This window comes from Tauraco erythrolophus, chromosome 27 (assembly GCF_009769465.1).
Source record: "Tauraco erythrolophus isolate bTauEry1 chromosome 27, bTauEry1.pri, whole genome shotgun sequence".
NCBI classification, from domain to species: Eukaryota; Metazoa; Chordata; class Aves; order Musophagiformes; family Musophagidae; genus Tauraco; species Tauraco erythrolophus.
Window position 1 is genome coordinate 5,137,976 of NC_141491.1, and position 139,849 is coordinate 5,277,824.

General features: G+C 48.4%; 6 protein-coding genes across 16 annotated transcripts; 4 read left to right on the forward strand and 2 right to left on the reverse strand.

Annotated features, from left to right (window-relative positions):
* Positions 1-6,316: 6,316 nt before the first annotated feature.
* Positions 6,317-12,412, reverse strand: SRSF3 (serine and arginine rich splicing factor 3). 2 transcript variants are annotated; one of them, XM_009984144.2, is made up of 6 exons: positions 12,316-12,412; positions 11,316-11,523; positions 10,655-10,789; positions 8,339-8,377; positions 7,448-7,534; positions 6,317-7,180 (listed from the first exon to the last, which is right to left on the reverse strand). In XM_009984144.2, exons 2-6 carry the CDS (start codon positions 11,519-11,521, stop codon positions 7,153-7,155), a joined length of 495 nt encoding a protein of 164 aa, XP_009982446.1. In that variant the 5' UTR covers positions 11,522-11,523; positions 12,316-12,412; the 3' UTR covers positions 6,317-7,152. The 2 variants fall into 2 exon arrangements, 1 of the variants encoding a protein (XP_009982446.1); XR_015222893.1 differs by lacking the exon at positions 6,317-7,180 and adding an exon at positions 7,918-8,086 and having other exon boundaries at positions 7,496-7,534.
* An 11,820-nt stretch (positions 12,413-24,232) lies between these two features.
* On the forward strand, positions 24,233-41,157 carry STK38 (serine/threonine kinase 38). Of its 2 annotated transcripts, none has more exons than XM_086627162.1 (14): positions 24,233-24,274; positions 26,084-26,216; positions 28,448-28,499; positions 28,662-28,784; positions 29,813-29,896; positions 32,230-32,353; positions 33,330-33,484; positions 34,578-34,680; positions 35,515-35,576; positions 36,184-36,301; positions 36,492-36,615; positions 37,340-37,435; positions 37,688-37,782; positions 38,472-41,157. In XM_086627162.1, exons 2-14 carry the CDS (start codon positions 26,086-26,088, stop codon positions 38,600-38,602), a joined length of 1,398 nt encoding a protein of 465 aa, XP_086483288.1. In that variant the 5' UTR covers positions 24,233-24,274; positions 26,084-26,085; the 3' UTR covers positions 38,603-41,157. The 2 variants fall into 2 exon arrangements, with proteins under 2 accessions (XP_086483288.1, XP_086483289.1); XM_086627163.1 differs by lacking the exon at positions 24,233-24,274 and adding an exon at positions 25,411-25,456.
* Positions 41,158-42,788: 1,631 nt separating this feature from the next.
* Positions 42,789-72,046, reverse strand: KCTD20 (potassium channel tetramerization domain containing 20). Of its 8 annotated transcripts, none has more exons than XM_086627111.1 (9): positions 72,012-72,046; positions 51,233-51,432; positions 50,244-50,520; positions 49,024-49,126; positions 48,358-48,478; positions 47,217-47,414; positions 46,613-46,723; positions 44,367-46,007; positions 42,789-44,297 (listed from the first exon to the last, which is right to left on the reverse strand). In XM_086627111.1, the coding sequence occupies exons 2-8, from the start codon at positions 51,381-51,383 to the stop codon at positions 45,715-45,717; spliced, it is 1,254 nt and encodes a 417-aa protein (XP_086483237.1). In that variant the 5' UTR covers positions 51,384-51,432; positions 72,012-72,046; the 3' UTR covers positions 42,789-44,297; positions 44,367-45,714. The 8 variants fall into 8 exon arrangements, with proteins under 8 accessions (XP_086483237.1, XP_086483241.1, XP_086483235.1 ...); XM_086627115.1 differs by lacking the exon at positions 72,012-72,046 and adding an exon at positions 68,120-68,142; XM_086627109.1 differs by lacking the exon at positions 72,012-72,046 and adding an exon at positions 62,918-63,031.
* A 689-nt stretch (positions 72,047-72,735) lies between these two features.
* Positions 72,736-78,363, forward strand: ETV7 (ETS variant transcription factor 7). Its single transcript, XM_086627316.1, has 8 exons — positions 72,736-72,764; positions 74,743-74,860; positions 75,135-75,299; positions 75,591-75,698; positions 76,597-76,788; positions 77,100-77,242; positions 77,502-77,602; positions 78,242-78,363. Exons 1-8 carry the CDS (start codon positions 72,759-72,761, stop codon positions 78,351-78,353), a joined length of 945 nt encoding a protein of 314 aa, XP_086483442.1. The 5' UTR covers positions 72,736-72,758; the 3' UTR covers positions 78,354-78,363.
* A 7,050-nt stretch (positions 78,364-85,413) lies between these two features.
* Positions 85,414-88,460, forward strand: LOC147526828 (uncharacterized). Of its 2 annotated transcripts, XM_086627427.1 has the most exons (6): positions 85,420-86,143; positions 86,849-86,983; positions 87,435-87,496; positions 87,764-88,027; positions 88,067-88,069; positions 88,416-88,460. In XM_086627427.1, the coding sequence occupies exons 1-6, from the start codon at positions 85,420-85,422 to the stop codon at positions 88,458-88,460; spliced, it is 1,233 nt and encodes a 410-aa protein (XP_086483553.1). The 2 variants fall into 2 exon arrangements, with proteins under 2 accessions (XP_086483554.1, XP_086483553.1); XM_086627428.1 differs by lacking the exon at positions 88,067-88,069 and having other exon boundaries at positions 85,414-86,143; positions 86,846-86,983.
* A 5,682-nt stretch (positions 88,461-94,142) lies between these two features.
* PNPLA1 (patatin like domain 1, omega-hydroxyceramide transacylase) lies at positions 94,143-109,773 on the forward strand. Its single transcript, XM_086627402.1, is given in 10 exon segments — positions 94,143-94,338; positions 97,296-97,528; positions 98,623-98,688; positions 100,017-100,229; positions 100,597-100,657; positions 100,741-100,881; positions 101,184-101,283; positions 101,763-101,873; positions 108,786-109,005; positions 109,750-109,773. Coding segments are annotated over 10 exon segments (1,365 nt in total).
* The last annotated feature ends 30,076 nt before the right edge of the window (positions 109,774-139,849 follow it).

Consider the following 139,849-nt stretch of genomic DNA (forward strand, 5'->3'; position numbering starts at 1 on the left):
AGGAGTGGGGCAGAGCAGAAGGACGGGGCAGAGGAAGGGGCAGAGCAGCCCCATGGCACCGCGAGTGGCTGAAGTGGCATGTGGAGGAGGGCAGTACCCAGACCGCGCGCCACGGACAGACGGACGGATGGCTGTCTTGCACGGTGACTTGGGCTGGTGCACGGCCCTGTGCGGAGCAGAGGCAATGGGAGGGGACAGCTGTGTGCCTACAACTTCCAGTAAAGCCACCGTGATGACAGGACAGCCGCCGCCGAGACGCCGGGGTAAGGGTCGATTGCATTTGCTTTCTCCGTGTCACCCACGCACGGCGGGATTTCCTGGAGCTGGGGTGAAGGAGCAGCTTTCGTTCTGCACCAAACCTCTGCTGGCACTGACGCCGAGCGCTGGCACAGAGCAGCGCCAGACGCGGCCATGGGGACGGACGTGGCCCACGCACCGCGGTGGAGCTCTGCTCGGTTCCACCGGACGGGGATCCGAGTCGGGGAGTTCCAGGTGCCAACATAAAACCTTTCTCTTTTGGTTTCAGCCGCCCTCACCGGTTCCTCTGCCTCGGCTGTGAGAATCCACACGGCACCAGGGAAAGGAGATTTGCTGAATCTTGGAGCTGCTGTCAGTAGCGCAACAGAAGCTGGAAACAGGTTAAAAATGTCCCCGTGCTTCACCCGCCAGCCCTGATGCTGCACCAGAGCCCTTCCCACCTCCCGTAACAAACTCGGGCTTTGCAGAAGACCAGAAGGTTTATAGATGACCAACTGTCACATGCCACGAAAAGGGCAGGAGGGAGACAAAGAGGGAGAGGGAAGTCATGAAACGTAAAAACCTGACAATGTCTACGGCCAAAAAATACCCCACCGGTCCCTGTCAAACTGGGCCTGTGCAGGGGAAACTCCTGACTCCAAACCTGCTGAACATTCAACCAGAAACTCATGGTTGAATTTGGAGCAGCGGTGTGTCCCACACCTGAAGCCTGTCTCTCTAGTTGGGGCAACCTCCTCACCGCATGAAACGCTGGTCAACCCATCCTTCGCTGGCACCAGGAATCCCAGTGCCCAGCCCAGCCGGTGGGCGTCAGTTGGAAACGAGGGACTGCAAATATTTTATAGCAAATACTGAGGGCTGGGCGGAGCGGTGGGGCTTCCTGGCAGAGACGTGGCTGGATGTTGCTGAATATTCATGGGCACAGCAGCCCGTGCCCGCGGCGGAGATAAGGCGGCCCTCTCGCAGCTGGCGGCGGTGATCTTCCAAAGCGACACCCAGGGTGACAAGGTGCCCCATCCTGATACCGCTGCTCCACCCTGATACCGCGGCTCCCCACGGAGGGCCGCGGCTCACCGGGGGCCTTTGGCGCCGCGGCGCACGGCGTCACCGCGCCGCTTTGCCGGCGGCGTCGGGCAGCGGCGTCTGCACGTGCTATCGGTGCATCGCAACCGGTCGGCGCGTTGGCAGGTTGTCCAGTGAAGAAAGTGAGAGTTGGGCGGGGAGAAATTTAATGAAATACAACAAGGGCAAGTGTAGTTTTGCATCTGGGTAAGAACCACCCCATGTACCAGTACAAGTTGGGGACTGAAATGGTGGGGAACGGCACAGGGGAAAGGGACCTGGGGTTCTGGTGGACAGCAGGATGACCATGAGCAAGCAATGTGCCCTGGTGGCCAAGAAGGCCAGTGGCATCCTGGGGTGTATTAGAAGGGGTGTGGTGAGTAGGTCAAGAGAGGTTCTCCCCCTCTACTCTGCCCTGGTGAGGCTGCATCTGGAATATTGCGTCCAGTTCTGGGCCCCTCAGGTCAAGAAGGACAAGGAACTGCTGGAAAGAGTCCAGCGCAGGACCACAAAGATGATGAAGGGTGTGGAGCATCTCCCTTCTGAGGAAAGGCTGAGGGAGCTGTACCCAGGTATACTGGGCTGTACTGGTCTCTTTAGCTTGGAGGAGACTGAGGGGAGACCTCATTAATGTTTATAAATATGGAAAGGGTGACTGCCATGAGGATGGAGCCAGCCCCTCTTCCAAGGGGAAATGGATATAAGCTGGAACATAGGAGGTTCCACTTAGACATGAGGAAGAACTTCTTCCCAGTAAGGGTAACAGAACACTGGAACAGGCTGCCCAGAGAGGTTGTGGAGTCTCCTTCTCTGGAGATGTTCCAAACCCGCCTGGACGCGTTCTGGTGGGATCTGATCTAGGTGGTCCTGCTCCGGCAGGGGGATTGGACTAGATGATCCTTTGAGGTCCCTTCCAATCCCTGACATTCTGTGATTCTGGGATTCTGCGAAGTGCCCGAGGACAGGGCAGTCCGACGCAGACTGCAGGCAGCTGAATCCCGGGGTGCCACAGGGAGGCTGTGGATTAGCACCGCTGGAACCAGCGGTATATATTACAGCGGTGCATTTCCCTTTTCCGACTGGGATTACTCCCACAGAAAATCTGACAGCTGAAATCACTCGGAGGACTGAGCACAACCACCACTCGAATCAACACGAAGATTTGTTCAACTAAAAGTTGTGTCAGCTACTAAATTATTAAATAACAGATGAACGCATCACTTGGGAACATAGCGTTCCTCTTGCACAGCCTATTGGATATTTCTCCGGGCCTTGTTGTTTATTTTAGTCCACAGCAGCATTTGTTTGGAGGGCACTGACAGAATGTAACTGTGAAACTGCAGAAAGGAAACAGAAAACGGAGGCAGCGACAGGATTTCTAGGAAGCCAGAACGCTCCTCGCGTGGGCTGGCGGGCTGAGATGCTGTTCCGGCTTCAGCAACTGCTTTGCTGAACGACTGCAACGGTTGCCAAGCGAAAACTGGCGTTATTTTGCCCGTTTTTGGCAGGTTGAGGTGTGAAATCGGAGCCAGCTGCATTTCAGCAAGAGGGGAAGTGAGACTCGCCTCTTTACGGCAGGTCTCGGGTGCTGCACTATCGCCTCGCCTGAACCGGAGCGACTGGAATTGCACTTCTGCCCTTTGGCCTTCTGTTTGCAAAAGGGGTTGATGCTCCAGTTTTTTCACTTTTTTTTTTTTTTCCCCAGAGTAGGATGATTCATGATGGTGACTGTAGCTCAGGTTTGGGGACAGCATTTCTGGGGTATGATTTGAACATGAGTACAGGGATTAAAACCTGTAGAAACGGGGGAAAGTTTGTCAAACGTTCGGATGCTTCGTGGATCTTCACGTCAGGCGACGTTGCGGCGTCCTGTGGCGATGGATCACGAGTAAAAGAAAGTAAAACTGAAAACTGAAAAGAGGTGATGATGTTAACAGCAAAAGAAAAACGCTGCAGAAGTGGTAGGGCGTCACTTCCAGCGATGAATTCTGCTGACAGGTCCCCACAGAAGCAGGGAGACGTTCGGAGATAAGACGTTGCCTTCCAGGCAACGCTGGCTGCTGCAGGGACCCAAGGGCTCAGCACAGCGTCTCTCATGTCTCCTTTGACTCCGAACGAACAGAAATGTGAAGACAGGGAGTATGAAACACGCGGTTTTCTGTCAAGGACCTGGTTTAGTCCAGAACAGCGCAGCTCTTGCAACGTGCTCATTTTGGAGGTGAGGTGCAGCCGCTCCCTGAAGCAGCTGAAACACGGTTTTGTTGACCAGAACCACTGCTGGTGCTCGGTTAAGATGGCAGTTTCTCACCCAAGAACAACCCTGGTTAGCTGAACCTCTCTGCAGGTTGGTGGAACATCCCCCATAGAAAGAAAGAACACATTTAACCTCTCCATTTTGTGTTTCAAGTGCAAGGCACATTCTTAAAATGATCTTCTCTGCCATAAACAAAGAGCAGCATGTACATAAAAAAGAAAAAAAAAATCCCTTTCTTTGCAAAACCACTTGCACACAATACTGTCCCTAGGGAAGAGTGTGAGACAAGAACAAACTGCACATAAACAGAGGGCAGTTACGTCCTCTAACACACTTCTGGGACGTGCTTAGATCCTGCGCCGATGAGCATCGGGGAACTCGGATAGCATTCCTCAGGATGCTTCTGCCGGGCAAAAGCAGAGGCAGCTGGACCTCTGCCCGGATCAGAAAGGCAGCTTGACACATCAGTGTGAGCTCTGTGAAACGGGTCGGGCAGCAGCAGACGGAAATGATCCCGTCTCCCGGGAGCCTGCGGAGCAGGGCTGTCTCCGAGGACGGGGTGCAAGCCACCTCACTCCACCATGGAGCCACTGGATAGTGTCTGTCCTCTTCTGGCCAGGACAGGTTGCTTAGCGGCTCCTCCTGGTTAAGAGTCTTTGGGGAGAGGTGAGGGGTGTCCTGGCCTTAGAAGGTCAACATGAATGTTTCCTAGGAAATTTAATTTGAAAATAGACTTTTTAAGCACAAGCCATAACATTCCACCTGTCAATAGTGCTCCCAGGCTGGTTACCCTCCCACAGAAGCAAACTGGAAGCCTTAAATCCGAGAATGAGTTGCTGCATTTAAAAGAAAACTTGCTAATTGTACCCTGGAGAAGGGCTACACACAGCCAGTATTTGTACCATGGTGTTCCCCATCTTTCTCTAGAAGTTGCTAATTTTGTTCCCCATCAAAACCCCACCTGATCACACAAAACCAGCAGTCTGCTGCGAAAAGGCAGTTCTGATCCAGCCTAAGGGCCGACTTCTCCACTCGGCTACAGAGTAAAATACAAAGAAACTCATGAATATTCCCAGTTCTGCAGACTGCCTTGTGCACAAAATCCACGACCTGCTTCCCCACAGCGTACACTCTCTCCAGCGCTTCAGATTTCTCCTTTTCCCTCGGTAGCTGAAATTCCTGAAGGCTGCTTGTGCCCCGCCGTTCCCTCCCTGTCACAGAGCCACAGGAGGAACCAGCGTGCCAGCAGAGGCTGGCTCCCAGGCAACACGAGCCGCAGCCCTTCCACAACTCAAACCCAGCGAGAAGCACGTATTAAAAAAGGGAAGGCAGCTCTGTGTGGCACATGATATCATCTCAGCCCTTGGCTGCCTCTCATCCAACACAAACATCCCCGAGGAGCTGCTCTGGCAGCATTTTGAGACCAAACCCGACTGGGAAAGAGAAAGGCAGGAGCCGATGGGGACGTCCCGACCTCTGCCGGGGAGCCGCGACGGTGCACGGCTGCGGAGCCCGAGGCTTCCTCCGCAGCCCAGCTGGAGCAGAAGCCCCTCTTTCCCCAAAAACTTTGATAAACAAAATAACTAATAACATTGATAAACACACAGACCAGACTAAACCACCCAGCTCCACGCCAAGGACCACAGGTCAACTAAGTTCCACCCAGAGACACAGAATCCATCATTGGGAAAGGTAAACCCACCAGGCCAAGCAGGTTAGCAGAGATGATGCATGTCTGCACCTTTTAAGCTCCCCACACTCCCAGTTTAACAGGATTTAGGGCCTTTCCCAGCTCCTGCAGCCTTCCTGCTTTCCAGGGAACACAAGGTCGGTTACAGTCATGTCATGGCTAGGTGCTACTACTCTTGCTACTCCAGAGAACAAGAGACACTGAAGTTGGAAAAGACCTTTAAGATCAAGCCCAACCATAAATAGTATTAAGGAGTTAAAAAAAACCCCAGAAATCCAGCCACTCCACCTCCCAGCAGCCAAGCTGGCAGCACCTCCAAGCCAGCTGCTGACCAAGGCACTGCACATTGTCCACACTCCCCCTTCCAGGCATGGGAAGCTGCGAAATTTCTTCCTATTACAGCTCTGCCTGGATAGCACAAGTGAAGGAAATTAAACCACCAGACTGCTCAGTACGATGGATTTAATCTAAACACACACAACTCAAACTGATGGAGCTCATCTTCTCTTGGATACAGAAAAAAAAAAAAGGAGCCACTGGGGCAGTTTGAGAGCTGCGATTGCACTGGAGCCATGCCATGGTTTCACACTCCACACGAGATCTTCATGCAAAAGCTTCAGTTTACAGACCAGCAATTCCAAACTTGACAGATACCAATAACACCTTAAAATGTTGTTTCCAACTCACATCCAGGACGCAGACACTGCTGGGAGAGCCTTGGAACCCCCAGCTAGTTTTCTGAGTGAGCATTACAGAGCTCACCATTAGGTGAGAAGTGGTGCTGGCACCTGCTGCTGGCATTGGGTGCCAGCAGCAGGAGGCGGCCCTGGCTCCCACCAAGGTGTGGGATGGAACGGAGCAGTCACAGGGAGCAGCCTGCCACTTCCAGCAGTGTTGGAACAGTTTACAGGTGTGTCACAGCGAGACATGGCGGGTGTCACCTCACCCCATACCGCACCCAGTTTGAACCAAGGGGCACCACGAGACCCAAGTGCATGTTCTGCAAAGCCAACGGATACAGCAGGTACTCAAGTTAAATACTGAACAACGAGTTGTAACCAAAACTTTAATCCCAAGGATCTCACAAAAGACATTTTACAAGTGACATGAAAATTCTTGTACAGTAAAGAAATGTTTAATTCATAACTTTGACAATGTACCATTACACACTCGCTACATCCACCCCAGTTGTCAGTTCCGCTGTGTATTTGGTCTGTTCAGAGGTTCTGGAATAGATGGTCAACCGAACAATCATCTATTGAACAAGTACTCTAGTTACATGAAGTACAAAATAACTGACCCTACGGCTAAAAATTTATATTTCACAGAATATAAAGCAGCTCAGTTCCAGGTAATGGAAGTCAGAACTAGAGCTCTGGATAAAACTGCAGGTCATTCCCTTCACGTGCCACTGGCTCGGCGTTCCTGACTGCTTCCGAGGCCTGCATGACGAAGCACCTACACCCTGCTCTGCACAGACAAACACCGCTCATGGCCGTGCTTCCACAATGAACCCATCTTCATTGCACCCTTCCTCCCAAAAGCTGAATCCCAGCAAAACATACGCCGGCATGTCAAGACCAGAAACATTCTTCTATCTATGCGAGACAAACTGCTTACTATTCGACACAAAGAAAAAGTTATGTATAATGGTACATTGTAAAGTATTAATATTACAAATCATATGATCTGCTTAGAACCATATACAGATTCACATCTTTACATTTGCCACCTGTTACAAGATACAAGGAACAAAGCAAGTTCAACAGCTAAAACATTTTAAAAATGCACCAAGCTTTATGAAGTTTCAAAACAAAACAATGTTCTGTACATACTCCTCCTGTCCTCAGATCTAATGACTTCCTGTACACAGCTCCTTCTCACAGTCCTATTTCCTCTCATTGGACCTGGAGCGACTAAAGAAGAAAAGACGTGTTAGTTTCCAGCCACCGGGAGCAGATTTTGCTTCAACCCCCCCAGCCCAACTCAGCAGATGACATTTAAACATTTTAAAAATACTGTTCCTTTAATAAAACTGGGTAGTTAATTCTTTAAGGTAAAGAACATGGTTAAGACATTAGAAATGATTCTCCATCACAAGTTATTTCAGCGTGATCGAGACAGTAAACAACAGTTTTTACAGGTTTACTCAAAACACGTAACCACTCTAAGACTCATCTTACCTGCGAGACCTGGAAAAGGAACGAGAAGGCTTGTGGTTCCTCTCCCGTGAGAGTGATCTCTCTCTTCTTCTGTCTCTGGAGAGGGACCTGTTAAAGATGACAAAGCAAGATGATTACAGCGCCACAGCAGAGCTGAACTGATTGGGTTACAAAACCATCTGAAGAGCCTCCCTTCAAGAAGTTAAGGTTTTTAATTATTCAACCAGGGAAACCTCTCGGAGTCTATGGCATTAAGTCCTTCCTCCAGGTAAGGATAATCAGCTTGAGCCACACAACACAGCTTGAGTTCTGCTGAGGAGGCACCTATTCCTCTGCAGCAGTTTCAGTCTGTTCAGGGTCAGACTGCACGTGACCATGCATCAGCCAACGTGGTATGTCCACATGTACATTCTGTATAGTAGTGCAACATCCTACACTACAAGAATGTCAAAAAAATCACATATGAACTTTGGAAGCTTCAAAAATCCTACCAGACAACTGCGTTACACCGCTGCGTCACTACCACCCAACCCTCTGCAGCGTGCGACAGCGGAACGCGCTCACTACGTTTACTGTCTGCACTTGTGGCCCACAGGATCTGGAGGAGAACAGCACACTGACACAGAAACTTTGTGAGAAACTGGCACCAACCTCGGGCAGCTGCAGAACAGAAAAACTAATTACTCCCATTCTTAATACCCTTCGACTGATAACCCTGCCATCGCAAGCAGCAGTGTAAATATATGAACTCCAGGCAAGCAATATGGCAAAAGCAAACTCATTAACCCCTTTTAGTGAATTGTAACACCTGCCCCCGAGTCTGTTCATGCACACAGACCAAAAATTCAGCTGTTTGTTTCTTGTTTAACATCCTGGACAAGGCAGCCCAGGCTATGATTACATGGTACGTACCTGCTGCGGCTACGAGAAAAGCTTCTCCTTCGCGGTGATCTAGAACCAGAAAAAGAAATGTGAGGCTTTTTATCAATTCTTTTAGCTTTAACGGGGTGAGGCATTTCCCAACTTGTCAAACTCACTGTTGGGCCCAGGGAACGTGCCAAGAATAACTGGCATCCATCATCCAGTCAAAGGCATGGAGAGATTAGGCAGTAAACCAAAGCTCAGTGTGAACAGCACGTTTCCAACCACGAATTCACTTTAACTACGAATGCTTCATAGCAGAGTTGTCCAATGCAACACTTTCCATTTCAACTAAATACACTGCCCAGAACACCACACCAAAGTCCCACAAGTGGTTCCAAAAAAAAAAAAAAATAGCACAGACCAAATGTTTTGGAACCCATGCAAGCCAAAAAGGTCCATGACAAGACATAAGAGATACCAAGTGGAAAAAAGTGAAAATGCGCTCAGTGTAAATATTGATAATGCCATTAAGTGCTACATTAGAACTGCATATTTGTGATTCTAATTTTTAATGCCATAGTGTGTTTAGACTATTTTCTTTAAAAAAAAAAAAAAACAACCTTAGCTCGGCCCAGTTCATCCCAAAAAGTAATTGTTTTAAGTTTTGAAAACTGTTAGTAAAACCATTTAAAGGTGATAGGATTTTTTTCTGGCAAGGAAAAGCTAAGTTTGTTAGAGCTTTATTAAAAATTTAGTTTTGGCATCTCACATGCAAATATACTGGTTTTGACGTTATTCACAGTGTAAGAGCTTCCGTATCACCCTTAAAAGTTTTCTCAAGCAACATATGTACGTTACCACTCAATTATGCACAGCCAGCCTTTGATTGAGAAAAGTAATTACTTATAAGCCGCTTACTCCTTATTTTAACCAGCAGTAAACTGTATAAGCAGGAAAAACTTACTAGTTTTTGGTTTCAACAAGCTAGAAATGGTGAGGTGAGGCTGCCGGACTGACTGCCAAGAAGAATTTGCTGAAAAGGTTTTGCCAGATGTTGCGTTGTATTTAGTTGGTTGGCGAAGGGGGTGTTGTGGATTTTTCCTGCTTTTTTGTTAGCCGAAGGCTGCTGCTGTAGTTGTTGTGAAGACATTTGGTAAATAAACAGCTGAGCTGATTGGCCGGGAATGTGTGGGCGGTCGAGGTGGCTGCTGCCGATTTGGTTAAGGTTGGAGAGAAGGCTGAGAGAAAACAGCATGCTCGGGACCCAAAGGGCGGTGCAACCTGACGACTGGCCATGCCTGGGTCATGTGAAACGACACCAGCCAAGCTGCATGGGGCGCGCTGGTCACATGACGCTGAAAGGGCTAGTTGGCTAATGCAGACTCAGAGGGTGGTGAGAAGAGACATGATGGTGACTCTGTAACGGGTTCATTTTTATTAATAGATGGACCAAAAAAGCATAAAAAAAATGAAAAACAAGCCATCAGTACAACCGTCTATTAGCTAACAAATACTCCTAATGCGTTATTTTTCTCAACAGCAAAAGGGTAAGCTCGAAACCCTGACTCATGAGGACTTCACTCACCTGCAACAGGCAAACTCAGTCCTGTAAAAACCACGCTGCAGACTCAGAGCGCCAGACAAGCTAGTCTGGGTCCGAGAACATGGTAGTTACCAAAAATCCTGCTAGATTTTAGAGCTGGGATTGCTAACCTCAAGTGACAGGATCGTCACACAACATTTTAATTCCAAACTAACACTGCAGTCAAGCGACAGGATCGTCACAGGACATTTTAATTCCAAACTAACACTAAAGTCAAGTGACAGGATCGTCACACGACATTTTAATTCCAAACTAACACTAAAGTGTAAAGATTCCAGATGTTTACAGCAACTGTTACTCGATCTACTATTAAACAGCTGCCTACCTGGAAAGTATTTAAATTGCACAAGCAAAGGGAGAGACACATCTGTATGGAAATGCTAAGCTGCTGTATGTCATGTTTTGCCGTTATGGAATAAAGGAAAGGAACAGCCTACATTGAAGTATGGGGAAGAAAGGGAAAGTGTGACTAGAAGATGAGCAGATTTTAGGAGGAACAAGGATAAGTCCAGGACAGAGGGCGCTGACTACCAACTTGCACAGTGACCTAAGGACAAAAGCCAACATTCAACACAACTGAAGTTCACCTCAATTTCGTGGGGTTTTGGTTTTTTTGATTTTTTTTTTTAGCATTTGCCATCTCCGAATTGTGATCAGATAGAGGAATGTTAACCATCAACATGCTTTTAAAAAGCCTGCTTCTAGGATGCTACGTGGTAACAGTGTCAACAGCTCTACGAGTGTACTTTGACCTAGGGTACCTGCGACGAGGAGGAGGACTTCTTCTGCGATAGTCATCTCGAGGACGCCTGCCCCACGATGGAGGTGGACCACGGTTCCGACTCCGTTTCTCACCATTGGAGAGCTCCACTCTGACACGACACCCACAGAGGGTTCTGGGAAACGAGAACAACATTGGTTAGCATTTCCAAAGACAAGTCTGCATGCAGAAGAAAACCTAGGGAATTGAGAGAGGGAAAGGGAACAGACAGCAAGGTGAAAAACATTCTGTGTATACACATTGGTCAAAGTACACAGCATTCAGAGTCTAAAAAGCAGACTCCAGCATCACAGACAAAAGGTTTGGCCTGTTCCGAAAGCTTGCCATGCTACTAAAGCAGGCAGAGAAGATCAGTTTGTCTCTTTACAGTAACATCGTCTTGAATTTAACTAATGCACACCAAGAGGTCCAAGTCATGTCTAACTTGGGAGTCCAGCTTCAAAACGCAAAATTAACCTTCCCAATGCTATTCCTGAACTATTAAGAAAGGCTACTCTAATACCACCGTACAAATAAACATTGTGTAACAAGTGTATCAAGTCTTTGGGTTTGCCTCGAAGCTTCCCAATTTAAACTGCATCACCACCCACAACTTCTCTATTTTCACCAGGCAAGTCAAACACGCGAGCAGCACATTTTACCTTCCATCTAGTTCTCTGACTGCATCAGCTGCATCTCGTGGATCTTCAAATTCCACGAAGGCAAAACCAGGAGGATTTCTCGCCACCCATACACTGCGCAGTGGTCCATAGTAGCCAAAAGCTCGCTCTAATTCAGTTTTGTTGCCATTGTTTCCAAGGTTACCCACGTAAACCTTGCAGTCCAGCGGACAAGAGTCACGATGCATTGCTAGGACAAAAAAAAAAGCTCATGTATATTTAATATACAGCAAGTGTTTATTCACTTACAAGGGAAGCAAATCTGTTGGTTGCTTTCCACAGTGAACAGCGACATGATCTGACATGGCAGAAATACTTAACCTGTGTGGAAGGGGCAGGTGGGGGAGGGTAGGAGTGTTGAAAACCAAACAGAAAAGCTAGCTACTGTATCGCAACCGTGATTAAAATTCACCAGTTCAGGGAGTTTCCTTTACTTTTATGGCCCCCAACTTTGAAGAGGGGTGTGTTTCTCTGAACCCCCCTCCCCTGCCGCGGGGTTCCAGCGGGGGCCGGGCCTGCAGGGGGAGCATTGCGCGGGAGAGGCTCCATTGTTCTCCGAGCGGGATTCGGGGGAAGCTGCTCACGCCGGGAGGAGAAGCAGCGCCATCTCCGGCAGAGGCCACGCCAGGAGCCCTCGGGGAATCCCTCCAGAGCGTCTCCCAGAGCTGCGTGAAGGATCAGCGCTCCCGTGGAGCAGGCAGGAAAAGTGCCACACCATCCCCCCGCGGCACCTCCCCTCAATGGCCACAGTCGCCAAGAAAAGGCGGCAAGCGGGCTCTTCAAGGCGATCCGCAGCTTACCCGCCTTCTCCCCGCCCGGCTCTCCTCAGCGTGGCGGCAGCCGCCGCCCGCGGCCCAGCTTTACAAAATGGCGGCTGCTCTTTGTTTGCCGCCACCGGGCCCCGCCGCTTCCATCCGCCCCGCCGGGGACCGAGACCACGGGCGCCACCTCCCCCCCCGCCCTCCGAGGTGAAGATCCTCACCGCTGCTAAGAGGGAGGGCGCGCGAAGGGAGCCCGCGCTAACTTCGTAGCCGACTCGACCCTCAACGAGACTCCCGCTCCGCTTTTCCTCACTGGACAAAATGGCGGCGGGGCCTCACCCCGCCCGCTCTTATATACGGACAGCCCACTCTTACGTCACGCTAGCGGCAGCAAATCAGAGGGCGCCATTTCGCTGATTGGCAGCTCGCCACACCCCCTCTGCTTCCGCGCGGCCCGCAGCGGCGGCAGGCAAAGGCGCGCGCTTCTCCTCAGCGGCGGCGGCGGGAAGCGCGAGGCGGCCGCCCAAAACTCGGCTGTACGCGCTGAGGAGCGCCGGGTCTCTGGGGTCGGGCGGCGGCCACACACCCAGGGAGAACGGCCGAAAAGAAAAAGGCGGTTTGCCTTTCTCGTTGTGCGTCTCTGAGCCCGTGGGACGCGGCCGGGTCGTGTTTCCGAAGCATCGTCCCTTCGTCAGTGACAAGCTTCGATTCACTAATAGTGATTTGTCCCCATGGGCAGGGGCTGCAAGTCAACGTGTTGAGCAAATTGGTGTTAAGCCGCGGTTTTTGATAAATTTTGTGTCTGTGCTTCCGCCTGCTGAGGAAGGAGAGAAGGAAGTGATTTTGTTTTTCAGCGCTCAGCAGAAATCGAGAGGCCTTGAACTGAGGAATTCCGGTTACAGAGGGCATGTTCAGCGGTGTCGATGTGCTTTACTAAACTCTTAGCGAGGACAGACGAGTTTTAACACGAATTAAAAAAATAACTTGCTGCAGAGGGGCTGCCTGAGATGACAAACCTCTTGTTTTGGGTTATCAGGGAATGGGAGAAGCTCATCCAGGGCTGTTGCTGCAAGAGCTTCCCAAAAAACAGATCTGTAGTCTGTGTTTAATCCAGACTTGACCTTTCTGACTTGGGCCAGACAAGATAAATTTATCTGACACAAGCATAATTAAATACTTTGACTAATATTGTAAGTGATAAGGCATTTTGAGTACAAATTAATGCACATGCACTGTATTTTCCAAGCAGGAATTGTGCATAGGATGGGGCGTCCTCACTCTACTAGAATTGTACCAGCATGTAAAAAAAATTACTGGAATTAAAGACAACCAGCTCATGTAATTCATTAGAATTTTCCAAAGTCTTTTGCAGCATTTCTCACTATTTTTAAGAGCCTCTTCTCAGTAAAATCCTCCCAAGGATCAAAATCAGCCAAGGGAAAGAAAAACAACAAGGATTTTCAGGTAACATGCTATCAAGTATCTTTATTGTGTGTACAGTTGTCTGCCAGTTACCGGCTTTTAATTAAAGAAATCTAATGCATTGTAATCTAAATTAGCTGAGGGTTAATTTCCTGAGGCAACACAAACAAAGGAAATAATTCTAAGCTTACTTGGGGCCGTTCAGCCATTTCACTTGATGCTCGCCTGCCATCTCGACCGGTGTTTGCAACATTAACTAGACCCTGCCTCACATCACATAAAGCACATTTGAAACATGATTTAAGTTTTGCAATAATGTCTATGTGAAACAAACAAAAAAAAGAAACCAAACCACACCTGACATTAGTTAGAGAGCAACTTGGACAACCTCGTAATCTTAACAGATCTTTTAACTTCATACCAAAGTTACATATGACATATGGAAATAATTCGAGATGACAGACTTGGCAACAAAGGATTTATTAAGAAGTAGGTTCACCTCCTGCAAAGTAAACCCAGCATTCAGCACTCGCCTAGGACATACTACCTGCTCTATTCAAGGCACTTCTTCCGTGGGCTTAGGCCCATCACTATGCTTTATAAATCACCATAAAAAGCATGCCATCCAAACCTAATCCATTTTCAGTTTGCTTTTGGCATTATAAAGAAACTAATCGCAGCACATAACCACGACAAAAGGCAGCGGTCACAATAGAGGCAACTGTATTCAGCCAAAAACCCCACCTATTGCCACAGTCGGTTTTAGGACGCCCCAGCACAGCCACACAGCACTTCAGGAATTCCAAAGTCAGCGTTTTCATTGTCCTCTGAAAGGTGATAACCTGAAACAGCTCTAAGCAGCATTTAATAGATGTACACATTGTGTTACATTACTTTCTTCCTTACTCCAAGTTCGTAGTTCGAAAAATCTTGCAGTGTTGCAACTCTCTTGCTTTTGCAGTGAAGAAAATGCTACTTGTGTCCAGTAATTGAGATGCACAGAACTTTTAAATTAGTCAGATCTTCCACAAAAGGAAGGAGAGAACATCGACCTTACGAACCAGACCAGATCTACTTTAAACAGGAGCACAGTTAACCTGTGGGACCCCACGCCGGGACCACGCCAACACAGAGTAAGATGATCTATTCAAGCTGCTGTCATGGTTTCTGAGATTTAACTCTCTGTCCTGCTTTCGTTGGGACAGAATCACAGAGCCGGTTTCCGTTCAGAAAAGGGACTTTTTCTAAAGTAAGCTGCATTTTTGAGAGGACTGCAGCACCCGCTTCCGTGAGAAGCAAGTTGATAAGACACTTTGGTTTAGTTTGCAGCCAGCCGTGGCATGCAGGTATCCATAGTGATCAAGGACTTTCCGACTTGTTTTTGCTAACCATCCAAGAACCTGGGGGGAGCGTGGCCAGGGCGACTGACACCTACATCAACTGGGTATTCCACGCCATGTATCGTCATGCTTGCCATAAATTGGGAAGTTTGTTGGGGATAGTCTCCCTTTCTTGATATCCCTGGAGGGTCTCTTGCCTGTCATTCTGCTCCTGAGGCCTACTACTCTTCTGGGATTGCAGTTTTGGGATTTTCCTGCTCCGGAATCGCTAGCTGGGAATGAGCAGGATATTGGTCAAGGAGTGGTGAGCAGTTGCACCGTACATCACTTGTCTATATATGTTATTGTTGTTATCATTACTATTTTCCATTTTATTTGATTTAAATTATTAAATAGTTCTTATCTCAACCCAAGGGTCTTCCTTCCTTTTTCCAGTTGCCCTCACTGGCATGATTCTATGGGCAGAAAGGGCTTTTCTAGGAGATGTCACCCAGTGGTCTGAGGGGACAGGCCCTTGCTCCAGCCAGAAAGCTGACTGCACATGGTCGTGCCTCAGCTAGCTGCTTGTGAAGTTCTCGTGGATTCAGCCCATTCTCACTTCCTGCCAATCGAATCATCTGGATGAAGGCTATTTTCTCAAGAAATAGTGACTTAAAATTGTCCGATCTTTAGATACATTACAACCAGCTTGTGTTGGTTCCCACCAACGACTTCCCACCGCGACTGCTCTTCTGTTTACGAAGTCCCTGTCCTTTATTCCCTCACTTTTAAAACGTGTACATTGCCACACTGTGAAAGCTTTTAGCCGTGCCTCAGACTTCAAGTAAAGGGAGAGTGAAACAACAGGCTGTAACTTACACATCATAGACCCAAACTAAGAGACGCTCAGCATCCAGGGCAGTGGCACAGCATGTCCCCAAGTCTCAGCACTTGGAGATTAGTTAGCAAAAAGTCTGTTTAATTATTTACTTGCTACACGTCTCTGTTCTTTGGAGACTCTTAGTTCCTCAATCCTCATCTATCCCTTAGTTCCTTCATCCCCATCCTTCCAGGTGTGAGCCTTCTGCCATTGTTGGGGTCCCATCTCCTCCTGCATCTTTCAGATCTAAGGGCTGGGTGTTGGCTACAGCCCCAGACCCTGTGCTGGGAGCCCTGTGACCTCTGCATGGTGATGGCTGACGCACCGCTCTGCCTCAGGGCCAGTACACCATTTGCTGGCACTATAAAGAAGAAATCCGGACCAGTTCTTGGCCAAACTGGTCCTTTAAGAAACACCTTCTTGGTCCTACAAACATTAGCAACAGGGCACTCCCTCTAAGGTAAATCCCTCAAATCTGGAGACAAGACACCCGACTCCCGGGTAACCTCAGGGCTCCCCTGCTTCTCAGGCAGGATTTAGGGCTGCCCCTGAACCGCAGCCCTCGACTGAGCTGGAGTCAGCACCCACCTGCCCACCTCCTCCCCCAGCTCAGCCAAACCAAGACGAGGGCACCAGATGGCGACACTCCCCTCTGACAGGGGCAGATCCCAGAGAGCTCCTTTCCAGGGGGAACAGGCCCTATGGCACTGGGGGATACCCCTTTTGTTTTGTTTTTGCTCAGCTGAGGATCTCAGCAGATTTCTCCAGGCATACTGCAACCCTGTCGAACAGGGACAAGCTCACAGAGCCCGGTGGGTGTTACAGGTGCTGCTCAAGGGACCAGGGGCTTTGTCTCAGCTTCACCTGAATTTGTTTTGCACACAGAAAATATTCCATCTGGAGACTATTTTGGGAAGGAAAAACAAAGAGTCAGACCCCGGCTTGGCTCCAGGGCAGGTTTTGCAGGATGAAACACGTATCCTTGCTACTGTGAGTATCCTTGCTCGAGACAGAGCTGTGAGTCTCAGGCACTTCTGTAAATCTGGCTTGAAATCAGAAAATGGAAAATTAAAACAGTGAGCCTGACTCACTGCAGTTCAACTCCAATTTTAATTCCTGGAAGATGAGAGTTCTCTCTGGGATGATGCAGTACGTAGTGGATAAGGGGCCAGCACTTAAAACTACCCCTGCAGTCTAGACGCTGGCCCTGGACCCTACCCCCCCAAATTTGATTACTTACGCCTCTGGGTTGTACAAGACCTTCCCCCCCAGCAACGAGGTGATGCAGAAGAGCTCTAAGCACCCAAACCGAGGGGCAGCCTGGAGCTTGCTCTCTCAAGGAGGTGAATTTCATCTCCCTTACATGGTTTCCAAGGCGATGCCACTGTTGGCTCCTTCCTCCCGGGAGCAGAGGGCTGGCCATGGCCCCTGTAGTGCCAGCCACGTGGGTGTGGTGCCGCAGAAGTTGTGGTGGCCGCCGGGTTTGCTGCGAGGTTGTCATTTCCTCTGAGCTCTCGATTAGGGAGGCCAGGAAGGGAGAGCAGCCGTTCATTAGCAGCTGCTTCACCAGCAGCTCCGGGAACTATATTTACCATCCGAGTGTGGTCAAACAGTTTCCTCTTGCCAGGGCGGTGTCTGTCTTTCCGCACAGCGCGCTGAACAGCTCGTGTGAGTTTTAGTCTGTCAGGGAAACAAAAACCCATCAAAACAAGGTAGATTTTGACATCAGAGAAAGGCGAAGCCCTCCGGAGCCCGCGCTCCTGTTACTGGTGACTAGCAGAGAGCAGCACGTGGAAAAGATTCCTCAGGCCTGTCTGCCCATCTCCCTACAGACAGAGGATCCCTTGGATGCAGTACAGTCTTTGTCTAATTAAGTTTTGAAATCCCAGGCAAGAGGATCCCCCTTGCCCTAACGAGGCTATTTGCACATTTGCTTTGCTTTCTGTTCCCTCCCCCCATTTCCTTCTTCTCCCTCGACTGGGCCTCCAGCCTTTCTTTTTCCTTTCTCTTTCCTGCTCTGCAGCAAGCCATATTCCCTTCCTCCCCCACCTGGCTCCCTGGGGAGAGGACTGGAAAGAAAAACAAAAGAATCATTCCCTGAGAACCTGTAATTTGCGCTGAAAAGGAGATTGAGCAGCAAAGGAACCTTCTACGGCCAAGTCAGGCCTGAGCACCAGGAAAAGCCGGAGGGCGAAGGCTTGGAAGCCAAGGCTGAAACCTTTGATGGCTCCAAGGGTGCTTGGAGGGAGGCCCCCAGGTAACCGAACTCCAGTCAGCCGGGTCTGCTGGTTACTGCCCCGGAAAATGGGCTCTTAGTGGGCTCCAGGCTGTTCGGGGCTCTTGCAGAGATTAATCTGTACCAGCTAAAAATATCACCTGGTAGCGCCGTTTGTACAATTTCTCCTCTCCCCGCGAAATTAGGAATGTTCCCATCAGTCAGAAATGTTAACTACTGTGTGTGTGGCTGTGGTATAAGCTGTGTGATCAACTCATTTTGGATTTTCTGTAGAAATATTACGAACCATGGGAATCAATCCCTGCAAGCATCTCCTCCTTCCAGCGCTTCTGGTGCCAGTAGGTCGTTGCACAGATGTATGGTAACTTCAGCACAGTCTGTCCTCACACACTGCCCGGGGAGATGTCACAAAGTCACAGTCAGGATTATTTTGACTTCTTCTAACTCCCTGGATGCAAAGAAATATGCAGGGGAAGAGCGTAGCCATGGCAGGGGGGTTTGGCCATTACAGAATGCTTCAAGTGCCCATTTAGGGATCCCACGTCGATGTCTCGGATCAATGCGGTGTTGGTTCTTCTGACAGAGATGCTGGTCACTGCATTCAGTGAAAACCCACTATGGAATGGGGACTCGAAAAGTTCAAGGATGAATTAGACCAGATGTTTTGGACATGACCGTGGCCAACGCTTTATGAGTCCTTCAAGATGTAACTAAGGAACCTTGGTCTCACAGGCAGGTAATTCGGCGTAACTGCTACCCTGGAAACTCCGAGGCGAAGCACGCCCGTTTTACCAGCATTTCACAAATGTCACCTTTAATTGGTGATACACGTTGTTCTCCTTAATGAGTGACACCTTCCTTAACAAGCGGGACGCACGTCATGAAATCAGGAACGCTTATTTGATCGCTCTGAAATGGTGGGGCTCAGAACAGGCTGCCCCGAGGAACAGAATAAAAAGCAATTTGATGTCCACAGAAGCTGCGAGAACAGACGATGTCATGCGACCCCTGCTAACGGGGCCCGTCCCCGTTTGGACAGCGTGTTTGCAATCACCTGAGACTGGGTTTAATGGGAAGGTATGGCTGTGCCTATCTTAAAGGAACCAGGAGCTTCTGGTAACATTAAGCGAAGTCTCTTTTCAATCTTTCTGAGGAATTTTTCCTCAGAGGTGGCAAATACATTCACTTTCTTTCACTTTGAGACATAGGAACTGGTCCTCACTGTTTGTTTCAGCCTAACGGTCCAGGCACATCCTGAGCATCCAAAGTCTGTTGAAATTTCCTGGTTAGAGATCGTAGAGTATCAAACCTTGCCCGGCATTAGTTTGGAGGGTTTCAAAGTGTATCAGAATTTGGCTTTTTGCCTGAGCTACTACTTGCATTTTTATTGTTTAGTCAGTTGGTGAGTCTTCTCCATTACCTCCCCAGTTTCCCAGATTTAAAACAAATATGTTTACTGTGCAATCAATGGATGTAAATGAAATTTGTATTGAACATTAAAATCCAGTAGGACCTTATTTACCAGCTCCTCAGATTTTCTGGAACTGACCTGTTTTGCTTATTTTCTGACAGCTGGCATTACAGAGTTCACCAGCATCGTTGGTTTAGATCCCTCACATGCAACATTAGTGTCCTATATGTGGGTCCATGAAGACAGCAAAGGAGGGACATCTCTTTTGCTTATCATTTTTCCTGATCAACCCTGGAACAACAGGCTTGAATATCCCTTTTCCATCATCTTGGGGCACGGGAAAGCTGTGTTAGAATAAAAAGTTCTCACAAAACAGTGAGAGGCAGCAAAAGAGTAAGATACTGTCCACAAACTTGTGATCTGATCCGTCACAGCTGAACAGAACATTTTAGGATTCAGGATTTATTCTCGCTGGAAACAGGGAGCTGTCTCGTTTCGCCGACACGAGAGGAAAGGTCTTAGTCACGACGTGCTGCAGAGATCATTTCTGTTGTCTCTGTGGTTTCGGGGCAGGTATAAAAGAAGGTGAAAGGCACTCGTCACTGCAACTGGAATGCCACAACTAGACTGGCAAGGAGAGACACCGGTGCAGATTGGAACTTCCCCGGGATCTCTGCAAGATCAGCAGTAAGTAGATATTGTTACTTTTGTAACTGGGAGATGCTTTTTAATGAATACATTTTATTATTCATTGTTGATCACAACAGGAAAGTACAGCTTCTCTGTCACGTATGAGCAGGAGTTCCACGTTAGCGTAACCCATAATATCATATTCCACGTAACTACACATATATGTATATTTACGTGTATATATCTATATTTAATACAGATATTTTTAAAATGGAAGCAGAACCCATTTGTTATTTCATGTCTAGTTTAATTTGAACGTACTGTCCAAGAAAATTACTCGCAAATTAGTGTAGCAGACTTATTAAGAACAAGCTTAATTTTTACAACGAGATGTATGATATAATTTACCTTTCTATCCAGTCATTGCCGATTTAATATTCAAATTAGCATAAAGAAAAGTCACTTGAGGAGGTGCTGAGTTTTTTATTAACCCAAACTGCTTCTGCACAAACCCAGATATTTCTTAAAAAAAAATAGGTATCTTCATTATAGGGAAACATCTCTTTACTATTCGGACATAACAATTTAAATGCTGCAACTTTTGTTTTGTTGTCCATCTAGGTTTTGATCTAACAACTAATACAAGATTTGCTAGTAAATAACTAAAGGGAGAGGCTGGAGCTAGTCCTAAAAGCAGGGTACAGCCATTAGTGTAAAAAATGAAGAAAATTTAACGACAGACCTGGCAATAAAGGAGCAGTGGGGTTGAAAGGATGGGTAGGTAGAGGTGTGCCAATGCCAGGGGCAGATATAGGACTGAATGCAGTTATAACTTAGATGAAAATAATCATTGCACGATTACATTGTCACTTCCCTAAGCCAGAAACCCACTTCTTTACAGAAAAGAAATCCAGTATCAGTCTAATATCATCCTTGTGCAGCGGCAAATTTGGATGTCAGCACTTGTGGAAAAGGTTCTGTTATTAAAGGTCCAAATCCCAGGGCTGTGCACACCTTTTAACTTGATCTGCCTGGTCCAGTCTTAAAGTCTTTTTGAGTTTGGTGACAGATTTCTTAGGTAGCGATCCTGCTCTTTTTGTTAAATATCTAAGTTTTTGTCAGGAAGGTCTCTTGCCAGTTCTAAATGAAATAATCTCCTGTGCTTGCAAATGCACAAGAGTGGGAAGTAGCATATTGAGAGGCAATAGTGGAAAAGGAGATTTAGGACTCTTAGCAAAGAACTGTAGAAATATGCTATGAAATCTATTCACCTTTTATGGCGTTATGTTACAAATGTGATGTTCTGGGAGGTCCTGGCAGGATGTACCATAGTACAATGCTCCACTTTTACCAGTGCTCAAAGGCTGAAATTCACTTTGTCAGATGAAAGAAAGAACAGAGGAAAAAAGATTTTTGATCATACTGTCATGTTCTTGTCCCATGGAGCAGATTTAAAGAAGACAGAAAATGTTCCTGCCCTGGAGATCTCTGCAGATGACTACATTTTTGGCAATTCTTTTTTTTGCCTGTTTTGCCACATGTCAAGACACTGAAAAGTAAGCAATATCATCCTTTTACTTAATATCATTAGAAGACTGTTTGCCTTTGATTTAATGGCTGTACTTACTGCTGTCATTTACTCCCGGGCATGGTGGTAGGAAAATTCTGTCCATTTGATATGCAAACATTTTACATCACCCTCTATGCAGTATAAAACCAGACCAATTGCATTTTCAGATGCGTAATGTACACCACATTCCAGCTGATGTTCTTAAACACAGCGTAGCAAACCATGTAAGGGTGTTCAACGCAAGCCATGGAAATGGCAAATGCTAAAATTCCATATTTAGTCTCCCATTCAGATCCAAATCCGCACTGGGAGTCTATAGCTGCAGTGAGCTCTCCTCTAAACAGCCTGAAATCCTGAAATATTTGCATCCCAGAATTAGCCTGCCCTCCTCAGTCATATTTGGCTCAAAATTTTCGTGTATCTGAAGAAAATAAGCATTTGTTTTCATTTCATGGACACCACTGATTTCGGTTAAATTACTGGTGATGTACGGCTCTGGAAGGAAAGAAACAAACTCCACAATCCTACACCACTAAGGTCAAGAAAAGGGAATTTTATTTTGGTCCTCTGAAAAGAACCCAAATTTGGGAAAGACTAAATCTCTGTAAGAGCTCTTTCATCCTGCTAAGGTCATTTTGCCAGTCTCCCCAGTTTGAGCCAAGGTATACCTTTTGGGAATGGCACCATGTTTCAGCTTCCCGGCTATGCGAGGGTGGCGCTGGCGGTGGGCACCAGCCTCGCCTGGGGGCTGCTCTCCTCCTCATCTGCAGACACCACCAGTGCTCCTTCCTCAGCTTAGGGAAGCATCTCCGATTGATGGATGCAAATTTGAAACAGGAGCTTAGATCCGGCTGTGCTTGTTTCCTAACTCACTCCTTCCTCCCTCTGCAGCAGAAGAGCAGTGACGGAGTACCAGCTCATGCACGACAAAGGGAGGGCATTCCAAGGGCTGAAGCGCCTGATGTGGCTCCACAATGCCCTGGGCAGCGTGCACACAGCCAGCAGCAGGGATGTTTCGCTTTCAAATGTCATGTGGGATTCGCCCAGATCCCTCAGATCTCCACAACAGCCGCAGCAAAGACGAGACTTCAAGCCTGATGAAGCAGCAGATGAAATAAACGTGGGGCTTCCCCTCATTAAAGCAGCTGGATTTGCTGCAGCATGTGAAGACCCCGAAGGGTAACTGGAACCTACAAGACCTTTTTGACCTTCTTGGAATCAGAGAGCTGGGCAGCAAGAGAAATCCTAGCGCCCAGCCACAGACCTTTTCCCACTAAACTCAATCCAGCTCAGTCCGTGCATTGCTTTAGCCACGTGGTGTTGTAAGGAAAAGCTCTAGCGCAAAGGTGAACCTCGCAAGACAAATAAATGTCCGTTTGCTCCATTAACTGCTCCATTAACTACTCCTCGGTGCAGAACAGAGACCCGTGTGAGGACCCGGGTTCTCTCCCGAGCCGGCAGGCCGAGTACTGTGATTGTGAGAGGAATTTGTCACAGAAATCTCTCCTCCCAGGGCAGGACCCTCCCCGTTACTGGTATCGCAGGGCTGTGGCAGCAATTTGTAGCGGGAAGTTTGGTTCACTGCTCTGCGCGTTCACAGGCTCACTCGCACTCCAACCTTCTCCCGAGGAAGCAGTGACCTCATACGGAGTCTCTTCCATCTCACACCTGCCTGCACTTCTGGCCTGCTCCCCAGTACGAATGACTTTCCTTCCACTTTAGCTCCAAAGGTTTGGTTTTTCCTGCTTTTCCAGCACATGGAATGTTTTAAGCCTCTCATCTCTCGAGTTTTCTTTCAGGGTGGCAAACTTCTGCCAGGCCATGGAGGTAGGAGTGAGCAGCGATCCCCACGCTTCCAGCCAAAGCCCTGAACATTCCTGGTGGGAGAGATGAGAATCAGCTTCCAGGGTCCCTGTTTGACCCTTTTGTTTGCCGACTTCCGACCTTTTCCTTCTCCATGCGAAATCCTCTCCCAGAGCTCCCACAGTGCAAGTTTTACCGGCGGAAAACGTTTCGCCAGGGCGGCCGTTTCCCGGCAGAGGCAGCGCCCGGTTTTGCCGTCCGCCCTCGATACCCAACCGAGCGGCTCTGTCGAAGCGAAGCAAAGTTTAATCGCAAAATTAACCTTTCGGAAATTAAATGTCGTGTGTGTTAACAGGGCAGCGTTCCCACCGCGCAGCGACTGCCCGCGCCGCTTCCCATCCCGAAATCCCCGTCGCTGCCACGGCTTCGCCTGCACGCGCAGAGCGCCACTTCCGAGCGATTAAACCCCAAGACCCCCTTGATGATGTTAAGAATAAAACCCCTTTTCACCTCCTGAATTGCATTTGCTTTTTTTTTTTTTGGTAGAAATTTGAATAAAATGAAGCAAAACCTGGTGCGCATGCGCAGCGGCGGGCGCCTTCCGTCCCCAGTCCCCCCCCCCGGCGCGGTCGTTACGCGCATGCGCGTGTGGCGCGAGCGGGCGGGCGGGGCCGGGAGCATGGTGGCGCATGCGCGCTGCCGCCGCGCCCGCGGGGTGCTGGTCCCGGCCGGGGCGCCGTCGGTGCGGGGGGCGGCGGCGGCGGCGCGGGGGCTCCGCTCGCTCCGGTCCCGTTCCCCCACCCGCCAGCTCCGCCCCGCCTTTCTGCGGCCGCTTCCGCCTGGCTTGGCGGCGCCGGGACCCCGCCGTCGCTTTCGGCTCCTCGCCGCGCCCCTCGCGGGGGGGCTCCGGTAAGCCGCTCCCGCCTCGTTGTCATGGCGACTCCCGTATGCCCCCCCCGCCCGGTGCTCCGCATCTCCCCCCCCGCGCCTTCCTTCCTGCCCCCGGGGCGCTTTGGGGGGGTGGGGAGCGGAGGGCGGCCGCCCCGAAGCCCCCGGGGCCGGTGGGGCGGGCGGCGGGGGCGCTGCGGCCGGGGTCCCTCCGCCGGCCCAGCCCCCCTTTCCCCGGGGGCGGCGAGGGCACCCTCCTCCCTCGGTCGGGGCGGGGGCCCCTTTTGTCCGCTCCCGGCGACGCCGTCGGGCCCCTCCGCCAGCGCGGCGGGTCGGGCCGCGCGAAGCGCCCGCGGAGCCGCCGCCCCCGGAGGCTGCTGCATCCCCGACCGGCTCCGGTGGAGCGCCGGTGCCGGGAGCATCCTGCCCCGTCGCCGTCCGATCGCCGTGGCGGGTGTCGCGTGGCTCCGAGTGCCCGTTCCCGTAGCAAGGGCACCCGAGCACCCGCAGGGGGTTCGGCACCGCCGCCTTCCAGCCGGTTACTGTCTCTTTTCTCCCCCTTCCCTTTGTTTTTTGGTTTTTTTTTTTGTTTTTCTTGTACCTCCCTCATAACCCGCTTTTGCCAGATAATTTTCATATTCTGTTCTGTAGGACGTGCACGCCAGAGGCATGGCTTTCACACCTACCCGCCGTGCCACCTCCGTGCCACCTCCTCGGGGGCGCGCAGAGAACGTGACCCCGCCGCTGGTGCGGTGCCACTCCTCTGTAAAGACGTAATTCCATCTCCAAAAACCCGGAGCTGGGGCTTCCCAGTCGCTCCCACCGTGTTATCTTTTCTGTGAGCGGCCCTGCGAAGGCAGCGAACGAAATAATTGGTGCCCGTAAAGGACGTGGTTTGCAAAGGCACGACGATAACGATGCCTCGTAAAGATTGGCAGAAAGCAAACAGAAAAGAATAACTCGTAAAACGTCGGTGCCCGGGCGGTGTGGAAAGGGGAAGCGTGTGTCTAACCCGTGTCTGTCTGCAATTTCTAGTAATAGTTGCAAAACTCGGTTCCCTCGCTGCCAGTGATGACGTGACCCGGAGAACGAGGTTTAGTTTTTTACACTGGAAATCTTGGCGTTTTAATGCATTTCAAAAAGTAGAGCTGGGTTGTCAAATATGCCCCCAGCTGGAAGTGACACACTCCGATCCGTAATCCAGTATGTAAATGTAGGATACTTACACCAGAGTTTTAGGGTTTTTTTTTATAAACTACCATTTATTGAAAGGCAGCAGCCCTCTGGATTTTGCCAGATTCCCATGTGAAAGCGTCTAGTAAAAGCGAGAGTGCTTAAAAGCAACTCAGTGCCTTTTTTCTCCTTCCTCAATTTCTCTGTTGTTGGATGGCTTTCAGGATTTTGATAGATTTCCCAGCAGAGGAGGCAGCAGGCAACTGATGGAGTTATTTCTGCAAGGAAGAGGAGCTTCTGGATTGGATGTTTCAGTGTGATGTTTCTGAATTTTTAACCTTTTTTAAAGCTAAAAGATACATTGGGAGAAATAAACACTTGCAGCACTGCCTGAAATTGTGGTTTTTGAGGCATCATGTTTCTTAAGCTTCCTTCCCTCTTATTTTCAGATCAAAAATGTTCAAAACAGGAAGTTTGACTTGTACCTTTTATTTTGTAAGACTTTTCCCTAGTCTTAGTTAGACAACTGGGCTGTTAGCGTTTGTTGTTATGATCTCAAGTCCGTGGTTCAGCATCGCTCGATTGATTGCAGCTCTTGTTGGAAGGTTTTTGTCATTTATAATGTTCAATGTTTCCTCCCTTTTCCTTTCCTGATAGCCATGGCAATGACAGGCCCGACACCGTGCTCGTCCATGAGTAATCACACCAAGGAGCGAGTTACGATGACCAAGGTGACGTTAGAAAACTTCTACAGCAATCTCATCGCACAGCATGAGGAACGAGAGATGAGGTAAGAAAAAAAAATAAATATTAAAAAAAAAATACATCTTTCTTGCTTCTTTTCCAAACTGGGTAAGAGCCAAAAATATATATTAACTGCATAGAGATTTCTGGAGCCAAAGCAAAAACCAAACGTAAGCCCCTGAGATGGGCACCCGGATGGGGCTCGGCACGAGGATGGGGCAGCTGCCGGGTTTCTGACTCCCGTGGTAGTTCAGACTGGAGCTTTTTGAGTTGTTTTTTTTTTTTGTGAAACGTGCTTGCAAACGCAGAAGTGAGATGCCTGTTACCAAGTTTTCAAAACTTATATATTTGATTATGTGACCAAGTAGAAACTAACTTTGGGATGTGCTTGGGCTCATTCAAGTCCAGTTCTGAAGCAGAAAGCCAACGGTTACAAATGTTTGTCTTGCCTGTGTTCCGTTGCCTCTTCCCGTTTTATGTCCCTGGTTGAAATACTTCAAACTCATTCTAGAGCATCAGTTTGGATTATAATGTGTGATCGAGTCAGCTGATAGAGGAAGATAATCTTTTCCAAGACAATTAGGGATTACTGTAAGGACTGTCACTTAATGCTGCTTCTCTTTGAGTTGGCTGAACCTGTGGCATCTCTTTCAATATATTGGTCAAACTATAACGAGCGATTTAACTCGGAGGTATTGCTTTTACTTTCCTTTGACTGGAACCCTCTCATTTGCTGAATACCCTCAAGTCGTAGCGCTGGGACTTCTGATGTCCTCCCCGCTTGCCACGTAGTCTATAATCAGAATTTTGAAAAAGGTTCGGCGTTCGCTCGCCTGCAGACTGGCTGCCAAAAACCCATCCAAGGGGACTGCCTGCTAACTGCAATAACTGCAGAAATGAGGAAGCAATTTGGAAATAAATACTTTCTTGCATACATATTTTCTTCAAAGCTTCAAATTAGTAAGGCAAGATTGTGGTCTAATCCAAACAGAAAATATCACTGATGTAATTCCTTGCTTTCTCTTTGCACAGCTCTTGCTTTTTATGAGAAGTGCTCTGTCTGCTCCCCAGGCCTCAATTTCTGTTTAGGATCAAGACTTTGTCTGAACTGGACTGTACAAGTTTCATGGCTTTTTTTAACAATAGATGTGTCTGTGGATGTGCAATTTGGAGTTTAAATGTGCACTGAAGTGCAGTTGGGTCCTATTTCAGGGTATTTGGGGGAATCTCAACATGGCTTGGTCATGCTGAGCTCTTTGATTTTGTGTATTGCAGCAGTTGCCTTGCTGCTGCAGTCGCTGTTCTGAGCGTGAGATGAGATGGCCGGCCAGGGCTCTCTGGGTGCTTAAATGTTTAAGGGCAAAGCGATTGAAACGTGCCTGATTGTGGCAGTGATAACCCAAAATATCACGTCGCAGCAGCTGCGTGGTGGCACAGGAGACCGGAAGAGGATCTTGCAAAGAATGACTTGCATAAAGAGAAGGAATTTTTTAGTACATTTGTAATGTTATACCAAGAAAAACACACATGGAGAGGAAAAAAAAAACAAGCCCAAAACACCAAACCCAGTTCAGCCAGCTATTAGTATGATTGGAGTTGGGAAAAAGTTCCCAGAAGGTGATCATTACCAGTGTCCCCTGAAGGCATTCCCCCTCTGAAGTCTTGTTTCCTTTTTCTCTCTTCTCCCAAATACTCATTTCGTACTAAGACTGTAAATATTTCTGATTCTTTAAGGGGGAGAATGTGTACAGACATGTTTCCTCTTCCCAAATATTTTGAGTATCTCAGGTATTAGGAAACATAAAGTAACTTCTCTGGTTTTGCATATGATGAGTTTGAGATGCAGAGAAATTACAGTGCAGATCCAGAGATGTGTTTAAATAGCCAATTCTCCCTGAAATAAGGGAGACTTTGGTGTTTAAATATTTATTATGGCTCTGGCCTTAAGTGACTTGCGCAGCTGTCAAAGAGAGAGACAAGAATTGAACCCAGATCTCCTCCATCTGCCTTCATATATGACCAAAACATACACTCGAATAAGATGTGCAACTCGACGCAGGTTTAGCTTGTCAAAATTAGAGAGAACAAGGCCAGAATGGTAAAGCTGTAATATTAGATGCTTCAAAATTAATCTCGTGTCTGAGTCTCCCTTATGTATCGTTTACACTTGTTACTTGCTGGCATTTCACCTTCACCAGAGGTGTTGGATATGTGCATGGGATTAAGAAACAACGTTAATGATTCAACCTTTATTTTTCTAATTTGTCTCTGCTATAGACAAAAGAAGCTGGAACAAATGATGGAAGAAGAAGGCTTAAAAGATGAAGAGGTAATGAATATGGGGAAATTACCTTAATGGTTAAAATAATCAAAGTGATTTTCTTTTATAAACGGAGACCTAGCATCTTTGCTTGGAATTGCTGTGATGTCTATGGAGCCCACCTGCAGAATTCTCACTGTGTTTTGATTTTTTTTTTTCCCTAAACTCTAGAAAAGAATCAGGAGGTCAGCACATGCACAAAAGGAAACAGAGTTTCTTCGCCTCAAGAGAACAAGGCTTGGTTTGGAAGACTTTGAGTCTTTAAAAGTAATAGGCAGAGGAGCATTTGGAGAGGTAAGTCCAGAAAACGTGACTAAAAGGATTTTTAAATGGCACTGGTATTCGCTAAAGACTTGCCTCGTTTACACCAGTGAGGGATAAATGTTGGAACAACTGCAGATTGATTTTTACCTTAAGAGTCACGTGCATCTGTCTTCGTGCCTAATAAATGCTACTTTAAAAGCGTTGATAAATGCTTGTTCCCCAACATCAGAAGGACATGGAGCTGTTGGAGCAGGTCCGGAGGAGGCCACGGAGGTGATCCGAGAGAGTTGGGGTTGTTCAGCCTGGAGAAGAGAAAGCTCCAGGGGGATCTTATTGCAGCCTTCCAGCACTTAAAGGGGGCCCACAGGAAAGCTGGAGAGGGACTTTTTACAAGGGCATGTAGTGACAGGACACAGGGCAATGGCTTTAAACTGACAGAGGGGAGATTTAGATTGGATCTAAGGAAGAAATTTTTCACTCTGAGGGTGGTGAGGCACTGGAACAGGTTGCCCAGGGAAGTTGTGGCTGCCCCATCCCTGGCAGTGTTCAAGGCCAGGTTGGATGAGGCTTTGGGCAACCTGGTGTAGTGGAGGGTGTCCCTGCCTATGGCAGGGGGGTTGGAACAAGATGATCTTCAAGGTCCCTTCCAACCCAAACCATTCCATGATTCTGTGATTATGTGCTTTAAAGGAACATAAATGGTGTTGAAAAGGTCTTAATGAGCAAGCTAAATACGAGGTTGGCGGTGTACTTTACTTCTGACCTCCCGGAAGAGGGAGAGCTGGAGAGCCACTCGCAGGAGTCTCTTCTGGTGGCCTCCTTCAGACAAAGTGGCTCTGGACCTTCTGCTGGAGGTGTGTGATTGCTCAGTGTGTCATCTCTGTTAAAAGGGTTTCATCTCTCGGAATGAACAGAACCTGTTGGCCATTACTGTGCACTGTGTAATGCTCGTTGGTTTTGTGATTTCATTACATGGAAGCCAAGGGCTCGATACTCCAATTTGTCATGAGTTGTGGTGCTAATGCTGAATGTGACTCACGTTTTTGCACGCTCCCTAGGTGCGACTTGTCCAGAAGAAAGATACGGGGCATGTTTACGCAATGAAGATACTCCGTAAAGCTGATATGCTCGAGAAAGAGCAGGTGAGCAGCCACCTTGAGTAGCAATGCTACCATCCGTGTTCGAGGTGACTTCGGGAGGTAACTGTGATGTGTAGAGGAGTAACAGGCACCTGTGGTTTAGGTTTGCTAGCTGAGAAATTAGGGATTGTTTTTTTTAATGGAGGAAATAAGTCAGAAAAATCTCATGAAGTCATAAGGACCTGTCTTCTAGCGCGCTCTTTCAAGTCTTTTTTTCTTTTTCCTAAACGTTCCTTGTAACAATGCAAAAGTTTGAGGAACACATCTAGGGTTGCAGGAGCAGTTACAGGCCATGGTGTGTCAGTGAACGCCCAGAGCAGTGTTTCAGCCAACCTCTGATGCCTTGCTTAGTCGTAACGGGAGCTGCAGTTGTGACGCCCCCTTCTAAGAGGCTCTTCAGCCTGAAGGAAGGTTCAGCCAAACTCATTTTCTGCTTGGGAACACGGGGGAGCAGAGCATTTTGCTAAGGACAGTTCTGTGTGTTTGATTCGTGTTCCTCCTCCTCGTTTTATGATGAGACATGTTACACGTCCAGACGTGCAAACGATTCAGTATAGATGTTGAGATCATAGAATCATAGAATCGTTAGGGCTGGAAGGGACCTTCAAAGGTCATCTAGTCCAACCCCCCTGCAAGGAACGGGGATATCTCCAACTAGATCAGGTTGCTCAGGGCCTCGTCCAACCTGGCCTTGAACGTCTCCAGGGATGGAGCATCCACCACCTCTCTGGGCAACCTGTTCCAGTGTTCTACAACTCTCATGGTAAAAAATTTTTTCCTAATATCCAATCTGAATCTACCTCCCTCTATTTTAAAACCATTACCCCTTGTCCTATCACAACTGGCCCTCCTGAACAGCCTCTCCCCATCTTTCCTGTAGGCCCCCTTGAGGTACTGGAAGACCGCTATAAGGTCACCCCGGAGCCTCCTCTTCTCCAGGCTGAACAGCCCCAACTCTTTCAGCCTGTCCTCATAGGAAAGGTGCTCCAGCCCTCTTATCATCTTCGTGGCCCTCCTCTGGACCCTCTCCAACTGGTCCATGTCCTTCTTATGCTGGGGACTCCAGAACTGGACGCAATAGACCTCACCTGGAGTACTGCATCCAGTTCTGGAGTCCCCAGCATAAGAAGGACATGGACCAGTTGGAGAGGGTCCAGAGGAGGGCCACGAAGATGATAAGAGGGCTGGAGCACCTTTCCTATGAGGACTGCGTTTCCGACTTACGGAATCAGATATAAATATCAAAAGTGGTGTGACTGTGGAATTCTGACTCAGAACTTCTGGAAATAGGGTGGTCTGAGACAGTCCTTTCTCGTTCAGCACTGGGTGGATCTGGGAAGCACTGTGTGTGTGTTCATAAAATCAGGAACTGGTTTCCATTTCTGTGAGTGCTGGTTAAGAAGCAAACAGCAGTGTGTTCGCTCGTCAGCCTTGTGCAGCGCTGCTAAATCCCTGCTCTGCTTTCAGTCTGTGGGAACAGGCTGAAGCCACATCTGATGGGCGTGCAAACTGGGAAGAGCTAGATTCTGAGAGATCAAATTATTAGATGTTTTTGTTAAAAAAAAAAAAAAAAAAAGAGAGATATTTTTATATATAAGCTTAACTTGGTTTTGTACTCAACCATATGTTTCTCCTCCTGAATCTTCCCACAGTAATAATCTGTGCTTTGGAGGTCTGTTATCTGAGTGGTTTTAAGTGTTTTCATAGTGACTCATGTCACACAGTTCTGGTTTGAAAGGGACCCAAATGCTCTAAGAATTGAAAGAATAAAAAAATCAACGTGGGCTGTCTTTCTGTAACGGAACCTGTTTGTTCAGGAGGGTGGTTTGAATTTATCTAGCTTGAGTTTTTGCTTAAAAGAATGAGGTTAGTGCTCTCGCCCCTTCCTACATGCGTCTCAGGGTAAACGTTACTCAAGTGTAAATGTCCAAAGGCAAAAGTCCCCATAAACTTTCCAGTGGAAACTTTTGAATGTAAAAGGGTCTTTCAGATCTGCGTGCTGAGGAGTAAACGAAGTTGGTGTTCAATGGGATTTATCAGATTGAGGAAAAAAAAAAAACCATTCTGGAAGAATATAGCAGTTTAATGGAAGCTTCTCACCTTTTTGCTGTCAGAAGCATGACTTTGGGATTTGGTTTTGAACACATTGGGCTGTTTTATTACCTGAAGATATTAGGGGTGAAACTTCGATGGTGTTTCTACCCTCATGCAGAAGTTTGACTGCTGTCTTTTCAATATTTGATGCTTTTCAGTATAATACTTGAATGGTCTGTGAAATAAAGGCATGTAATAAAACAGAGACTTGTAATTAATCAAACGCACATGTGTATCTCCAGGTTGGCCATATTCGTGCGGAGCGGGACATTCTAGTGGAGGCAGACAGTTTGTGGGTTGTGAAAATGTTCTACAGTTTTCAGGACAAGTTAAACCTCTACCTTATCATGGAGTTCCTGCCTGGAGGTAACTACCTGGAATCAAAAGACCGCTGCTCTCCTGTTTGTGGATTTCTAATTTCGTTACTACAAAGGCAGTCTGGGACGAGGGGTGTGTGGTTACCATACCGTGCTGTTTGTACTGGACGTTACTCTGTAAGTCATGGTAAAGCTTTCTGCCTCGAGGAGGTACGGTGCTGAGGTCTTTGGGTCAGGCTCGACTTGTCTGCTTGGGTCTTCTAGCTGCAGGTGTTTGAAACTTGGCCTTCAGATTCCGCTAGTTCTTATCTTTAAGTGCACTGGCTATCTATAGATCCATAACATAACCAGCTTTCCATTTTCTAACCTTTTGCTTTCCTTTCCTGCAAGCTAACCTTGGCTTGCAGCAAGAGTAACTTTTAAGGTCCTCTTTTTTTGTGTTTTTTTTTTTTTTGTTTGTTTGGTTTTTTTTCAGAGGATGATGATCATAGAATCATAGAATGGTTAGGGCTGGAAGGGACCTCAAAGATGTTTGTCCTTGAATGATAATGCTACTGTAATTGATTAAGAAAAAGTCATCCTGAAAGGCTGTAACATCTGTGACTAACGAAACCACGAGAACGCTTTCTGAGATGACGCTGCACTGATGCAGTCTGTTCTTCGCAGCAGCTCTGTAGCTGGAAGTGCCTGTTTTAATCCGCGATTCCGATGCGCGGTGAGGAGTGGCAGCCCATGGCTGGCTCTTAAGGGATGTTTCTGTTCTGCCATTTCATCTTGGTGCTCTTTGGCTGCCTCAGCCAGTTTAATGCAACTCCAGTACAAGTCTTTCCACATACATACAAGGGGAAATACAAGAGTTTTTCAAAGAGGTGCTGGGGAACTCCGTTACTTCATATGAAATCAGTTTTGATTTCCTGAGGTTTTAAATAGCTTAGTTCTTTTCTTTGCAAATGTCTTCAGAATTAGCAAGAATGGAGTTTGTGTGCTTGTTTATTTACCTTTGCTGTTTGTGGGGTGGCTTCTAGGTGATATGATGACACTGTTGATGAAAAAGGACACTCTCACAGAGGAAGAGACACAGTTCTATATCGCTGAGACCGTGCTAGCCATTGATTCTATTCATCAGCTGGGTTTTATCCATCGAGACATAAAACCAGACAACCTGCTTCTGGATAGCAAGGTATGTACTAACCACGGGCTGGGTAGTAGTAAATAGGTCTCGTAATTGTTAATATTGACCTGAACTAGTATTGACAGTTGTGAAAGAAGGTGCTGCTTTCTTAACCCTGTTCCTTCTAGCTTTGAGGGCATATCTGCCACAGTGCTGGGGTCAAAAAAACCCAAGCCAAGCCAGACCTGACCTCCACCTCCAGCTGTATTCATACCTCACTTATGAGCTCTCTTCTGACAGTTGATTTAAGCTATTTTTGGTTATTTCAGCTGCCATTTAAAACACAGTTTCAGTTCTCCCCTCTCGGTCAAAGGTGTTTCCTTTTGATCTCACATCTGTTAACACTCACACTTGCCAGCTCTGGGGTAGATGATCATATCAAATGTGAAGGATGTAGCTGTTCCATTAGTGAGACTGAAAACAGATATTATCTCCTTCAGAACCAGGTTGTGTTTCTGAAGGCTGGCCAGGCTACCTAATTGCTTCTAGATGGTTATTTCAGGCAGTTTGCAGAAAGCTCAGTTGTTTCACTATCCTGTTGCTCACTACAAGTTTGCTTAAGGTTTAGCTTGTTTGGAAAAAGTTGACCAAGGGAAAATAATTGTACTTTACCACTAGCTGGCTAACAGTGCACTGTTGGAATTACTGATGGAAATCTGTATGTGTCCATCTAGACGTCAATAAACATAGGACTCTGAAAAGGATGTGTATTTTAGATATAAATCTAAAAATTGCATCTAGCTGGTGTGGCTGGATGTTATGCACTAGGACAGGTCCGGTTACAGAATTTGAGGTGTTTCTGTGTATCTGTTGGAGTCAACACACAATGCAGGACTACAGCTCCCTCGGGAGATGTTTGCTTTCACTCTGGTCAGGGGCTTGCAGGAGCAGAGGTTTCTTGGAGTAAATAGGTACTGAGCTTTCTCTGTGTAGTAGTGATGAAAGTATTGATAGCTTGATTCTATGTGCACATCCAGTCTTAGTGTCCATCTATTCATTATACAAAATAAAGGGAGGGAAAGAAGAAGAAAAAATTATTTGCTATGATAATGTCTCATACTGGTTTTGTATTTTGGGGTTTTTTTTGTGTGTTTGTTTCTAGGGCCACGTGAAGCTCTCCGATTTTGGTCTATGTACTGGCCTAAAGAAAGCCCACAGAACAGAATTTTACAGAAACTTGAACCACAGTCTTCCTAGTGACTTCAGTAAGTTACCTGGCTTCAGAAGGGCAGCTGCCTGCTTGCTCTCGGTGCCTGACACAACTCGTTTCACTGTGAGGCTAGAAGGCCACAGTGGGGGGGATCTGATAGTCAACATTGCATCTTGAGGTGTAATTTTGATTTTTCTGTAAAATGGTTTTATAAAAATAATTTCTGTTATTTTCATGTACAAACCCATCTTCATTTCCAGAAGTTTGTCTTTGCAATAGACTCGGCTGTAGCCCTTCTTTCTGTGTGTAATAAACCTCGAAGGAAAACTCAGTGTGACTTGGTAGGTGGTCGCTGCATCTCAGGTGTTAATTAAATGAGTAAATGAGCACACAGTCTCTTTGAACACTCAGTGATGGGAATAGCTTTGATCATGGAGTTAAAACTCGGAAAGTGTGGATCACTAATGAAAGGCTTGATATATTTTATTAATATCGCATAGGTTTGGAAATTGCTGATAGGTTTAGGGTACTGACAGACGTACTGGTGGAAGAGGTTACGTCCCCTGCTCAGCTCTCAGCTGCTGCTGGAGGCTGCTGACCACTCTGGTCTGAACTTAAGGAGTTCATCTCTGCTGGTGTGGCTTATGCTCAGTGAGGTGAACGAAGATGTGCTTCCACACGTAGCTCCAGCTTCCCCACGGGGGTGAACTTCGGTGAGCACCCGGGGACCGTGAGCCCTTACCGGGACAGCTGGACACAGGGCTGGCTGGCCAGGCCCTGGCTGCCTTTTTGATATCATTAAGGAGATTTTTAGTGCAATGGGTTTGGGGTAAAAACATACATTGGGTGACCAGTAGGGTTCGGTCACATATATTCCAATCTCCTTTAGCTTTCCAGAACATGAATTCCAAAAGGAAAGCTGAGACTTGGAAGAGAAACAGACGGCAGTTGGTAAGTGCATTTCACCTGCTTGGAAATCCTCCCTGCTGAGCTGCTGCATTCAAATGGCACAGGTATTGAAATGCCAGGCATTAATCTACTCCAGAGTTCTGAAAAACGGTGAAATAAAAAGATTCATGCTTTTTCTTTTAAAACGAGGAGTGACTCTGGTTTGTCCTTCGTCCATCTGCTGAACAGCAGGTGACATATTTGCCTGAGATAGCGCTGCCATAATTATCTACATGGATATCTGGTGCCTCCCAGCTAGAACTAAGAGTTCTTGCCACTTCCAATATGACCAAGGTCTAGTGACCCATTCCGAGGTGTCACAGAATGTCAGGGATTGGAAGGGACCTCAAAGGGCCATCTAGTCCAACCCCCCGAGTGTCTATAGACAGTGGTACGTTTCCCTGTTTCCCTGATGTTATTTTAAGACTCTTTCACATGAACATGTTGATTTTGTCTCTACATATCTTGAAATAAAGGCTTTAAACAGCTTTGCTAAAGGATCTTAGAGGCAATCTGGTGTCTTCCTCAAAATAACCGTCGTTGCATAAGTTCCCGCTTCCCTAGGAGGCAGTTTTCTCCAAGGATGCCTGACTGAGGGGGTTTGTTCCAGGCTTTTTCTACTGTGGGAACTCCAGATTACATCGCTCCGGAGGTGTTCATGCAGACCGGGTACAACAAGCTCTGTGACTGGTGGTCGCTTGGGGTCATCATGTACGAGATGTTGATCGGTAAGAAAGGGCAGGCCGTGGGTTTGCAGCAGGAATTGTGCAGGACACGGGCTGTGTGGGTGTGCTTGGGGTCAGGGTCTCAAAGCCTCCATCCCTACAGGCTTTGCCAGGTGTGTTCTGGCTGGTGCACTTCAGGAACTACAGGAACTATTTTGGCTTTATACAAGATGGCATTTTTCTTTCTTTTCAGGTTATCCACCCTTCTGTTCTGAGACTCCTCAGGAAACATATAAGAAAGTCATGAATTGGAAAGAGACTCTGACATTTCCTCCAGAAGTTCCAATATCCGATAAAGCGAAGGACCTTATTTTAAGGTGCCAGCCATATGGTTTGCCAGTTAATACAGTACTGATTTTCTTGTCTTGGAAACTGTAGTATATGCTTCTCATGGCTTGCTTCACAGGAAAAAAAAAACTGATGCTACATACTGTTATGCACATGGCATCAAATGCTGAACTCCCTCGTCAAATATGTTTGTCTCAGGGGTCATTTGGTGCTTCCCTGACTAAACTCTGCTAAAAAGGAGCTCCCATGTAAGTGCTGCTAGTCTGGCAAAAATATGAGTCTTTCTGCTCTTTATTTTGTCTGTGAGCTTCTCGTGGAAGCAACTTCAATCTTTTTGCCAGGGCTGGCCTCTTCCAATAGAAGTTTTGACAGTGCATGCACTGGAGCATACAAACGTATCCCAGTGCATGTTGACTCTTGCTCTTTCATTTATGTTTTCAATCACTTATCTATTCTCAGGACAGAAATACAGATGTCTAGCTTTTTAGGCTTTACATGTTCTCCTGCTCTACACTCGTCCTGAAATAGAAAGCACATGGTCCTGTTGTGAAACAAAACCACATCTTAATTGTAACATTTGACATGACGTTCCTAAACATAACTTTGTGCGTTGGTTTGCAGTGGGAGTTCTTAATCTTCTCCATTTATATGTTAAGAAACCGTAGTAGTATCAGTTCAGAAAGCCGTTCCATGTCAGGATGGAACGCTTTCGTTTTCATTCTTCCTTCATTTTCATTCTTCCTTCCATCCCAGATTTTGCTGTGAATGGGAGCACAGAATTGGTGCATCTGGTGTGGAGGAAATAAAGAGTAACCCATTCTTTGAAGGGGTTGATTGGGAGCATATCAGGTAAGATGCTTTGCAGAAAAGCAAGCTGCTCTTCTCTGTGGACAGTTTAAAGCTAGTCCTGTCCAACAGAAGGGAGCAGCTTAACTGGCATTTATCATATCCAGGTGTGGGTGAGAGGATTTTGTACCTTACCTGAAGTTTGCTAAGGTTTAGGTACCTTCAGCCTTTGATTCTGTAAGGAAATGGAAAGTGGCCAAATCCTGCTTTCTACTGCCTTTGAAATCTTAATGCTGAATCTGCTCTTCTTGGCAGAGAGAGACCTGCTGCAATTTCAATCGAAATTAAAAGCATCGATGATACCTCAAACTTTGATGAATTTCCAGAATCTGATATCCTTAAACCAACAGGTAAATGCTTTGATTCCACATGTAAACAATCCTTCCTCTTCTCCAGTAGAATCACGTAACTTTCCTGTTAGTTGGAGAGAGGATCTCCCTAGATGGCAGGCGTTTTTCATCACGATCAAGCCGTTAGCTTGGCAGTCGTGTGGTGCAGGGGTGTCGTTTGGGTTTCAGGAGGTGGGATGCAGACTCGTAAATGATGCCAGAGCCATCTGAGAATGAGCTTCCAGCAAGTTCAGATCTCAGTGGGACCTGTGAGCCCAACACTGCGAGTACCTCTTGGTACTGGCTAATTCTTGCTAGCTTGTGTAACACTCAGTGTAGCGGGTAGGCAGAGGGTGGGACAGAAGGGGACGATATGTTTCGGTGTGAATCTTTAGAAGATCCTTGTATTTATATATTATTTATATATATTTATGTATTTTATGTATTTTATTGTTCCACGTGTTTAAAAAACACTTTACAGCAGTTCTTGACTGGGGTTGAATGAAACAGAATGCCTAGATTTATGGTATTTCTTTCTTTAGAAGCATTCTCTCCCAATCTGTCTCCAGTGGATGAAAATAAATAAATAAACTTTGCAGTTAAATAACTAAACTTGCAATATCACTTATTGCAATAAATAAACTTTTTTAAAAAATAAATAAACTTTGCAGTCTTCAAAGGATAAAGTTATTTTTTCTGTGTCTTATCAGTGGCAACAAGCAACCACCCAGACACCGACTACAAGAACAAAGACTGGGTTTTTATCAATTACACCTACAAGCGTTTTGAAGGTCTGACGGCCCGAGGAGCAATACCATCCTATATGAAAGCAGGAAAGTAATAAATCTTTACCTGGGACAACTTCTGAGCCATGGAATTCTGTTCCTGTACTTTGGGTATATACCTATAAGAGAACTTTTTTGTTTTTTTTTAAAGAAAACTTAAGGGCTGTTGACTCTTGGAGAAGACTTCAGGACCCTGTTTTGTTACTGAGGATTTTTTCTTTCGGCGCCATTGAAAAATTCCAGAAAATGTTTGCATCACCTCTGCTGCAAGCACGTTTTGCTGCTTCAGGAGCAAGAGTTTCAGTTTGCTTTTTAAATTCTTTGCCAGATCGTACAGTCCGTCGGGAGATGAGAGCAAGCCTTCACTTTGACGTTACAAAGCACGTGATGTTTATACGGTCTGTTCTGCCAGTCCTGCATTAAGTGACAAACTCGACCTGCCAATTCTGCCAGCACTGTTTTCCCAGTGGCTAAGGACTTCAGTACAGAGGAAACAAAGCAATAATTAAAGCTTGAGATAAGACAACTCTCCAGTAAACCATCTAGTAGGAGGACACAACTTGTATTGCCTTAACCTTAGTTTGTAGTGCTGTTTTTTATACTTGGAAGCCTCTTCAGTAGCATTTCTCTGTCGCAGTGGCCTCCAGTTGCAGTGCACTTTACTTTTGGTACTAAGACAGTGACCCTCGAGCCATTTAATAGGTTTTTTCTAAACAAAAAAATGGTGCAACGCTTTTTCTTTTCTCAACAGTGATAGGAGAACCGGGGCCGCTTCCTCCAGCGCCAACAGTTTTCAGTTACTGTGTGAAAGGACGGATCTATAAACAAGGCAGATGATAAAAACTAGTAAGTTTTTATCTTTTTTTATCGCTAGTAAGACCAGTGAGTCTGGAATTAGGGCAGAGAGAGAGGGAAAATGAATTTAACCTGATCATCTTGTGTACAGCCGCGAGGTTCCCGTTCCTGCTGCTGCCATCTTTTGGCTAGTTTAAAGATCTGCTGTATGGTCATCGGTTTCAAGACGAAACCATCTTCTGTGGCCTTTTTACTCTTGGTTTGGAGCAAACAGTGTCACATTTTTCCATGAATCTTGCTGATAGAGGCCTCCCTGGCTTTTCCTGACAGAGCTCCTCTCGCTGGCACGGCTGAACCATCTGTCCCTGTTGTCTTCCAAAGAGAAGGTGCCTCATCAAGCCACTTCTGGGGCAGTGGGACCCACCATTTCCACTCTTTGCTTACTTGCCCAGTATAATTTATCAAAGTCCATTCAGTTACGATCAGGATGCTCTCCAGGAGAGCCCCACAGTGCCTTTCCTTGCCTAAGCATCTCTCAGAACACGAGTGCATTTTGGGAGGGAGGATTCTGCCTCAGTTGAGCTTTTGGTAATTCCGTTTTCTAATGGTGAGCTCCACTTTGCACCTCTTTTGTAGTTAACTCTGCGTTTCCAGGGGCAGGTGGCATTAACCTTTGGGCCTGCCTGGTACCAGTCTTTAATTAGCAATTAGATTTTTTTTTTAAAAATAAATGTAATGAGGTTTCTAAAAGCATGTATCAGTTTGAACTGTCTTGGATTCTTGCAAACATTTATTGGTGCTGAACACTAACTCTGTAACACAGACAAGAAAAAAAAAAAGCTATTTAGAAACAAAGCTAGAGCAGTGTTTCACAGTAAAAGGAAGGCTTTCAGTTATATTTAGTCCTAACTTCCTAGATTAGGAAATGAAAGAAAATGAGTTTGTAGTGAAACTTTTTTTTTTTTTTAATAGGTGTTTTTAGGGAATTTTTACCTGGATGTCTTTTTGAACTGAGTGCCATCATGAAGACTGATTGGGGGATTGAGAGTACCATGTGTAGCTAAATCTGGGTGATAACTCGTTCGCCTTCTCTCCCGATGCACCCCTCGTGCTTTTTGTACGTGTCCTAGGAGTTCCGTGAATTGCCATAAGCAGTTGAGATACCAGTTGGATCCTACACAGCTGAAATGCAAACCCAGCCTTAATTAGAAGTGCCAGGATTGCTGTAGTCAGTAGGGCTTACTCAGATGAATAAGGGCTAACTGAAGTAGTGATTTACAGGGTCAGGCTTTTTACCAACTGATCACCTTCTGCTCCCCTTTTATTTATTTATTATTATTTTTTTTTTTACGAAGGACTGATACCAACTTCTCAATTGCTCCATCACTTTATCCTGCAGTCGCTTCTAGCCATTTGAAAATGTTGCCTTAAACCATTGGAAACTAAGAGGTATTAATATCAAAACATTTTTTAAAAATTCCTAACAGCTTAGTTACTGCCTTAAAATTTAAAAAAGAAATAAATGGAAATTCTTTAAAGCTGCTGTGGATTAGGAAAAAATCCTTTTGAGTAGCTGCATTATTAGCCCTTTACTAAAAGGGACTGGCATTGTTATTGATAAATACCAAAGATGAAGCTATACACCTGTAATTGTGGTAATGTGCTGTGAAAAAAACCCTGTATAATAATATGTACTGTGCATTTTTAGTGCGTGTGGTTTGAAGTCTTCTGAAACCTCAGATCACTCACTTTTTGAGTGAGAGGTGAAGTTTTTCAAAGGCACAAGGAGCAGCTGGGTACCTCACTCCTGCTGCCTTTCAGCTGCCTTTCAGCAGAAGCTGGATGTCTTTGAATCTGGTCCTCTTGGACACCCGTTCCCAGCGGTAGGTTTTGGATCACACTTGCATCATAAATCTGCTTCCTGTCACAGCTCTTCACCAACACTAGGGAAAAAAAAAAAAAAAAGTACAGCATCTTCTTTCCAGGACCCATTCTCCACTGCTAACAGAGTTTTGTGTATCTGTTCCATCTCCCATGTGAGCCAAACATTTTTCTTAGCTGCTGGCTTGTGTGTTGTGTATCTTTTAGCTCTTTTTTTTTAAGCTGCAAGTAGTTGCTGGACTTGTAGGAGTAATTCCAATCTGAATTTCCAGTGGATCTGAACATGAGTTATGCTGCCAGTTCCTCTCTGTACCATGCCTAGCACAAAACTGTACTGTTTCTTATCACTGTGCCCTGACTCTGCCTTAACCTGTAAGTTGAAAAAGTGTTCTGTAAATATTTAAAAGCTGTTACTAAATTGCACTGTAAAATTTGGCAGGTGTATTGTGTGTTGCTGGGGGAGCCAACTTTTGATGGAACTACCTTTGCATTGTGTTGTGTAAATAAAATCCTCGTAGTAAACACAATTTTGCTAGCATGTTTTGGTCTTTTACAAACTAGAATTCTCAAGTTGGTTTTTTTTTTTCCAGACTTGAAATTGATTTTAGAACCCACTGCTTGGGTATGAGAATGCAATGGTAACTCAGGGGCTAAAGACTGCTTTTCCAAAAGATGTACAGCAGGCATGAAGAAATTAATTTAATTAATTACAGGTGAAAGTACTGATCTTCAGAAGAATTGAACCTTTCTGGCAGAACGTGCCTGGCCTCCTGGCACAGGTGGATGACCCCAGCCTTATTCATGCCCAGGTACCCATGTGTGAATGTCACTTCAGTTTACCAACTTCAGGGCAAGTTGTTTTTAATCTTTTTTCTATTTTAAAATGGATAATAAGCAGTGAGCAAGTGGCACTGGAAGCAAAGCTACGACCCTTCATTTTTTCCTACCTGTTTGTAACATGCCAAAGCCAACCTGCAGTTCTAATTTCACTGCTTCACGTTTGTGACAGCTCCACTTGTGAGTACAAGTTCCTGTTATCACTTCAGTAATTTCACTAAATTCCACCTTGTTAAAACTCTTACTGCCTTTCTAAGCTTCGTCAAGGAAACTCTTGAAATACATCCAATGCTGAAGACGGAAATAAAAGCCAGACCTGCTCCAATGCTGTTTTCTTCCAAAGAGAGAAGTAGGTCGAAGTGGAGAGCATCTTCCACAGCATGCTAACCAAAAACAGCACTAGGGCCCGTTAGAGATGCTGCATAGTTTGTGGGCTGAGTAGTGTTACCTCCTGCCTGCGCTACGTGCTGATTTTAGAACATCACTGCAATGAGCTGGTAAACTTCGAGGTCCTCTCAGCCCAAGTGGTAGTAACGCTTCTGTGCAGCTGCTGCTCAAGGTCCCTGCCAAACCAACCAGGCTCTGGCTGGTGCAAAACTACTTCTAGAACTTTGGAGGCACAAGCCACACTTACTCCATGAAGCAAGGAAACAAAACCTTCCAGCAATCTATCCCCTGCCCACTCGTCTACTCCGCATTTAAGACAGGTTTTAAAAAAGCCAGGCAAGCTGCATATAATTTATACTTTAATACAGAAAAGAAACTGTACAGCTGTAGTTCACACACACCACAGGGAACACTTCGGTATAGCCAGAGAATAAGACAAAGCTTGACCTTGTACCAGGTGACCAAGAGAGGAGGAAGAGCAAATGCACACACTTTTTCAGTTTGATTTAGCGTTCCAACAGAACTCACTCTACTAAAAAATAAAATCCAAAATTCATCTTTAATTACTTGGGAAAGCCAGTCAAGTACAGTGGCTTTTTGGAGTGATGAAAACTGCATGGAAGCCACGGAAGCTGGATACCTCCATCCCGTGCTGAAGGTGCAAGTTGATTGCAGAGTACCAACAAATTCCTACAAGGCACTGACAGTCTTTAACGCTCAGGCAAGAGCCTGCTGCAGTTAGTCAAGTGCCTGAGGCCACTACTTCTAATAAACTGGCCAAATCCTTCAAGCATCCCTAGCTGACACTCGGCTCAGGGACACACACTGGTGGGATGTGTCTTGGCTGTCAGATCCCACAAGGTGCTGGTGATGTCGGATGCTCAGCATCCGCTACCTTGACGCAGTCCTGGAGGGTACTGCTCAAGAACACACCTCTTCAACTCCTCAGAGCAGAATGTGTGTAGACTCCAGTTCCAGGTCAGCTGGTCAATACCAATACACAGTTGCTCAAAACTTACACTACTGTAAAAATAAATACACACCAAAAAAAAATAATCACAGGGCCTGGGGGCAAGCTCCATCACTGCTGGGCAGACAGTCTTTGCTTGACTTGTGGGAATGGCTCGTTACCAAGGCAGGTAATGGGTTTGGTCTGGCTCTTAGCTGGAAGGTTAATGGTCCATATGTCTTCCTTTATTACAAAAATAGAAATTCATCTAGAGCAATAATGGAAAGTGATTGCACACCACCTCTGTGCAGAGACTGAAGGACACTTCTCTATACTGACCCAATGACACATGGGAGGGTTTTTCAAAAGCAGTCAGGTGGACCTGGGCATCTGAACCCCCAGGACTCTCAGGAGGCCCTGAAGCACTTCTGGAAATCTTCCCATAGGCACTTACAAAAAGAAGAAATCTACTTGCTGCACTTAGGAAAGAAGCTAAGAACAGAAACACTGCAAAGAATGGGACCTGTATCCATGCAAATGGGAACTAAACACATCAGAAGTATATGCCTCGGCAGAGATCTTGTTACTCATAACCAGAATGACACTCATAAATCTTCAGGAAAATTTGTGCTTGGTATTCATGTCACTTACACTCAAAACCCAAACATCCTTAGCAGCAAACAGTCACAGCAATCTTCAGTGCAAAGTCTGCCATACGTTTTGCAGACAGACAGAAAACAACAAAAAATGGCTTGACGACCCCGACAACAGAGGATTAAACCTCGCAGGGGCAGACGGACACCTACCTCTGTTTTGCCCAGTACGACCAGGTAACTCACTCTCTTTTTGCTTTTCTTTGCACCAGCACCATGTTTAAGTGCTCTGCTTTGGGTAAGTACAACCTCTACACAGGAGTAAGTACAACCTCTACCCAGGGGTAAGTACAACCTCTACCCAGGGGTAAGTACAACCTCTACCCAGCCATCAGAAACGACGGTTCTGTAAGGGAGGCCCGTTGTGGCTGATGTAGCAGTTGGGTTGTGGCAGTACTGACCTCACTGTGTGCTAATCGGGGGGTGAAGCAAACCTACAGGGAACTCTGTGCTGCAGGAACAGGACCAGTTAGGCTCTACTACAACTAACTGAGCTAAACCAGCCTGGAGTGTGGCTATACTCACAGTCACAGCTTTGTTGGCCCTGAATCCAAAACGAAGGGAGCCTTAACCACAGACTAGGATAATATATTCAGAGAGGCAAAGGAGAGTTGTTCCCAGGTACGGGTATTTTTCTCTACCGAAGGCTGGTTTACTATTGGTATTTCTTACCTGCCTGACAGCAAAATGGTCCAGTGAGTTCCAAACTGAGAAGAAAGTAGCTGGCCTTTTAAAGCTGCAACAGCAGAGCACTCCTTGGAGAGTCTACAGAAATTATGACTAAGGTTGTACTCAGGTAGTAAATCATCTGTACTGGGAGCTCCTCCACTGGCTTTTTTTGTCTTAGCAGGGGGAAGGAGGAGACAACTGAAAGTCTTAACATGCACGGTCACCTCTAGAGAGCTTCTCACATCTATTAGGCTACTAAACTGATTTACTTTGTTGGTAAAATATCAACTACAGTCTTTTCTTTTTGCTTCCTTCAGCACTATCTATTTGTTTTACTGAACTTAACAGACAACATCCTTATAAACAGTGACTCCATCTTATGGAGAAGTATATATGGGAAATTCCTGTGAACAGGCATATGCTTCCTATTAAACTGCTTCATCCTTCCCTAGAACAGCAGGACAACACGCGGGATGCAAAGCCAGGTGGCAGTGTAAACAGATTCCTCCACACTCAGGATTTTGCTGTCACAACTGTGCTACATTTCTGCTGGTTGATGAAAGAGTATCACCTGTCTTCCTTTGATGTTCAGTCCTTTGTAACTGATTATCGCAAAAGCAAAGCTAAGTGCCTAATGGTAAAGGAAAGCTTTGTCTTGACAGACCCAGAACTTCCTCTCTCATGTCAAACAAGACGTTTCTAAATACTTCTGCTCCTCTTTTAGAAGTTTACGTAAAATATTCAGCACCCACCAATCTGGAAGCCTTTGTAGTAGAAACAAACAGCATAATTTCTATTTGTTTGAGGAGATGTTGCTTTTGATTGCACAATTAAGACTATGGAGTGTGGCTCTTTATTAACATGCTTGAAATATGACAACGTAGTAAGAGCATGAACGAGGATAAAGCACCTTGCAGGAGTCTGTGTTCCATCACCTGGGATGAAACTATGCTGAGATGTTCCCACATCGAGCAGGACTATCCACCCTGAGCCACAACTAATCTGGTAGATCGTTAACAGCCATTTGGGAGAATGGTGCGTTTAGCCTGTCGAGTTCATCTACTTGTGGGGGGTGATGCATCATAACCTCATGGTCCTCCGAAATGTCATCACCCACAGTGACCAGGTTTGTTAGAGACTTGCTCCGCACACACTGGAAATCAACGTGACGGCTTTTGCCTTCTTCCTTTTCCCACGACATCTGGATGAATGGCCGTTGAACATAGTTGTATATCACTTCTGATCGGCCGCCAGGCCTCCTCTTCACCTTCTCTTTACAGGTGGGATATCCTGAAAACACAGACAGCCAGTCAGTTGCACTACACACCTCTGACTTGCACAAAGGGACAACAGGGTCCCGGAAGAACAGCCAGGCAGGAGTGATTATGGGGACAGGGGGGACTTGGTAGACAAATGCTCACATTCCACATTATTGGCTTGCTTTCTTTTCCCCTAAAAAGATGGTGCAGCGTTGTGTGTAGTCATATGAGCAAGGGCTGCACATCGTTAGCCATTTGGTGAACAAACATAGCTATTATAAAAATAAGTCTCCCAGGACAGAGCACAATGTTCTCTCAGCTCCCTAAGGGAATGCTTGGATGAGCAGACAGAAGTGTTTGACTCCTGTTTCCTGTTTACTTAGTCCTGAAGAGACAAGGCTTGCTGGTACACGTGTGTGTATCTCATTTTTCCCTTAACTTTTAAGCCTCCTGGCCAATTTCAGTGTAACGTGACAGCGGCGAAGGAAGATGCTCAGCTTCTAGTAGTTTCATTAAAAGAAATGCCTAGTAAAACACAGAGCAAGTCAGGAAATGCCTGAAGTCCAGAGGAAACCAGGCTTTACTGACTATGATGTCACCTGTTTGAGAGTTCCCTTTGCTGAAGAAACACTTTACCTTCAATGCCAATGCGAATGTTCTTCAGGCCCCGTTCCTTTAACACGGCTTTTGCAACATCACGGTTCTCTATGTACTTGAAGAATCTGTACAGCTTGGAACTGTAAAGGACTGGAGAAATAAAAAGGGTGATCAGAATCTACAAGGAGGGACCTTCTCCCCATTTCTGACACGCTCAGCTGTAGAGGTGCCAAAAGCCAGGTCTGGTTTCCAAGAACTACTACAGGTGCCTGTTCTCCTCACTGGGATTAGCTCCATTTCCTTGGTGGGAGGGTAGTGCTAGATGTTACGCAGTCTGGAGAGAGCAGGTGGTGGTGAGTGTGTAAAGCAAAGAGTATTCAGTCACTAGGGAGCCAGGAAAAGGGGAAGGTGGCAAACTAAAGGAAAAGATGCAGTGAGTGCTGTCATTACCAATGCAGGTGGTCAGACCAAAGCTCTAACTAGCCAGGTATCCTGCCTCTGGCAGCCTCCAGTTCAGAAGGAATGCACAAAACAGGACTCCACATGCCAGCATCTCTTCCTGGAGGAAGACTGCTGTTAGGGTGGCCAGATATCTGGGTGTGCACTGAAGACAGAGCCAGGAGCCTCAGTGTAGAGCCCTTACTTTGCGAGTACTCCTCTCCCATTGGAGGTGGATGATCTTCATCCCAGTCCACAGTGTCTTCATCTGTCAGCACGACAATATGGCATTCGCGTTCCCCTTTCCTTGCGCTATCCACCATTATAGGCAGAATTAGCTCCTCCAGGTAGCTATCAAACTGCTTGTGAGCACCATCATTGGAGAGCTCGTGTAGCAGAGCACCTAATGAGACATAAATCGTACGATGAGCTTTTACACACAGAATGAAAACACGTCCCAGCTCTACACTTTCCAGATACATCCAAGACCACAGCCCGTGTTCTTCTTTAGACCAACTCCTTAACATATGTTCCGATGCATCAACGGCCTCCAGTTCCAGAATTGGCAAAATCAGACATGAGAGACTGCACTTCAAATGAGATGCAAATTACACTGTAGAACCATTAAAAAAACTCCATCAAAGTCCAATCAATACAGTGCAACAGCAATGGACTGAATAATTAATACATTATGATATGTTAACGTGAATTTCCAGCAACAACCTCTGTTCTTGACAGCACGTTTTCTGCCTTCTCTGTGATTGCTCATCAGAGGCCAGGGTAGGAAATTCCACCCGAGGCCTGTGCTGTGATACCACACGCCTCATTTCGGTATAAGTGCCTTTCACAGACTTGCCTATGTTAAAAGTACATTTTGGCAGCATATGCACCAAAAAGCTGCTCCCAGTCCGATCCCTTCATGACTAGGAACTCTCTACTACTTTCCAGCTTCAGTGTCTTCAATTCCTGCTCTGCCCATCATCCTGCTGCTTAAATTATTCACGATTCTGTGGTATGTTTTAGATAGGAGTTATAACCCTGCTTTTAGCCTTCGTTTTGTTTGGCTGTAACAGCAAGCTCATCTTCTTAGCCTCTGTCAGCAGAGACTAGAATTTTTACAATTTCAGTTTGCTTTTTGAGCAAGGTGTCTGCATCCTGCAGGATTCCATCACTTCACCTTGGACTGATGCAGCAAAAAAGGAAGTTCTGCAACACATACATGAGTCCTAGTGGAGTCTATACCTTCATGCTTAAACTAAAGCACATGATTAAGCGATGCACTGAAATCAGGATCAGAGTGTTTAACACCACACAGATGATCTAAGCTGATCTCTCTCCATACTTACTTAAATCTTGACATTTGATTGTGTTGAAATCAAAGTTTATGCACAGGTAATCACATGTGTCTCGAAGGTCTGGGATGGAAATCCCATCAGGGCAGTTAATGATTCCGGTTTTGTAATAATCCTGCAAACAAAAGGACAGGTTTTGGAGAGAAAAATTAAAATAGCTTAGACTCTGATCAGTTTTAATTACTTCTTTGTTTTGTTAACCAACATTTGAGAATTACAGAGGCTATATATAGCTCTGTGAACAGCAAAAATAGCCCTGCTTGTCCGAGAATCTACGTCTCTTTGCAGATCCTCTCGGGTCTGATAAACTGTGAGCTCCAGTTAAAACTTTTCCCATGGCATAGGGTTTCATAACATCAATGTTATGAAACAACAATATGTATTTTTATATATATACACAAGCAATATATATTTATACATGACAAGCTCAGGAACTACAATGACGTGACAGAAGAAAGGTAAAAGGCAACATAAGCACGTACCTGAAACGTCGACTCATAGCAAAGTCTACTATATATCTATTTTTTAACATCACAATGCAAAACAGTAATAAAAGAATATTCCCCAGGGGCTGTGTGGCTGCCTGGGAGATAGCTCAGTTTTGCACGTGACACACAGATTGTTTGGGTTTTTTTTTCCAATCTGCAAACATCTCCTTACCAGCACAGTCCGGAACACAGCTGAGCTAATTCCTTCTGCGATTTCGTATTCTCCCTTTTCATTTGGCCTGGTGAAATTATATTCTCTTCCTGGTCCAAACATTCTGAACAGATAAAAATCGATGTAAGTGCACAAGTATACTTAAGTGCATTAATTCTAGAGACCAATAGGTGCACTGAGGCTAAACAAAACCAGCAGTGATGCATATATAGAATCATGGAATGGTTTGGGCTGGAAGGGACCTCAAAGACCATCCAGTTCCAACCCCCCTGCCATGGGCAGGGACACCCTCCACTACACCAGGTTGCCCAAAGCCCCATCCAACCTGGCCTTAAACACTTCCAGGGATGGGGCAGCCACAACTTCTTTGGGCAACCTGTTCCAGTGCCTCACCACCCTCAGAGTGAAAAATTTCTTCCTTATATCTAACCTAAATCTCCCCTCTTTCAGTTTAAATCCATTGCCCCTTGTCCTATCACTACACGCCCTTGGAAAAAGCCCCTCTCCGTATACAGTAACTTGAAATCTGCACTCCAATCTCTTACACAGTAAATAAGCACAAGAACTGTCTCAGCTACGTCCTCCTATAGCTGAGCTGTCTGTCGCTATAGCTTCTGTACTGTATGGAACAAGCCACAGCTCAGAGGAAGAGACCATTCAACCCTGGCTCAGAAATACCCTGGCAATAAAGCCCTTTCACTGACACTATGCAAGTGCCACGTGCCTTTGGATCTCGTTTGCCACAAGGGCCAGTAACCCAACAAAACCTGTCTCTCTTTGGTCAGCGATGGGTGAAAGTGCTGGCAATACAGAAAACAAGTGCTTCATGTTGCATTAACAGGCTCCAAATCTTAAGATAACAGCAGAAGGGGGCTGGAACGTTATCATTTTCCCCATTCCGGAAGCAAATTTATCAGCTGTGAACAGATGTACTACTTACAAACAAGGCAAACTCTCGGAGAGAGGGCAAAAGCAGACCATGTCTAGCTCAAAGTGCATGTTGTTTGAAGGAAGTGGCATGAAGGGAGAATGTTATCTAGAGAACTACCAACTCTCTCTACATCTGGACTTGTCTTCAAGACCTTACTCACAGCCAAGTTCTAAATGAGGTCAACCTCACTTCTCTAGTTGAAATCACAAAACAAACATTAGGAGTTTGTTCCGTTTTAGGAAATATTTGACTCCCTTGAGGTATATTGAAAACGGTGGAAATCACTCACCTTCCCAGCATAGTATCAGGGTGAGCAGTGAAAATCTGTGGATTCACTGCAAAGCGAGTGCCATCGACCACAAGCGTCACTTTCTCTGGAGCCACTGTTTGTGAATTGGTGCTTGAAGACAAAGTGCAGCATCCATGGCGGTCCTGGGTACTAAAATATTCTGACTGTCTCTTATTTGTGTCTTGGAAATGACAGCTGTGCGTGTCTTCAGGAGCAGACAACATGCTGATCTGGGGACTTACTGGACAAGCAGTGTGTCGGCATTCAGAATCTAAACCTGTGAGAGACAAACAAATATTGCAAGGGTAAGATATGATTTACTGAAAACCATAATTTCATAGAAAGACTTCCTACTGTAATGAGAAATCTGAGTCACACAGTAAGAAAAGACATCAGTGTATGTAACTAGCAGGGTGATGTTATATGACATAAGACTAGACTGCATTTTCAAAGTGAGCCAGCAGTTGGATTTTTGGATTAAAAAATTGCCTGATGAACCTTGATGGTTACTACTCCTTGTTAAAGCAAGATGGATTCCATGAGTAAAGAGCAGCAGCACAGGAATCAAACAAGGCCAGAAATACGGCACACAGACACCAAGTACCAACACCTGCTCTCCCAGGAAAGCTGGAGCAGAAGCACACACCACAACAGAGGTGGTTTAAGCCAGCAGTGCTTGATGCCTGGTCCACGGCGGGCACACAGCTCATCAGGACTGTCCAGACACTTTCAGTTTATCTGTTCAGGGACAACCTCAGAAAGAGCTGCAAGCTGGCTGGCATGTGATGATCTCGTCAAGACAGCAAGAGCCTAAACTCTGCTGCGGACCCTTGTCCTTTTGACCCGCCTGGCAAAGCCAGAGTATGTATGTTCTGCTCTCCTCAGTGCAAACTGCCTTGGGATACTGGAATTTTTCAAAATCCTAACATCCCTCAAAAAAAACCCAGTATCTCTCAAAGACTACTGTAAGGTAAAGACATTATCCTTACCCTCAGTCCTGGGAACTGCAGCAGGGCTGTGACCTCCTAGCACCACATTACTTTCTTCTGACTCATGGACTGCTACAGTTATGTTTTCCACAGAGCAAGTGGACTCTGGATTTCTTGACCAGTCTGTCCCACCAGCACAGTTAACATTCATGCTGGGCCTCCGTGATGTGAGGAGCTGGTTGCGTTTCCTGAGAGAAGAGCTAGGAGAGAAAATACCAGGCTGTTAGTTTTGGAAGAAACTCCTGAGCAATGAGGCTCAAATCCCTGTATCCGGTACCGCAGGCAAAGTCCCTCAGGCTCAAAAAGCATTTCCTCAGATACTTCGCTGGGCTTCAGAGAGGCTTCTGATGCTACTTGTGTCCCTACACTTATCCAGGAAGAGGAAAAAAAAGGTATTAAAGTAACCAGGAGTCTGTTTCATCTATAAACCTTGGCTTTTTAGAAGTAAGTCTAAAGCCACTGATGTCTTTAGATCACGTGTGTTCCTGCAAAAACCTTCCTAGCACTTGCCTGACCTCCAGACCACTAGAGCCCTTTAAAAATGTTTACATATCTCTTGATTCCCAGCACTGGCAAAACGAGCTCTGAAACACGGCTACAGCCTGAAACACAACATGCTCAGGCACTGCCTCTTAACCACTCTGAGCTTTAGGACGTTGCCTTTTCCCAGTCATTGCCTTTTTTTTTTTTTCTTTCTTCCTCCTTGATTTATCCCCCTCCTGTCATACAGTGCTCACCCCAGGATTTAACCCACTACAGTCCTACAACAAAAACTCCTATCACACAGAACAGCCACGACTGCAGCAGCCTTACATCCATCACATTCTGGCTCAGCCTGACACACACGATGCTTTAACCAGCACCACTCCAGTCTGAAATGTTCTTTCAGCACATGCACCGAGACATCTTCCATTTTTGCTGTTTGGCCATTTCATTCTTCAGTGAAATTCTTCCTCGCTGTTCCTCGGGGAACTCGCTTCGCTCCACTCCTTCATATCTTCTAACAGATTTCTTTGGCTGTCTCTTTCCCTCGTTCTCTCTTTGGCATATATTTTGTCCTGCTATTGCCTTGGAAAAGAAACAGCTCTCCTTTCTTGGCTCTAAGTGTTTCCTTTTACTCTCTCAAATATAAAACACCAATTTCCTCATTAATGAATTTTCCCAATTTCCCCCCCTGCAGAACAATTGTCCTGTGTCTTTTTCTTGGCTAAATTAAGACTCCAGGGCCTGCGGGTGCTGTCTATAAAGCATGGCAGAACACTGACACGGTTAGATACAAACCAGATAAAATACAGCACTAATAAAACAACAAAATGCCAAAGAAGAGCTGGCGAGTTTTCTGGTCAGGACCTGCTGAGGATGAAAGCCTTAATGAGCAGTTCAGTGGTGGGTTCCTCAAGCCCATCGTTACTGGCAGTCAGTGGAGGCATTTCATTCTTAATTAGAAATTCTAAAAAGGAGTAACAATGCCTTCCTCTTGTTCCGTAAAACCAATACTAAGTTGCCAGCATTATTACATCTGTGTATTTTTAGAAAATCTGTTGCTTACACATCATGTGATATTCATCAGGAGGAAGACTTCTGGCAACAGCAAAACCATGCGAAAAGCTACTGGATTCTTTCTTTTTTTAAAGGCTCTGGCTGGCTGGAAGGAACAGCAACGTGAGGAGCCTACGAGCAACTTGGTGTAGTGGAGGGTGTCCCTGCCCATGGCAGGGGGGTTGGAACTGGATGATCTTTGAGGTCCCTTCCAACCCAAACCATTCTGTGATTCTATGATTTAAATAGCCTTGTTCTTGAGACTGGCTAATCGCTGGGAGGACCACAAACAACGTACCTGGTTGTGTCCCAGGAACTGTTCCCCCCCCCCCCCCCCCCCCCCCACTTTTCTATACAGAAACAAGCTCCCTGATAAAACTGAGATGCTAAAACCCTGACTTGGAACAGCCTTTGCTCTGGGAGCAGACAAGAACTCTGTTAAGAAAACTTGATAAGCGTAACATTTACTTCTTAGGCCTCTTTCTTTCAAGAGTGCTCCATTGCTGCTGTTCTGCCAACAGGCTCCTCTTGCACTGTCTGAACAATCTCCCCATTATTTAATACATTACTTAGCACAGGAGAATTTGGGCAGGGAGTCAGATCAACTAGCAGTTTACATCCAGGCAAACAGCAGCTTTCTCAAGGAACACTTACATTCCATAAGCCACAACAGGTCTGTCTCATAAGCCCTATTTAAGTGATGTCAAACGGCACAAAACACCTACGGACTGAGTTTTCACAACAAGCAAATCGGGTTTGATGAACGTTGCAATCTTTGTTCAGCACCTGAAGCTCTGAATTAAATGCACACACGGTTCAAGAGACCCTGCATGCCATTCAGCAGAGTCCTCTACTCCAGTGTCTCACACACTGTTTACAGAACTATCATCAGATATGCAGGAACTACAATACATTAATTTTCCCACGTATTTTCCTGCTTAATCTGCTAAGCAGGATTTTTAGGGAACAAAGCCCCAGCTGTTTGACACCTTTCTCCTCATTTTTTTCTGTTCCACTAAGTTTAGCACCAGTGAAAGGTGCTAAAAACTGCAGTGATGGGAAGATTCAGAAACAGATGCTCTTTGCAATTGTGGTGGCTCTTAAAAGCATCAGATCTGACTTTCCTCATTACATCTACCAGAAGCTGAATGTTCAGCCCTAATCCGGCTTGGGCCAGGCTAATGGCATTTTCCTGTCTTCTGTCCCCTCCTGGCATGCTCAAATCCTACACATCATGTGTCAGCAGAATTGAACTAAACCAGTAAGGATTCCTTTAGCACATCTGCCTGGTACAATAAATATCCACACTAGTCATTTAACATGACAAATAGATTGCAATCACACATACAACTCATAGGGACACTAGCCCATAAAGACTTCAGAAAGCCATACTCAAGCCTGACCAGCTCACGAATGTCCTGGTTCCCTTTCATGCCTAGGATCAAGGTGAACTACCCACGGGAAGAATGAATACCTATAAATAATAATTAGCACTATTCATCTTCAAAGCTTTTTACAAATATTAACTACTCATTGCTCTTAACTGCCCTGGGAAGCGCTGCAGGGAAGTCTTTTATGAAAGAAGAGAGACACAGAAAGAGACCTAATCTTCAGGACCAGCCAGAGCACCATGCCCACTAACTAACTAGGTGCTACTCTGACTTTGAGCACGTTCACTACTCATGCTCCCTGGCCCAACACCAACAATTACCCCGTGGTTAGCAGGACAAATATTAGCAGGTTACTGTCTTCTTTTAAAGTCTCTTTCAACGCACGTTTCTACCCTCTGGTAAGCATAAATTGGCTGGTACCGCAGAACTGATCACGAGCATTAAATGAGCACCCTGACTTCTTAGCTCACTCCTCAGTAACTTGTTTGTATGCTCAGATCCAGAAGGACCAGGCAGGGACCAGTCTGGAGAGGAGCTGAAGACTCATGGCTTATGGATGGCTGGATTTTGGGAGCTGGGAACTCATGAATATCAAAAGCCCAGTGTCACGTTCAGCACTAAGGATCAGGGAAAGAGCTTCTAAACAGGCTGTGGGTTTGTTGTGGTTAGTGGTTGTTGTTTTTTGTGGGGTTGTTTGTTTTGTTTTGAAAGGAAATCAGTATCACAGTCAAAGATTTAAAATCCCGTCTCAACTTCAGCCATTGGTTTTGCTGTAGGTCCCTCCTCCCTCCAGAACATGACAATGTTGAGCATGAGCTGTGCAACTGAACAAGCATCTCTGTTCTCCAAGCCATGTGCTGGTGGTCATGGCGAAGTCATCTTTACTCTAACTTGTTTAGAGCCAACACTTTTGTTGAGAGAAAAACATGGAAGTGACATTTATTTTTTTTTTTTTTAAACGCAAACTGGAAACTAAGTTTTATTTAGCAACAAACAAATTCATGCTTCAAACCTTTTGCAGAGATAAAGAGGCTGATCCTTGTCGTATGTAATCCTTAAGAAAGAAGGAAGCGTACTGGCATGTCAAAATGCTGGGACAATCTTCAGCACATTATCCTTCCCCACCCTAACGCATCTGAGGCGCATCCAAACCCACTTCCCAAAGTACACAGCTCTCACCCAGCTACTGGAAGGAGCCGAATGGCTTAACTTGTACAGACCAACACAAACAGTGCACGGGTGATGTGTGCAAAGAGAAGAAACTCAAATACAGCAACATGTCCAGCAGAGAAAACCCATTTAGAGGCAGGACATTTTATGAAGCAAAAGATAACAAAAGCATCACTAGACACTTGTTGGTTTCTAACTTCTTATTGTATTATTTGTTCCTTATCCTTACCCTTGGGATTTTTTTTTTTTTTAAACGAGCCATTATAAAAGTTTAGGTATCAAGTTTGCAGAACTTCACAGGAACTTCAAAGAAAAATCACGAAAAGCTGAGCTGTCAAAATGCACTGGAGAGCAAAGCCCTTTACTGTAACGTCTGACAGCTTATGCACTGCTTCCCTGTCATCTGGCATGATGAGAAGGAAGTCAGAAGAGAGTAAAAATAGTAGAAGTGAGTAACCTTACTTCACCACTCCGTTTGTGAGCGGCAAAGAACGACCAGCATGTTGAGCGAGTGAATCAGATGGTTTGCAATCTTCCCTTGTTCCTAAACCACAGCGTAACCACCATGGCTTAAATAAAACTCCAAACAACTCATTTTCAAGGTGACAACACTCCTTTAAATCTACAAAAACATTCCCCTGTACAATTATTCTCAGAAATATGAGCAAGCAGGAAACAGGCATATGCAGGGTGTGCCTGACCTAATTCTACTACTTCAGAACAATATGTATTTCTAATATAATCGCACGCCTTTCCAAAAAAGTTTAGCCTTGCTTTAATTTCTTAAAATATATCCTTGGAACAGGTCAAAAGTTCCTCTAAACATAGGAGCAGAAAAACAAATAAGCAATGATGGAATTCCTCCTCCAGAGGGAAAGCTCATGAGCTTAAGATAAATAACGAGGAGCATTTCCTGCACATAAGGATCAGCGAGTCAGTGTAAGGTACGTCCAAACCACACTGGGAAGTGCCAAATGGAGATACCGAAGCCAGGAGAGATCCGCTGGCCACGCTGTGCCCTACACAGCGTGTGGATTTGTCAGCTGGAGGCCAGATGCTGTCTCAGGTGTAGCTGTACCAGTCCTGTACCACGCTGAGTAAACCTGGCCTCCGTCGTGTAGTACTCACCACTCACGTTCCTCATCTCAGCTGGCCTGCTCTCGTGCACCTCACACAATTTCGGAATTTGGTTAAATGAAAAAGCAGCCACAAAACTTGCTATGAAAAAATACCATACTGGCAAGCAGGCAGCAATCCAATTTTCTAATTTTCATAAAAAGTATTTCCTTTTGATCATCAGATGTATACTTTCCTGGAGAGAGGGAGGAAGAGGGAAAAAAAAACCAACCCATGCTGCTTGTCAGCTCAGTTCAGTGGCAATAAAAATTCCCCAGTCGCAAGGAAGCATTCCAGAGGGTTGTGCAGAATGAGAGTAATCCAGCCGTTAGGAAGAAAGACAAAAAGCAAAACTTTCTGCTCTGTTCAAGGCTGAGAACAGATCTGGAGTCTCACTCTGTAAAGATGAAGGAATCCCACTGAAAACAGCCGGTTTGAATTTGCATGAATGAAACCGGAGTTAAACCCTAGGAACTCTGGCCCCAGCTCCTGTTCGTTCCTACACCTGTAACTCAGGAGTCCCCAAAGACTTTGAAAAATAAAATGGAGAAAGTATGGAAAAAAGGGAAGAGCACTGGAAAAAGCCTGCCAGGCTGTGCCTGCTCTAGTCTCGACTGCGCTTGCCATCCATGCTCTGCTTTTTTCCCTTCTGCATTCCCAGTAAGAGGGAAACAGCTCCACCAGGAATCAGAATAGACAAAATACATATAAACCCTACCTATTAAAACACGTCTACAGTATAAATTGTAAAAAAACCCCTTGAGTTTAAAAAGCAAGAAGCTGCCTTTCCTTTTTTCAAGTTGCTTGGAGTAAACAGAAGCCTATTGATTCTTTACTAAAAAATAAAAGTGAGTGATGGGCTCACATTGCCAGTACTGCCCAGTTTACAGCAGAAGAAAGGCACTTCTAAGCAATGACACATCCTGCTTCTAAATACTACTCCCTGCTTGGGGCCAAATTCTACAGCCTTTAAACATTTTTAGATTCAGAGGGTCTCATTAATTTGCTGGGGTTTTTTAAATGATTTTTTTTTTTCAGTTATCAAGTACAAATCTAGTTCTTCACTTACTGCCTCTCTTTTAAGCATAAGATCAGTTTTCATCCTCTTCCAGAAGGTGAAGGGCTGTGCACGAAATAAGCAGAGAAGCTGGTGTCACCAGGCTGCACTGGGCAAGCGTACCTTCTAGCACCAGGGTCCGAGCCCCTGGCACTGCCCTGTGCTGCTAAATCAAACACGGGATGCTCAAGACAACATGAGACTTGGCAGGTCTGAGGTCGGCCACTCGCTGGCACCTGTAGATACACCTGTACCACAGGAGAACACCACAAAAGTGCATTCACCCAGATTGCATCAGATAGAAAAATCTACCTGGAGCTTCTAACGTGCTTTTTGCACACCTACTAATGATCCTCGCTTCACTTGCTGCCACAGACACAAATAAAAAGGGGATTTATAGGCTCAACTAGCACAGGCACATCACAAAAGGCTTTTCCTTTCTTATGAAATAACCATCAAGATACTGTGGATTCATGTTTCATCTGGCTTCAAAATATAGATGGAAAATCGCATCCAGCATGACTGATGCAATGCAGGACAGCCTGCAAATTCTGGCAAGAGACAGTAAAAAGGCTGATGAAATGCTTGATTGTTTTCTATTTTGTGCATAGTCCTTCACTGTTCGCAAAGTTTATAGACTTGTTTACTTGAGTCTTAACAAAAATCCACCCTTTCTACAAATGGAATTCAAAACTGCAGTCTGCATTATGTTTTTAATGGTTTCACACTGCACATCCACACCTTGATTTGAGACCTGTGGTTCACCAGGGTCTTCCACACCTGCCAGCACGTGGTTTACACGACGTAAGCTCACATCGTCGCCGATGGCACTGGTCCACACCGACAGCATCATTTCTTTTGCCAGCCTATAATCACCAAGACTAATCCACGCAGAAAACTTGTTGAGATTCACTAGCTGGAAGTAACTTTCCCAAAATAAGCACGTTATACTGCGGCAGCCTCATCAACTGAAATCCAGTAACGTCCTGCCACTGGGTGCCTCAGAAGGGAACAAAATTTCTGAGTCAGGCAACAAGTTAATGCTTTGCTAAGGGCCATCTCCCTCTCTGTGATGCTCAAGGTACCAGTGTTAAAGAGCACAATCAAGCGATCTATAAGGGACGTTTCCACTATTCACACTATTGGGTTTAAGACAGTCATCTGAAAAATTGTAGTTCTTGAATTTGATGCTCATAAAGAGCTGCTTAACAATATAGTAACAGCAGCTTTGCTAGTGCTAGTTGATTAAATTCAGCAATTTAAATGAAGCTGGCCATGCCCATATAGAATATATACCTCCTTTGTATATATATGCAGATCTGACCAGAGTAAAGGGAAAAACTCTGGTGAAAGATGAGTTGTTGCAAATATAAGCAGGATCCTCTCCTCTAGAGACAGGAGAAACAAATATTCCCCTGCTGAAATACAGAATACTGAGCTAAATCAAGTTTCAAGCCAGGTGACACCCATGAGTTACACTTTGTCTTCGCCTGTGTTAGATTCAGGAACAAATACTTATGTAAAAATCAGAAGCAGACAAGTTTTGCCCTGTATTCTGTTCCACCATTTTCTGTAAAACTACTTAGAAAGCTTTCAGAAAACAAACATGTTTTAAAAAAACATAAAAGCAAGACCTACCTTAACCCTTTAGATTTTAAAATACTATTTTCTTTCTCAATTTTTCTTCTTAGGCAATTAACTCTAACTTGGTTTCAAATTCACATCAATTCCTACATTCCTTGACAAGAAGTCAAGCTCATAATTGAGAAGTTATATAAAAAAGCATAAGGACAACAGCGTTTCTGAGAAGGCTCCAACCCCAAACCCGATGTACCTGCAGGAATCAGAACTTCTCCACAGAAATAATCACCCAATTTCCTACTGAAACTCCAGAGGAAACCCTCGGCCAAGCACCCCCTCCCAAACAACACCGCCCCTTACTTACTGGCGGCTCATATGATCCCAGTGCTACCAGCACCAATATCCTGAAATCCTTCTTTACTAGAGGGAAGCACTAAGTCACAGCAACGTTTCTGAGTTTAAACTGTTTGTGCAGCCACGGTCACTCCCCCAAACCCCAGCTGTCTGATTCATGTAAATATTTCATTTTAAAAGTCCTCCCCCTCCCGCCTCAGCTGATTCATGAAGTTCGAAGATTAAAAATCTGTATGGCAACACACAGCTTTATTTTAAGCCTCTTACTTTCAGCAAAAGCCCTCCCGAAATCTCCCTCCCTAGATTTCTGGTTCAGTCTGTTTTTGCAGGGATCGTGTGGTAGGAAAGGCACAGTTTTATTAAACCCTTGATGCCGTATGGTTACATGGGCAGAAAGGAATTAACTACCAGAATTTCTGCATAAGTACATAACCATGTGCATACAGATTCCTAAGTCCAGACGACCTTGGACTTGGGCCCAAACAAATTTACAGTAACTGAGGATAAAATGAGTTATTTTGAGATGTCAATGCCTGCAAGACGCATTGCTAAGGAGCCCCAGTAAAAAGTACCACCACCCCAGTACCACCAGTGCTCAGGTACATACACACAGCAGGGCTGAGGCATCACACATTTATGTCACCTGGAAACACTATCTCTGCCAGTTCCAATATTAAATCAACCTATTCTGTTGTCCTTCATGCCTTCCCCTTAGATACATCTGGATTGCTCAGAGACTGCTCCAAACACAATTTCACAGAACAACGGGATGAAATATATCACATACCATCAATAATATATCATTTTTAATGCAAATAGAACCTGAAGAAGCAGGAAACTCTTTTTATCCTGACTCATGCCATGTGCGTGTACTGTCAAGTTTTAAAGTCTGACCATCACACAGCACCTGATTAATGAAGGATGCTTTAAGAGGTATCTTAAAAACAAACCGATCAATTTAACATAATAAAAACAAGTTGTCACTAATTTACTAACTCGCTCATGTTTGTACTGTACATATGTACAAGGTACTGCAAGCAGACATTACATTTAGTTCAGGGGCAAGCTTTTAACTCTTCGATGCCCAGTCATCTAGTGTGTCCAGATACAGGTGCAATAAAGCACCTGCAGCCTGTTGGGGAGGTTGGGGGGGATGTAAAGAAGGAGCAGCAGCCTCTAAGGCACAAGTTCCCACACAAAGGGAGGCAGGTTGCCATCATTCAGGACCATGAAAACCCACCCAGTCTGCAGCACCATCCAGGACAAACTACCCTGTTTGCCTTTGGAATAGCAGCTATCCAGAGGGAATCCTCTTGAGACGAAGACTGGTGTATTAAGAATCGGCACATACTGAAATACACAACAGCTTTCATATGAGTGGATTATTTTACAGAACATCAGTTGAGAGAATATTCAGGCTAAACCAAAATTCCTCTCCTCGCTGAGCTTTTAGTTTCCTCCAAAAAGTTAGTTGATGTTTCACCCACAGCAAAAAGCACCTACTTGCTTTGACTCTTATTTTAGAAAGGCTGTGAGCAGCTTCAAACTCCACCTTCCTTCTCTGGAAGGGATCCCAACAAGTAACTGCTAACTCATTCCCAGCTCATCTGCTGCAACTCCAACTGCCATTCATTTTTAACCAATTACATGGCAGCAGCCTGAAAAACTAACAATAGATGGCAGATTTTTGAAAGTTGAACGCAGTTACAGTAGCTATTCACCAACGAGATTTCAGAATAACACAGCATAAAAAAAGAGCATCCAACAACAAAACCACCAGGGAAGCTGCATACTGATTAATGAAATGAAATTAAATTTGAAAGAGACTTGGAGGGCCATGGGAGGAGGTCTCAGCATGGCACACCAGCCCCTCTACCTGCAGCACAGGGCACTGGTGCTCCGGGCCAGGCACTGCTGTCACTGATCAGAGATCCAGCAGCAGTTTGTGTCCGGTGTGGAAGAGCAGCACCAGGCTTGGCAAAACTCAAGTGTCACAACCCAAATTGGAGCTCTTTAGCTAACTTTGCTAGGAGACAGGCTGGCATGGGGGGTCACTGCCAGGGCAGCTACCTGGCATCCCCACGAGGCAGTGCCATATCTCACCACAGCAGTCGGCAGGGCCGGTTGCTGGAAGCCAGTTTGGATAAAGCCACGGAAGCTCCAGCTGTGCCGTCCAGCCGCAGGGCTGAGATCCTTCTTGGAGCAGAACAAAGACTATCTGTCTGTAGAAACAACGGACTTCTCCAAATTTAATTCACATGAAGATACAGACAACAACAAAAAGCAAAGCAAACATAAGGCCCACCTTTCAGAGTGCAGCCGCGTTAGTAAACTCTTCAAGTAATACTAAAGTAACCCAAAACCAAAATAAACAGAAGAGTTTTACTTAGCACAATTGCAGCTCTTCAGGAAAGCACATCTTGATTTATTTTTAGGGAGGCAAGAGCAGGGCTAAAATTTCAGCTAGGTAAAGCCAACCATTAACACTCTGTCAATTTATGCCAGCAGAGAACTTGATACCTTATTTTCAAGAACTGAAAAACATCGTGGTCGAGATTTTGAAATAACTAAGGTTTACGATGGTACATTGGCAAGACACCTTTTGTTTTGTTTGCACGTCTGGATAAATATTTTACATGTCAAGCATAGTTATAACACTTTCTAAGAATATTCCATTACATTCTTTCTCATGTGACTAAGAATTCTTTCACAAAAATATTTGCCTAGTGTCATGTTTCAGCCAAATTAGCCAGGAACTGCGGCCATATTTTGTGAAAGTTTAAAAAAGGGAAATACCACTAAGAAAAATACAGAATTAAAAAAGCAGAGACGATGCCTATTTCAACACACATAATGAGGTGTTCGTGCAGAGGAAAGGTGCCCATTTGGGCACTGAATAAGGTCGCTCTTGAAAGTGGAAAGTTCTAAAATTGAAACGCATTCCAGAACAGTCCACTCCAGCTCGTTTTTAATTTGACGAGCAAGCAACGCATCAATATTCTAGTCAAAATTGCAGCTAGCTTTGTGAGCGTTTATCTCAAAGACAACAAGCAAAAGAAAGGCTAGGATTTTAAAAAAAAATTATTTGTTTCAAGGAAGCGGTCTTCAAAGTCTGTCCTTGGGAGGAATATTCTCCTCCGCTGAATAATCCAAGAGATTCACAAATAAATCTGCATATTCCAGTAGTAGAGTTTATGCAAGATTTTAATAAATCCTTAACAAGAAGATAAGTTTTAATGTGAAGTCTGCTAATTAAAGGGTCTATTAACGTACAAAGAAGGTCTCTCTAACCCTAGGATTTCACCTCGATCCCAATCAGATGTGACCAAAACCACGATGTTTTAGAGCTCTTAACAGAGACTGCATGAAATGAGTTTGCTGCTTTCAATCTGGCTGTCATCTAGACCAGACACTTGGAAGAAAGAACCCACCATCACTAAGTGAACCTCTTAGTGGTAAACCTGGACCAAAACTCACACGAGCAGAAGTCTCAGCACCAGTGGGTGAAGGTTTCTTCCAAGTTGTCTCTGGGGCAGCAGGAGGGTGCTGGGATGCTCATGGTCAGGGCTCCAGCTGCTCTGCGGGTAAGTAAAGCCTTTAAGTCTCATGGCTGTCAATCTGGCTGGTCCAAGACCACAGGTTTTGGTTTGAATTGTTATTTTTAATTCAGCTGTGACAGTCTCCTAATTAAAGATGGCACTAAGTCTGCAACGCACAGGGTGAGAGACTGGAGAAGAGTCTATTTCCTGCGTTAATAATAGCTTCATCTCTCAGAAATGCAATAATTCCACTCTACAAGTGGTGAAATGGCATTTCCCATAGTTGTCCACAACACCTTTAAAATGGTCTTGGAATGACTTAGGAGCACAAAGCGAAGATGGATTCAGATGCCGCAGCCATGGCAAATTAACTAGTTTTCTGAAAACAACCCAGAGTTTCAAAACCAGCTTTTAAAAGGAGAGGCTCACCCCATGATCTTGGCAAAGAACATTTTGTAATAGGGACACCTGACAAGACAGGGTACCACTTAAATATAGCACAGCCCTAAATGCACTAAGCTCTCCACAGCTTTCTAATTACCAGTAAACAGAAATCCATTTTCCCCCTTGCTCATCCAACAGGAGGTAACAGGCATAATTAGACTGGTTTCACTTCAGTATCTCGCACAGTACATTCAAAGCCAACCACAGAATCATGGAACGGTTTGGGTTGGAAGGGACCTTGAAGATCATTCAGTTCCAATCCCCCTGCCATGGACAGAAACACCTGCCACTACACCAGGTTGCCCAAAGCCTCATCCAACCTGGCCTTGAACACTTCCAGAGATGGGGCAGCCACAGCTTCTCTGAGAAACCTGTTCCAGTGCCTCAGCACCCTCAGAGGGAAGAATTTCTTCCTTATATCCAACCTAAATCTGCCCTCTTTCAGTTTAAAGCCATCTCAAAACCCAGCTGTTTATCACTGCTCCCCAAGCCTGACCAGCTAAAATGCATGTAAATGCGTTTCCTCGCCATCCCATACGTTCATTTGGGTCTTTCTGAGCGAGCCACACCATACAGCCCTGCGAGGGGACGACCATCTCCAGCCAGGCTGCAAGCAGGGACGCAGAGCTGAGTCACAGCAACCTTTTCATACCACTCAGCAGATGCCAAACCAGCACGTCTGACCACAACCTCACTGGGACGTCTGACAACAGACAGGTTGCTGCTGGGAGCGGGGCAGGCAAACGCTCGGGCCCCATTATGGGATCTGAAATGGGGGGCTGTTCTGGGAAGCCATAAGGAGAAAGCTCCTCTCCCACCTGCTGCTCACACATGCTCAAGAAACGTGCACGATCAATATTTTTCTCCATTAGGGCACCATCCAAATCAATGGCTTTCGATTGTACTGGAAAAGGTTTTAAATTGCTGTGCAGTACAGCTTAACCCAGTGATTGCAGCATTAAGGGTAAAGGCTGAAGCCTGTCTCGTTCAAAAGGACTGAAACATTACCTAATTTACACACTGCAAGAATGGATCTATCTCAGAAACTGTGGATGTGAGCAAAAACTTGAGCTTGAGGCACTTGATTTTAAAACTAAACCATTTCACAAATGTAGCTGAATCATCTGATTTAAAGATCACTGAATAAACTTATGATTTTTCATATTTTCAGCTTGGCCTGTCTGAAAGGAAAAAGAACAAAGGAGATCCTGTAGAAGAAAAAGATTGTGCTCCTACATACTACAGAAACTCCACAGATGTAATAAATCAAATTGTAACAGCAAACCAGCACTTACAGAAACTGAAATAATTGGTTATTTGTTTTCTATTTGTTAGTTGGCCTCCCGAACAACGCTACCAGAAGTAAGGCAAATATTTTGAAAATCTCCAAAGACTCCTTTCCCAACACATGAAGTCAAGTCTTTAAAAACTGTATTTGTAAAAAAGGCCTTTGCCACCATGAACTTCCGTCTCATGGGTCTGTCTCAGTTGCTGACCCCTGACGAGGGGCACTCTTCTCAAACAGCATCACACCACAAGGAGGTCTGCAAGCTCCTGCCGGAACGTTTATGCCAACGGCTTAGGGAACTCATTCATAACCACCAGCTGCTACAGCAGATAACATTCCAGCCAGACAGAACCTTTTCCCTGGCCAGAGATTATGCAACACCGTAATTTTTAATCCACTCACTCAGAGGAGGAAGAAATTAGCTGGCTTTCACATACGCTAAAGCTTCCTTATTCTGTTTTCCTCCGTTATTTGTTGCAGTTATCTGCTAGTTCAAGGTATTAACCACACATGAACTGGAAGAACTGTAAAATCCACCCAGCTCGTTTCCAGTCCTACTAGAAACTGGTGCTGCAGCCGCTACAGCAGAGCGGCTGGGAAGTTTCTCTCTTCCTGCCTTTTCCCTACTCACCTCCTTCATGGACCCTTCACTCCAGTTTCTCCAAGCTATTGGAACAGCCCAAGCGAGAAGCGTAGTCGTTCAAGTCACAAAACAGACACCACTTAGAGAAAAATAATGTCAGCGATTATTCTAACTCAGAAAACCACTAAAGTTGGAGCACATGCTTCATCGAGACAGCTAACAGGACTACAGTGTGACTGTTAGACAGCTAACAGGACATCCTACGGTGGACTCTCAGATTAATTTCAGGAAACGTCACCAGCTGTTGTCCCAGTGGAGCAAGCCACAGGGCTGAGCTCCAAGAAACCCAGCTAGACTTTCTAGACCCAGAATTGTATTTACTGAGGAAATCTTTCTTTTATTAAATACGGCCTATTTTTGCCTGCCTAATCTGTCTTTCAGAACTATGTTGCCAAAACTTTCCCCCCAAGAAGCATGACCAGGCAGCAGCAATCACTAATTATTACTCAGTTTCTTATTGCTGTCACGAGAGCCGGCTGCCTCCGGACTTGCACGTTCTCGCGCCGCTCCATTGTGACAAGCACTAGACACAAGGTTCAGTTCTGCTGGTTTTATGGTGCCAACCTTCACTTCCTTTTAAAACTCTCTGATTTGATGGGCTAAACTACCACATCTCAACACACAGGGCAGATGTAGCACTATTATTGAGAGAGCTAACTGGTACCTGGATTCATTTCCCTGTTTTTGTAATACAGGCTTCTGCCACTGAAAGTATGACTAATAAATTTTAATCCATATTATTTGTCCACAAATTCCAAAGGCAGACTTGACACAAAGCTGTGCTCTCATTTATCTTTATTTGATTTTTTCTCACTTTTACCGCCCCCCCCATCCCCTCCCCCTTTCTTTTAGCTATTTTAGTATTGGCTCCCAGGCAGTTTTTTTATTCTCCCACTAAATTGTTGACTACTCCTCTAGTTGCTCTGACAGTGGGATACATATGACCTGTTCCAATGTACAGTTCACAAGGCTATTACTGTATTTGTGTGTTCAGCAGCAAAACCAATGCAATGACTGAACATTCCCACACTCAGGAGCAATCGGTGGATTAACATCATTTTTAATAGCTGCACATAACACATTTGAGGTTGTTCTGGGGGCAAAAGCCAGAGAAAAAGTAATCCTGGCCATTGCAGACGAAATTACTGAATGTTGAACCTCAGTGACTACAGCCCATGGTCAAAGCCCCTTTTAAGACTAACGGTTATTGATCTGACTTCTCAATTTCAGGCCTGTGCTCGCAAAACAGCTGCCCTTCAGAAGTCCTAGCCCTCTTTTGTGTTCTGACAAGCAGAGCCAAAAACCACCCAGGCCAACACACAGTCTCTGCTCAGGTGAGAGCACACATCGTGACCACAAATTAAAATGTGAACAAGGCACAGGAGGAGAAACTGCCATGAAAGCTGAGGAAATGAGACACAGCCAAGGCAAGTCCCAGGCCATCAGTTACTTACAGCACCCATAATTATTTCTCTGCAACAGACTCCTGAAACACCCATGTGAAAGCCCATTTCACCCAGCCACGTTCTGTCACCAGTCTGCTGCAGAGGAATTCCAGCCACCAGTTCCATGGGTACAAGCTAACAAAGTCTTGACACAAAAAGTCTCCCCACTACTTCTAGACCTGAGATGAAAGGACACATTCCTCATCTCTGGCTTCCTGGTATAACCCCCTTCTCTGGAAAGCTGGACATCCTTTGACTCCCCCAACCCGTTGCTCCTTGGCCCTCCCTCCCACCACACACAGACACATCCCAGGGCTCCATCTCAGCTGGGAGCTGCCCGAGCCTCCCTGGAGAACACGTGGCAGCAAAATCAGAACATCAGGCTCCGCAGTGGAGATCAGCCACAAGCCATTCCCAGCTCAGAAAGCTGCAGTTTTGACATTTGCTCTGCTAATCTGCCTTCCTCCGTGCTGCAGGGAGGACAGAGTCCCTCTGTAGGTCCCCCTCACACAGCTGCAGGTGCCTGCCTTTTCCCCGGATAAAGCAGAGCTGCATGGGGCATATTTAGAATCATGGAATGGTTTGGGTTGGAAGGGACCTCAAAGATCATCCAGTTCCAATCCCCCTGCCATGGGCAGGGACACCTGCCACTACATCAGGTTGCTCAAAGCCTCATCCAACCTGGCCTTGAACACTTCCAGGCATGAGGCAGCCACAACTTCTCTGGGCAGCCTGCTCCAGTGCCTCACCACCCTCAGAGGGAAGAATTTCTTCCTTAGATCTCATCAAAATCTGCCCTCTTTCAGTTTAAATCCATTGCCCCGTGTCCTGTCACTACACACTCTTGTAAAAAGCCCCTCTCCAGCTTTTCTGTAGCCCCTTTGGGCACTGGAAGGTGCTGGAAGGTCTCCCCAGAGCCTTCTCTTCTCCAGGCTGAACAGCCCCAACTCTCTCAGCATGTCTCCAGAGCAGAGGTGCTCCAGCCCTCGCATCATCTCTGTGGCCTCCTCTGGACCCATTCCAGCAGCTCCATGTCCTTCTTGTGTTGGGAGAAGCACTCCCTATTCACCCTGGAGCACAGGGCGTTGGATTCATCTCATCTGAGCTGCCTAGATCACAAGTTGCAACTTCTCTATACGACCACTAGTAAGAAATAAGCACTGGAAGGCACTTCAGCTCTTCAGAAATAAGATGGAATCAGTCTGGGTTACAGGACAGAAGCTGAAATTTGGGAATTTTTCAAAACTGAGAGGCTGTTCAATAGACAGCAATTCACATGGCAAGGCCATCCAAAAGCCTGGGTCCCAAAATTGTACTAACCTTGGCAAAAGATGGTCCACAAGCTCTAGCCGACTGCCACGTTGGAATCAGAGGGGATGCTGGGATCAGAAACTTGAAATCAGAAGGGCTTTTGCCAGCAGTCTGGTCAAGTCCCCCCAAAAGACAGATAATTCAATCACGTTGCTTCGACAGAAAATGCTAATTTTACCAAATTGGTAATTTCTGAGCTCATCATTAGCTCTGGTTATGATATTTACGAATAAAGTGGAAGAAAAAATGGTGGTGGCTCCCCATCCCTTTACATTTCCCCCCAGAAAAGCATCTATGATGCTCCTTGTCCACATGGGTGCTAAATTAGCCAGTAACGAACTGATCCTCTAGCTAAGTTTACTTTCTATTTAGCAATTCATTTAAAAATCAGCTCCTTTAGACAGCTGAAGTGGCTCTATCAGCAGACACCAATTCAGTATTTTTCCTGTGAAGAAAGAGCTCATTATCCACACGCTCCTCTGGGATCTCTAAGCAGAATGCAGCAGTCCCAGAGTCCATTCCCAAGCTAAAGTTTTAGGGAGGCTCACTTGGCATTTATTAAACAGGATTTCACTTTCTAATAGGAGGAAGAGTTTCTAACACCAGCTTTGGCAAGAACACGTAACTAAGAGAGACTACACAGGTACATGCTGTTTCAGGTAGCTCTGCAGGTCTCCTTTCACAAGTCACTTGGCTGCTGAGTTGGCCTGTCGTCATGCAGTGACTTTCATAAAAGGACTGCAACTTGGTGATTCAGTTATTAATACAATCAATAATTGACTTGGCCAATATTCCTTTATGATCACAGCTTTTGGCAAAAGGGGACCAAGGTGGTGTTCATTGCTACATAACACTGAAGTCTTAGAGCAAATTCATTACAAAGGGTGAAGTATTGTTTACCGTTCTCTACACTCAAATTTTCTACTTATGTGTTTTCACGTATTTATAGTGGAGTTAATAGCATTACTTTTAATATTATGCTCTGCTTCCTTTGACTACGCTGCTATAGTGTGAACTAAACACTTGGCTGTCTGTCATGGGCACATGGAACAAGTTCAAGACAAGTTCAAGTGACAAACACATCCCAGCATGGCCCAAACATTGTGCTGAAAGCATCAACTAACAAAGCCAGATGTGACTCTCACTCGTCATAACCTGTAAAGGCAGATTGAATTGCCACACACAAAAAAATGTTAAAATATCCTGACCAGAAAACTCAAAGCAGGTGGTTATGAAACCTCTTGGATTCTGAGGAGGCAAGACTGAACATGCCAAGATAGGAAGGCACAGCAAAAAGACTCAGGTAAGATCAGATTTATGATCAAATCAGAGGGTTTCTCAGTTCTGGTAGTTAAAAATACTTTGGGGAAGGAAACAAAGATTACTGCTGCGTATAGCTCAGGTAAAGCTACCTCTGGAGCATGGAAAAAAAAAGTGTAACTGAGTAATTTTATACCAGACACATCCAACAAACTTGGTCACACTCCCGTGGATCTTAGATGGTGAGCTTCTGTTAGCACGACTATGACCAGTGATGAGGCTTCCTATTTTTGAGGCTCTAGAATGACTACCTTGCCTTCCACTCAAAGAACTGTCACAAAACCTTTCCAGAAAAAAAAAGCAACAAACCCAACAAAACTCAAAAAAAAACCCCAACCAACCACTTTCCCTGCCTGTAGGTACAGGCAACCTACGTCAAACAGCTCAAATGTCTTTGCTAAAACTTGTTTCTCATCACTGTTGAGAAGTATCTAAATAACTGTTTTGGTCCTTTTGATGACAATGTCTTCCAGGTAGACACCTGCAGCTTGCGTGGGCCCACTGAAGTCCACTCAACTTCACACAGAATAACTACAAAACAGAAAGCTCCCAAAAAATAAAACTATGTGATGAAATCCTACCAGAAAGATTACTCTTTTAAAGCCAAAATCAAACAGAAGACGACTCCTCTTCAACAGTAGCTGCAAAAGACAGTACTAAAAAAGATCGAAAAGCATTTTGTGTGCTGCAAATAAGCCTATCCTGAGACAAATACCAATCCAGCTAACTCAGCACACACCTATTTCCATGAGAGCACAACTTCAACCTGTTCTTAATTGCTTTAAGATAAACCGAAATAAGCTGGACACAGCCTTCTGCACAGGTTTCACTCAAGATTTGTCTACATAAACTGCTCCATTTCAATCATAAAATCAGATTACAGAAGACTCTCTAATGTGGATGTTATTATAGAAAATAAAGACAACTGCACCAGTATAAACAACCGTTGTCCAGGCTGCTTTGCAAAAGGGCTTTTTTTTTTTTCCAGTGACATAAGTATATACAGGTTGTAAACAGTATCAGTCTATTTATTTTAGTAAAAGCTAACTGTTTCCCTAAACAAAATTGCTCCACGGTAATAAAGCCATACGTAAATCCAGTCTGAAGAATAATGACTAACTCTTTACAAGAAGCTTTGCTTACAGACTAACCCACAGTTTTTGAGCCCAGTAATTCCCAGTTTTCCTGCTTACAACACTGAAAATGCTTCTATGAACCCAGGCAGAAGTGTTTGTAACCCTTAAATCCAGGTGGCTGTCAGCAGTGCAGACTCACAGTCCCAGCACTGGGGTAAACAAAGACACACCTCAGAAGGGAAAGCTGTGTCTCTCCAGGGATTCCCAGACTCAATCTCCTGCCGATTAACAGCTCGTGATGGCTGCTAACGCCGGCAGGAGGGATTGCGACTCTGTGGCGAGGATAAGGCAGGCACAGAGAGCACAGGTGAATTTTCTGCTTTAAAGCCCTAACCTACTGCTATAACAGGATTTAGGGTTGCAGCGACCCTGGCAAAGTACCCTCCCTACAGAGGTGTGTTCTCAGCCTCCCAGGTTTATGCCCAAGATTGTTACCATTATTACTACCCCTTCCCTGAAAAGCCTCAGGTCACCGAGAAGGCAGAACAGAAAGAGGAGGATCAGAGACGGGGAAAGTCACAACACAAAAAGGTGCAGAGCAGAGGCAGGCTGAGGTCTCACCTAATGCACCCGTTTAGGGAAAAAACCCTCAGAAACTGCTGCTCCTTTTCAAAGCACAGCGAGACCAGAAAGGAGGGACGAAAGGGAAGGTAGACTCAAGCCTAAAAACACCCATAAAAGAATAATAACACACCATCCTACAACCCCAGAACACGTGCAGGAGGGCAGCGTTACCAACCAGCACCCTGAGAGGAGGATGTTTCCTGCTCCGGGGGTGGTGGCCACGAGTAGCAGCCTCACCAAAGGGCACTGGGCACAGCCCAGGCCCGGAGGCCTCCGACACAGTAGAGGGAAAGGGGTAACATGTCGGAGATGCAGGGACGCAGCACCAACCCCAGGGAGAGCAGTTCCAGCCCCCTGCCGAACGCGGACAGAGCGCAGGACAGGCCTCCAAGGCCTCCTCTCCACGGGAACATGGGGCCAGGGCAGGTATCCCCAGCCCTGCAGACGGCCCACCGTCAGTGCGCACGGAGGAGTCCCCTCAGAGGAAGAACACCCCCGGAGGAAGGGCAGCCCCCGGCCCCACAGGCCCCTCCAAAGCCCACAGCGAACAAAGGAGCCCACTGCGACCCCGCAGACATCCCCTCGGCCTCACACACATCCTCCTCGACGCCCACGGGGTACACGAAAGGCCCCCCCGAACCCTGAGCACCCCTTTCCCCTCAGCACCCCGCGTACGACGGGCGCCCCCAGGCCCAGCAGCCGCCTTCAAAGCGGAGAGGCCCGGGAAGGCCCCTAACGCCCCCTACGGCTTTAGAGGGCCCCCACAGACCCCCCCCAAGCCCCGCGGAGGGCCGGGAAAGGCCCCACAGGCCGTGGCCGGCCCCACGGAGGGCACGGGAGGGCGGCCGGTCCCCCCCCCCCCCGCTTTAGGCCTCACTCACCGCGTCCCGCCGGAGCCGCTCCCTCAGGCGGGCGGAGGGCGGGAACCTGCGGCTAAGCCCCGCCCCGCCCCCGCCGCTACCCGATTGGCCCCGCGCTCAGGGCGGGCTGGCCAATGGGGAGCGAGGGAATAGAGGGCGTGGGAGGGGGTGGGGGCGGGGCTACGGGGGCGGGGCTACGGGTGCGCGCGGCTACGGGTGCGCGTGCCCACGGGTGCGCGTTCCCACGGGTGCGCGTGCTTCGCCGCGCGTCTCCCGGTGCTCCCGGGGCGGTGCGCATCCTCCCCTGCCCCCCGCGTTCTCCGGGCCCCTCCCGCAGCTGAGTTGTCCCGTCCCGGCCGTGCCCGGTGAGGAAAAGGTTGAAAAGCAAATATTCGAGCTGCCCTTCCTCCCTCCGGTGTGTCCCGGGACCCCTCTGTCCTCCGGCAGCGCGTCCGCCGCCGTGGCGGAGAACAAGACCCCCGCGATGACAGGGACCCCCGGGCCGGCTGGCGCCACCGGCGCGGTCCCTATCCCCCGGCCGGAGGCGGCGGCCGTGCCGGGGGGAAGCGGGGCCACGGCCCGGGGGAGGGCACGGCGGGACACGGCCCCGGGCGCTGCCCCCCGCTGCTCTCCTGCGTCCCGGAGCTCCGGCTCGTTTCGATTTCGTTTCCCGGAAGGATCGCGCCGAAGCCGCAGCGGCCGCAGGGACGGGACCCGCCCGCGCCGGGCACGGGGGCAGCGCCGAGCGGCCACGCACCGCCACCGGGGATGCAGGTAAGAGCCGCCCGCCCCCAGCCCCGTCCCATCCCGCCCCCGGTTTCCCACTCCCCAGTTAGGGGCTGAGAATTGATGCCTTTTAACGGAGCGCGGGGCAGCCGGGGGGATCCGTCCCCCCGGTGCGGGACTGAGCTGAAAGCTGCGCTCGCACATCTTGGGGTTCGTTTTCACCCCCCTTTCCCACTCAAACCCCTCCAAGGACAATATTTCCTTTGGAAGCAAGGAATCGCCATCGCAGAAACATGTAAAATCAGCTGAGTGGGGAAAAAAAAAAAAAAGCAAGAGCATAAAATCCGTACAAAGTAATAAAAATTAAGAGTGCGTCGCCTATGCCCTAGAAATCTTCAGGAGCAAGAAAAATATCACACGTTTGGTCTGGTTTTACTGTAAATCTCGTTGTAAGAGAGAGTCACACCAATGGGAGAAATGTAAAACACCTTTTAGAGGAGTTCTAAACAAAATACACCACTAACTTCTTTCACTTTTATTTTTCCTGTAGCTTATTGCTTAGAATGAATCCGAAACGCAGTTTGCGTTGCTCTCAAGCCTGTTCAGAATTTATACTGGAGTTTCTCTGGTTTTCTCTCTCACAATGCCACACAGCTGCTTGTTTTGCTAAAACCAACAGCCCTGGGACAGCCAGCGACCATTAAACACCAGTAGCAGACAAATCGGTAACACTCATCCTCCTGGTGAGGAAAACCCCACCACTCATCACCAAACTGCTGCCTTTCTCCCACTGTAACTTCCTTGGATCACAGGGAAGCATTTTCCTGGGGAGGGATGGAGCACTTTGCTCCTGTCTCCTGTGCTCCCAGTTTTTGGAGATGCCAGCTTTGCATTTAAGACGTGGCCAACCACCATCTGCTGGGGCTGTATACACTGTGATTTTCTCCACTCCTGATTTTCTGGGGGGCTCAGCTCCTCAACCCCCCCATGCAGTCAAGAAACACTGGCTGCTCTAACCCCTTCCAAATATCTGCCCAATGGTGTATGGAAGCACCCAGAGCTGGCAACCGCTTTGGAAAATACTATTTGGAGGCAAAATATTTAATTTTCCAGAGAATGAAGCTGAGAAATTGCTGGAATTCACCATAATAGAGTCTTAAGGGGAATCATTATCTGCTTGGCTGCCAGTAATGTTTCAAGATCTGGATGGGGCTGAAAGCAGGAGCTGAGCTCACTTCTGGCTCACGCTCTGGGTGAAGGCCCAGAGGCAGAGCAGGGGCGATGCTGACCCCCCACCCCCAGCCTGGCAGAGGTGCTGGGGCTGCCTCTCCTCCCAGCACTGACCATCTCACCCATGGGGGAGGCTGGAGAGGGTCCTTAACAAGCAACTGAGACGGAGGAGTAGATCTTGAGGGGCTGGGACTGAATGGCAGGAGAGCAAGATGAGAGGACATCTCTCTAAACCCTGGCATGGTTATTTCTACTTGTGTCCAAACAATCACTAGGCAAAAAGTTAGAGATCTCTTCATACAGTGTTTTTAAGACAAAAATCTAAGCTCTATTGCCGGCTGTATTTTCACAACTTTAAAGAACTGAAGTACTATCCTAAAACCCTGGACATCTGACAAGCATTTGAGGATCCTGTAGGAAGCAGGAGCCAGCACGGGCACTGCAGACTCTGCAATCTTAGCTCCATCTTCTACTCCCCTGCAGCCGTGGGGCAGTGGGGATGGCTAAACCTCATCTAGAGCCTGGATGAGGGCAGGTGCCTCTGCTAAAGAGCAGAGCTGGAGAAAGAGAAGGGAATCTCTGGCTACTAACACTGTTCTGGGCAACCAGAGATTCATCCTGGGGCTGGTGAAGGACCTAGAGTCAGTGTGGAAGAGCCTCAGACAGCAGCACATCATGAAAAACCAGTTAGAAACTGTTTAAGCAGTGTTTACTGCGGTGGAGGCTTCTCCAAGGCAAAGGCAGGACCAGAGCTGGGAATTTCCCCCCACTGATGCATTTGATCTCATTTCCCCAGGGTAAAGTGGCAGTCAGCTCTTCCAGCCCCATGGTCACAGCTTCGTTACCAGCTCTGTCCCAGGCCAGACACACATCCATCGGCGAGGAGGAGATCTTCAAGCTTCCAGGCAGGCTGAGTGAGTAGCTGTTGAGCAGGTCAACACCGCCTAAAGGGTGGGACATGGTGGGTATGGTCATGGTGTCCCACCCAAGGACCATTCCCTGCTCTCAAGGGGGCCAAGACTGACCAGTCCTCAGGGTTCATTTTCTCTTTGGGGTGTTCCAACCTGTGAGTACTTAATATAGAGGGAAAGTTTGGTTTGGTGACAGAGAAGACCAGAGTCCCACCCTGCCCCTCAGCAGTTTTGAAGATGGAGACTGAGTTGTTTCAGAGGCTGCCCCTGGTTTCAGGAATCCAGCCCTCGCTGTGGAGCAAGGACGACGTGATCCACTGGCTCAGATGGGCTGAGAAAGAGTATTCCCTTCGGCAAACGGACAAAAGCAAGTTTGAAATGAACGGCAAAGCCCTGTGCATCCTCACCAAGGATGACTTCAGACACCGAGCTCCGAGCTCAGGTTAGACCAAGTGCAAGGGTGTTTCTGAGGACCATCCAGGTACAGCACAAGCTGTGGTCTGCTGAGAGGGGCTGGATGGGTCCCAGCAGACCAGGCTTTAGCCCTACCTGGCCAGTTGGGTCCTGGAGACAAGGATGAGTTTCTTTCTTCCTTTAGTCCGTCTGGACTGCAAATGCTTTGGGATGGGGAATAACCTCTTACTCTGTAGCACAGAAATATAAGCAACAACATCAATGGAGAGAATCTCTACTGTAGTAAAAAACCATCTGAGCAGACTTTTATTCCTTATAGGTGATGTGTTATATGAAATACTTCAATACATTAAGACTCAAAGAAGAGCTCTGGTGTGCAGCCCTCTGCTGAACTCACCCTTCAGGGAGGCCAGCAGCATAGAGGAAGGTATGATGGAGGATGGCAGCTGTCCATCAAGCTGTCCCACCCTCAGCTACAGTGGGTTGCGCACATCTGGGGCTTGAAGCTCAGCCAGCTGAACCCATCCCACAGTACCTCAGCCAGCTGAACCCATCCCACAGTACCTCAGCCAGGCAAGCAGGACAGTCCTGGAGACAGCAGCCAAGTGCAACAAAGTCCAGGTTCATCAAAGAAGCTTGTGGTGATGAAGCAGGTCTGGTCAGAATCAGGTCTAGGGATCACCAGGTGGGTCCATGGTAGCCAAGCAAGGCTATGGCTTTACTAAGAAGTCTACCTGCAAGTTGAGATCTGGATCAGGGCAGGGGTTAATAGCCAGGTAGAGGCATGGCCATGACTGCAGACCAGTCCTCCTGTAGCATAGCTTAGAAAGGATTTGGGGTCAGGACTGAGTTAAATAGAGCTCCTGGGGCAATGGGTGGGGAAAGGCGCCAGGTGAAGCTGGTCAGGGCCAGTGAGGCTCATTAGTGCTCTTTGTGGGGCCTAGGTAGGAATTAGTGTGGGGATAGGTTTGTATTGGTGGTTGGCTTTGCATTGAGGTGGATCTGGGTGTGCTTTCCTGATCTCTTTTACTTGCTTAGGTGATGAACACCTTAAGCCCCCATAATGGTTTACAAGAGAGTGTCTATACTCTGGTACATTCTCCTATTCTAGCTCTTCTGCATCTGATGCTACTTGGCATCTCCTCTAGTTCCCTTGGACCTTCTGCTGCTCCTGCCTGGGTTGTCCTCAGCACCTGCTTTCTCTGCCTGGGCTGGTGCTAGGCTGATAACCAACCTGGGTGGTCCCTCCCCACCTGTGTCAGGGCTTTGGAGGATCTCCTGGGACTTGATGTATTGCACCGTAGGGTTTGTTTTTTGTTTTTCAGGAGCAGACTGTAGTGCCAAGGCTGCCCCAGTTGCTGTTTCCTCCTGCCTGGGTTGTGCAGAACAGCCTGTGTCCTGCAGCCACACGGTGCCCCTGAACCTCTCCCATCACAGCTTGGAGGGCAGCTGCAGGGCAGATGCCATCTGCTCTTTTCCTACAGCCCCGTTGGCCCCAGTGGATGGGAAAATTGCAGGTAAATAGGAATTTACATCCTGATTCCTTGGGGAAATGAGATTGTTCTTGGCCCTGTCTGCCCATCTGTTCCCCTTCAATGTATTCCACGGATCAGTGCGTGCATCCCTGTCTCAGTTTCCCCACTTGAAAGATTGTACTTCCCGCTAGAGTTTTGAGGTCTAGCAATCAAAGTGCTGAGCACGAGCTCTGGGTTCTTCTTATCTTTATTATCACTGCTGACATGTGCAGCGCTGTTGCTGACCGACCCTCGCTGGGGCGTGGGTGCCTTAGTGGGAGCTCTGTGACTGTTTATTCTCCCCTGACGCTCAGACTGCAGGTTGCTGTGGGATTATGTGTACCAGCTCCTTTCCGACAGCCGCTACGAGCCCTACATCAAGTGGGAAGACAAGGAAGCCAAAGTCTTCCGGGTCGTTAACCCGAACGGACTTGCCCAGCTCTGGGGCAACCACAAGGTAAATGCAGCTGAGAACAAATTTGTCCTTCCTGGGCTTCTGCATGTTGCCTTCATGGCTTTCTCCTCGCCTGAAAAGCAAACCATGATGGATGTGGACCCAGAAGCAAGTCTTGCTTACAGACCCACGCTGCAGCCTGCAATGCCCAAGAACCACCTCGAATGTCCCACATGTGGTCCTGCTGCAGACAGACCCAAACCAGGTGTTGGTGCTTGCTTTTATTCAATGTCCTCCCCCTCTGTTTCTTTTCTCCTTCCAGAACCGGATGAACATGACATACGAGAAGATGTCACGAGCGCTCAGACATTACTACAAACTCAACATCATCAAAAAGGAGCCAGGGCAGAAGCTGTTGTTCAGGTGAGATGAAGCAGATCAGAGAAATGAGCTGCCTGGGGCAGTGCAGATGGGGCACAAGAAGGCGATGAGCTCCAGACGTTGGCAGCTGCTTTATCCAGCAAGATCCTCCCCTGCAAATGCAAGACCCCAGTGGGTTTGTGTCCAGGCTCCTCCTGCAAGCTGGGAGCTGGGACACCCAGGCTCTGGGTCCCATCAGATGCATTTTCTAGGGCTGTGGGTCAGCAGCCTGCCCCAGGGCCGGCATCCATCCAGCTGGTGCTGGAGGAGATGCCCCTGAGCCCACCCAAGCTGGACAGATCCCTCCTGTTCCCCAGTGACACCAGGTCTGGTGTCCACCTCCAGAGGACAGGGTGGAAGTAAGTCAGGAGCCTCCTGTTTTCAGTGCTGGCTGCTTCCCCGGGGCTAGTTTGGACTTAAAATACCAGCTCTGGGATGACAAGTGCTGAGCTTTGTAACACCAGGCTTGGTGCATCCTGGGTGCAAAGTAAGAACTGGGATCCTCAGCAAAGCCCAGAGATGGCAGATATCCTCTGGTGAGCTCCAGAGCTCAGCTGATGAGGGCAAGGGCTCCAGCATTTACAGCCTGGTTTGGGGCTGGGTTTGGCCATGCCCTTAAAGCTGTTTAAAAATGTATTGCAGGTTTTTGAAAACTCCTGGGGAGATCATCCATGAGAAATCCAGCAAACTGGAGCAGCTGGAGAACGAGGACCATGAAGATTTGAAAGAAGACCCGCTGGAAGTTTCACCGTAAGGAATCTTTGAAGGTGCAGGGCATCGCAGACAGATTTGTGCTCCGCTGGGAAGTGCTGGCGTCTCTTGCATCTCCTAGACAGAAGGCCACAGGGCTGATCTTGAATTTCAAAACCTGCCTTGAGCCGAAGCTGTGACATCTCTGGGGCTTCATTAGCAAAACACACCCAGAAACTGTCCCCCAGCCCCGAAAGCACAAGTGAACGTGTGGGCTGGTCTTCTGCTCGCTTCTCTTCTGCCCTCTGGGAGGGAATGTGATGGTTTTGCTCTGTGAAGTTTGAACGCTTCTCTTCAACTTTCAGACTTGCTGGTAAAGACCGTTCCATTTTACAGCAGGGTGTGCCAAGCAGGCAGCACCGGGGCACGTGCCCCGGGTCAAACATCTCCCCAAGGGCTTTTGCAGAGAGCAGCAGCCCTGAGCGTGGCCACGCCACTCTGGATCCGAACCGTTCCCCAGTCGAGAACAGGCTCGCGTCGCAGACACCCTGGCATCTCACTGTCTCCTGGGGGGTTGCTCCCATCATCAAGGGGGGGAATGTCCTGAAATATCTGCCAGGATCCAGCTTGGCTGGAAGATGCCCTAAGCTGAGTCTCGTTTGAAGTCCTTTCCCGCCATGTACTGCTTTGCGTAATTAGCTGACTAAATGTGGGAAGAAACGAAGCCAGTAATGAGTATGAGCTCACTTGTTGGGCACGTGGTTATTCACTCGGAGTCCCAGGCGGGAATACCTGCGACCCCGGGTGCTATTAGTGACCCGGAAGGAATAACGTGTCTGTGTGTGTGGTTTTTAAATCCAAAAATATCCACTAATGTTTTCAGATGGCTTTTCATTGAGGAAATAAAATCCTGCGACCGTGTACACTTGAAAACCCCACTTCTTGCTGGTTGAAAGTCTGAAACTGGGAAATCCAAGCCTTCCTCATGTAAAACCAGCTCATGTGGGCACCCAGATCTTGTCCCCGAGCTCAGCAGCCCCGAAACCAAAGCTCAACAGTCCGAGCTGCTCAGCAGACGGGTGAACGCAGCAAACACACGATGTTTTGTAGCTACGTGGACAAGCACAGGTGCAGGTTGTGCTGCAGCATCGTGTTTCATGGCTGGTAGGAAAAAGTGAGTTCCTTCCAACCTTCCACCACTGCAGGAATTCTCCTGTTGCCTCATATCTTTGCTCTGGACCCTTTCCCAAGCCCGAGCTGCCGTCTCAGAGCTACATCGGCACTGCTTTTGGGGCAGCGATGCTGGGAACGGATCTGGGAGCTGTCAGTCTTGTGAAAAACTTTGGCAAGGTTTGGTGACTGAGGTTTCCACCAAAACTGGTTGTTGCCAACCTGAAACCACAGTCCCTCTCTCTGTAACTGGCATTGCTCCTCCAAAATGACTTTATACCCGTGAACTGGGCCCTGAAGATGCTGGTGGGCTGCACTCAGCAAGGGATGGTGGCAGAACACGTGGTGGCTGGTTGACAAAATGTCAACAGTGTGACATTTCTGGAAACACTGGCTGAGAAATTTCACTTTGGAAAAAGATCACCAGCTTGTTGGCAAAACACAAGTCCTTGACAAGTCAAGGGATGGAGGAGAAGGAAACGAGAAGCTCTGGTGCTCTGGTGGGGTAAATGAGCATAGCATCACAACCTTTGGGAGGTCCTCATGAGGAAGGGAGGCCAAAGTGTCTGCTAGGAGAAGGGGATGGAGATTACCCAACACCCAGCCAAGCTGCAGCCTAGGGATGCACAATGCTGGAAAAGTGTAGTGAAGCATCCAGACCTCATCCTTCCTTACACAAAGGGTGATTTTTGTCCCAGAGAACACTAAAGCCAGATCTTGGGGTGAAAACCAGAAAATAGTGTAAGTCCTGCCCAGCCCTGAGGGACAGTTTTGGTGGGCAAGCAGACCTCCTTCCCTGGCAACTGGCCCATCCTGGCCCTGTGTCACTCGTGGGATACACACCCATGGATGCGTTTTTCCTGACCTTCTCCTAGCAGGACATCCCCCCCGATGACTCCTGAGCATCCCACCGCTTCTCCAGCCTGCGTGGTTTGTTTTGTAGGAGCAGGTGACCGTTGATGACCCTTGATGACCCTGGTGCTTGTGCCGTGCTTGCAGGGAGCGTGTGAGATGCCCTCTCTTCACCTGCTTTTCGTGTGATGACCAAGGATTCTGTTGGACTTGGACGGGAATTTCCTCTCCTTGTTGGGAAGCTGCCAAAACCACTCAACCCTCCTTGTGCCGTGCTGTGTCACCGCAGCTCTGGAGCGATCTCAGAGGGTCAAAAATCAAAGGGCACCTTTACAAGGATAAGCTGTGATGACGAGCTCTTTGCATGCTCCCAGGAAGTGCTCGTGTCCTTCCTGGGCCAATGTGGCTCTTTTCCATGCGGTAAACTGAGGCAGGAGGGCTGCAAACCTCTGTGTTCCTGGAACGGGGACCCAGCCCTTTTGGTAAACAGCTGAGTAACCGCTGCTTGTGCTGGGGTGTTTGGCATGGGTGGGTCAACACACAGCCGTCGGTGACTTTGGCCATGGCTGAAGTCCAGGGGAGGTGGCACGCGGGCTGGTGCCCCTCGTGGGCTTTCCTGAAGGTTTGCAGGTTCTTCGTTCCCCGGAGGTCACCGTTGTTGCTTCAGCAGCACCAGTGCTGGTGGTGGTCAGGGCAGGGTGTTGCACAACGGCAAACGCCCGTGCGTGCCCGCTGCTGCCTCGTGCTGCTCGTCTGCTGAGGGAAGCGACTAAAATCAGTCCCAGGGCTGGAGGAGAAGAGGATTTGCTTTGAGGGCTGGTGCCCACCACCACCTTGGATCAGAAGCACCATATGAATGGGCTGAGAAGTTTCAGTTGAGGCCACACAGGTGCCGTGTGTTGACTGTGCCGTCTGTCCGAACCTTGGCCGGTGCGGGGAGCAGTGGTTGCCCTCAACATCCCCATCATGGTTCAGATCTGAAACTGCAGATATTTTGTGCCCAAGTGGTGGATGTTGGCTCACAGGGGCCTTTGTCATCCACTTAAAAGACAACTGCCTCCAACAGCCAGTTGCATTGGCTGTGGCTTTGGCTAGCCAAATCTCCAAGACTTCCAAGGATGGTGATCCCCCACCTCTCCAGACATCCATTTGAGGTTTTCCCACCCTCCTGCAGAGAAGGCTTTTCCTGATGTCCAACCTCAGACTCCCAGGCTGTAGCCTGTCTGTCTCATTCCAAATAAATTTGGGTGTATTGACTCCTGCCTTCTCCTAAGCCTGTTATAACTCTGTATACCTCACAGCTCCGTGTGAGGAATACCTCTCCCTGGTTTTTTTTCATCTTCTGGAGCGAGTTCCTGTAAATAGGCCAATTATCCCCTGCTGTGTCCCTGTGCTTTCAGTTCTGCTTTTCCTTCCAACGTCTCTGGCCTGAAGATACCAGCCTCAGCGTTGCGTGCTCCCTCCACGTGACTGCGTTTCCAGCCAGCTTCCTCATTCTCTATTGGTATTGGTGAGAAAAGCGGACAAACTGGGATCCAGATCTCTTCCCCTAACTCCAGCGATGGGCTTTTGGTTTGTCTCAGATCTCTTGCAAACATCTTTTTCTTATGCCTCTCTCCCGTTAGGTTTTAGCATGTCTCACATCCCAGAAAGGACCTGAACTTGACAAAAGGTCTGGATCCAAAATCACAATTAAGTCAAGATTTTTCCTGGAGTCACTTTGGGTATCCCATCTTCAGGCAGTGTCCAGAAATGCTCCTGCAAAGAAGAAAAGCCTGCAAGAGGCCATAAGTCAACACTGATTCCCAGTTTAATCATAAGAAGTTCTCCATGAGCAGGGATGGCGTTCGGACTCAGTCTTGGATGATCTCCAGTAGTAAGATCTGCAAACTGGAGATGGCCAAACTGTGCCCCATCACCAGAATAGATGTGGGGTTTTGTTATATGGATGTTACAGAATGAAAAACAAGCCAAATTGATCGTGAAACTCCTTCTCATCCACTGGAATCGACCTGCTTATGAAAGGACGTGGTCACGTGCTAGTTAGAAGCGTGAAGCTCCTGATAGATGGTTTAATTATTTATCAGAAGTAGATGAGGATGCTGAAAAACAAAGCCAGGTAATTCCTAATCAATACCAGACTCTGATTCATCAGTGTGGGCTCAGGAGACACGGAGGGAAATGGACTGGATCTCTCCCAATTATAGGAAATCATGGCACAGAAAGTTTGTAGAAACAGAAAGAAAAGAATCCTGGACTGGTTCAATTGCCAGCTGAGCCCATTACCTGGAAAAGACCATTTTTATCTGGGAGGGACCTGGGCAGCACATCATCCCACTTGAAAACTAGAGAAAACGCAGCACTGCTCGGGTGGAAACCTTGCCGAGGGGTTTTCCAAAGCTGGCAGCCACCTTGGAGCAGATGCATCCACATCCACATCCTGCAAGGTGCAGTGCGAAATATTGCCATCAGATGGCAAAGTAGCAATGAGGATGGCCGGTGGCAGCCCGTGGGAGGGTGCAGCGGGCATAGGCGGGCAGAGGGATGGCTGTGGGGCCAAATGGATCTCTGGTGTAAGAAGAAAGGCTGAGGATTTGTTTGGCCCAGGGGCAGGTTGTAGAGGTTGGGATGTGCAGATCTGTGTCTTGCGTGTTTGGCCATGGGAGACGCTTCGCCCTCCGGCAAGGCTGCATGGGAGCCATGTGGGTGCAAAGGATTTGGGTCACGAAGCCGGTGCTGTTTCATAGAAATGGTTTGGGTTGGAAGGGACCTCAAAGATCATCCAGTTCCAACCCCCCTGCCATGGGCAGGGACACCCTCCACTACACCAGGTTGCCCAAAGCCCCATTCAAGCTGGCCTGGAACACTGCCAGGGATGGGGCAGCCACAGCTTCTGTGGGCAACCTGTGCCAGTGCCTCAGCACCCTCTGAGTGAAATATTTCTTCCTTAGATCTAATCTAAATCTCCCCTCTTTCAGTTTAAAGCCATTGTCCCTTGTCCTATCACTACATGCCCTTGTAAAAAGCCCCTCTCCAGCTTTCCTGTAGCCCCTTTAGGTACTGGAAGGTGCTGGAAGGTCTCCCCAGAGCCTTCTCTTCTCCAGGCTGAACAGCCCCAACTCTCTCAGCCTGTCTCCAGAGCAGAGGTGCTCCAGCCCTCGCATCATCTTCATGGCCTCCTCTGGACCCACTCCAGCAGCTCCATATCCTTGTGTTGGGGACTCCAGAGCTGAACACAGTATTCCAGGTGGGGGGTCTCAGGAGAGCAGAGCAGAGGGGCAGAATCCCCTCCCTTGACCTGCTGCCCACACTGCTCTGGATGCAGCCCAGGACATGGTTGGCTTTCTGGGCTGCCAGTGCACGGTGCCGGCTCATGTTGAGCTTCATGTTTTAGGGTGGGTGCACAGGCTGTCTGAAGGACCCCAGGGTGGGTTTCAAAGATGTTTCAGCCCAGCCGAGCACAGGGTTAGGCAACAGCCCCATAGCACCGTGCCCCAGTGCATCTGCAGTCCCACAGCAGCCACAACATCCACTTTCCTGGAAGCTTCTGGGATACGATGCTGCATTGAAACCCCATTTATCTGAGAAAGTTATGACTTCTCCTTACAAAAACAACCCAGAAAAGCCCATACGTGGCATCGCACCCATGAAAAAAACCAACCACCAAAACCAAAACCAAACGCCGAACAGCTGGCTTAGGTAGCTGGTTTCAAAGGCCAGCGCTCACCCCGGGTGACAGGTGATATTTATGCTGTTTGGCTGCTGTTTGTCATAAGGAAATTGTTTTCTCCTCCAGCGAAACTCACGCCCGCTGGTTTTCCGCCACGAGGGAGGTGATAGCGGGGATCCCAGGCGGAAGCACTGGCCGCTCTCCGACCTGAATGGCTGCTAAAAATAGGACTTAACTCAGCCCATCCCCTGCCCTGGGTATAAAAAAGGCACCTCCCAGGAGAGCCTGACAACCCATAGTGCCCGTGGCCGAGGGACTTGTCTTGATATATGTCCAAAGGGGCAGAAATACTGATGGCAAGGTAACTACCAAACGAGCAAATAAAGAACGACGTGGCCAATGTACTGGAATCAATCGAAGTAGGATGGGGGTTGTTGCTTTGCTGTGATTAAATTTAGTTGAATGATTGATTATCAGGTGATTGGGTGGCTTTGGTGTTGGTTTGGATGAATGAAACTTGAATCAACTGCCTTCTTGATTCAAAAAAAGGCCAAGTTGGGGTGGGTGGGGGTGCTTGTGCGTTGTGATGATGCTCATCTAGACTTAGGGTCCTGGATTTTAGTGTTGGCTTCCCATGTGCTGTTCGGTGGTGGAAGAAGTCTGTTTTGGGTCTGGTTCTCTGAAGGGTGAAATTGGATTTGGAAGTAGAGCCAGCATGAGGCACAGGCACATCTCTCTGTTTTTTCAATAGCAGCATCTTCTGTTTAATTTTGCTCTTAGAAGTAGAGAAAAAGGGTGATGGGAAAGGCAGGGAGCAAGTGCTCCGAGCTCCGTTCACAGCACTACGCTGGTGAGAGCTCCCAGTGGGGCTGCGTCATCGCAAGGTGCTCAGCCAACATGGGCAGTGACTGAGGATATTTGCAAGAACCCACATTGACCTTGGCTTCCCCAAGGGCTGGAAGCACCCAGCCTTGTTGGGAATGTCATTTTTTGACAGCCAATACTTTAAGAGGAGATACTAAAAAATCTGGGTTGTGCGATTCATCGGGGGGATGGTGCTCCCGGCGTGTAATTTTTCATCGTAGTACGGGAACGCGTTGCAATAGGGAGATACAGCACCACAGTATCTGGATGATACTCTTGCTGGATTAAACCCTCTGGACGACAACCAGGCTCTCCCTCTGAGGCGTGCCCAGCTTGTCTCCCTGCTCCCCGCGGTTTCGCTTCCTTTATCGACGGTGTCTATAGTCCATCGTAAAACCCCGGGTGTGCAGTCTGTGTAAGGAGCACTCAGATGACAACTATAAAAGGGGTTGATCATTTACTGGGAACATAAACAGTCTCAGACACCCAGAGCACCCTTGGGTGCCAAAACAGGGGTGATTTCCATCATGCCCAGCCTGACCATGGAGCTGAAAATGTTTTTCTCTGCAGCAACATGCGGGCTCTGGATGTGGAGAAGCCTCAGTGGGACGTGGGGAGGCAACCATCAGGCAAGATTCTCTCGCTGGACAGGCAAGAGGCCAAGAAAGTGCTAGAGATCTACGTCAGGCGCTCGCTGAGCTGCTGTGAAAACTCACTGGTGGCCAAGAAGACTCTTCAGGAAGGAGCCAGAAGGCAAGGGAGGAAGGCAGATGGGCTGCAACGGTCGAAAAGCGACTTCTGCAAGTATTCGTGTGCCAAACTCAGCCCCAAGAAGGGCCAGGAGGAGCGACCCAAAGCACCAGACCTAGATGAGGCTCTGGATGATGACAGCAGAGCTCCTGGAGACATCCCTAAAGAGGAGCTGGAGCCCAAGAGGAAAAGCACCAAAAACTCTTCCCAGGGCAAAACCCAACACACGTTATTCAAAAGTTTCTTAAATTTCCTCTTCAAGAAAAGCCCTGAGGACCAGAAGGAAAACACAGGGCAAAAAGTAAAGGAGAAAGATGCCAAAGCTCCTCACAGCTCTAAGAAGCTCTTAGAAGGAGCTAAAAGGCCCAAAGGGGACTTGAGCACATCCCCGCCACTGGGCAGATCCCCGAAGAGGAGACCCAGTCTCAAGAGGGTTTTCTCCTTCAAGAAGCACACGGAGGAGGAGCGGGGAGAGGTGGCAGCTGGGGCAAGGGCCAAGCGACCCGGCTGCCTTCCTCTGCGGCACGTCCAGGCACCGGCCACACCAGGTGGGATCCCCATCGCCCCTAACTCAACCCTAACCCAACCCTACTGCCAACACAGCCTCCGTTGGGTTTCTTTTGGGAAAGTGATAGGGCGTAATGCTGGTTCCTAACCCTAAGCATCAGCCTCCTGGTGCTTTCTGGGGTTTGGGATAGGTTTTGGGGACTCCGATCTCAACCTGCTGCCCCAGGAAAGGGTCAATCTGCCCGTGCTTTGAGCACACGTCATTGCTCCAACTTGTGAGTGCAGCAAGTTACCCCAAGCCAGTAACCATCCAAGCACAGGTTTTTTCCCTCTGGCAAACAAGGGACATGGTGGTTTAGTTCATACCTGCATTTGAGACCTGAGGATAAATCTTAAGCCACTCTGGAGCCAACATCAAGCTGCTTTCGATTTGCTGTAGGGAAGGGTGCGGGCAGCCTCCATGGCAGCCAGAGCCCGTGGGACATCCCAGTCCTCACCCCAGCCCTGCCCCTGCCAAAAAGCCGGCAGGGAGATTTCTGTGAAGCTTCGGTGGATTTGGGGCAAGTCACGGCTGCTCAGTTATGGTTCAGAGGGCGCAGCCCCATCGTTCATGGGCGGTATGCACTAATCCAGGGTGGGCACGAGCACCACGTGGGTGCTGACACCGCTGTGGCAGCTCTACCCTTTCAATCAATGTCCAACAAAAAATAATCCTCGATTCCAAATACTTGTTTTTCCTCCAGCAGATGTGGAGCAGCCTGACGGTTACTATGCACAAGTCTCGGAAGAGATTGGGCTGATCGTGCAGGGCAGCGAGAGCCAGGGGAGCAGGGCACGTGGGTGTGGGGAGCCGCCACGGCCAGCTGGCGCCGATGGAGTCGGTGAGTGCTTTATGGTGGCACATCTAGAAAACACATCTGCACAGGACCCAAACCCTTCTTCAGTCCTGACCCAGGGGCTTACGTGACCCAAACAGTCACATGAAGACTTTGGGGGAGAAGCCAGCCTGGTGTATTGGAGGGTTTCCCTGCCCATGGCAGGGGGTTGGAACTGGATGATCTTTGAGGTCCCTTCCAACCCAAACCATTCTGCGATTCTATGATTTTCAGCATCAGGCCTTGACTTGGGGAGAGAGAAATTCAAAGGCAGGAGGGTGTTTCTGCTGGCTGAGGTTAACAAGGCACTTGGCGATAGGCTGAAATGGGTTTTGCAGGGATGGTGGTGGATGCACAGTGCTCGGGGAATTTTTCAGGGGGGGCTAAACGGGCAGTGCTCTCCCCTTAGAGGATCTGGGAGAAAGGGCTGGAGATAACGTGAGGTCTCTCTCTGCAGATGAAGCCATCAGGAGAATCGTTGCCCTGCTGCAGAGCGCAGGAGATGAGCTGGACAGGCAGGTAAGAGCAGAGTTGTGGTGGGACTGAGGGAATTTGAGCCAAGCTCTGTACTGCTGTAAAACACACCACCATCAATTTCCCCGGGGCAGGGAAACACTCGGTAAAATCAAGGAAATGGCATTTTTTAATTCCCCGTCTGGGTGTGATCGTGGCTGTCTGTCTGTCCTCCCTCAACTGCAAGCCTAGCGTGGGGTGAAGGCGTCAACGCAAGGATGACACACCGAGTTATTCGCTCGTAATGTGTGTGTTCACTTGCTTCTTAACCAGGTGAAGGAAGACCCACGGCTACGGATGTTCTTCAGAGACATGTCCTACAGCTCCTTCAAGAACCTGGCCGATGCCTACGTCCGCAAGGAAATGACGGCCAGCAGACCTGACATCAACCCCCAAGAGATCCAGTTTGCCTTCACGGTGCACCTCACTGCCAAGGTGGCTGGCATCTGCAACCAGGCAGTGAACAGGATCATGGGCTTCGGCACCCGCTACCTGGAAGACTCATTTGCACCCTTGTCCTACAGCAAAAATCTCCAGGTAGGGAGGAGGAGGTGTCCAGGGCTGAATTTCCAGCAGCAGGTTAGGGCAAGTGGTGTAACTTCAGGGTGATCGACAGACCTGGGTGGGTAGCAGTCGTGCTGGCTTATACTGGGGGGGTGACTGGGTGCTGGATCTTGCCCTGTACTGTTTGGGCTGCCGTTGCCTTTCTCCGACATGAGTGTGGCCCACGGACTTGCATGGAGCAGGACTTGCTTTGCCTGCGGAGACGCAGCCAGGAGATGCCCCGCAGTACATGGCATTACTGCAACCTGGTGTAACCACAGCTTTCCTTGGGGAGAATTTCTTCCTAAACCCATCTAGAAGATCAATAGCACCAACTCAGTGTGGGCTGGGACCTCATGGATGTTTTCTTCTGTCTCGGCAGAACAGAGAAAAGTTCAGCACAGCCAACTGCGAGAGCCCGGACTGACGTCGGCTGCTCCGAAGGACCTGCAGTGCCTAGGAACCCAAGGATTTACTGATGGAGGAGACAGTCCCTGTTGGCGACTTGGATGTGGGATGATTCTTCCAAGCTGTGGATTTAAAATCTACTAAGGAAAACCACAGTGAGAGCCACAGCAGCATTAGATGCTTAAAACCCACCTGGCTGGGGGCGAAGAGTCTGTAAATCAAACAAAGCCCAAATTTCACCCCGTTATTTGCATTTTAGCTCTCACCAAGTGCATGTGTTGAACCTCATGGTTTGTTGTGTTCATGTTTCCCTGCCCGTGGCAGGGGGGTTGGAACTAGATGATCTTTGAGGTCCCTTCCAACTCTAACCATTCTATGATTCTATGTATGTGTATTTTTTTTACGTGCTTTTCTATATGTATCTGTGAATGTACAACATAATTTTTGTATCTTCTGCTCAGTCAAGTGTCCAGTTCAGGAAAAAAAACCCTAAAACTCAAATAAATTGGTCCCTAAATGACAGCCAAGCTTGTCTAATGAGTGATGTGTACGGCCGTTATACACGGAATAACGTCTGCTGGTTTGGGCTGCTCCTTGCAAGCCAGATGCAAAGTGGCGCAAAGCGAGTCCTACAGCAGATACATGGTGCAATCCTGCTATTTTTCACTATTATGCTATTTATTGCCATCCTCTTTCCAGCAGAAGGAGATTTCTTAGCCAAAGCAGCTTGATCTGACACCAAGAACTGGGTAAAGCTCGTTCCCAAGTGGCGCAGGAGCTGCCCTTGCTGTCACTCCCTCGAGGACCGAGGGGATTTACGGCTGCCAGGGTCTCACCTATGAAGTCTAAGAAGATGTGAAATGTCAAAGTGATTAAACCCTAATCACTGGGAATGTTCCCAGATAATCTTTGCCCAGACCCCTAAGTAGGACCATGGATTAAGGCAGCTCAGGGCCTAGGGGGATTGCCAGCACCCAGAGTGGTGGTACCAGCAGAAACATCTCCCTTGACAGGGTCGGACCCAGCCTAGGGTGAAGGGGACAAAATTTTGGGGCTTGCAGTGTGCAAGCTTTAAACTGAAAGAGGATAGATTTAGATCAGATCTAAGGAAGAACTTCTTCCATCTGGGGGTAGTGAGGCACTGGCACAGGTTGCCCAGAGAAGTTGTGGCTGCCCCATCCCTGGAAGTGTTCAAGGCCAGGTTGGATGGGGCTTTGGGCAACCTGGTGTAGTGGAGGGTGTCCCTGCCCATGGCAGGGGGGTTGGAACTAGGTGATCTTTGAGGTTCCTTCCAACCCAAACCATTCCATGACTCTATGATTCTATGATCCAGTGGGCTGAAGGTGATGACAGTGGCAAACAAACCTGCAGGTCTGGGTCAGTGCCATACATGGGGTGACACTCCCCCATGGGCCACCGTTGACAGCCCATGTCTGCCCAGCACCTCCTCTCCTCCTGGACGATCTGAACTTTTCAGTCCTTTCAAAACCCTAAGTAAAACAAAGGGGGAAGCAGAGCCCTGGTAGGAGAGAAGCAACCCTGCCCCGTGCAGACCAACATCCCCGTTTGCGAAGCCTTTGAGGAGACGTTCGATAGAGCCGCAGAGGGTCGAATCACCGGCTGCCGACAAGCCCCATGGAGGGGGACACCTTGCAGGGGCTCTGGCTACTGCAGCCCAGGGTAATTAGGACCATGACAAACATCACATCCCACTCCTGGGTCCTGCCTGGCGATGCCAGCAGCAAGCAGAGTGCCAGCGCCGTGTTTCCTTTTGGCCAGGAACCGAGCTGGGAGACTTTTACGGCAGGAGAAACCAAAACTGTTCTCAGCTGTTTGCAACTGTCACGACGTTCCTGTCACCTGCCCTGAACCTGGGAGACTGTGCTGGGCCTGTGACCGTGACAGGATGAGCTGCTGGTGGGGACATGGTGGGGACCTGGGGGGAGGACCACGCAACACCCCTGTTTGTTTTGCATCTGAGCTCATGCGGTGCCAGGTGTGGGCTGGGATTTGCATGGAGCAGAAGAGGGTTTTGTCTCCTCACTGACTTCCTGGAGGACAATAGTCTTCCCTCAGTACATGGGATGCGCCTGCCAGGCGAAACACTGGTGAGAAAAACAACTCATCTCTCCCATTTCCTTCTCCTGTGCCTTTCCCGATATCACGGCTGAACCAAATATCCTCCTTCCGTGGTTGCTGGACATTTCCCCACCCGTCGGGGCAGCAGTGCTGGGGAAACAAGGAACAAAACCTTCACAGCCCTTTGTACAATGGGTTCCTGGTCCCAAATAACCCAACCCAAAGCAGGAATGCTGCTCCAGCCCAGCAAAGTGGGGCGAAGATGGGAGCAGCCACGGCTGCCATTAGAGCAGCATGCCGGGGCTGGTGGTTCCTGGGGCCCAGGTCCCTCCTTGTGAATGACTTGAGCATCTTGTCTTAATCTCTTAATTATAAGATGGAGACCCTGATAGCCTGTGGCCACTGAAGATAATGAGAAGGTATTAAAGAAAGGCAAGTTATTAGCTCTGCGTTTTTGATCGGTTTCCAACTCTTGGTATTACCTTCATCCTTCCCTAAACACCCTGACGCGGCTTCAAACAGCTAAAGTAGTCACCTCGCCCCAAAATCCCAGGGATCACAGACGCGGGCCATCTGGGCACGGATCCTGCCCGGGCAGGAAGCAGCCCTGCACCCCGCGCAGCCCCCTGCCCCCTCGTGCTCCGTGAGAGCCCAGGCGGCTTCTCCTGAAAGCATCTCAGGCTGCTTCTGGGATCCTGCTTCTCCAAAGGCTTTAATCGTCCCTAATCCTGCTTCGCTGAGCCTCAGGTGGGGGAGGGCGGCTTAGGAAATCAGCCCGGCACTTAATGAGCCAATTAGCGCAAAATTTGCTGTTGCTAAGAGGATGACGACAAGGTTTCATCTCACGGGAGCGTGGCACCGGGCCAGGGAGGATGCTGGCCCCTGGGATGGGGTTCTGGGGCCTCTGTGTTTGCAGCGGGTGAGGGCGCAGGGCAGATTTTGCATCCCCCCCCCCCCTGCTTTGAGACCCCCCCCATAATTCATTGCAGGACAAGGCAATTTGTGGGAAATGCTGTGATGTGGCTGTGCATCTTCTCGGCCAGCAGATCCCCAAGGTGTGTTCCCAAAGCCCAGCTCCTCTTGGAGGATTCCAAAGAGATCCTCAAAAGGATCCCAAAGGGAGCCCGGTGTGTGGGCATGTCGTGAAGTCCTCGCAGGTCTGAGCTACCAGCTTTTGGGATGCTGCCCTCCCCTCGCCAGGTCAGACATCTCCTGTCCTTCCCTGTGCATGGACATTTGTCCTCTAGTCCGTCCTGCCTTGCCTCCCCTGCCCCTCTCCTGGGGCTGGCCTGCCTCGGCATGGGGCTGTGCTGTCTGCCGGGCTTTCTCCTTCTGAGGGATCTTCTCATGTTCACTGGGCACCTCCCCATGGAGCTGCTTGCTTGTCTTCTTGCAGGGATAATGTTTTTTCATGGCCACCACTCAATCCTTCATCATCTGGCTCTAGGAACGGAACATCCCATTTAATGCGTTGCTTCATGGCAGCTGCAAGGGAAGAAACTATTACAAGATGCCTGAAGGAGTGCCTGGGAGGAGAACATCTCCCGGATGGGCTTAGTCAGGGTTTGCACTCATGAGGTGCTCCTGGAGCACCACATTTTGTAATGACTCCAGCTCCTATGGGGAAACGGGTCTCATGCTGTGCCCTGGATGGAGGAGCATGTTCCTGCAGGTCCCACGGGATGGTTTACCCCTTTCCCGAAGCTTGGCAACTGGGGCTGGGCTCGGCTGAGAAGGTACAAGCACTGAGTGAAGCAGGAGCATCCCACGCCTCTTTGTGCAGTGCCTGGTGAATTCCCTGGGGCCTGACGCTTGTCATTGGCAGACTTAATGCACTGAGAACATGGAAACATTTTTTTCCAGTGCGCAAACATTTCCGATGCACTTGTGTGTTCAGTCCAGTCACAGCAAGAGATGATATTTTTTGCCTTTCTTCTACCTGCAAGTGTTTGCCAATGCTGGAAGTAAGTTCTTTCAATGAAGGAATTTTTTTTCCCAAGGGCTGGAGGAGACAGTGGGATGAATCACGCAGATCCAAGCTCAGATATCACCAGCAGGCTGGTAGAAAGGCTGCAACGTGTGGGAGACTCACCCAACAAGAGGATAATGTAACATTGAACACTGGAAAGACCAGAAATGAGAAGACCAAATCCAGTAAGGCCATATATCTACAGTAGGGTGTGGTCATATGCAAACGCCCTAATTCAAGCTCCGGGATAGCCCAGACCCCGTTTCAATATATCTTTGAACCAACAACTTGCTCCTGCTTGTCCTGTTGTCCAGGTGCCAGCCGTTGAGGACAGCGTTGGCCACGCCGAGTGACATTTATCTTGGAGGGGGGGGGTGGGGTGAAATTCAACCCAGGGACCTTCGGCACCTTGAGGTTGGGGTCTCTGCCTGTAGGTATCGCACAGGACACAACTCTTGTTGTGGGGACTCAGTGATGGCTGGAGAGGCCAAGGAAAAATGTATGAAAATTTGGGGTGAAATAGCATTGTAAAGGTTGTGTCGGGGTGCTGGGACCATCCTCTATTTTCTTGTACTGTCCTGGCCAGGACAGGGAGAATGAAAGGCTTTTCCTTCAGCCCATCTGCCCATGCCCATGTTCTGCATGTATGTACAGCCTAGAATGTAACACGTGTAATATTCAGTATATTGGGTGCACGCTGTATGTATTTGGACAACACAAACAACACAATATTTAGTAATATTTAATAAATACATCTGTTTAAAATGGCAATTTTTATTCTGCATGTTGGCAGCCGCATTAGGTTATTAAGGCTGAAAAGGCACTAGAATCCTACTGAATTTCTCCCTATTTTTTTAACTATCGCCCAGCCAATGCAGACAGCCCAAATGCACTTTGATTTTGGGTCAGCAACGCCAGATTTGGGGAACGCGGTGCTGCCGCGGGCATCGTTCTGAGCAGCCTTACAGAGCACAGCGCTGGGGTGGGGAGGGAGAAAAGCAAACCCAGCTCCTTGGGTTTTTCTTCCTGCAAAGAATATCCGAGAGTCAGGCAAGGACAAAACTCTTCCAATAGGGAGCACATCTAGGCAATATTTCCCAACCTAACCCAGCGTAACGCCCTGCATCCACCCCTTGTGTAACACCCTCTGGTTTTAAGTGCCTTATACAAGGCTTCGCGCACTCAGTGCTGAGCTGTGCCTAAGCCGGGATTGATGCAGGATCCGATTTAGGAAAACACCCTTGATGAAGAAAGCACGAAGCAAAGAGGAAAATTTTGCACGGATGTTTCCAAGAGGGATGGCACAGTAACACGAGGGCCAACCCCGGAAGGGCTCCAAGGCACTTCAGATCCCCGTGGTATAAAAGGGGAGCTTCGGTTCCGCCCTGAGCATCCGAGCTGGCTGTGGTCGAGGATTACAAGAGCTGTTTTGATCAGGGGAAAATTTCTGTTTTTAGCACAGGCAGCAATTAAAATAGCTCGTGAATCTAACCACCCCAGGGAGCTGTCATAAAAGGAGGCGGAAAGTCCATCTTCTGGACTTTGCAGCCAGAAATGAGCCTGGAGAAAGCAGAGGAGAAGGGAGCTTGAGGTTCACCTGCTGGAAGAGGACAACTCGAGACATCGAGCCGGATACGCCAGTTTGATCTCGAGATGGCTGATCTCCGGGGTTCGAGCACCCCTTTCTCGCTCTCCTTTTCGGGCAGTGGCTTTCTCGCCCTGTACCAGGTTGGGGTGGTGCAGTCCCTCCAGGAGTTGGCTCCCGAACTTCTCAAGTCCGCGTGCAAAGTCTACGGATCGTCTGCCGGCTCGCTTGTTGCCGCTGCCGTGGTGTGCAGCATCAGCCTCGGTAAGACAATTATTACCTCGATTTCCTTACTATAGATTTTTTTTGATTTCAAAACAGAAATGGAGGAGCTAATGCCTTAAAGCACCAGTGGGGATGTGATACTGGTGTAACTCGTATCACTCGCAAAGCGTAAAAGAAATCTGCAGATGTTGCAGCAGCAGTTTTGGGTGGCGTAAGCTGAAGGAGCCGGTTATTACTGCGTGAATGTTATCTCTGATGGTCAGGTAGATACTGCATGGGTAAATCTGGACGTACCTGTATTTTATTGGCTCACTTTCCTGCTCCCACTGAAGGAGCAGATCGCCTTCTCTTCTGCTACGAGGTTGAAGGAGTGCTGAGATGCGTCTCAAAGCAAGTCTACGTGGCCACGGTGGGTGGATCTACCTATGGAAAGACCCTTGTCCCCTATGGATCAGGCCCCTTGGCATCCTTTGCTATGACAGGACACGAGTGGCTGTGACATAGGTACCTACAGAGCTGACAGCCCTGTTTGTGTGTTGCTTCGGGTTATCCCACCCAACCTTCCCAGCACAAGAGAAGATGTGGCGTGATTCCCGTTTCCCGACAGCGGAGCGCTTTTCCTCTTGGCAAAAGCTGAAGGGCTCCTCAGCAGAACAGCAGTCCCCACTCCAGCCTGGGGCTGTGGTTTCTCTTCTTGCTGCAGAAGAGGTTTTACTCTGAACTTGTTTGGACAATGTGGAAGCAGTGCCCCCTAGCAATAAGATCATCTGTGTGTAGAATTAATTCAGAGCACTTAATCCACTTTTAATAATCACATCCTCCCATATTTCCAATTAGTTCCCATGGGTAAACAAGCATACACAAGACTTAAGTCTTTGAGGGCTGATCCAAGCCCCGCTTCGAGTAACGGGGACGTTTAGGAGGAGCAGAGGTTTGAGTGTCCAAATAATGATGGAGGAAGCAGGGAGGAAACAGGCTACAACTCCACTGGAGCTAAAATAATTCAAAACTTTGTCAAATGTATATCTTTATATATATTTTTATATATTATATATTTTTATATTTAGACAATATATTATACCTCATACATTCTATATTATAGATATTATATATACTGTATATTTTATATATATAACACATATATTATATATATTTAGACAAAGCAGGAAGGAATCTCTCTGCCCATATGGGGATGAACTCCTCTACAAATCAGCAAAGGCTCCAAAACTTTCCTCTCTGATTCCTCATGCTGATGTAATTAGATGGAGCTGGGGCCGTCCAGTTTGGTAACTGCTCTTGCTGTGCACACCAGTGCCGAAATGGGGGTCTGCTTCACCGGGGTTGGTAGGTACCATCCACTTAGAGGTGCTGAGATGATCTTGTGCCCAAAACATCTTCCCCAGGGGAAGAAAAGCCCTTTTGGGTGCTGATGACTCTGGTTGGGTTTTTTATAAGGAAAAAGGATGTGGCACAAAGTTTGCCAAATTCATATTGGGGAGGATTAGGACAAAAAGAAGGTTAAAGGTGTGAATGGCCCGTCACGGCGTGTCCCATGAGGTGGCTGCGGTCGTGCACCCTGACCCGGGCTGGGTGAGGAGCTCTGAGCTCTCTGAGCCAGGTTGTCCCCTGTCACCCCACAGGTCACCTCCTGGGGACATGCTTGTCACCAGCAAGCTGGTGGAGGCGGGGACGGTCACGGCATTGCGTGCCAGGGTCATGCCTCGCTTGCCCCGAGTCAAAGCCCCATCCAGACCCAAAGCCCCCAAAGCTGTGGTCGGCTTTCAGCTCCTACCCGGCAGCTTGCGGGCAGTTTTTCCAGGTTTTCCTTCGTTTCCAGGGCACACAGCAGCCAGACAGTGCCCGGCGGGGACATCACCTGCCTGGAGTGTCTCTGGCTCTTTCAGCCTCCCCGAGGACCCTGTGTGAACCCGCCGAGCGTTAATCATCACACCACATGGCCTGAACATCCGCTCAAACCTTTATAACTCCTCTTAATACCTGCGTTGCTCCAGTTGCTCTCAGGACACTCCGTCTAATCCGTCTGTCTGTCCGTGCCTTCAAAGCAACCTCACGAGACAGCCCGCAAACCTTTGCCCCTACAAAGCCACGGTGCTGAGGCAAGCCCGCGGCTTCGTGTCGGAGCCCACCCGGGTGCAAGGATGGCTCTCTGCAGCACCAGGGGGCTCGATAAGCTTTTTGGTGCAGCAGTTTCATCACCCTACGTGGGATATTCCCCCAAGCGACCTCCTCATTTTGGCAAAGGGACCAAGCTCCCTTGCTGGGATCAGGCTGACCACGGGGTTTGGGGCACTCTTCTTCCCCTCCATCACTATGCAGTCTTTAAAACCTGGTGCCTCCCAAGCTCTGCAGCTCTGCTCCTTTAATCCAGGTTCTGGGATGTGCAGACACATGTAATGACTGTTAACACTGGCTGGGAGGTCACTGGGGGAGCTCAGATGAGCGGGGAGTCCCAGTACGGTGGAGCCAGGGTACCTGGCTTGCAGGAAAGCCCTAAGCAGAAGAGGTGGAGGTCTTCTCCTCGTCCTCACCTTTGCACCGTCCCAGCTGCCCCATGAAATCTGGGGCTGCCCACGTGCAAAATCGGAGGTGGAAGGCAGGAGCGTGTTGTGCAAGTCACATTGGCACAGATAACTTGGTGTCTGTCCCTGCGTCCCCCTTCCTGAGGCTCTGTGGAGCCTTTCCCTAATCCCTGGCCAGGCACACTTTGAGCATCCATCTCCGGTGCAGACAGGGGTTTCACCAGCGGGGCTGCACTCAGCAATACGTTGTCCTTTGAGGACACCACGGAGGTGATCTCTCACTTTCTGCCCTGCCACCACGTCCCCCATTATAGCAGCATTATCATCCTGGGGTCCTACACAGAGCTGCAAGAGGCTTTATTTGTGGGGAGTGTTAAAAATAGGATTAAAAATACATGCGTTAGGGCAGCAGTGACATTGACTTTCTCTCTGTCCCTTTTCCTCTCCCCATGTCAGATGACCTAAAGGAATTTTTCTTTGCCATCGCAAAAGAAGCCAGGAAAACCACCCTGGGGCCTCTCTCTCCCAAGTGCAGCTTGCTGGCGAATATCAAGGCTATTTTGCAGAAGATGCTACCAGAAGACTCCTACCAGCTGGCTTCGGGGCGACTGCACATCTCGCTTACGCGGGTGGCGGACGGCCAAAACGTCATCGTCTCTGAGTTCAGCTCGAAGGAGGAACTCATTCAGGTAAAGGGATCTTCCTCTGATGCCATAGGAAGATCTCTACCTACTGCTTGGGGTGGAGGTACCGAAGCATCGATGACTTTAACGGCACTGTTTTCTGCTCAAGATGGGGAGAGTGTCAGGAAGCTCTGCCAGAGCCGTGGTCCCATCACAGTGAGCTCCATAAGGCTTGGAGGGAGGAAGGAAGATCTTAAGTCCAGAGTCAGGCAGGAATAGATCATGCTAAAAAGGCAGAAGGTTTGTTTCCAGTCTCAAAAAGCTGGTGCTGACATGTTGGCCAGCTCTAACAAGTGCTACTGGCTCTTTGCAAAGTGCTGTGTTAATGCTAACATGACCTCTCAGCTTTCTGGACAGGTCTCTCCTTGGCCAAGTCCCATTGGCAGTAACTTTCCTTGTTGCCTCAGCACTTTCCTGGGAGGAAAGAGCCGGACAAAGCGTCTGTGCTGCCAAACAAGCACCTGATTAACCAGTAAATTAGCTGCTGGAGAGAGAATCCCTAACAGAGCTGACTGTGAGGTCGTGGGCTTGCTTGTCCCAGGGAGACGGTAGAAGATGGCAAGTCCATGGAGATGTTGGAGTTCACCCTGTGGTGTCTGCCCTAGGTGAACCCAGGAGCCCGGGATGCTCATTCCCAGCCAATGAGATTGATGGAAAATGGTTGCAAACAGCCCAGCAGTGGCTTTGCTGCTGACAAATTCCAGCTGAATGACAATACACTGTGAGCATGTCTTGGTTTTGTCCAAAACCCTGCAAATATGAAAAATGATCCCAATGTTTCACCTTACCACCATCACAGGGCAGTGTTTGGACAGTGATATATAGATACACAACTCTAACTTTGCTGGCAGCTGTAAAAATGAAAAATGAAGTGCTATGCCCTTATCAAGAGAAGTGTTTCAACTTTATTGAAATGAGATGTGTTTTCCTCTTCTTGAAACCTTTCTTCTTGACACAGTCAAGTGTAAAATCCAGGTGGTACCGACAGCCTGACTCCAGACGATTTGTCAAGCCTGAACTTGCAGGCACCCAGTTGACAGCTTTTGTTCAGGAGAACTTTGGCAGGAACATTTACTTCTGCAATCCCTCTCCTCCCCCAGGCTCTCCTCTGCAGCTGCTTTCTTCCTATCTACTGTGGGTTCATCCCTCCATCCTACCGAGGTGTGGTGAGTGATATTTCCAATAAAACATACGCTCCCAGCAGTACGTTCTTGGGTTTGAACTTTAGATTCCCTTGAGCAGAGAGGGATATATAGGTCTAGGCTGCTGCTTTGGTTAATGGGGGATGATAAAGCCTCTTAGCTTGTTCTTCATCCCATCCAAAGATTATAGCTGGGTGGAATTGCCATCTGGAGAGCCCTCTCCTGCTTTGCCTAAAGACAGAGCCTGGATGACTCGATCTTGCCCTGCAGATCGCCAAAGTGAGGTGAGAGGATGCCCACACTCAGGACTTTGACACACAATCCAGTTGTCCTGGATAGGATCTGTCTGCAGTGCAGATGTCTCCATTAGCTCAAGTGCAGACTTGCATGGCCAAAATATCCGAAGTCCATGGGAGGATGCTCCCCCAAAATCATGCATCTTCGTACCCTGTGAGACACTGCAGTGAAGTCAATAAATTTGGGCTGCCTTGTTGCTAACCCTCAGTGAAGGAGGAGCACGGCAGCGTGGTGGTGAAGCGTGTGCAGATGGAGCACGGAGACACTGAAGCATCGTGACCTGCTTGTGTGTCAAAGCCACGATACCAGATTTGCAGCTGGGATAGCACTGGGATCTTTCCTTGGCTTTTCTTGGTCTGCACTGATCGAGCCTATTTAGCCCTCGGATGTCTGTGCCTGGCTGTCAGGTCAGATCTCCAGCTTACCCTGGTCTGCAGGGCTTGCCCACAAGGTTCATCATGAAGTTTGCAGGACCCAGAGCTCGGTGGCGTTGCTGCGTGAGGCTCCTCTGCGCTGTTCTTTCCCGAGCATTTAATTCGATCAGCTGCAGTCCTTGCAACCTCAGATCCCACTGAGGTGGGTGGTAAATTCGGATTCCTTTTGGAATACAGCAAACAAAGTTTTCCTTGCCCCGTGAGTAATCCTCCAGGGATTTGCAGGCAATTATTAAATGTGGCAACCCTACCGCTTCAGCTCAGGACTTGAAATTTATCCAACACTGTGAATTCAGTGATGTTTGAATTGGCTAATGACTGCCGAAACAACTTTACAAGGCTTTGCGAACGAAAATGATTCTATTTCTGTGTCAATAACCGCTGTGGATTACACACCTGGTCGAGAAGCCAGCTGGGTGCCCTAGGCAGGGCAGCAGAAGGAGCTGGCAAAGGCCGGGATTAAGATCAAGGGGTGGGAAGAGATGTTGTTGAAAGTGGGAAGGGAGGACATGCTGGGACTGGCTCGTGGCAGGAGATGTCACCTTTGCTCTCGGCGACGCTGCCCTCGCGCCCGCTGGCGCAATCCTCGAAGCAAACCCTCCCTCTGCTCTTCCCCCTCAGCGATACATCGACGGAGGATTCACCGGCCTGCAGCCTGTTTCCAGCCTGGAGGAAGCCGTGATCACTGTGTCCCCGTTCACGGGAGAGCTGGATATCTGTCCGCGGGATTGTCCCGCTATCTTCTTCTGTTTCCAGATCTTCAACGGCAGCATTCAGATCTCCATAGAGAACCTCTGCAGGATTAGCTATGCTCTTTTCCCACCTAGCACCATGGTAAGCCCACCAGGTCTTCTTCCCAGCTTTGTTTTGGTTAAAACCAAAGCTGGGCCTGCCTTCCCAAGCTTTAAGGTTCAGTTCAATCTCCATCATTAATTAATCAGATTTCAAGGGGGGAAGGCAGCACCCATTGGTTTTGCAGTGCATCCCAGGCCAACTTGGGATGGAGTCCACTCTGATTTGACAATCTGCAAAGGACCAATGCTTTGGTGGTTGGAAACCAGCCTGGGCTTGGAAACCAACCTGTGCTTGTTGCCTTCCCAAACAGGCCACCCCAACCCTCCGTGGTCAAACAGCCTTGGATAGATCCTGCCAGTGGCTGGATGGAGAGCTCTTTAGTGACCTCCAGTGTTTCTCCTTGCAGGTCTTGAATGACATTTTCTCCCAAGGGTACCAGGACACTGCCCTTTTCCTCTACAGGAACAGTAAGTGTTACCCCAAGACCTGAAGGGCAGCCGAGAAGCATGATGCACGTGCAACATCAGCCCTTTCTTTCCATGTCTCGCAGATGCCTTTGGTGTCAACTACTTCGATGGCAATTTCCGCTTCGCCACCATGTGTGGGAGGAACGACTATGTACAACCCAAGAGGACGTACACCGGCCTGTACAAAAGGGTACCGCAGTGCCTGGCTCCTTGCTTCCTGCCAGGTAGAGGAGTTGGGGGTACTGATCTTGGGTTTTGGGGGTGGCTGGGGCCACTGAGGGCTGCTGCAGTCTTTGAAAGGAGCAATATTATACTTAAGACATTATTGAGTTTTTATTATAGTAAATATTTCTAGATCTGTAGCAGCTGTTTGTAAGAGCAGCTCGAGCTGGATTCTGGCCTGGGCTTCAGTAGCTGCAGGCTGAGCTGCAGCAAGGGTTGCTGGACAAGAGGAATTAGTGCACTTATTGGGTTATCGCTAATTACTGGTCTTTATTTACTTCTGTGTTGTCATTCTTGGGCACAGGCTTGGCCCTGTGGAGGAAGGAGCAGATGACTGGACTGCAGGATCCACTGTCAAAGGTCCTGCTGCAGCCATACAGGCTGCCAGCTCTTGTCAGGAAGGGGTAAGAACATCTTGACAGAGGCTTCAAAGCTGAGAGTGATACAGAAACCCGGGGCTGTGCCTTCAGCAGTGGCGAGACAGCTGAAGGGATGCATGGTGCGAGATTAGCAGGAGGCATACAGGTGCCCCTGCGAGCCCAGCATGGGGGCACGTGATGGCCTGTAGCATCCTACATGGCAGCTCCATGAGAAACAGATGGGGCAGGGTGGGCTGGTGGCAAGTCCCTTCTTTTCTACAGACCAGGGCAAGTTGATGCACATCTACTGCATAAATAGGCTTAGCGGCATCCCAGTCCTCTGCAGGAGGATTTGGTATTCCCTGAAGGCAAGCTTTCAGGGAGAGTGGGCATGGCTAGAGGGACACCACAGGGTTGCTTGGTCATGAAAAATAGTATTACAGTGTGCATTTACCATTAACACCCTCCCTCTTTTGCTGCATTTACCAGTCGTTAAAATCTGCCTGTTTATTTTGGTTTTGCAGGCTGAAGAAGGTGTGGGGGCTGCTGGAAAGTGTCAACACCATGGTTAGATGGTTCCAGAAGCTCCTCCAAACCATGCTGCCTGGTTTGCCCAAGAAAGACTTGGCCAGGGGGTGAGGTGCTTGGGGGATGCAAACCCTCAGTGGAGGGAGGGCAGGGTGCAGAGCAAGGAAATCCCTGGGGAACCTCACCCATGGGTCCCTGATGCTGAGCTTGGCTAAAAATTCCAAATCTGAGGTACTGTACAGTAAAAGGAGCTAATTTTTCCCCATTATGTTATATATTTAGTGACATCTCAAAGCAGCTATGAACCAGCTTAGTGCTGCTTCCCTACAGCAAAATATTCTTGCTCCAGAGAAAGCCCTTCGGTATCAAATGTCCCTGGGGCTACTTGTCCTGGTCGGATCACTGGCCCTGACTCAACTAACTGCCAGCTTGTTCCTTTAGGTAACTGTCCTGGATGGTCCCTGGGGGTCTCCGACACCACGTGGTTCTGCTGCCCCAGGAAGCGGTGGGACGCACCGGAGCTCATTTCACACAGCGGCACGGCTGCTGGTTATTTACGGAGTTTTTAGGGGGTGGGTGTTTTTTCACTGGGGGAAACTGTCTGATTTATTTTCCAGCGCTGCTGCCGCAGTCTCCCTGCCCAGGCCTGACCTGCTGTAACACGACAGCCGGGCCGCAGCTCCGCGCGGGGAGATGGGGCATCTTTACTCGCATGCTGGTGCAGCCTGGCTGCTGGTTTCCCTGGCCACTCTGCTTGCTGGTCACCAGCAGCATCCCTCCCCCTGCCTTAATGCAGATTGCAGGGCAGGCATTTGCCAGGAAATGTCACATTTTAAGTGCTTGCCTCCCACTCAAAAACTTTCAGAGAGATTCATCAAACGGAAAACAGAGAGAGGGAAAAGCCTTAGGGAGCATCACACTGGGCAGGAACTCATTTTTATCCAATTTCCTCAAGTTATTTTACCAATCACCTATTTTTGAGCTTCATACACCCTCGGAGGCCTGCTTCTCCCGCCAGCGGAGGTAGGCACATATTTGGACCCCTCTGAATTTGCAGCTGTGAAGAAGGATGAAGAAACCTAAAGATCAACCTCCCCCTGCTTCAAAGTACCGCAGCCTTGCAGACCGCATCTCCCATCGCACCAGGGGACCTGACATTTCACAGCTACACCAGTTTTTCCCATGTGATCTTCTGTAACCCACTGCTCTGAACACCCTATGGTCCATGCAAACACACCTCGTGTTGCTGGTCTGTACGTAGAACGAATCAGCAGCGCTTTTATCTCAAATACATTCTGCACATCGGAGGCTGACGGGTTGGCTTTACCCCAACTGGGTCCCTCCTGTTTGTTGGCTCCCGATGGACAAACGGATCACAACAGCACAAGCTGTTTATTTGGATAAACAGCTTGTTTAATTGCACAAAGGGAAATGGTACAGAGAGAAGTTTCATCCAAAGCACCTTGGAGACTGCAGGCATGAATGTGGGGAATAGCTGCTGGCTGCACTGGTGTAAACAGATCCAAAGTTTACTATGAATGCTCAGTGTGTTACTGATGTAATATGTTCTGTTATCTCTGGTTGAAAGCAATGACCTGGGAATATTTTCTCTGCAATGAGCTTTCTAAAAGAAACCTGGATGGTTATTTGCATTAGATCCATCAAAACCTACTCCTGTCTCCCTTCCATCCTGGATGGATTTACCTCTCAACCCCAGAGGCACCCACCACTCCCCGGGCAGGAGCAAGGCCAGTCAGTCCATCATTTGCTGTTGCTCATACTGCACTTCTGCCTTCTCTCCCAGGCAGATGGCCCCACTTCTGCAACAGCCTTCTGGCTCCTGGTCTTCCTAGCAAAGCACCACCACCTCCAGGCAGGATACAACCATTTCAATCAGCCTCAGGCAGTTACACTCTCTCTATTCAAATGGGAATTAAAATTCCCAAAAGAAAATTCTCAGATAAGAATTGGACACCCAAATCCTCTAAATTTGTCTGTAAATCTCAGCCACAAACAGGAGCATAGTTTGAACTACCCAGTGCATCACACTTGCCCCTGCATGACATGGTGCTTGATCATAAAAAGTTACTGAAACTTTGAGAACTTCAACAAAAAACACACCTGTGGGGAACACCCAAACCAAACCAGTCACAGCACAAAGCCCTCCTGTTCCAAACTTGCAGAGATGTGCTAAGACAGAAGTATTTAATGGCTCATCACTCAAATCAGCTGTCTCTTGCTTTATTAATCCCCCATCTTTCCAAACAAGCACGCTTGATGCTACCCCTGTCTCTCCTCCACATGAGCTTGGAGCTAATGGCAAAAGGAGGTCTTGCCAGAGGCAATGGATAGAGGCAAAGTTTGGCATCTCTTGGATCTCAAGGAACTTGTTTCACCCCTGGGGAAGCAAGCTGGGAAACCCAGCTGCGCCCAGTTCAAACCAGTTGCAATAGATCCTGTTTTCACCCCGAAATGCCTCCGTTAAAGGTGGGTCATGGGAATCCCCTGGGATCTGCGGGGGGTAGAAGGGGGGTTGTGGCCCTGCCTGTGCTGGTGGCATCACTGCTGCAGAGAGCTCTTCAGTGCAGGTCGGTGTCTGTCTGCAGGCTGGGCTGTAAGTGGCTCTTTCTCTCTTTAGAACGTGAACTGGGTTCAACGGCAGCAGCAGGGTCAAAACTGCTCTTCTGCAACTGGCTTGGCCCTAAAGGGAGAAAAACCATGTTGGTCAGTCTGACAGGCACTTCTGGCAGATCCAGTGAGACAAACTGGATTCAAATACCTGATCAGGGCTGCTACCCTCCCTCTTATTGTCTAGAGGGTAATAGGATAAGCAGGTTTTGATATCCTTAAAATATTGCCCTCGTACCACTGTCCTGTTGCTTGCCCTGGTCTGCATCGAACTGAGCAGCGACACGAAGCCTGAGGTGGATGGGATGAGAGTTTGGAGACAGCCCAAGTCGGCAGGAGCTCTCTCTAAAACGAGATCCTACTGCAGAACTAGTGGGAAGGGGAGTCCTGGGGCCTGATCCATGGAACTGAGCCAAAGGAAAACAAACGCGTGTCGGATCCTGCCGGTGCCTCTGGCTGTTGGCTGCAGGTGCTTCGTGCCAGACTCTGCTTCTAGTCTAGATGCTAAGGAGGGTGCAGCTCGGTGTGCCACTGTCCTGGTGGGCACATGGATAAAAATGTAAATACTGTGGTTAACCCACTAATCCAGCCTGAGCCTTGCTGGTGTGCAGGCTCTACCGCAGCAGTAGTCCTTTGGGGATATTCTGATTTATAGCCTTTTCCTGGCCTAGATCATCAGGGCTTTTCCTTCCCAGAACTGAAATCTTGATGTGCTTCTCCTCTGGAGACAGAGAGCCCTGACTTACCTCTTGGTTGCTCTCTGGCCAAACAGATGAATCTAGATTCCTTCCACGGGTGACCTTAGGCTGGTGAAAAATGTTGCAGCCCAGCTGCAAACCAGAGACCAAGAGACTCCTGATGGCCCAGAGCCTGCCCAGCCTCCAAAGAAACCTGGTTCCCACTATGTTGCTTTCAAAAGCTACCGATGAAGGCTTTAAAAAGGCAAGCATGGAAGCAAACTGTACAGCCTAACACTGCGTGCTGCATTTCTCTAGTGGGTCTCTTCCCACTTGCAGAGTTGTTTTGTCTTCAATGGAAAAGTCTTCTTTGCTTTCATTTTATGCTTTCCAAGCTTTTATTTTTAGATCCGGAATGGTAATGGTCCTGTTCTTTCCCCTTTATATTCCTCATTTGGTGTGGTCCTTGTAGATATAGCAGAACGCTATTTGGGTCTTTTTTCACTATTTCTTTAATTTATGTGGCAACATTTTAAACCATCGTCATGTTGGGCAGTGTAATTTTTCCTAAGATGACAAATTCTGAAATGTTGAAAGACTCAGAAAGAAAAAGAAAATAAATAATAAAATGGAAAGCAAAAAAAGTTGCACTCCAGCACATACTCCTTTATATTCTGCTAGCAACAGTAAGACAAACTGGAATCTGAAATGCTGAGGGTTCACCAGTTTTCCATGTCAAAACTGAAATGGGAGAGGGCGTTATTTTGCATAGGATTGCAGAAAACTAGAAGTTTTGGATTTAAACCTGCCTTATGTTGCTTAACAATGACACAGTAGAGATTACCTGCAGCGCTAATAAGCTTTTCTGGCACTTCGGTGTTTACACATGGCCGCACACCAGAGCAACTAAGCAGAAATTTTGATTTGACTGGCACAGCAAACCCAGCTCTGATCATTGAGACACTGCTGCTGCCCTCACCCTTAATGAAACGAAGCGTGGGCAGGACCTGTCATTACCTCACAAGGTGAGTAAATGGTTTTCTTTGTAGAAAAAGCTACTTCTCCAAAGAGCCCTTCTGACCCAGCCACAGCCTAAGCCCTCAAACCTCACCCCAAACCAGTTCAGCATGAGGCTTCACTAATAACTGCTAACCCAAGATGAGACTCTCTCCCATTCCTGATGTTCTCACCTACTGGAGCCTGCAAAAACCCAGATAGCCTTTTTTGGCAGTGAGAGCCCTGGGCAAGGGTCACTTGGCTAATGAAAACTGATGGGGTAAAGGAAGCGCTAGTCCTCTACCTTTCTGATGGTGGAGAAGGTGGTGTGGGGCTTCCTCTTCCACTTCATCTGCTGCCTGAATGGTCCCTGGATTCTCTTTGGTGTCATCCTCAGGGTCTGTGGCTCTGGAGCAAAGTACTCTTGTTTCTGGCTTCTGGTGCAGGGTCTCTTCACCTTTCTGACATGATTCATTGGCCAATGAAGGCATAAAGTCATCATCAAGGTAATTTATACCAAATTCACCTGGTGGGAAGAGAATCCAGCTCTCTGGTTGTTGCTCAACTACTCAGTATGACCAGGGCTGACTGGAAATTAGGGGGACTGATGGCAGCAGTGCATGGCTAATCCGAGTTGGGCTTCTGGGTCAGGGATCACCAAACACTGCTGCTTTGTGCATCAATGGGTTATCAGTCAAACACCATACAGGGCATCTACACTTCTGTCTAGGTCCTGGGGACCTGCAATCCCTGCAAAGTTCTACCATGCCAAGTGTGGCAGAGAAAAGGGGATTTAACATCATCAGAGGGGAAGGGGTCACCTCAAGGGGGAAGCTTCACAGGAAGCTTCAGGAGAGGCCACAGAGAGGATAGGACTCAAGCAATTCTGGCAATGCCAGGGATGCAGGGATCTCTCTACCTCAATCGCTCCAGATGCACTGGCAGCACCTTCTATTAGCCATTAGCCAACTAATGTTGTAAGAGAAGCATCCGACCTACCTGCTTCTCACTCCCAATCACTTACTCAGTCTTTTTAAGAAGACGACTGTGTCCTCGTAGCCATGTTTACGAATCTCGTCCAGAGCCTGCAGGGGAGAGATGGTAGTCAGGGCAGATGGGCCAGCTATAGGGGCCTTATGGCTCTGGGTACCTGTAGAAGCAGCTCACTTGACGTGTGGGCATCTGAAAAATACACTGCAAACGGCAGATGTTTCTTTTTGATATATGTAAAATACAATCAGAGATTTGGAAAGTGAAGAAGGCAGCTGCGCTATCTTTGGGGCAGATGTCGTATTCGCCAGCGAAAGAAGAGATGGTGATCGTGTTCCGGGAGACGAAGTTGTTCTGCCACATGGCGAGTTCCCCATCAACGTAATGCTAGGAGAGAAAACAAGGAACCCTGAGCCTTCCTCTTTTCAGAGAGATCAGTGCTGTGTCACATGTGCATGCATTTGGGGTTTCTTCCCCACCCAGTCCCAAGCTAGACTGAGGTACTGGAGCTACAGAGATCCCCTTCCAGGGTACAGCCCTGACCACTGTCCTGTGTGCTCCAGGTCTACACCCACCACTTCCTCCCTTCCAGTTGAAAAATTACTCTTTAATGAAATCACGGGAAAAACGTAGCAGAAAGGAGTTGAGCTAACTCCATGGACAGGCTGAGGGTGGATGCTTTCGTGAGAAGGTCAGGTCTGTCTGCAGTGAGGTCAGATCGTGGGGCACCTGGGTGCAGTTCTTCCCTCTGCAGACACTGTGTGAGCACAGCACCAAACAGCTGTGGTGGCAAACGCGGGTATAAATATGCTGAATGCCACCACTGGAGAAAGGACACGGGCTAGATGGGCCCTTGGCCTGAGCTGGGATGGGATCTCCAAGGCTACTCACCACTCCATTGTACTTAGGAGGTATGAATCCAAAATACACAGGGACGAAGCAGCTGCATATCACAGCCTGTGGGTGAAATGGAAAACACAGAAGTGAGTAAAAAGCCACAAAAACCTGTTGCCTTTGGGAAGGGTGGCTCATCTGTGAACGCCAAAACTGGGACCCATGGCTGGGTTATTGAACACCACTGACTATTGAGGACCAGACCATGTCTGATGACCACAGACAGGGTTGGAGAGGTAGGAAGGTAACCTCTGAAATGCCTCATTTTACTCCCTGCATACCCAGGCCCTGTAGATAATTCAGCCAGCAATCAAAAGGGCTGATTTTTAAAATGGTTTTCAGCTTGTGACCCTGTCTGGCTTCAGAGGGCGGCGAGGACGTAAATTGAATCATGGTATGCACCCCCGCGAGGCCCCAGGCTTCTGCTGCGGGTGCCGTGGGGCATGGGCATGCAGGACATCTCCCACAGCTCTCCTGGCAGGGTGGCTGTGGCTGCTCTCACCTGGATGAGGTCCTCCCTGGAGGCAAAATCCGAAACCGTCACGCTTCTCCAGTCGCGCAATCGGGTGAGGATGATATGCAGCTTTCCAGATACCAGCTGGTGGGCGTTCGTAGGCAGGTGTTTGTTTAAGACGTCCTTTAAGATTTTAGGGATTGTTCCTCCAGGAATAAATCCCCATAAAGAGAATTTCAAAGCACGCAGGAAGGACAGCTTCACCTCATCTAAAGCAAAGCAATAATTCCACGTACCTTAGGTTATTATCTATGTACTTTCTGGGCTGCACTTCCACCTGGTAAAGGGGCATTTTACCATGCTGGTAAATGCTCATAAAGAGCCATTATCTTCTTTAGGGCTGAAGCTCTCGTGAGTGGACCCAGATTTTCCAAGGACCTTCAATATTGCAGGAAACAGAAATTTTTTGTTTTCTTTTCCCATCTCTCTCCATTTCCTCCACAAGACATCTTAAAAATTTTTGGAGATATGGGAGAAAATTGACAGGAAGCCTTTGTGTAACATTTCCCCGTGTTGGCTCCGCATCTATGTGCCCTGAACGTATTTCTCAGCTGTGTGACTGTAACTTTCTTTTTATTCCATGCATCAGCAACACTGATCCTCTCCATATTCAATATTTCCTTTCCCCTCTGGGTTTTTGGAGTCTACCAACAACCTCAAATGCCTTATTAGGGAGAGCACTTTTGTTTCTTATACTCGATATGCTTACCATTAATTCAAATTAAAAAGATTCAATGACTAATTTAATCCCTATATCTAGTCTATTTTCTCTGTGCTGGTTAAGTTACCCATGTTTTCCACTCTTAAAGAAGTCAATGAAGTAAAATTCTGAGGAATTAACCACTCACTGATTAAGGATAATTTAAAAAAGAAAAGATCCTTTGCAGGTCCAAAATTTCCAAACATGTGATCTCTTTAGACACAGACTAAATAGAAGCGCATAGCCCTTACCTTGATCACACTCACACAATGTAAGTGTAGCTACAACCGATCCTGAAGATGCCCCATAGATCCTGGATGCAGATTTCAGCATGTCAGGTGACAATTCCTGCAAAGCAGCTACAACTCCAGCTTCATATGCTATCAAGAAACTGCAGCCTCTGAACAGTAGAGAGAAAGGTCTTTTCTCATTTCCATTCGTCTTCATCACCTCTGCTAAGACCAAATGCTCAAGCCACAAGAAAGCAGCTGCCCAGGACAGCCAATACTTAGCTGTGGCTGTTCCCAACCCACTTCTGTTTCTGGCCACACTCTTGCTGTCTTATATCTCCCTGTTTGACATAGATCTCCAAGCCAAATGTCCAGTGAAACAGCAGCAGTGGGCAGAAGTGGGTGATGTGATGCTTTAATACCCAAGGCCATCCATTAAAACCAAATGACTACGTTGCAATGTGTTTCTAAGGTGTGCACTTAGCTGCTGGGTAAAAGCCCCAGGTGACATGGACAGCCACGTGTCACACTGATGTGTTGGGGAAGCAGCCCGGGGAGGTCAGCAGGGCCTCAGAAGTGAGCCCTCCAGAGAGAAAAGCTGCTTCCCCAAGCTGGTGGGCTGCTTTAGCCTAAGTTTCCAGCTTCTTGAGAGTTAGGAATCAGCAAATACTCCCTGGTATACAAGTCTTGCAAGATGCTGCTCAAAACTGTCTTACCCTATTTGTAATATGTTACCAAATCCCATCCCAGGGAGTGGAGAAGTTGGAGAAGGTGATAGGATTATTAAAGAAATCACAACCCAAGTTGTTTTCCTAGTGTCACAATTTCAGGGTTTGAGTTTGCTTACAAAAGGGTAAAAATACAGAGTCCAGGTAACAACTTGTGGCTCAATCTGCCTCCTAAATAGCTGAGGTTTCAAAAGAGCAACAGGTCAATAAAGAAGTAAAGAGGGAGGAAAAAACCTCTGACAAACACAGTGATCTATTGATCATCCATCCAGAAAGGCAAAGTCTCCTTAGTCTTGCAGCTGGGCAAGACACTGGGAAACTGCTACAGGGAGAAGCAGCACTGAAAGCTGGGCAAGAGCAGAGCAGCTGTCCCAGCACAAACAACAAGAACTGGGACATATTTCTCTGAGATAGATGAAAATCTACCCAATGCCTTCAGGTAAAAAGGCTTCCAAAACCACCTGGGAGATGCTTCTCTCCCTCTTGCTGTGTGTTGAGGCAGTGCTGGGTGAGTTTTGTAGCTGGATGTAGCCCTGATCTGTGCAAGGGGGCTGCAAAGTAACCCTGATGACCACGTAGCAGCTGTGCTGGGCATGCTGGTGCTAACAGGGCTGCGGTCTCCACTAAACCCCAAGCTCCTGTTGTCCGAACACCAGTGGCACAGTGTTAATCCAGCTGCAATTCCACATGGGAACAGTGTATGTCACCATCCATCTCCACCCACGAGCCAAGACACTAAGCTCCTTGCACACACCTTGCATGAGCATTGCAGATCCTACTGCTGAACTGCAAAGGAAAAAGAGCAAAAAAAGAGTGTGGGCAGCAGGTCGAGGGAAGTGATTCTGCCCCTCTACTCAGCTCTCCTGAGACCCCACCTGGAATACTGTGTTCAGCTCTGGAGTCTCCAACACAAGAAGGACATGGAGCTACTGGGACAAGTCCAGAGATGGCCACGGAGATGATGGGAGGGCTGGAGCACCTCTGCTATGGAGACAGGCTGAGAGAGTTGGGGCTGTTCAGCCTGGAGAAGAGAAGGCTCCGGGGTGATCTTATAGCACCTTTCCAGTACCTAAAGGGGGCCTACAGGAAAGCTGGAGAGGGACTTTTTACAAGGGTGTGTAGTGACAGGACAAGGGGCAATGGATTTAAACTGAAAGAGGGGAGATTTAGGTTAGATATAAGGAAGAAATTCTTTACATTGAGGGTGCTGAGGCACTGGAGCAGGTTTCCCAGAGATGTTGTGGATGCCCCATCCCTGGCAGTGTTCAAGGCCAGGTTGGATGAGGCTTTGGGCAACCTGGTGTAGTGGAGGATTTCCCTGCCCATGGCAGGGGGGTTGTAACTAGATGATCTTTGAGGTCCCTTCCAACCCTAACCATTCCATGATTCTATGAAAAACTGAAGACTCAGTAAGAGAGGAATAAATATATTCCACACCTAGTCAAGAGAACAAATACACTGGAAATATTCCATCTATCCTCTAGTGTGAGGAACCCCGAAGAATTAACTGCAATGAGAAGAGTCCATTCCAGAAGCTCCTCTGTGCAAGCGGGATGTGGCATTTGAAACCCACTGGTGAGCCATGCAAAGGAAGCTCTTGAATTTAAGGACAAGGGGAAAAAAACAGAGCCAGCCTTGCAGAAGCAACGATGCTCCCACTGCTTCAAGACTTGGGTTCAAGCCTTGGGTTCAAGCCCTTCTCCTCACTAAGTCAGCAGCATGGGCAGGGAGCTGGAAACGCGACACGTTATTGCACTGCTTTCCAAACACAGCTGTGCGACTGTGTTACTCAAATCCCAAACCAAAACCAGGGATCAGGCCACACAGGCTATGTTTTATTCTTAATCGCATCACTGCATTACTGAGATTGTTTTCAATTCCATTTGTTTCTAATTCCATTTGTTTTAACTTCTTACCCAGTCTTGCAGCACCAAGAAGCAAATGGTGTTTATAGTGGAAAAGTAAAGAGAAGCCAAGTCGCCACCTGCTTACTCCAGCACTAGGAGGTACTGCCATCTCCCCCCATCTTTCAAACCCTCAGACTGTCCCTTGGTGGCTTTCAAAAGGAGCAAAAAGTGAAAAAAAATAATGGCAAACCTGTTTACATAGCCCTGTGTGGGCTTTGTGTCAGACTGAGAGGTACCCAGATCTCACCAGTGGGGTTTGTAATGTGGAAGAAATCCAGGTGATCTCAATAGGAGTGACCCAGGTGGCATAAAAGAGTAATTGAGAAATCCTGCTCTGGAAATGCAGCAGCTGTTTCTTGGCCCCTCTCTGCCCTGCACCAGGATGGGACACAGATTGTGCGTGTCCTTGCATGATGCTCTGAGTTTTAGGTCTGTTGTTTTACCAGCCCAAACGCCCTCCTGCTCTTTGACATGTGTCATATCTCCATCACCGGGTCAGAAACAGCTCCTAGCACAGGGACCCTGCTTGTTTGTCTCTTGTTTCTTCATCCCAGCTTTGGAGACAAAGCCAAGCTTGGCCTTGAGCAAACTGGCTGTCCAGTGCGGGCCAGTTTGAAGCACCACTTCAGGTAGCCAAATGAAACAAAGGAATCCATGTGCATTCCTAAAATGACTGACAGCACAGGGCAATACTCTAGTAGGATTCTCCTCCCATGGCATTAAAATGAACCAAAAGCCGACCCAACAGCCTAGTCAGGACACAGCAGGGAACAGGCTGACACATGCCAGGAGGTTATCTTGACTCTCCAAGGTGGCATGTTTTGGTGTTGAGCTGATGCCAGACCAAAATGCTTCTTTCACAGAACTTCTGCCATGACAAAACCGTGACCTCAGGGCTGCAGTGTTCTGCGAATCCAGTGGTGCTCCTAACCCACATACGGTTTCTGACGTGCAAGTCATTTCAAGAGAAAGACTCTAAGGAATTATTTTATATGGGACAATGAATCACCTCCCAGCTTCGAATCAGGTGTGCAGTTTGTCAGACTTCAAGCACCAGCACGTACCTTGACAAACACATTAAATGTGCAGCAGATGAGCTGGTACTGCTGTGCCTTGCGGGATTTAACTAGCTGTGAGCTGTAGGTGCATTGCTTCCCATGCAGACCACTGCACGTCCAGAAATATCATCTCCTGTGACTGAGAAAAAGAGGAAAAGCCACGTCCTGAAAGGTTTTTCACTCAGCTGTGTATCACATAAATTCATTCCCCTTAGACAGCAATGTCTGGCTACTCTAAATGCATCACTCTGGAGGAGGAAGCTTTTAGCTAGGCAGGATGTTCAGAGCAAGAGGCAGAGGTCAGGAGGGGCTGAGCTCATCCAAGCTGTATGCTGAGTCACCTCCCAAAATTTCCTAATCCAGCTGTACATGTATCAGTGACCAACACTGATCTAAACGCTCCGTGACAGCTGGAAAATCCCTGGCAGGGACAAACCCTGTGCAGGACCAGGAAGGATTTTGAGCCCTGAAGCTACTGATGCAAAAGGCGCTGGGAAAAAAAACGTTACTGGCTGCAAGATGTTGAGCTGAAGAAGGCCCACGGCTTGCCAGAAAAGCAAAGCTCCTGTGAGATTTCCAGAACAGAGATGGACTGCCATCCTGTCTGTGGGGATCAGTGGGGATTAGCAAGGCTGTATCCTCTGCTCACACATCCTGGAACAAAAAGGTGCAAGTTCTGGCTTTAGCTTCACATTTACATTAGCAAGACTGTCCCAACACCAAAGGATTCATCCGCTTTGCCTGTAGCCTGTGCCCACCTGCCCACATACAAGCCTAACCACCACTGCCTTGCTGCTTCTGTGACTAATCAGAAGCAACCTGTGATACTGCCGGGTCCAAAACAGAGAAACCAGGCAGTCCCTACAGCTACAGCAGGAGAAAAAAAGTAAGGGATTGTTGGGGAGAAAGAAATCACTGTAGAAAATCAAGATAACAGTTTTAATTCGTGTTGAAATCTTCTCCTGTAAGAGTCTAATCTTGATAAAATCAGTTTATGTCTCTCTTTTTCAGCTTCATGGAAGCTAAATATATTTTTGTTTGTGTCTAAACAGTCTGTAAAGTGATTAATTGAGGAGTTTCCTTGGCACCTCCCCAGCTTAGTGCACTGAAACAGGAGCACGAACAAAGGTGCGGCTCTGACAGTAGTCTGAACTTGCCCATGCCAGGGGAAATGCCGTTTCTCCCAGCCTGGCAGCGCGCACCATGCTCACCCGTGCATCTTGCCCACCTCTGAAGTGTTATATCAGCAAATAGCACTGACCTGGAAACAAATCCCTCGCTCCCTCCTCGCCAGAAAAGGCTGACTCTGGTCCCAGACACCACGCTCCCATCTGCCTGCCCTCCTTCCAAAACACTGATTTTACCAGAGCTGACAACACAATCAACGTTTTTGCCACTGATTTCACTGGCAACCTTGATTATAAGTGGGAAAGGAGAGAAAAAAAAAAGGATTAATGACCCATCCCAGACCTTGCCTTATAAATCGGTATTTCTGTGACTTTCGCAGCTCCCAGATGTGCCCCAATGTGCTTTTTTTTTTCTTACAACAGGAATGTGGCATACAAACCTCCAGTCTATAGGATGTTTGCCTTTAATTAGAGAAACCCTTCTCCTGCTGGTGTGACAAGCACCTCAGCCAGGCCCAGGACATGATGTCACTGTCTACAACAGCCAGATGAACTGTCCTCATCGTGATGAAAACCGCTGACTTCACAGGTGTCCTGCGGCTGCAGACAAAGGCTGTAGCATACGGACAAACGGACCACTGCAGTGGGACTGGGTCTCTCTGCTGTCGATCCGCTCCTGCTGGCAGCTGCACACGGGGCTTTGAGGACAAGGCGATGTTTGAAGCACATCATCTCCAGCCTGAGGAAGTCAGGGCAGGCACTACTTCCCGTCAGGCTACCAGAGACTCTTTAGCCTTACCAGACACGTAAGATCACCCTGTTACACCAGTAAGATACATTAGTAGTAGCTGTTAGACGAATTTTTATGCTGGGCTGCATCCAAAGCAGCGTGGGCAGCAGGTCCAGGGAGGGGATTCTGCCCCTCTGCTCTGCTCTCATGAGACCCCCCTGCAGTGCTGCGTTCAGCTCTGGGGTCCCCAACATCAGAAGGACATGGAGCTGCTGGAGCGGGGCCAGAGGAGGCCACGGAGATGATGCGAGGGCTGGAGCACCTCTGCTCTGGAGACAGGCTGAGAGAGTTGGGGCTGTTCAGCCTGGAGAAGAGAAGGCTCTGGGGAGACCTTCCAGCACCTTCCAGTACCTAAAGGGGCTACAGGAAAGCTGGAGAGGGACTTTTTGCAAGGACGTGTAGTGACAGGACACGGGGCAATGGCTTTAAACTGACAGAGGGCAGATTTAGATTGGATACAAGGAAGAAATTTTTCACTCTGAGGGTGCTGAGGCACTGGCACAGGTTGCCCAGAGAAGCTGTGGCTGCCCCATCCCTGGCAGTGTTCCAGGCCAGGTTGGATGAGGCTTCGGGCAACCTGGTGTAGTGGAAGGTGTCCCTGCCCATGGCAGGGGGGTTGGAACGAGATGGTCTTGAAGGTCCCTTCCGACCCAAACCGTTCCATGGTTCTGTGATTCTATGATATCAGAGCAAAGTGACATCATCCCCATTTCAAGGTAGGGCAGAAGACCCAGGGAGAGCTGCTTCCCCACCCAAAGGCAGCCAGGGTCACGCCGAACCCAAAAAATCCCGAGGACAAGGCAGACTTTGGCTCTTCGAAGTTCTAACACCCTCGCCAGTGTGAGGATGCAGAAACCTACAGGCCCTGGGACAGACCCTGAACATCTGGCACAGGCAGTTTCACCAACATCTGGCACGGGCAGCTTAACCCCGCAGCCCTGGTGGGACCGACCCCCCCCCGCCCCATTACACCTCCCTCCTGTTCCCCTTCCCGCCCCCAGATAGAACAAAACATAACGCCAAACAGACCCATTCGTAGCAAACAAAAAATAAAAAACCGGGCCCCAATCCGCCCTCCCCGCGCATTTTTAAAGCTCCGGGACGCGCATGCGCAAGGCCGCAGTTCGCCGGGCCCGCCATGTTGGAGAAGGGCAAGAGTGCGGGCGCGAGGCCCCGCCCCCTCCGCGGCTATAAAAGGCCGGGCGGGGCCGCCGCCCCTCACCGCTGCGCGGGGCTGTAGCCAGGCGTGAGGGCTCAGCTGCGAGGCCGGGCCTTTGCGCGTCTGTTTTGCTTTTCTTTCTTTGCCTTTTTGTGCGTTGGCTCTCGCTCTGAGGCGGCTTTGTGTCTGTGCGCGCTGCTGTGAGGTGAAATCCAGGGCTCAGGTGCCCTGCAGCGGGTGCTGGCGGGGGGGCCAGGTCTTCACCCCATCTTGGGGGGTCCCAGGACCACCAAGGGGCCTGCAGGGCCTGGGGGAGCGAAGGGAGCTTTGCCTGAGCTTTCTCTGCCTGTAGTTGCTCTGTGCATATTGTAGCTGCCTCTCCTTGAAGGCAAATGAGCAGGCTTGCAGGCCTGGAACAGCTTCTTGGGGCTTTTCCTGTTTAGGATTAGCAGGAAAACTCAGGCTGAGATGTCTCAGAGGAAGGCCGTGTGGTCCAGCTTTCCTGTTCAAAGCAGTGTGAGCCAGGAGATCAAACCTGGGGTCTGCAGATATGGTTTAGGTGTGTAGGAGTGCTAGGCTTCGAGAAGAAAGGTCTCTCTGTTTGCAGGAGGAATTAGTGAGCCTGAGTAGAGGGGCCCGTGTGTCTCAGGGCTCCCCAAACACTTGGCAGGAGTTGCAGCCTCCTGAAATGCAGCTGCTTGTGATGAAAGGCACCAGCTGCTTTGCACTGGGGAGGGATGGAAGCTGTAAGGAGAACTCAAAATATTTTAGCAATAAGGGCTTCAGGAACTTAAATAGTAAAAGATAACGGAGACTTTTTCCTGTTCTGGTCTGACGCTGCCTTGTAGCACAGTGCTTCACTGAGGGAGCGTCCATTTGCGAAGGACAGCCATCCTGCTGCTCCTTCTGGGTGTTGGATGCTTTCCTGTTTCTGTACTGGCTGCTCAGCTTTGGCACTGGAAGCGATTGGAAGCTCCTGGAGACTCCATAGAAGCAAGACTAAAGCAATTATAGGGAAGTCTAAGATCAGCTTTCCAGTCTTTAAGTGCTTTGCACTTAAATATGGCACTGAGCTCTTGGCAAACAGATGGTTTGACCTTCCTCCTGTCTCACTTGTCAGAGCAGGCTGGGCTGCGAGTGGCTGAGTGTCTGTCTGGGAGCGGAGCAGGGTGGCCATGCCATCTGGCCCGTGGCTCTGGACGTGCTGGATGGCGCTGATTGTCAGCTTTTGGGATGGATCTGGCGTCAATAGGAGCGGCTCCCTGGCAGCACCTGCGTGGTTCGGAACCCAAGTGATGAAAAGTGGCTCTCGGAAGGGAAAAGGTTTGGTGTGGTGGTGTGCTGTGGGATGTGATTATGCAATCCAGAATAAAACCCTACATTTTAAGGAACAATCCTGCAACAGCTGTGACAAATGACTGGAGGAGAAGGAGTAGAGTTTGTTCTTATATCCATGGCATTTAAAAGCCAGCGGGCTCTGCAGCCTGTATTTTGTGTTGTGTCATCATGCCAAAGTCAAGTAATTGATGGGACCAGTAACAATCTTTATGAGAGCGTTAAATGCCTTGGGAAGATGAAAGGGACCCCAGGGAGCCTTTGGCATCTGTCACTGACATTTTTGGGAGGGAGGATAGTACCAATTGCTGCGCAGATTTTGACCTGGGATGGCTTTCCTAGCCAGGGCATGTGGGTGAATCTTCTAATCTCTAACACGGCTTTGTGTTTTTGAGTCATAGACCTTTTTGTGCCTCAGTTTCCCTGTTGTAAAGGAGGGGCACTGCAGGTTGCAGGCACAGGGGGAGCTGCAGCTATGGATTTAGAGAGGGACCCATCTGGCTGGGCTGGGATGGTGCAAGATGTACTGTTTTCTCTGAACAAGAAAATGACTTGTTGATCAGATGGCAGGGCGGTGGGGTGTGCTTGGAGGGCAATGTGCACAGCAAGGCAGTGGACCTCCCCTTCTGTCCCTGGTCTGTCTGGTTTCTGGATGAGTCACGTCCCTTCTGTCCCTACGTGCAGCCAATGGGAGAGATACGGGGTTGAAATGGAAATTTGGGCCATGCTGGTACTGTCTATGCTGGCACCAAATGTGGATTAGAGCCAAAGGTTCCTGCTCCTTCTGTTCAAGTAACTTTCGTCTTTAACAGACAGACGCATGCCAAGCCCCAGGCTGCTTACTGCATCCCTGCCCTTTTCCAGCCATATACCCCAGGATAAACCACCAAATCCTGATGTCCCATGGAGGCAATACCCAAAATAAGGTCATGAAAAGGGGAGGGATGAATCCTGCAATGTGCTGGCTGGTGCACCTGAGGAGCTGTTGATAGGAAGAGCACCCAGGCTTGCTCAGGCTTTTAATAATCAATAGATTGATCCAGCCTTTACTCCCCTGGGATCCTGGGGAAGCCCTTGGCTGGGCTGGATGGAGAGAGCAAGAGCTTTGTCTCGGCCAAGGCCGGCAGTGCACGGGGGAAATCTCCTGGCTCAGGGCTTTACAAAGTGATTAGTTGCAGGATAAGAGAGGTTTGAGCCTGATGTGGGTTGTTGCCAGAACTGGTAGTGATGCTCTTTTTTGGAAGAGGTGATGGTCCTTAAAGCCTTTCAGTCACACATGGGAAATCTTTAGTGGTGTAAGTGGGGGACAGTCATAGAATCATAGAATGGTTTGGGTTGGAAGGGACCTCAAAGATCATCCAGTTCCAACCCCCTGCCATGGGCAGGGACACCTTCCGCTACACCAGTTTGCCCAAAGCCTCATCCAGCCTGGCCTTGGATTTTGGCCATCATCTCTTCATATCTCTGTGCAGGGAACAAGCCATGGTGAGAGTGTGGGTTTGCAGAGCTCCAGTCGTGGATTTCTGCCGAGCTTCACAAGAGGGCAGAAAAGCTGCGGAAACGCGTGTGGCTCTGCGAGCCTGACAGTGACTTTCTGATGGAAAATTCTTAGGGACGCTGTGGTCTGCTGGGAGGCAGAAGCGTATTGCGGATTTGCCGGGAGAGCTGGTGTAAACATGTAGCAGAGAGTAAAACCAAGAGGAGCAGCTCTGCCGTGAGCGCCCTGTGTGAATGGCTGTGCATTTTGTGTGAGCAGAGTCACAGCTACCCTCATCCGTGTCTCCTGGGAGGGCACCAGGATCCATCCCCACTATGTAAAATCCCACAGGGGGATTTATTCCAGATAACAGGTATGGGGAAAGTGGGGAGGAGAAACGAAGCTATGGGAGGGTATTAAATCAGGGTTGTAGGAGGTTGGAGAAGGGATGGTTGGGGACACTTGTGTGGCAGAGCAAGAGAACAGCTGGCCAAAGTTCCTCTTGTCCCAAACACACTCCTCCTCCTGTTTTCAGCAGTTCTCAAACAGGAATTGTGGTTTATACCAGTGCACTGGCCTGGAAATTGGTGTGACGGAGGGAGAAGATACACGTTCTCCCTGATGCGTGGAAACCACCAACCATCACCAGATGTGCATGGTGGAGTGTCCAGGGAGACCCATCGCCTTGACTGGGCACAGCAGCTCTCAGGGCGACTCTTTGCTTAGATCTGGCCCAGGGAAAACGCTGCTGTGGCCATGTCAAAGCAACCAGCCTTGGCCTTGGGGAGGTCTGTGTTTGCCAGCATCGAGGAAACCATAAGAGGAATTTGTATGTGCAAGACCAAAGTCATCACTCATGGGAACAGGTGCCCAGTTCCTGTCAGACAGGGTATCCAGGGTGTTTTGAGACATCTGTCCCAACAAGCTGCACTGGTGAAACTGAGGCACAGAGTGATGCTGTGGCCTTAGTCTGGCACCACAGGGAGAAGCAGCCAGGAGTCCCAGCTTGTCCTTTTCCACCTCGAGGCTGTGGCTGAGCTACAGGCAGCCCTTCTCCCAGCACCGAGGGTCAGATGAGCATCTTTGAATCTTGACAAGGAGAAGGAAGCCCGGAGTGCTGATTTTTCACTCCCCTTTTTCTACCAAGCTCATTGAACCCTGGGTTCTGACTACTTGGTAATGGGGTTCCCTGGGGCCGGGATGGGTGTTTTGTGTTTTCCTTTTTCCCCACTTTTGAAGCAGAGGAGATGAACTCAGGCTGTGGATATTCGTGCTCCCCTCTATTGATTTATCTGTAGGAACAGAGTGCAGGAGTCCTGACTCTCATCCTCCCTGCTGTCTGTAACCCCTAGACAACACCCGGGAGCAGATGGTGAACCGTGAGGAGCAGACGGCCACCTGAAACGAGCTTATGGTGTAACCTTGTGTGGCAGCGAAGGGCAGCCCCTGGGCAGGGAGCGCTCCGGCTCACAAACCGGCACAACGGGGAGCAGTGCAAAGATTGATCCAGCACACCAAGGATTCCTCTTAACCCTGCTTAAGTGCATCAGTTGGGTCTGGGGGCGCTTGTGCTGCCACGGGAGAGGTTGTGACCAAAAGAGCTTTGGAGCCTGGAGAGGGGAGGCAGCGTTGGGGTCTTTTTAGGAGCAGACAGTAATGGGGGCTCAGATACTCTGCATGTGATGTTTTTGTTTCCTCATATGATATTTAAACTCAAAAGTCCCCCTGAAATTGATGCTGTGTTGGTGAACCAGCATGTTCTGTATTGTGCAGGTGGCCTGCTGGGGAGAGACTGGGGAAACGCAGCTGGGCTGTTTGGACCCAAGTAGGAACTAAACATCCTTCAAAGCATCTTCTCTTAAACTCTCATCTGTGAGGAGAGCTTCGCCTGGGATGTCCTGGAAGCCAGGCTGACTCCCAGAGAACCTCAGAGCCAGATCCAGGGCTGGTGGCACCTGGGCCACCAGTTTTCCCTAGTGATGACTCTGGCCTGGAGGTGGGATTTGCTCACGCGGATCTGCTTTAGGAAATCAGTGCCAAAGCGTTGGAAATCATTTACAGGCCAGTTTCACTTCTCCTTTTTTTTTTTTAAAGAAACTAAAAATAAATCTTTAGTTGTAAAGCAAAATAAAAACACTGCCATCTTTCATTCCAGTTATTATACAGTAGCTGGCATTCTTTAGACAAAGCTTAAAATAACCATGAACATACCAGTGAGAATAAATGGGTGAGTCATGTTTGTTAATGCAGGATTAGACGTATTGCTCTTGGCTCTCCTGCTGTGTAACATCGTGTGCTCTCAAGCAGATACAAGGTTTTGGCCAGCCCAGTGAAAGAAAATTTGGGAGCCATCAATTCCAGGCCCTCCTGGATGGGACCTGCGCAAGGAGGTTTTAAACCAGGGACTGTGTTTTTTTTTGTTTATTTGTACAATCTCTGGCACTGTGGTGTTGTAAGCACCGTGTGGTGTGAGCTGTCAGTAGGAATGAGGCTTGTGCCTCACTCTTTGGGTATGCCAGCTGGATTTTGTGGGGAAACTCACTCAAATATTCATCTGCAAAGCTGCTACGAGCTGGTCTGGCTCTTCTGATCCCCTGTGCTCCCCCTTTGTGTCTTTCCTCCCTGGGGCAGGGAGTTGAGAGAGGAGGAGGATGGTTTCAGCACAGTATTTTCAGAAGTTGCTCATGGGCTTCAGACTGCACAGGGTCCATCATCTGCTCTTTGACTAAAAAGACCCCAAATTTCCCCTTTGGAAGGACCACTAGTGCTGGTGTTTGGCGCTCTGCCTCTTGCCTGCAGTTGGACACAGAGAAGGGGCCAGGATTAAAATCACATCTCTCAACTGGTTTTGGGAGTTCTGGAGAGGGTGGACAGAGCAGTTATGGAAGTGGAGAGTGCTGACCCATGGCAAGGTGCTGTTGGGCATGGCTTACCAGCTCGATGTCTGTTGAAGTCAACTCATGGTGGCCAACGCAGTGGGAATTTGAGACCAGCAAGACAGATGCTGTGGTTTTCCCTGTGAGTTGCACTTGTGGAGGTTTTAGGGTGGTTTAAGGAGACATCAATGACTGATGTGGAGCAGCTGTGATCTCCAGGGCTTAAAGACTTTGATAGCCCAGCTCTGATGAATCTTGCTGGTGCTCTGGAAGGAGCTACCTTTCTGGCTGCCTGGAGGTGACTGTCCCTGCAGGAGGGACAGCTTAGTGCTCACATGTGTCTGCATCCCACTGCGACGGTTCGCAGCCTGCCCCGTTAGCACAAGCTGCAAATGATGGTGATTGAAGTCAGGCAGCGAGATATGGCAGCCAGGGAGGTGAGAGACGGTGGTGTTGGCTGTGTTGTGTGGTGGGGGCAGCGAGTGCTGTGTACTGGACTTTTGGGAAAGGGCAGATCCAGGCAAACAGAGGACTCCAGGAGCGACCGTGTAGCTAATGTGGAAGATGCAGAGCAAGGATTCAAGCAAACAACTGGTCAAGGACCTTTCTGAGGGATCTGTGGTGAGACCTGAAGTAGAGTCTTAGCTGGGCCAAAATGTGCATCATCCATCTGCATTGGGGTACGGACCCACAACTGCCCTGGGCACGTTGCAGAACCCACTCTGCAAGGGTCTCGAGTGGTGCAAGGTGGAGCTCAGCTCTGCCTTGAGGTGGTTTACGCTGTGTCTGGGTTTGGACCTCAGCATCACCATCTGCTAATCATCTCCCGGGGGGCTGGCACAACAGGAAATATGGGGTCCATATTGCCCCCTGCAACATTTCTCTTTTCTAGTAACAGCCTCTTCTCGCAGGGGGATTTCCACGTCTTCCTCTTTCGAAGTCTTTAAATATCCTAGTCCAAATTTAGGCCAGCAGGATGGATTGCTTATTCTTCTAGTTAAGAAAAAACCCAACCCACCAGGGATGGGTAGCACCGCCTGGTTCAGCGTGATTGCTCCTGTATCTCTAGTGTGATGCTCTTCCATACATATTGTAGCTGCAGGTCCTTAGCTTGTGCTGCTCAGGACAGACATGAGCTGAAAACTGCCACCTTGGGAAGAAAATCAGGGAAAAAAAACGACCAAAAAATAGTCTCAAAGTACTGCTGTGTGTTGCTGACAGAAGGCATTAGTGTTCAGTTCCTGGGATGGAGCTTGGCTTCATTAGAGAAGTTAGTAGTGATGCATATTAATTGAGGAGGAACACATTTCTGTTATTTATGAGGGAGAGTAATGCTTTTTTGTATGAATATTTAATCAAGCACCCCCCTCCCCTCTGTTTAATTTCTCTTCCTTGTTTCAGTTGAGCTCAAGTGCATTCCTGGGCAGAAGGTGCCAAACTCACCACTGTGCCATCTAAAAAACCGGCCCTGGGTTGTGACCTCCCATCTCAGGGGCTTAACGCTGCCCTCTGTGGCTCTGTAATTCTTTTGCTTTTATTATTGCCGGCGTGCAAAGGGTCAGAGCGCCCAGGCTGGTGTGAGCACTGCCCCGTCCTGCTCCTGATGTTGCCCGTGAATGGTGCTCAGGCCCTGAGAGGCTTCCAAAACCTCTTTGTTCCTGCAGAGATTGAAAATCACAGTTTGAAACCCCGTTCTCCGCCTGGGTTTCTGTATCAGGTGGAGCAGGATCGTGGCATGAAAGCCAGTAACAAAGTGGGTTGAGATGCCTTCTACAAGAAGAGGTTCAGCAGGCACTGGGTGTCCCCCAGGAGAACAGGTCCACTGTCTGCTTTCCTCAATGCCAGAAGAGGTTTGAAACCAAAACTCCTTAAGTCATTTTCAATAGAAATGCCTCAAGAAATTATTCCTCCCCTCCTACCTCCAGACTTCGTTTTTATCCCGTTGGAGTTCTGGCGACGGGTGGAGGAAGCTGCAAGAAATGTCAGGGCAACCCTGCTTGGCTGGAGACATAGCTGAACAGTTTTGGGATGACAAAGTGGCCTTTTCTGATGTCCCCTGGCAAAGCAGAGGCAGAGAAGAGCTCCTTGTCACACTCCTACCACCTGGCTGCCATCCATTTCAGCTTGGCCATCCGGGTGCATCGGGCTGCGTTGTGTCCATGCGATCGAATCGATCAAATCGCATCGGACCTTTGGCCAACGGGCTGAGTGACTCCTTCCTCTGTTTTCCTTCGGCTCCAAAACAAAAGGGAAGAAGCCGGAGGCTGCTCTGCAGTTGCAGTCATTAGGGCTGTTCTCCTGCTTCCTTGACAATGTGTTAATTGCTTGCCTGGCCAGCGGGTCTGCTGGGCTGCTTGCTGCAGGAGACAGCTGGCGCTTTTTTGTTCTTGTTCCTTGTTCTTGTTTGCAGAAAAATAAATATCTGCAAGGAGCCGTGTGCTTTTCCCCGTCCCTCTGGGGTTCTGTGAGAAATGGGGTGTATTGGGCTTGTCCTCCAGCTGCCCAGAGAGCAGGAGAGCCACTAAGCCCCCTGCACTCCTATGTGCACAGTGTTGGGGAGCAGAGGAGACAAATTCCCTCTTTGCTGGGACTGAGGATGGCTGCTGCTCACTCCCTGGACTGGGGCAGTTTGGATCCATGTTCAGGATTCCCACTTTCCCCCTCGTGTAACCCCTGTGAAGTAAGCAGGAGCTGACACCTCGCAATGAGCAACGTCTTGCAGAAGAGGAGTTGGAAGTGCTGAGCAGCTCTTGCTGCAATAAGCTCCTGGGATTGCATCCCCTCTGCTGATGCGGTGGCCCAGAAGTCATCCGAGCTGTCTCGCTGGTCGGTCTTGCGTCCGCCAGCCCTGCCGGAGCAGGGCCTGTGCTCCCGCTTCCGCCGTGGGTGACTGTCAGCACACAGCGGGCAGGGTTATTACGGGTGACAGCCTTGTCACCCCTCTGATAAATCATGCACCAGCGCGATGTCATAGAATCATAAAGTCATGGAATGGTTTGGGTTGGAAGGGACCTCAAAGATCATCCAGTTCCAACCCCCCTGCCACGGGCAGGGACACCCTCCACTACCCCAGCATTGATTGTGCTTAAATTCACTGAAGACAATAAATGACCCGTCTCTCTTTATTTTTTATTTTCAAATAGAGAGATTGATCTTGCTGTTAAAAATCCTGCCTTGGGTCTATCAGGAGCTGAGCACTTGGGGCAGTTTCTGCTCACCTCACCTGGCAGCATGTTTTCCTCCCGCCCTGGAGCCGTGGTGGGGCTGGTGGGTGGCTGTGCAACGCTGCACGGAGGTGGCTCTGATGAGGTTTGGCAGCCCAGAAGAGCAGCCTCTGACTCCTTGGCAAATATTTTTCTTTCTCCTTCACGTGGTTTGGCTAGATTGTAAATCCCAGAGGTGAGGGCAGACTGAGAAGACTTTCAGAGACGGGAGAGTGCAGGCAGGGACAGTCTGGGTGTCTCTTCACTCCTGTTTCTCTTTCAGGGATGCACTAGGGTTTAATTTGTTCCCCAGAAGGCAATTTCTTTCTCCTGACCCCTTCCCAGGTGGTGCAAATGCTTGCCATTTACTCCTGACATGGGTTTTGGGCACAGATTCCCATAAATCATGGAAGCCCCTGAAATCCAGGGATAATGGTGAAGCTGTCTTGGCTGGTCTGAGCTCAGAGCTTCTCTGTTGCATTGACCTCTTTGGGGTTTGCAAACCAGGGCACTGTTTTGCAAAGGCACTGAGTCTCGGGAGGACCATGAGGTGGAAGGCTGAGATCACACCCAAATCCCACAAAAACCATCAGCACTTTTCCTGCAGACTCTGCAAGGCAGGCAATATGATTTTGTCCCATTTATAGCAGAGTCTAGCAGTGAAAACACTTCGCTAGGAAACAGAGGTTGGACCCCAGCCCAAGGGTGTTGAAATTCATCTCTACTAAGGATGGAGAAACTTGCTGGAAGGACCTCCCTTAACAGCTTCCACCCCAAGCAGATGATATCATTTCTTAGGTGGTTCTTTCATGCAGAGACCTGCTGGCCCTATAGACTTCCATAGGGCACACCTGTATAGCTGTTACTAAAACATTGACATTTGTGAGTATATAAAAGGTTGGAAGTCACCAGCTTGGATGAGTCCAGATGCTGGACTATGAGAATGGATCCTATATACTCCTTGCACCAGGGCTTACACCAGCCTTCCTGCCCCTGGGTGGTGTGGGTGGCTGCACAGAAGGTGCCCCACTGGAGTGACGTGTTTCCGTGGCTCACGGTAAAGTGGCAACAAAGTCCTCAGCAGGAGGAGATGCGTGGTGGTATCATAGCTTAAATGCCAACCTGCTTGGTGCTCATTGACTGGTCTTGGTAGCACTAGCTGTGGGACATGGAGAACCCCCTCCTCCCTCCGTGCCCCTGCGAGCGTGCACCGTGAAGGGTTTCGTGGAGGAAATAGAGCAGAAGGAATTGAGCATAGCATGTGTTCCTTCTAAAGATAGCACGCTGTGGCTTGCATCAAGGATCCTGCATCCTCGGCATCCACAACTCCATTGCCCTCCCTTCGCCACGGGTCTCCTGGCACGCTGGAAGGACGCCAGGCCTGGAGTTCCTGGGACTTTACTGCCTGCAGTGGACTAGAAAAAGTAGAGATGGAGCAGGAAAAGGCAGGTGCTGGCGCTGGCTCGGGGGCTCGCTGGCTGCTGGCACCACAGGTGTGGTTTGGGGGGTTCTGTGGCACTGCCATAAAGCGGGGTGCAGGGAACAGCACCCTTATCAGCCTTACCCGAGCCCGGCTGTGGCACCTGCATCCCGACACTGGTACACAGCCTCTGCCAGAGAGCAGCAGTGACCCAGCCCTGTTTCATGGCCGTGATGTTGGCTGGTGGCCCCACATATCACTTAAATCAGCTCCAAGGCTGCCATAGTATGTCCCCAAGGTGCTTTTTTGGGAATAGCTTGATTTCCCTGCCCGAGCCCTGTTTTTTCTCACCACGCTCCGTGTCGGTGTCGTGTTGGGATTCCCTCCGTGGGGGGAACCCCGCGGAGGCTGGCTGCGGGTGCCGTCGGGTACCAGAGCAGATGCAAGAGCCAGGCCTGGGATTTCAACAGGATTGTTCAGCACATTAAATCCAACCGTGCTCGCCCGCCTGAAGGTCCACCATCTGGCACGCTGAGTCTGAGCTCGCCGGGCTGTTGCTGCTGAGAAGGGACGTGGCAAAGGGGATGGAAGGTGTTTGGAGAGGTGTTTGTCTTCAAAGTAAATCTCAAGCTGTACAGGTCGTGAGTCTTGGGCTGTCGTGTGTTAACTCTGCACCTCCAAAGTTGCAACAGCAGAATAGCACAGGGTCTCTCCAGCTATCCAGAACCCTATTTTGCATTAAAATCTGTAGAGTCTGGATTTTTCGGGGGACCTAGCTGCAATTTGTGGTGTCCTTGTGCAAGGTGCTGTGGAAATACATAGTCCCCATGAAGAGCTGGCTCTGTAGGAAAGAAGGGAGCAACAACTGACCTCCCTCTTGCAAGTAAAGGGGAGAAACCAGCATCTCGTAGGTCTTCCTCCCATGAGATTTTCTGTGTACCTGGCATTGCAGAGCTCTGCCCTCTCCGAACAGCTGGGCCAGCCCCTGCCGCAGAGCGGGATGAGGCTGACAGCTTTGCAGTGATCAAGAAACCAGAAAGAGAGAGGAAAAGACAGACAGTGTACCTGCAAAAAATGATAATCATGTCAAGTCGCATTAAAGCAAGAGAATCGGTTGCTGCGGGCCTGGAAGGAAAGCGCTGTCTGAGGTGAGGTCTGGTGGGGTTCAAAACACATCCAGCCCTGCCTGCAGATGGGATTTGCATTCTTCATGTGGCCACGGATGGGCCGGATGGCATCACGCCCTTTCCATTTGGAGAGCCTCAGTGTTGAGTTGGGAAAGGAGCATCCCTTGCTGCAGGTTTCCTTATGGGGGAAGCGCAGGTTGGGGTATGGCAGAGAGCAGGAGATGTTGGAGCACGTAGAGGGGGACTGGAGACATCCCTGGGGTGTCTGGTCCATCAGCCAAGTTATGAATGTCATTCTCACTAGCAGCAGGGCTGAACCAGGGGTAGTGAGCGTTGCTGGGTTTCCCCATCAAAATGTGCCTTGAAGAGGTGGGGAAGCATCTTGTTGGGTGTAACGGCCCCGTCTGAATGTGTTTCTGGTGGGCTTTGGGTCCAACCCAAACTAAAATGAAACGTTCAGACCCATTTCTGTTGCTCCATGAGGACATCATGGAGCGTTAAACGCACAACCAGATGTAAAGGCAGCAACCCTGAAACCTTCCCTCAGCTCTCCCTTAGGCTCAGTTGTTAGTTGCTTGCTAGATTTTAGTGTTTGCCACCACCTGCTCTCCCAAGCTCTCTCCCGTCGCAGTCCGAATATCCACACCTCTGCTTTTGTCCTGGTTTTTATGCTCGGTTGTTTCCGAATCCAAACATGGTGCAACAAAACTGTGTTTACCAGGGATTAGCTGAGCTAATCCCATAAATGTGGCTGTACCTCGTTATCAGAGGCAGGTCACATGTAGGGCTTTCTCCTTGGCTGTACCAGGTCTACCAAAGTGGTTATGGATCCTCCTCCCCCACAAATGACAGGACGGGCTGCTGGGGAGACAAGCTTTTTCTTGGTTTTCGGATTATTTTGATCAGAATAAAGAAAACAGCAGAGGTCCTTGCTTGGGCTTCCAGGTTCAATGTCCTTTTTTTTTACCTTCCTGTCTCGGCAACTCCCAGTCACTGCAGATTTCATAGAAGAATTATTATTAAAAATAAACACAGCCTTGCTTAACAGACAGGGGTCAGCCACCGCTGGGCTGAAGTCCCTGTTGACAGGATTCTTAAGTTTCCTGAAACAACATGTGCTGCTGCTCTAACACTGTGGGTTTATTGTCTGCTTAGTTTTGCTTCTGTATTAAAAACCCTCCAAAATGCCAGAAGACAAATAACTCCTGGTCAGGAGAGAGCTCGGCACAATGTGTCTTCTCATGGCAGGGCTGGTGGGGCACATACCTTTGCCCTCCATGAGTTCAGCTGCGTGCCCGGGTGTGTAAGTTGGCAGGGTGGGTAGAAAGAAAAACGGAGCCGCTGGAATAGGGACGGGAGCAGACAGCTCTGAGCTGGGCACTGGGGTGGAACTAGATGATCTTTGAGGTCGCTTCCAACCCAAACCATTCTATGATTTTGTCTGCTCTTGTTCAGCAAGCAGTTTTGGGTGGTGGTCTTCAGTTGGCCGGTGGTTGGAGTGGTTGAAGATGGTGTCATCAGGCACTGGTGACACCGAGGGGTGATGGAGGTTTGCATGCTACTGGACACTTGATTCTCTCACTCCTGAGAGATCATCAGCTCTGCCATCCCAAGCTCTCCTCCATGTCCCAGGCTGACGTGGACATAGATGGGATGGGATGGGATGGGATGGGATGGGATGGGATGGGATGGGATGGGATGGGATGGGATGGGATGGGATGGGATGGCTGCTTTCTCCTTGGATCTGTGATAACTTAGATTGAAAATATGAGTGTTATTCCCGTTGCACAGTTAAACACGTGACTGCACACCTTCTCCCTGACACCGTTCACACCACTGAAGATCTGGAAAAAGGAAAAACACCTCTCCAGCAGCACCTTAAAATAGAGGAGTGCTGGTGTGTTGCACATCCCCCATCACATCTCACCTGAGGAGGTGATGTTGGCCGGGCGCTTGCGCGGGGGATAGATCCTGCTGCAGCATGAGCGATGGAAATGGAGAGAATTCAGTTGTCCTTGTGCAAAGGCAACTGGAATGAGCTGCTGGTCGGTTCCCCCAGCAGCCATAAGTGTGTGCCTTGCTGGGCTGAGGTGCCTGTGGTTTAGTGGTAGGATGTGAGAGATCTGCTCATAGTTCCTGAGATGAGGGTGCTGGAGGAAACCTTGTGCCTCAGTTCCCCATCTCTGAAGCAAAGTTAACTCTTTCAACTGTAACTTTTGGGAACAAATGTGGTCTTTCAGTGTTTCTTAGGTGAGACCTGACACAGTGGGCAGCAGAGCCTGGTGGAGGGCTTTGGATATTGAGTAAGGGTGGATACACTCTGCTGTCACTGTGGTGGGGTTACTGGCATCAACCCACAAAAGAAGAGATTGTCCCATTGTACGCAGCACTGATGAAAGGCCCAGAGGTGTCTCTCCTATGAAGACAGGGTGAGAGAGTTGGGGCTGTTCAGCCTGGAGAAGAGAAGGCTCCGGGGAGACCTTCCAGCACCTTCCAGTACCTAAAGGGGCTACAGGAAAGCTGGAGAGGGGCTTTGGGCAAGGGTGGGGAGTGACAGGACAAGGGGCAATGGCTTTAAACTGGAAGAGGGGAGATTTCGATGGGATCTAAGGAAGAAATTCTTCCCTCTGAGGGTGGTGAGGCACTGGAGCAGGTTGCCCAGAGAAGCTGTGGCTGCCCCATCCCTGGCAGTGTTCAAGGCCAGGTTGGATGAGGCTTTGAGCAACCTGGTGTAGTGGAGGGTGTCCCTGCCCATGGCAGGGGGGTTGGAACTAGATGATCTTGAAGGTCCCTTCCAACCCAAACGATTCCATGATTTTATGATTCTTACCATGCTGGGGATGCATGTTGGATGCTGGCAGTGATGCAGTGCTTTCCAAGCTCTCCAGGAAATCTCTCCAGCAGTTACGGGCACATCTCGTGGTCAGCCAGGACCCATGGCAAGGAGGGACAACCTCTCCTTGATGTGGGGTCCATGGCAGGAGCTTGAGGCATCTGCTGCAGTCAGTTTGTGCCATTCAGTGCCCCATCTTCATCCCAGTGCCAGACTCACTACCGAGGACACGGGTGGTGGGTTTGCTTGTTTGCTGCCCTTTGTTTCCCAGCTCTTGCTAGAGAGTTTGCAAGGTGTTTTGTTGATCTGGGAAGGGATGGATGGGTTTGGGTGGAGGCTCTACCACAGCCAGGCTGCCTGGTGCTGTGTGACTATCACAGAGATATCATAGATGTAGGGGCCAAATCTAAGGTCTGGCTCTGGGTTTCTGTGTCGAGGCAATTCAGCTGCGTTGCTGGATTTTGCAGAAAGGGTTTTTCTTGAAGCCGGTGCCTGGATCTCTCAAGATTTTGGGAGTGTCAGTTTGAGGCAAGCAGGGCTGGCAGTCAATGGTGTCAGCTTCGGTTCGTCTCGACTCGCTTAATGGAATTTATAATCAATTTTCTTAACAGCCTTGGGTCTGAATGGCCTCCTAAGGACTTGAATTCTGGAAGCACCAATTCTCCGAGCGCCCTGGGAAGAACAAAGGCTTGTCATTCTGCTAGCAGCTTCCTTTGCAAAGCAAAAAACAAGCCTCCTTCTCCCAGCTGGGACTATCAAACGGACAAAAAAACCAAGGTGCAAAACATTTTGCTCCCAAATCTTGTCGTTAATGATGTTGGTAGAAATTACAGGCTTTGAACAGATATAAAAGCGGGCTGTTAGGACCTGGAAGGATGCAGCTGGTGCCTCGTACAATGGGAAATAAGCTGCTGGCAGCAGGGAAGCCGTGGGGTTACCGCTGAGAAATGAAAGATGCTATCGGCTTCCTCAGTGTTTCCCTATCAGCTGCTGCAGATGGACGCCTGGAGTTTAACCACCTCTAGATAACGTGGAGGTTAAATAGACATTTCTCTTAGAGGAGAGCATTCCTCAAATTGCAATTACGCCTGGGAAGCAACAAAGGCTCGTATCAGTCGGATGTTTCTGTGGCGCGGAGATTTGCATCTGATTTGAATGCGCTGGGCTCTGTAAGAGAGTCTGGTTGGGAGCTGAAGGCGGCTGGGGAAGACTCGGGGAAATCTGGGAGGTTTTCTGCTTTCTGGAAAACATCTCCATGCTTGTCACACGCACACATCCCCCCTCGCAGGCACATGAGCAGGAGTCGAGAGGCGCTGGGGCTCTGCGTGTTGCCTCGGAGAAGGAGACGGGGATGGTGCGGGTGTAGGGAGGTGTCTGAACGTGCAGGTGAAGGGACCAGGCTGGGTGTCCGTGTGTCCTCACAGCCTCCCCCAGGACAGACTTCCCGAGTAGCGAGGCAGAGAGCCGAGTGGCATCTGTATTAAGGCAGAGCTGATAACCAGGGGCAGCAGGTTGTGTGGATGAACTCATTACGCTCGGCTGAGCTCCAGTCCCTGGGACCGCAAAGGTCAGTCTTCGAGCCTCAGAAGTGAACCTTCCCATCCACCTAGTGATGGCTAAAAATAGTCTTTTTTTTTTTTTTCCTCTTACTTTCTTTGCATGTATTTATGGTATCAGGTCTGTCTGAGATAAGGAGTGAAAAGCCCACCCAGGAGACCCTCAGCTTTTGGTCCCTGGCATCGCTCTTGGGTGCCCACCTTTGCAGAGGGGCTGGGAGCTGCTCTGGCAGTTTTGTCCTCTGAACCTCACAATTTTCAGTCTCCAAAAACAGGGGAAAAAGGAAAAAAAAAAAAGGAACAGATGAGATTGTGAATCTGAAGCCAGGATTTTTAACGCATCACCTGGGTATATGCCTGCACGACTGAAAAATTCACAAGCCTAATCCCTGGCTTTCCTAGACAGGGAGTGCAGGAGAGCCTGTATAGCTGGAGGTCAGCAGAGCAGTATAAATAGAGCAACACAGAGATTATTAGGTAAAATGGAGAGAGTGGGGATTAATGCAAGAACCAGAAAGGATTTGGTCACTGCTGAGCTTATTCTGCTTGGATAACGCACAGGAGCACTTCCCGGGAAGAGCAGTGCAGCGTCTTCGTGGGATGTATCAAAAGTAATAGGTTCAGCGTCGAGCAAAATTGGAGGAGACAAACAGAAATTAAATCAACAGCTTTGGCCAACTGCGTTTGTTGTGTCTTTCCACCACCTGGACCCAGTTGGTGTTAAAATAGGATGAGAAACAGACTCCTCGACCTCAGACGGCCGAAGTCGGTTGCTGGGTTCGCTCCAGGACGGTGCTGAGGGCCATGGCGCAGTCTCTCCGTCGGCTGGTTTGTGGAGATAAAAGTTTTCTTCCTCAGCAAAACTGCATTTTTCATTCAAACTCTGCATCTCGAAAAGAATTGGAAGCTGGGCTTAGCCGTGTGTCTGTATCCAGTAGACTCGAGCACTAAAATACTTGGCAGGGAGATGCTCCTCCTCTTCTTTTAAACGGTGGCTCCATTTCCATCATGTTTTGAGCTGAGACCTCTACATTTGCAGTTCAAAGACTCTTTGGCAGCAGTGAAGGGGCTCTTTATGGGAGTGTCTGTAGGATGTAGCTAAGTAAACTCAGCCGTGGAATAAAGAGGGAATGGAAAAAGTAGTGGAAATTTTGCACTGAGCTGAGGTGGGACGTTAAAGCTCTGCTGCAAACCAGGCTCGATGTGGGAATTACAGGGCAAGAAGTTGTTTTATTTTAAAAAGAGACACTGAAAAGCCTTCCTGCTGGCCTTTAAATCTGTGTTTTGTACTAACCTCGAACCAGACGTAGGGAAGCCCAGATCATTTTCTGGAACTCTTTGTCAAATAAGAATGGGTTTAGTCTGTGCTTTGGGGACACAGTTTGGGGGACGTTTCCCAAGAAATGGATAAGCTTAGGCTGCTGGTGTTTTGGAGCAGTCGTTCACCAGGGACAAGAATTTTTAGTAGTGTGAAGCTCATTTTGGGTGCTTTTATGGCAAGTCAGCTTTTTAGAAGAGCTCATTGCAGCAGGTGATGGATGCTGAAAATTTTAGCCCTCCTAGTTCGGCACGACTCTTGCAGGATGCTCTAACGAAGCCCAAGGCACCAGCTCATACACTGCAGGCCACAGCTGGATCTCCAAACTGTGTCATCTTCCCTTGTTGCTTTGGAGGGGGGACAGCTGGAAAAAAGGTCAGTTCCTTTCCCCAGGGAGGAAGAGGACATCGATTTGTGTGAGTAGTGGGAGGATGGAAGGGCAAGTTCTCCTTTGGAAAGGCTTTATAATCGTTTGTGCTTGCAGGCTGAATACATACAGCTGCGATCTGGCTTCTCTCAAGATCTGGAATTTGGGGAGGATTCAGAGTAAATACTCGGTGCAACATGCAGGAGTTGAAATCCGTCTTGACCAGCCCATCCTTTTAACTTAAAAATCCCAAGCCCACATGCTGGGGAGCTGGTGAACACCCCGCAATCCATCCTTTTCCTTCTGCCTTTCCCAGTGGCTGGGAACATGCTCCTTGTCACGCTACAAGCGACGTCCCCACCATGGGTGGCTGCATCCCCCCCTGCCCCACTGGCCCCTTGCTGTGCCCCGTGGCCATGTGCTGGGACAGCTTGCCAGGGAAAACACGGGACACGTGGGAGGCTGTTCCGGTGGCTTCACGCAGACCCCCGGGTCACAGCACCGGTGTGGCTCAGCAAGATCAGGAGGTTTAATGAAGCCATCCAGAGATGTACTGGGTATCCCCGAGTGCAGCATTTGGCCCAGATAATCCATCTGCCAATGAACACGTTGCCACACAAACCTAAGTAAGTCAGGAAGGCTGAAGCAGCGTTGGAGCCTCCCTGGAGGCTGCGTGTCCTACATAGCCACACGACGGCCGGAGGAGGTTACGTGACAACCTAGAAACCTGCTCTTGTTCTGGGCGACGGGAACCACAGAAGATGCACCAATCCTGCCCTGCCTGGGCTTGGTTTTCAACCAGCATCAGCATCATGAGCTTGAAACCAGCTGTGCATGTCCGCGGAGGAGCCGGCTCCTTGGAAAGCAGTCCCTCCTGGATGCAGCTAACAAGGAACCATCACTGGAGCACGTTAATTTCTAATAAGATGGGCCTTCCACACTTCTCTGTGTCCCACTTATCCCCTGTGAACACGGGTGCTTGCACACCCACGCTCCCTCGCTGCCTTAGATAACCAAGTTCACCGTTTTCCATCCGAACTCTCCAAGTCCCGTGATTCCACTGGAGGCAGACTCTGTGTTTGCAGCTCATCCCTTAGAGCTGGATATGAAACAAGTTTTCTGTTTCCTATGATATCCCCTTTTGATTTTTCTCCTCCCCCGTTTTCTTTGGGATTCCCTAGGAATTGTGGTTCTCTCAATAAATTTATGGGGATGAATGTGGATGAATTCGGGGTGTTTCGTTCTGGTTTTGACTCCTAGGAAGTATATTGTGTAGAATCATTATGAATGTATTTTTGGGAATGAAATTCTCTCATCTTCTATTGAGTTGTATCTGACTTTAGAAGAAGTGGAAAAAACCTACTTTCAGCACCTTAAGGTTTTCAGCAAAAAAAGGATCATTTTGGGAAAAATGAGGAGATGGGGAAGACTTAATTTTTGGCTTTTGACGTAAAGATCCTTATGGATCTGGCCACCCTAATGGGAGATATGAGCAACCACCTGGGCAGCAGAAACCTTAATTTTACTAAAACTTTGGAAAGTTGCTGTGACTTCAGGGACAGCTCTTTGGAGGTGACGGGGCCCATCTGACCAAAATTTTATATTCCTCATAACACATTTGTCTGCCTTAACTGCAACATGCAGCGTAGCGCAGAGGAGGTTTGAGCAGAATATTGTACAAAATGACGAGTATAGGCTGTTGCGTTGTCAATGTGATACTAAGAAGAGAATATTTAGGTACTGGGTGTTGAAAAATAGACAAAAGAGCCTTGTAAAGGAGCTTGTAACTTCATCCTTGTGCTGTGTAGGATAAATCCTGAACCTCTAAGAACTTAAGCATTAATTTAAAAAAAAATGTCTAGGGAAAATTAATACAACAATCATAGAATTATAGAATGGTTTGGGTTGGAAGGGACCTCAGAGATCATCCAGTTCCAACCCCCCTGCCATGGGCAGGGACACCCTCCACTACACCAGGTTGCCCAAAGCCTCATCAAAACCTGGCCTTGAACACTGCCAGGGATGGGGCAGCCACAGCTTCTCTGGCACTGTGCCAGTGCCTCAGCACCCACAGAGGGAAGAATTTCTTCCTTAGATCCAATCTAAATCTCCCCTTTTTCAGTTCAAAGCCATTGCCCCGTGTCCTGTCACTCCCCACCCTTGTCCAAAGCCCCTCTCCAGCTTTCCTGTAGCCCCTTTAGGTACTGGAAGGTGCTGGAAGGTCTCCCCGGAGCCTTCTCTTCTCCAGGCTGAACAGCCCCAACTCTCTTAGCCTGTCTCCAGAGCAGAGGTGCTCCAGCCCTCGGATCATCTCCGTGGCCTCCTCTGGACCCGCTCCAGCAGCTCCGTGTCCTTCTGATGTTGGGGACCCCAGAGCTGAACACAGCACTGCAGGGGGGTCTCAGGAGAGCAGAGCAGAGGGGCAGAATCCCCTCCCTCGCCCTGCTGCCCACGCTGCTCTGGATGCAGCCCAGGATAAGCAGCAAGTTTGCAAGCAGCAGCTTGATTTGTCACAACTTACAACAAATCTCTCTGAATGTTTTTTGTACGATGCTTGACTACTTGAAGAGTCGGCATCCCTCCAGAGATGCCTTTCAGCCAAAATTATTCCACCGTGATACTGGTTATGATCCTGTTCTCTTAAATCTCTTTCATTAAATGTGTGTGCACACACAGATTTTTTTTTTTTTTTTTCCCTGAGATCCTCAAAAAAGCATCAGAGCTGCTACTGCACGTACCTGACATCTGTATGGGTAGCACTGGGGAGCGACTTTGGGAATATCGGTGAATCCCAAATATTTTTCATGGTATGATTTACATGATATTGCAGAGATTAAGGATTGCACAGACATTTCATAAATTAGTAGCTTCTTTTTGTCACCCTATAGCAGCAGCCCTATAGAACCAGGAATTACTGCATGGAGCAGCAAGGTTGGAAAGTACCTTTGAGCTGTGAAGCCAGAAGCTGGGATGAGCACAAGGAGTAGAGATTTGGTATTACCGATGAAAAATTCCCGTTCTAATGTTTCTAGGCGGAGAATAGGGGTTAATTGGGAACTACCTGGAGCAACAGGATTCTGCAGGAGCATCTTCCTCCCTCCGCTGAGCATCAACCCCTGCTCCTCAACCTCAGGGTGCTTTTCGTCAGCTGTAAATTTACTCAGATGGGCTTTTTGTCTTTTCCCCAAGGAACCCAAGCACTCCAGCCAAGTTAGAGTTTCCAGCCCTCCCAGCTGTGCCTGTGTCCCTCAGGGCACCCGCTTGGCTCTGGTCTACGTTTGGAACCTCCTCAAAGGAACAGGAGGAAACGGGTGGTCTCAGCGCAGCAAACTCTCCATAGACTCGTCTTTTACTCCCGATATTAGAGCAAAGTCTCCTGTTTGGAGACTCAGAAGATAGAGAGGCTGTAAAGTTGAAACAGCACTACCCCAGAAACCCCAGATGACCTGTCCTGGGGATGTAGTAGGCTTTATCAGCCAGGGTCTGCATCCTGGCAAGTGTCTTCTGTGCTTTCCCACATCACATCGTATTAGTCATCCCTAATTATTCAGCTCTAGTTGAGCAAAGCCTTGTCTCTGGCTTTTTTTTTTTTCCTTTGTGTTAGCCTGAAAACCTATATTTAACTCTGAAGGGTGGGAGGCGTTTTTAATCCCAGCTGGATAATTCCTAAAATGCGCCGAGGTGAAGCCTTCACAGACAGCTGGTGCGAGGACCTCGCTGTTACGTTTCTCTGCTGCCTTGGGTGCGTAAAGCTGGGCTTTAGCACGGCTTATGCCAGGCTCTGCCACGGTCTGTGCCAGGTCCTTTCTGCAAAGTTCTGCCATCCTGTGCTGGGTTTGTTGCGTTCACCTATGCAGGGGTGTTCGTGAAGCCTTTCTGGATTTACGTGCTTGGTTTCCACCTCGGTCCTGTCTCGGGAACCCCATCTCGCCCACGCGACTCGTCTGATGGCTCTTCCCTCCCTCTTTTAATCCCGTTAAACTGCGTGATATTTGGGAGGCAGGGAGGTATTGTGGCTCGGCAGAGAGGGACGGCGGAGCTGCTGTAAGCTCGTGTGCCACGGTGGCAAAGGGGCTTTTGTAGGGGTAAGTTCAGGAGAAGAAACTGGTTAGATTTGGGGCTGTTTCTTGAGTAGCAAGAGAGACGAAGACCTGCAACAGCCAGGGACACCCCACAGCGACCACAGACCAGACCTCGCCACTCATTTGTGAAAGGGGCCAGACGTGGAACACTCTCTGAAATAGAAATACCACCCGTGCAAGTTTGGTACGAGGTTCCAGAGCCCCAGGGGAATCAAATGCCTGACCCAAGGCCACGCGGGAGGCGGTGGCAGAGGCTCCGAGGCTTCCTCCAGCCTATTCCCCACCCTTGGCTCGTCTTCATCACGAGCTGCCTCTCCGTCCCGTTAATTTGAGCTGGGGAGGCTTAGTCTTCCCTTGTAATCTTGATTTGGAGTTTCATTATGAATTACTTGAGTCTCATGTGCCGTTTTAAATTGATTCGTTATGCTAACTACTTGCCAAATGCATAATGAGGGTCTAAATCGGTCCGTATGTAACAAGGCAGCGATTCAATTCTTCCCAACACTCGATTATCGCTGTCGCTTGACGTTTTGGGACCTTCCCGCACACGTACACACGCACACACGCACAATCCGTCGGAGGAATCTCATGATTTCGGGCACCCGCCCCGTTATTTATTATTCTTCTTATAATAAATGTTGCTATTTTCGGCTTCCTCGCACACGAGCGCGGGGCTGGGAGTTCGCCCTGCGGGGATTTGTGTAACGGAGAATCGGAGCCGCGTTCGGGGGGGGGATCGCTGCTCCGTCTCTTCCGATCCATTCACAAAGTCTGCGTGGCAGCTCTTAAAGACCGAAGGCAGAAATGAAAATTAATCAAATGAAGGGGCTATTAGCCACAGCACATCAAAGAGAGCCTGAAAGCCTTCAGACCAACCAGCGAAAAAAAGCTTTTATCTCTTTCTAACAAATGTTAGAAATCCAGCCGCAACCATGATGGGCTCTAAAATGCCGTCAGGGTGGTGTAAATAATTATATTCGCCCCCCTAATCACGGCTTCCCTGGATTTCAGGGCACTCCATGAAATGAGTGTCGATATGAAAGAAGGTCGATACCTGCAACCCATTTTACAGATGGGGAGACTGAGGCACAATTCCTGAAGGGCATTGCAGATTCTCAGTAACAGGGATGAGGGACGGGGTGTTCAGTCCTTTTTCCCCCAAATTTTGTGCATCGTCTTGGGAAAAAGTCCCAAAGTCATCTATTGAACGGGGTAATGAATGATGAGCTAAACCAGGCTGGGCTGAGCATCCTGGCTTTTCCCTGACCCTGATTTGCAGTTCAGGTATCTTTAAATGATGAAGCAGCCCCCAAAATACAGGTCCAGAACCTCCTCCTGTCCCTGCTCTGTGGCTTCACCCCTCTCCCCGAGGCAGGCTGGTGGAGGAGGTGGTTGCAATATTGCTCGCATCACATTTTGGGCCATTCCTGCAAAAACTTTGGAGCTCAAAAACCCCTTTCCCCTCTTTGCTTTGGAGATTCAGATGAGCAGAGATAATCCTCGGGTCCCAACCTCGGTCTCTCCTCCACGCTGCAGAAAGCCGGGAGTTGCTGGTAGCCATTGAGCTTTTCTTGCGAGCCATCCTGGTGCTGACATGTCAGTGCAAGGCAGCGCCCCGTCCGCAGTGCCACGGCTGACACGGGCTGGGAGCTGCCGTGAATCATCCTCATTAAAAAGCATTTCCAGTTCGGCTTTGCAGAGATGCCTCGCGCCGTCTTTGCTGCCATAATGGAGCTGTTAAAAGCTCCTGCGTAAGGCAGGCGGCAGACAATAGGCACAGGCAGGTACCGCCTGAAACCCCGCCGCAGAGGGCATGGGGTGAAAAACGTCTTTTCTCATCCGTTTCCCATAGCCAGGAGCAGGAGGAGGAGGCTGGACCTGCCCCAGCATCTCCACGGCACAGATGCTGCTCATTAAGGATGGTGGGACCTGGCCTTATGGCATAGGGGCTCCTAGGGAGGTCATCTATAGGTGATGGTTGTCAAGGTGGTGAATTGGGAAGAAAGGTGTGTGTAGGGTGTGTGTAGGGTCTATAAGGCCAACAGAGCTTCTTCACTATCCCACCGTGTTCCCAGACCCACATTATCTGCG

Excerpts from the sequence above, each read along its gene's own strand:
- SRSF3 (XM_009984144.2), bottom strand. The coding sequence starts at position 11,521 with ATGCATCGTGACTCTTGTCCGCTGGACTGCAAGGTTTACGTGGGTAAC. Across the intron at positions 7,535-8,338 it reads TTTTCTCGTAGCCGCAGCAG|GTCCCTCTCCAGAGACAGAA; the intron begins GTACGTACCATG and ends CATCTTTAACAG. Across the intron at positions 7,181-7,447 it reads TCCTTTTCCAGGTCTCGCAG|TCGCTCCAGGTCCAATGAGA; the intron begins GTAAGATGAGTC and ends TTTCTTCTTTAG.
- STK38 (XM_086627162.1), top strand. The coding sequence starts at position 26,086 with ATGGCAATGACAGGCCCGACACCGTGCTCGTCCATGAGTAATCACACC. Across the intron at positions 32,354-33,329 it reads CATGGAGTTCCTGCCTGGAG|GTGATATGATGACACTGTTG; the intron begins GTAACTACCTGG and ends GGTGGCTTCTAG. Across the intron at positions 36,616-37,339 it reads GCGAAGGACCTTATTTTAAG|ATTTTGCTGTGAATGGGAGC; the intron begins GTGCCAGCCATA and ends CTTCCATCCCAG.
- KCTD20 (XM_086627110.1), bottom strand. The coding sequence starts at position 61,536 with ATGGCACTGCCTCGTGGGGATGCCAG. Across the intron at positions 50,521-51,232 it reads TGCAGTTCCCAGGACTGAGG|GTTTAGATTCTGAATGCCGA; the intron begins GTAAGGATAATG and ends TGTCTCTCACAG. Across the intron at positions 46,724-47,216 it reads GGGAGAGGAGTACTCGCAAA|TCCTTTACAGTTCCAAGCTG; the intron begins GTAAGGGCTCTA and ends TTATTTCTCCAG.
- ETV7 (XM_086627316.1), top strand. Across the intron at positions 76,789-77,099 it reads AGTGGATGGGAAAATTGCAG|ACTGCAGGTTGCTGTGGGAT; the intron begins GTAAATAGGAAT and ends CCTGACGCTCAG. Across the intron at positions 77,603-78,241 it reads GGGCAGAAGCTGTTGTTCAG|GTTTTTGAAAACTCCTGGGG; the intron begins GTGAGATGAAGC and ends AATGTATTGCAG.
- LOC147526828 (XM_086627428.1), top strand. The coding sequence starts at position 85,420 with ATGCGGGCTCTGGATGTGGAGAAGCCTCAGTGGGACGTGGGGAGGCAA. Across the intron at positions 86,144-86,845 it reads CCAGGCACCGGCCACACCAG|CAGATGTGGAGCAGCCTGAC; the intron begins GTGGGATCCCCA and ends TTTTTCCTCCAG. Across the intron at positions 88,028-88,415 it reads CCTACAGCAAAAATCTCCAG|AACAGAGAAAAGTTCAGCAC; the intron begins GTAGGGAGGAGG and ends CTGTCTCGGCAG.